This window comes from Schistocerca cancellata, chromosome 1 (genome assembly GCF_023864275.1).
Source record: "Schistocerca cancellata isolate TAMUIC-IGC-003103 chromosome 1, iqSchCanc2.1, whole genome shotgun sequence".
Lineage (NCBI taxonomy): Eukaryota > Metazoa > Arthropoda > Insecta > Orthoptera > Acrididae > Schistocerca > Schistocerca cancellata.
Window position 1 is genome coordinate 696,281,494 of NC_064626.1, and position 144,179 is coordinate 696,425,672.

General features: G+C 42.6%; 1 protein-coding gene across 1 annotated transcript; it reads right to left on the reverse strand.

Moving 5' to 3' along the window:
• Positions 1 to 15,479: 15,479 nt before the first annotated feature.
• On the reverse strand, positions 15,480 to 84,539 carry LOC126162117 (uncharacterized). Its single transcript, XM_049918407.1, has 3 exons — positions 84,525 to 84,539; positions 38,795 to 38,947; positions 15,480 to 16,019 (listed from the first exon to the last, which is right to left on the reverse strand). Exons 1-3 carry the CDS (start codon positions 84,534 to 84,536, stop codon positions 15,699 to 15,701), a joined length of 486 nt encoding a protein of 161 aa, XP_049774364.1. The 5' UTR covers positions 84,537 to 84,539; the 3' UTR covers positions 15,480 to 15,698.
• Between the last annotated feature and the right edge of the window lie 59,640 nt (positions 84,540 to 144,179).

The following is a 144,179-nucleotide window of genomic DNA, read 5'->3' on the forward strand; positions in this document are numbered from 1 at the left end:
GTGCTCAGAGCCATTTGACGTCAACGGTGCCGTTTCTAGAATCTTCTGTAATGATCTCTAACATCCCATACCACATCGCTTTGCTGTTCTTAATTATTTCTGCTCTACAACTTACAAGCGTAATAACATCATTCTATGCACTGCCATAAGCTTTTTAAAAAAATGTTAAAAACGTATCATTTCACTCTGATGAGTGTAAGCATATATTCTGTCGAAGTGGCTATTCTTCTCGCGGATGAAGACATCTGTGAATAGACAAAGAAGAGATTGCACTTCGCCTATAAAAGCTTGACCTTTAGTTATTGTGCATACACATGTATGTATAATTTTATCCTTGTTTTATCATTACGTAAATAGTTACTTGAGAAATTTGATTGATTTTAGCATGATTCTTGTTCTTTTTTTATTTATAGACAATCTGATGATGATCACTGATGTTCGAAACCGGTAACTGCACTTTGAAAAACTTTCGTGACCGTCGTCGCAAAAAAGTACTAGAAGATAATCGCATATTTGAACTGATACTTCGCAAGATCAAATATTTTTCTCAAGGTGAGGCCATGGACTGTGTCGAAGCCTTTTCAGAAGTCCACTATTTAGTGAACGTAAAGAGGCCCATGTAACTACGAAAAAGGAAATTACAGACATACAAAAATCTTACATAATACTTACATAATGTCAGAATGTCTCTAAACAACACACTAGTAGTATAACAAAAGATGTTACATGATAGTTCAGACAGCGGAACACACTTCCGACTGGCATTCTGCATCGTCTTGATAGCACACTGTCTAGAAACGCGTTTTGTTAATAAGATATCGACCAGATTTGCACCGTCACTCATTTTCAACAAAAGCAATGGTTCTAAAATAGACATGGCTCAAAAATTTACACATAACGATCGCGATGATGAGTATAGTTACCGAAGCACGTGAATTATCAGATGAATAAGCAACAAATTAGCAGCATATAATAAATTGTCTACTAGACTATCAAACTGATAATTCCAAAATTAAAAGTTTTCAAACAATGAGTGCAGTCGGTCCAACTGTCACATTCACTACTGCAAAAAATTGCTTTTTATGGGTTAATTCATCAAGCAAATCTAAAGTTTTGCGAGTTCAAAGGCGTCTAGTACAAAATATTGTTATTTTGTGGTGTGAACTCTTAAACGTCCTACAGAAGCCTGTTCACCTGTTCAAGGAACTGGGAATGCTAACTACTGCTTCCCAATGCTTTTATTACTCAGTGAAATTGGTTGTAAGTAACATATCCGCTTTTCAAACCGAAAGTTTTGTTTTTGGGATCAGTAACATAAATAAGAAGGATCTTCATAAAGATTTAAAGCACATGTTTTGGTCCAAAAAGGTGTTCAGAAATACACATTTTCAATAACTTGCAGCAGTAATAAGCACAACTATTAATAAAATTCATTTTAAGAGGAGCCTAATGGATTTATTGGTGGCCAACTACTTTCGCTCTATTGACGAATTTCTTAGTAGAATCGACTGATGTACGAGTAGTTAAGGAAATCAAATAACGTGAGTTTCGCGTAAAATCAGGCTTCTGCCCATCCTCTGTGTAGCAATATGATCAATGTAAATAAATGTAGTAAACTGATTTTCTGTTGGATTATACGTGGCTACAATAGCCTACGAATTATCAAATTTACCTCTTTACATGCGCTATAATACGTTTGTTATTATCTCTTAAGTTAGAACATATTTAAATAGAACATATTTAAGATATTTTGAAGTATTCTACGGCTATGAGGACAATTTCACTTATAGTCTGTGGAAGGAACATTTTCATACCTAATTCTTTTTTGCAAATTCTTGTGTTGTGAAATGCTCCACATCTTTGAAGAACTCCTCACTACAGATCTATGGCACAAAAGATGTAATTTATTCTATCGGAAAATAATCCATAAAACATGAATAAATCAATACTTCGATTACGAAATGAGGATCTCAAAAGGAAATCGAATTAGATGGCTGCACAGAAAAACGAATCTTAGAGTAGTGACTATGAAACTATAGAACGACCTGAGAAGACAATTGACGACCTGGACGAACGATCTCAAAACCAGCTGTTCAAATTCTATTTCAGCTGATTAGGACAGGAAAACGTGCAAGCGTTTGGAGGGGCATACGTCCAGTGGTGGACGTACTTATCCTGTTGTTGACAATCTGCAATATTCGCTGGGAATTCCTGTTTGGGTGACATTAACAGTCGATGTTTATTTTCTTACTCCGTGATAAATTGTAGTCAAGAGAATATTTAAAGAACTACTGTTCTATTGGGCGTATGGGGGTCTCCTAATGCACTTATCTTTGTTGTATCCACATACCTGTTAGCATATGTAATTCCTTGTTGGTTCCACAGCTGTGTAATAACCACGTACTGACATGTGCTGCAATACATGTGCTCGTGTTGCTAATTCCTCAGGTTAAAAATAGACTACTGTATTAGTAACAACCATAGAGCCAGGGTGTCTTCAAGTCACCGCATGCAGGATAATGAAGGGAATTTCATATATGTTAACTGAATCTGTACCGCCCTCTTTACAATTATCTCGTAAATTAGAGCTAATCGAATTTTATTGTCGCTTTCGTGGGCACCGCAATCGCTTTAACGGAGAAAAAATGCATCCTTTCAAGACACGTTTTCACTATTGATTAATGTTGTCAGATGTTGGTGGATTCCCAAAATAAGACACGTAGTCAGTTTGAATTTAGATTTCGCGTTCGTCTCCCATAATTTTCTATTGAATACACCATTAATAAAATACCGACGTAACAAAATATTGTTAGTGAACTTCCTATGATATATGAAAAGTATTTAATTGAGCTGTTTGTAGTATTCTTTCGGAAAAAGTGAAAGATCATGCTATTAGGGGTGTAACATGCTTCATAAATAGATGCACGACAGCCTTCTCTTCATTTGTAATAATCATTGTTTAATGATTCCCTAGCACTTCATTGAGATCCTCCACAGAGGGTGTTATCTTGACAACACGTATTTCTGTTAAGAGACATCTAGAGTGCCAGGTTATATGTCATCCAATATACCCAGCAGAAAACTTCCAGTCTGAAATCCATTTTGCTTCTGTGATTTCTTGTCAGACAATCGAAATATTAATGTTACTGAATTTGTTTAATCGGGATACGTTATTTTGGAGAGAAACCAAAGCATTACTCCATTTAAAATATCAAAAATGACAGTCGTATCTCCTCTGTCTGTCCATCCACGCATAGACTCTTAACTCCCCATACATTTTGTGCCCCGCCACGTCCAGCCGCTTGACTTGAGCATTTTTTTGTGTGTGTATCAGTAAAAGAGTTTGTCTTAGGCTCGTTGCATCTCACCTACGTACCTGTGGAAGAAACGTATAAACAAGCTACGATTTTAGAAGCAATCCCGCAGGAAGAATAACATAGAGCTTAATTTTCGTGCGTCTAGGAATTGAACATATACAGTAGCATCAAATACTTCTTTTAACATACATGATGCCACAATTACAGATAAAACGCAGAAGAATGCTACTGTATAATGACCGTCAACTATTTTGGTCTCAGCCGCTATGCAATAAGTTGCAAGCGTGTAGAGATTACACGCTATAAGGAGAACGTGTGGGATAAGTCGCTATAGGACATACGAAGAAGGTACTTATCACACGACCAACAGGAGGATGCATAAAACAGATTTACGTGTCTGACGGAGAACAAAGAATGTGCAAACGAACAGGGTAGCTACAACTCCTCCTCGTTGCTTCAAATGGTAAAGTTGAAAACGACAGACACTGATGCGCTGTTGTTTTTCCACTCAAACTGTGAAGGAATGCTTGACAAGGAATGAGAAACGAGTAGCGATTTTTATTCCATACTCCTGGTTTATTTTCGTGTAAAACTGAACTTGAAAGCGCGGGGAGACGTATGAAAGCAGTTCTGTTCATCTCGATGAATATCATAGAATACTCTGTCATCTCGTATGCTTAGAAATTAATGAAGTTACTATCAGAAATTTTCTTTGAATTGTAATATTCGACAGACCTGTATAGTTTTTTGATAATGAAAGACCCATTCCCCATTCTTTAAACTGTCCATAAAATGTCTCTTACATCAGCACTCGTACGACAGTACTAATTCCGGTATAAAGTATTAGTTAATTGGGGCCACTTCCGTGGTACAGGTACACCTTCTGAGGCAATCACTCCGTAAAATGAAAGAGAGAACTGATAATCTAAAATGTTTCCACTTGTAGTAGTTGATAACCGCTTCTGTGAATTCTGATGACAAACAGCATAAATCCTGTTGTATTTCGGCATCCCGGAGTAGCAGTTTAGTAAGTATTTTGATCTTGCTGATGAAAGACTTTTGTCTGACACGTAAAGTCCTACCTTACCAGAAATGGCTTTACCAGAACCGAGTCTAATTCGTGAGCTTGGCTGACGACAGTTGATATGAATGCAACGTAGGAGTAACATAACGACGGCTGGTGAGATGTTTCTGTGGCAAAGCAGCCACGTCAAAGTAATGTCTGAACTCTGTCGCTGTACTCTGCGTCATGTGTTGCACCCTATGGTTACTACATATTAGACGGTTCTTTACTGCTGCGAAGGCATTTTCACAGAAACAATGGTGACTGCAGTAACAAACTGAATAAATCATAATTACATTATTAATCTATAACAAGCTGCTGGAGACCATGGACCTTGCAGCTAAGTATTCACGACGTATCCATAAACAACCTGTGAGAGTTTGTCAATTGAATTCTGCTTCACCCTGTATATATGGACAACATTATCCCAATATATCTAGCTAGCATATTAATACTTTCTATATGCATACTGAGCACAGGAAGTATGTAATTATTATTTTTCTCACAGCCTTTCAAATAAACATATTAAACCCAACATTCATCCGCATCACACTGATTTGATACCGTACCTCTGCTCATATGAATATGAAAAGCACTAAATAATGTTTTATACAATATTTAATATTGTAAATAAGAAATCATATTTTAATGAACGAATTCGACTCCTTCGCAATGTATATATCTCACATTTATCATACACATTCATGTGTCTCAGTCTTCATAAAGAAGTTAAGAATATTATTCGAGATCCAGCAACTAACAATCATTCTCAGTACATTATTTTTATTAGTTGTTGAATCAAACTATGTGTTCCAGGTAGTGGTGGTCACCATGTCAACTGCTGATCATTGTCCCAGTTGTGCTCAACGCAATGGTAGTCACCATATGTCAACTGATCTTTACATACCCCAATTGTTGTTGGCGTAATCCAGCAACTAACAATCATTCTCAGTACATTATTTTTATTAGTTGTTGAATCAAACTGTGTGTTCCAGGTAGTGGTGGTCACCATGTCAACTGCTGATCATTGTCCCAGTTGTGCTCAACGTAATGGTAGTCACCATATGTCAACTGATCTTTACATACCCCAATTGTTGTTGGCGTAATGGTGGTCACCACATGTCAACTGACCATCACTGTCCCAATAATATCTGGGGCAATGTTAATCACCCTGTAAAATAACCACCGTTGTCCTACCTACAGTACCTGGTATAAAGATAATCAGTCTGGATACTGACCATCATTGCCCATCTCACTAGGATCTGGGGCTAATAGCAGCCACTCTGTAAACTGATCGTCATTGTAGTATCTGGGTTAATGTTGGTCAATCTATAAACTGACCATCATTACTCCAGAGGTAATAGTTGTCATCCGGTAAACTGACCTTCATTACCCTAAGCTGACCACCACCGTCGCAAGAATAATATCTGGGATACTGTTAGTCACCCTGTAAATTGACTATCATTACCCAATCCTGTAAAATGACCATCATTGCCCCCTGTCCCCTGTAAAGTGACCATCATTGCCCCACTGTAACATGATAAGGTATAAGGTAATTTCCGTACATATGGTGCAGTTTGCTACAGTTTTACTAACATTGTGATGCACTTGGCGATTTGCTACAGTTCTGCTTAACATGATGATGTATGAGACAATCTATTACCATTTATCTGTAACAATGGTGGTGTGTGCGGATATTTGATACAATTATACTGGAGGGGTGAAGTTTCATGTACTTACCACTGTGTGATAGCAGGAGGTGACAGACATTTTGTACTGCTAGACACTCTAGCAGTAATGTATACTGCTTGGCTGACTTTGAAAGTGAGTAGCTGAAAGCATAGCAACCCTCATTTCTTACGTATACAAATGTGTATTAGTACAGTTCACTGTGCTATTTCATTGAAGTATCATGTGGCTTTCACTGAGTGATGGAGTAAGTTAGTATTGTCAGCAGAAGATGAGAAACGTTTTGAGTTGTAAGATGAAATTAGTACCCTAGCATATGGTTTACTTTAATGTTTGGCTGAGTTTGTTATCAGTTTTTGTCAAAATAAGGCGAGTTTTTGAACAAATAATACAAACTACCAGACGCAGGAAAAATATTGTTTACTTTTGTTCAACTATCAAATTATTCTTGTGAGTAAGCTGTAAGTTAGATCAGCGTTGGTTTGTAATGTCATAGAGCAACTTTATATGTGAAACTTCCTGGCAGATTAAAACTATGTGCCCGACCGAGACTTGAACTCGGGACCTTTGCCTTTCGCGGGCAAGTGCTCTACCATCTGAGCTACCGAAGCACGACTCACGCCCGCTACTCACAGCTTTACTTCTGCCAGTACCTCGTCTCCTACCTTCCAAACTTTACAGAAGCTCTCCTGCGTACCTTGCAGAACTAGCACTCCTGAAAGAAAGGATATTGCGGAGACATGGCTTAGCCACAGCCTGTGGGATGTTTCCAGAATGAGATTTTCACTCTGCAGCGGAGTGTGCGCTGATATGAAACTTCCTGGCAGGAAGCGCACACTCCGCTGCAGAGTGAAAATCTCATTCTGGAAACTTTATATGTATTTTGATAAATTTAATATGTGGTACAAAGATCGAACTAAGTTCGTCGGCTAACCTATAATTTATTTCATTGGAGTCAATAAGTGAGCCATGTACATTTTTATAAGTAACACCCAGAGGCAATTTACATGTGGAAATATTTAATTTGACGGTCTGTTGTGCTTTGCAAAGTGTGATACAGTAATAAAACTATGGTTATCGCCAGTGTACCTTAACCAGTAAGTTTTTTAGCTGCCAATAAGTGAGCCAAGTGTATTTTTTTTTAATTTTACAGAACAATTAAATTATGATGGGAGTGCCATATACGTTTTCTACTCGAAATCTTTCATATTTTTGAGAAATTATTTTAATTTGGTACAACATCGAATTTTCGTTCACAATCAGAGATCTGTGGTGTAATGAGATACTGAAGTTTCACCTCTATGTGGAGTCTTGTACCCCTACTGTGTTTGGCCATGTTTGCATTCGTATTCCATGCATTATGGAAGTCTCCTTGCATATTCCGAAAATATGCAGTTGACGTGTTATGATGTGATAAAGATCTCATAATAATTCCTTCTTCCCTCCCAAAAAGATGCTAGGTTATTACCATTTTCTTTGGATATGTTGGTTGTTTACATCTAATACACTCCTGGAAATTGAAATAAGAACACCGTGAATTCATTGTCCCAGGAAGGGGAAACTTTATTGACACATTCCTGGGGTCAGATACATCACATGATCACACTGACAGAACCACAGGCACATAGACACAGGCAACAGAGCATGCACAATGTCGGCACTAGTACAGTGTATATCCACATTTCGCAGCAATGCAGGCTGCTATTCTCCCATGGAGACGATCGTAGAGATGCTGGATGTAGTCCTGTGGAACGGCTTGCCATGCCATTTCCACCTGGCGCCTCAGCTGGACCAGCGTTCGTGCTGGACGTGCAGACCGCGTGAGACGACGCTACATCCAGTCCCATACATGCTCAATGGGGGACAGATCCGGAGATCTTGCTGGCCAGGGTAGTTGACTTACACCTTCTAGAGCACGTTGGGTGGCACGGGATACATGCGGACGTGCATTGTCCTGTTGGAACAACAAGTTCCCTTGCCGGTCTAGGAACGGTAGAACGATGGGTTCGATGACGGTTTGGATGTACCGTGCACTATTCAGTGTCCCCTCGACGATCACCAGTGGTGTACGGCCAGTGTAGGAGATCGCTCCCCACACCATGATGCCGGGTGTTGGCCCTGTGTGCCTAGGTCGTATGCAGTCCTGATTGTGGCGCTCACCTGCACGGCGCTAAACACGCATACGACCATCATTGGCACCAAGGCAGAAGCGACTCTCATCGCTGAAGACGACACGTCTCCATTCGTCCCTCCATTCACGCCTGTCGCGACACCACTGGAGGCGGGCTGCATGATGTTAGGGCGTGAGCGGAAGACGGCCTAACGGTGTGCGGGACCGTAGCCCAGCTTCATGGAGACGGTTGCGAATTGTCCTCGCCGATACCCCAGGAGCAACAGTGTCCCTAATTTGCTGGGAAGTGGCGGTGCGGTCCCCTACGGCACTGCGTAGGATCCTACGGTCTTGGCGTGCATCCGTGCGTCGCTGCGGTCCGGTCCCAGGTCGACGGGCGCGTGCACCTTCCGCCGACCACTGGCGACAACATCGATGTACTGTGGAGACCTCACGCCCCACGTGTTGAGCAATTCGGCGGTACGTCCACCCGGCCTCCCGCATGCCCACTATACACCCTCGCTCAAAGTCCGTCAACTGCACATACGGTTCACGTCCACGCTGTCGCGGCATGCTACCAGTGTTAAAGACTGTGATGGAGCTCCGTATGCCACGGCAAACTGGCTGACACTGACGGCGGCGGTACACAAATGCTGCGCAGCTAGCGCCATTCGACGGCCAACACCGCGGTTCCTGGTGTGTCCGCTGTGCCGTGCGTGTGATCATTGCTTGTACAGCCCTCTCGCAGTGTCCGGAGCAAGTATGGTGGGTCTGACACACCGGTGTCAATGTGTTCTTTTTTCCATTTCCAGGAGTGTATTTTGGAGCATCACAATTAGATTTTTGTATTACTTAGCAGCCTAATTGATTGTGCAAATGCAGTCTGTAGGCGTCTGAGAGAGCCTTGGCATCATAGTTCCGATTGGTCACGGCATTTCTCATAAGTTCCTTTTGAACATAACCTTCAGTAGGCCTAGATCAAACGCAAATATTTAGTAATGTTAGCCAGTCGGTATCATCAATTATATTTTTCTAGTGTAGCACACGGTGCATTATTTCTTCCCCGAGGAATTGGAGGTTGTTAAGGTGCTGCATTACTGAAAAACTTATATAAATCAGGTACTCATGGTTTCGTAGGATGCTGCCAGCTGTGGCCTCATACATGAGTGTAAGATAGTGCAGGGGTATAATCATTTGGTGTGTAAAGGTGCTAATAAGACATCATTCAGTTAACAGTCATTTATCCTCCGATAGTTTTATAATGACTCTGTCTTCTTCCCAGTGCTGCATAGCGGCGACCGTTCCACACTCCACTGCACGGAGGCGGAGGGTAGCGTGTCTGAGGCCAGTGAGGAACCCGATAGTGTGGTCTCTGATGTAGTCTGAGGTCAGTGCTGCGGATTTGTCGTAGAAGGATACAATAGTCGGCATGTCTCTGCAACCTGACTGGGCTGTGGACATCTGTCGGTGCCTCGGTGTTTTCACTGAGTGTAGCTACGCTCATCCCCGGAAATCTACACGCCGCCGTAGTCGGTTTCCGTGATGGCATCTAAGTAGAAGACCCAACACTTTCATAGAGAACAACTCGAGAGGGGGTCCCAGCCTACAGCCGGTAAGGCACTATTTTTGCTGTCCAGGAGTGATGGCACAGCCACCCCGCTCTCAAGCTGAATACCGCACAGATGGGAAGACTCGTTCTTCATTCACGAAAGGTCGGCCTGGCCTTCATCTTTGGGTAATCATAGGTGTGTCTGGCAGGAATGTAGTCCGCAGAGTTCCCTCCAAAACTGGACGGCTTCTGACTCGCAGCAGTAGACTTCAAACTGGCGGCGGCTGGTAACACTTCATCGTATTCGTCGGGTCATGCAACTAGTACAGATGCCCTCGATCGGCATCAGCGATGCTGATGGAGCGGCCACAATCTGGGAATGAGTGGAAGGAAGTCGAAGGTTTCACTGCAGTCGATAGCCTGATTGATGCCCCAGTAGTGGTGACCAAATATGCTCCCATTTTCCGAGCTTGTCAGTCCCATTGGCTAGCCTAATGTTTAATTTCAGAAAGTGGCTTTATACAAAGTTTTCAGCCGGAAGGCGTTCTTGATTCACCATTGGGTGTAAGTAGCCCCATTACAGAAGAGAATTGTGTCTACTCTGCACTGTTGTCTAAATGCTGAATCACATGTTCCTGACATTCTGTCTAGTACAGTCTGAGACACTGAATTCTTTGCTTGTTTGTACTTTGGCTCTTCTGGCTGTTGAAATCAGTTACGCTATCACTGTGGACGCGATGGGCACGCTCCATTTAGCATCGTGCTAGTCTGTTTCAAGATAATTTTATCCATCACTTGATTACTATTCGGCTGTGCAACAGTTTGCTCTTTGTACCACGAGTAACGTAGCCTCAAGTGAGCTTACGATAGAAATGCCGATATTAAACATCTCATCAAAAAGTATCATTTTTGGTGTGGTTTGCTGTGCTAAAGTGTCGAATAATGTGACATCAGTGTATAAAACAACAGTGCAACGTGAGTGCATTTACCTTATAGATCAATAGATCAAAACCTCATTAAAAATGGTGCTCGTTCAGGTTTATTTTTGTTCATACTCTGATCAGGCGTAGGACGAAATGTTAGCTTCCTCCTTAGCATGCCACTTGCATTTTGTACAGTTGTAAAACAATTCAGTGGTTCAATTAGCATTATCACAGTTAATTTGAGGGTTAACCTAACAGTCACGGTTTAAGCATCAAATGTAATTCGCACATTAACTGCATTATTCTAGTAGCTGACAGTAATTCAGACACACGCAATTTAGACATAAAATAACACAGAGGGCACTTAATTTAAGGGTCCTCAATCATCATGTTTTAGGGACCGATGTTGACGTGGTTTGTGTGTGTGTGTGTGTGTGTGTGTGTGTGTGTGTGTGTGTATGAGGAAATAAGATTGTGACGCTTGACATAAACATTGCATTTTTGTTTTTAGGGCGTATTTCTTCAGATATTTTAGATGTGGAAATAACACTGTGGCACATGGCAAGCATCGTGTATTCCATAAAACAATTCAGTTGGGAAAATATTTAATTTTAAGGGCCATCGTCCCTTCATTTTAGGCGAAACTTACACTCCTGGAAATGGAAAAAAGAACACATTGACACCGGTGTGTCAGACCCACCGTACTTGCTCCGGACACTGCGAGAGGGCTGTACAAGCAATGATCACACGCACGGCACAGCGGACACACCAGGAACCGCGGTGTTGGCCGTCGAATGGCGTTAGCTGCGCAGCATTTGTGCACCGCCGCCATCAGTGTCAGCCAGTTTGCCGTGGCATACGGAGCTCCATCGCAGTCTTTAACACTGGTAGCATGCCGCGACAGCGTGGACGTGAACCGTATGTGCAGTTGACGGACTTTGAGCGAGCGCGTATAGTGGGCATGCGGGAGGCCGGGTGGACGTACCGCCGAATTGCTCAACACGTGGGGCGTGAGGTCTCCACAGTACATCGATGTTGTCGCCAGTGGTCGGCGGAAGGTGCACGTGCCCGTCGACCTGGGACCGGACCGCAGCGACGCACGGATGCACGCCAAGACAGTAGGATCCTACGAAGTGCCGTAGGGGACCGCACCGCCACTTCCCAGCAAATTAGGGACACTGTTGCTCCTGGGGTATCGGCGAGGACCATTCGCAACCGTCTCCATGAAGCTGGGCTACGGTCCCGCACACCGTTAGGCTGTCTTCCGCTCACGCCCCAACATCGTGCAGCCCGCCTCCAGTGGTGTCGCGACAGGCGTGAATGGAGGGACGAATGGAGACGTGTCGTCTTCAGCGATGAGAGTCGCTTCTGCCTTGGTGCCAATGATGGTCGTATGCGTGTTTGGCGCCGTGCAGGTGAGCGCCACAATCAGGACTGCATACGACCGAGGCACACAGGCCAACACCCGGCATCATGGTGTGGGGAGCGATCTCCTACACTGGCCGTACACCACTGGTGATCGTCGAGGGGACACTGAATAGTGCACGGTACATCCAAACCGTCATCGAACCCATCGTTCTACCGTTCCTAGACCGGCAAGGGAACTTGTTGTTCCAACAGGACAATGCACGTCCGCATGTATCCCGTGCCACCCAACGTGCTCTAGAAGGTGTAAGTCAACTACCCTGGCCAGCAAGATCTCCGGATCTGTCCCCCATTGAGCATGTTTGGGACTGGATGAAGCGTCGTCTCACGCGGTCTGCACGTCCAGCACGAACGCTGGTCCAACTGAGGCGCCAGGTGGAAATGGCATGGCAAGCCGTTCCACAGGACTACATCCAGCATCTCTACGATCGTCTCCATGGGAGAATAGCAGCATGCATTGCTGCGAAAGGTGGATATACACTGTACTAGTGCCGACATTGTGCATGCTCTGTTGCCTGTGTCTATGTGCCTGTGGTTCTATCAGTGTGATCATGTGATGTATCTGACCCCAGGAATGTGTCAATAAAGTTTCCCCTTCCTGGGACAATGAATTCACGGTGTTCTTATTTCAATTTCCAGGAGTGTAATTAATTTTTTGTAATGTGTATGCGCTTATGAGATAATAGATCCAGCATCTGACATAAACATGTTTCTTAAACAATAGAGAGGTGAAAAAACTGCATTGTCATATATCTTTGAACCAGGTGCAAAACATTCAGTTACTTGTGAACATGTCAGCTACATTGTGATTGGGTGTTCATTTTAATAGGTCGTAAAATGCTGGGCTGTGACTGTTTCGTTTTAATAGTGAGTAAAATCCTAGGGTTTAACTGAAGGAGAGGAAGGGGGGGGGGGTAGGGTGGGCAGGTAGAAAGGGGAGGAGCTGGGGAGAAGTGCAATGACTTCATAGAAAGTGGATGAGGCTTGTCACATGATGACGATGATGGTAATGATGGTGATGATGTCGTAGATAAAAGGGGGTATGGCTTGTAATGGAAGCGTTTGCCTCCAGCACGTAGCACTCTTCAAGGTCAATGAAGTGTAAAGTGTGCCAGATAGTTGGTAGCTATACCACGTAAGTAGTACCACAAAAATTGTTAATTGTAATTTCCAAATAATGTTTTCAATTTAAAACTAATTTTTCTGATACCTGTATTCGTCTTCTTCTTGTTCTTTTTCCTGACATTATCCCATGTCTTTACAGGGTCCACGAGTTACTCTGGAATTGTCAATATTAGTGATAGAGGGTCACAAAATTCCATTCCTGTCGCCATGGAGTTTGTGTACCCTGAATGACTGCATCTAGTCTTATCCGATGTGAAAGTGTGAGAACGTTTTTGAAATGTTGGAATAACATGTAATTGAGGAAGGTTGTGTGTACCTGCCCAGTATTCACCTAGTAGAATGTGAGAAACCAGCACACTGGCCCTCGTCGTTAATCCGCCGAGCATATTCGATCCAGGACCAGAGTGCATCCTCATATCCTGGAAGCGACGCGCTAACAGACATGGCTATCTGGATGGTTCTTTCTGATATCAGTTTTAATGTAGGTTGAAAGTAAATAATAATAATAATAATATTTTCATTACGTTTAAATAAAGTTTTCGTTTCTTAACAAAGCCTGTGTATAAAGCAACAATGATTCATCTTTCATTAAAAATAATTATAATAGTTTCGTATCCCATCGTTGTCGCCTAGCATCGATACTACCCAGAAGACCTATTGGAAAATCGATATATCGATACTTAGGAAAATTTTGCCATCATCACTATTTGTCATGTTGCTGAAGAGCTAGCATGTGAGTCAAAGCGTTGTAAAAATAGTTGTTTGAAAGGCTGCTAACCTAAATTGCTTCTAAGCCAACCTACTGAAAGACATTTAAAACAACTAAACCATATTTTATGTGAAGGATTTAGTGTTGACTGGAAGGACGTCTCTTATTTACAACACTAAGTTAGTATACCATCTAAAGCCAAAGTTTTACCTGTACGTAAGGTGCAACATTTACACTAAACCTTGTTTAACAATTTGGTTCGAGTGAGGTGGCGTAGCAGTAAGAAAGACACTGGACCTACATCCAGGAGGAATAGCGTTCTGGCCATTCTGAATTATTTTTCGTGGCTTCCACAAATATTTTAAGCCGAAGGTCGGGATGGTTTCTTTGGAAAGGATGCAGCCTATGTTCTTCCCCTCACTGGCCCAGTCCAACCTCGTGTTCTGTCTCTAAAGATCTCTTCGTCGGCGGGACTTTAGAGTCCTAATCTTCCTTCCTTACTTCCCGGCACTGCATGTTTCTGCTGGAAACAAATCAGTAGGTTAACGCATTCGCCTGCCTTCATTCGCCAATGTGGCATGTTGTTGTTGTTGTGGTCTTCAGTCCTGAGACTGGCTTGATGCAGCTCTCCATGCTGCTCTATCCTGTGCAAGCTTCTTCATCTCCCAATACTTACTGCAACCTACATCTTTCTGAATCTGCTTAGTGTATTCATCTCTTGGTCTCCCTCTACGATTTTTACCCCCCACGCTGCCCTCCAATATTAAATTGGTGATCCCTTGATGCCTCAGAATATGTCCTACCAACCGATCCCTTCTTCTAGTCAAGTTGAGCCACAAATTCTTCTTCTCCCCAATTCTATTCAATACCTCCTCATTAGTTATGTGATCGACCCATCTAATCTTCAGCATTCTCATGTAGCACCACATTTCAGAAGCTTCTATTCTGTTCTTGTCCAAACTATTTATCGTCCTTGTTTCACTTCCATACATGGCTATACTCCATACAAATACTTTCAGAAACGACTTCCTGACACTTAAATCTATACTCGATGTTAACAAATTTCTCTTCTTCAGAAACGCTTTCTTTGCCATTGCCAGTCTACATTTTATATCCTCTCTACTTCGACCATCATCAGTTATCTAGCTCCCCAAATAGCAATGCTTAGCAAAACAGTTTTAGTCTGTGTGCACGTGTAACATGTGGTGTTCATCCACAGCCCTTTTTTGAGCACCTATTTAAACGGCTACGGGTTTTTCTTTTGAAATTTCGTGTAAATGGTCCATCAAAAATCAAATAAATAACGGCAATAATTACAAGAGTATTTTACTAAAAATTTGAATTGTCTCGAAAGATGATATTGGTTCGAAAAGGGCGAATTAATGTATCATAAAAATGTTATGTCGGCTGTCAGTACATACTGGATAAGAAGATATTGTGTTAGGAAGCAAATGGAATGTGTCTCGTTTCGACAATTCTTTACGATACATCATCTTTATTTGGGAATATCTACCGTATACAATATGTGAAAGATAGTATAAGCTTTCGCGCTTGCTAAACAGTGGTTTATAATGGCAAATTTATTTATTTATAAATGGGCAGTGCGTACTATCTACATAAATGAGTTATGTTACTAAATACTAAAGTGAATCATTTTAAACAATTACGATACGTAGAGCAAATGATGTATGGGACATGAAACAAATTACTCTGTGATGTGTGAGGTAAGGATGCTGATGAAAGTAAGATGCTGTTAAGCGCCACGCCTCCCGCCGAGCCGTGCCCGCGTCAGAACAGCCTGTAGATGGGCCTGAGGGCGCGGTAGAAGGAGCGCAGGTAGCGGTCGGCGTTGAAGTACCGGGACCCTCCGCCGCCTCCGCCCCCGCCGTGGTCACCCAGCAGGCCGCCGAGGAGGCCGCCGTGGAACAGGCCTCCGCCCCCTGTGTCGCAGTCGTCGTTGCTGGCGGCGGGATCGCCGTAGTCCCCCGGGCCCTCGTCCCCGTCGTCCCCGTCGTCGCCGCCGCCGCCTCCGTCACCGTGACCGCCGTCCCCGTAGCCGCCTCCGCCGCCGTTCACGTTGTTGTACACCACCACGAACGTGCGGCCCTCCTGCAAACAAGCACGCAACTTGTTCCAAAAGCACCGAAATTATTATCATTACACAACTACTGGATGAGGAACGCTGTTGTCCGATTTGACGTAAGAGGCGGCCGAAGTGGCCATGCGCTTCTAGGCGCTGCAGTCTGGAACCGCGAGACCGCTACGGTCGCAGGTTCGAATCCTGCCTCGGGCATGGATGTGTGTGATGTCCTTAGGTTAGTTAGGTTTAACTAGTTCTAAGTTCTAGGGGACTAATGACCTCAGAAGTTGAGTCCCATAGTGCTCAGAGTTATTTGAACCATTTGACGTAAGAGGGGCGCTCAACAAGTAATGCAAAACATATTTTTTCTGAAAGCGGGTTGGTTTTCACAGCATCCAAATATACCATATTAGTCCCTACTCTTTCGGCTATAAAATCCTGTTTTTAAACATAATCTCTGTTCACAGGCATGGCCTTATGCCACATTACTGGGGGGACCTTTGTGCCCGCATGGTACCACTCTAGTGGTTGACTGCTGCACCAATAACCTTCCCATCGTCCACGTTCTGCTTCCCGTGGAGTGCATCCTTCACTGGACCAAACAGATAGGAGTCGGAAGGTGCGATATCTGGTCTCTAGCGAGGATGAAGAAGAATAGCCCACTAATGTTTTGTGAACTCCTCTCGGGTACGCAGAGTTGTATCAGTCGACAAAGAAGTCCAGTTTTACAGCGAACTGTTTGATTGTGATCCGTCGATCACCTCGAATGAGAGTGTCCGCACGTCCCAGCGTTGCAGAAGTCACAGCTGTGTGCGGCTGTCAGCACTTGGGAGATAAGACATGTTTGCGTGACCTTGTTGCGATGATGACAGACGCCTCTTCCAACGATACACTGTGCTTTTGTTCACTGCCAGGTCTCCGCAGACTTTCTGAATACGCTATGAACTTCTGCTATGCTCTGGTTTTCTCCCAAAAGAAACTCAGCGCAGCTCTCAGCTTGGAACGCACCTCCGTTACAGACGGCATTTTGAAGGCTTCGTATAGTGCCGCCTCCTATCGGAACTTCACAAAACTATAGGAGCTGAAGCAAGTATATTACACGACGTTCCACAACAAATTTCGCATTTTTTCAAGAGAATTTGTCAGAAAAAAAGTGTTGCGTTACTTATTGAACGCCCCTCGTACATGGCATTTGAAAGATGGAGGGCTGGAAAGCTCCTGCTACCAGTGCATCACTTCTCAGATTGGTACTGTCAGCTCCTACCAAGTGTGTTGCCATTTGGCTATATACAAAGCCTTACACGTACCACGTCAAGTATGAAACTTTTCCGAACGCGAAAATTTCGCCTTTTTTTAAGAAAAAAGTAATTTCCAAAAGGCAAAGTTTCCGAGTTCGAGTCTTGGCCGGGCACACAATTTTAATTTGCCAGGAAGTTTCATATCAGCGCAAACTCCGCTGCAGAGTGAAAATTTCATTCATGTTTTTAACATACTTGTAACATTATAGAGATCTACACCATATCCGAATTTTAACGGTATTTCTTGTAGGACACTTTAAATTTCGTTGACAAAATTTCAAAGAACGCTGGTTTCCGAAGTTTATGCATAGCAAACGTAATGTAATGCACTACTTTACAAAATCCATGGCCGAGCAAGACAATTCAATAGTCAACGAAATGCAAAATCACTCAGATCCATAGCTTTTGACACATGGCGTGATAGTTTGAAGCTGTTTTCAGGACCGTAAGATACCTTCCGTTAAAAAAAATTAATGTACTCCTTGCCCTAATTAAAATGCGGAGCAAACTTCCACCGTTCTTAGAGATGTTGTAGAGATCTAAGCTATACATTAATTTTAGACTTTTACGAGATTTTTGTAGGAGACAGAAAGTTGAATTATAACGGCGGAGAATAGAGCGCTCTAGTGGCTGGCTGCAGTCAGTACTTGTCGCGACAACGTCTTTCACGTTAAAGTAACAATTTCGTCGGCATTCTTTTGCCATTGGGACTTTACACTGATGAGTCAAAACATTATGACCACAACCCGTCGCGAGGATGAATACCTCCTGGAAGTGTTGCCGGCACGTGATACAATAAGGAAAGAATGTAAGCAAAGAGGGAGGAATGGGTAGACAATATAGAAAAGATGCGGCTCGAAAATGCGGCAATCCACTGATATAAGCGGTTCTGACCGAGGCGCTGCTGCGGAAATGAGAATCTCTGAAACGGCGAAACTGGTCGCGTACTACTGTCGTGAGCACCTGTGGCAAATGGTTGAAGGATGATGAAATAATGAGTAGGCTCTATGGTATTTGAAGACCACGTCTCATCACAAAGCATAGAGATCGGATGATTCCCACTGTGTAATCCAGGATAGACAGCGATCTGTGGCAGATCTGACGGCAGATACAAAGCTGGTGCAGGCACAGATGTTCCGGAGCACACCGTTCAAATGCCATTGTTGAACATAGAGCTACACATCACACGACCCCTGCGTGTTCCTGTGCTGAACCGACAATATCGTCAGGTATGACTGCAGCGGGCACAGCTTCACTGAGTTTTCACAGTGGATCAATAGAACTGTGTTGCCTGTCGAATGGATCGCATTTCTTATTCGTCAGGTCGATGGTTGGGTCCTTACACGTCGTCATCCAGGCGAATGGCTGCACGAAACATGGACCGCGCCACAGATGCGGACCGGTGAGGACATAATTATGCTGAGGGGTGCACTGAGTTGGGCTTCCATGGGATCTGTGGTGGTAGTCGAAGGCATCACGGCAGCAGTGAACTACGTGAGTATTATTGCGGATCGTTTGTATTGCTTGATACTTGAAGCCTCCATATACTGCGATGTTATCTTCCAGCAGGATAACTGCCCGTGTTACAAGGTCAGAGACGTGGTACAGCGGTTCGAGGAGCACTGTAACGGGCTCATATTGATGTCTTGGCCAGCAAATGTACCTGATCTGTACCCGTTTTAACACGTATGGACCGCCAGATGCGTGCCCGTAAACCATCATTACGTAATTTGTGGGAACTGCTTAACCTGCGCGTATCTGGTGCCACATACTTCTGGAATGCTATCAAGGACTTGTAGAATACATGCTAACCAGCAACTGTGTTGTATTGTGTTTGAAAAGTGGAACAACACGCTGTTAAACATGTGGTCATAATGTTTTTGTTCATCGGTGTATGGTAATGTTCTTCGGCTTAGTTCACAATCGGGTATTCGCGCGAAATAACTTATGAGACTTTCCAGAGTTATACGTACTTGGTGATGAAATGATATTTCACGAGGCAAAGGGCAAACGTGAACAGGTGATGGTATGGACAACTATGATGGCTATTTGGAAAGTAAGGTCCGATCAGTTGCGAAATGGAAACCACTGCGAAAATCGAAAATGTTTTATTTGCAACAGTTAGCTACACTTTCCAGCTACATAAACGTCGCTCCAGCATAGGCATTTGTCATAGAGTTGTACCAACTTTCCAATAACCTCGCCATAGGAGACACCACTTGTGCTTTCCAGCAATTCTCTACGCTGGTCTACAGCTCGTTGTCTGTGCATAAATGATGTCTTTATGACCAGCGGTTCATATGCGCAAAGATGAAACTCAGTGAGACCCAATTACATAAAATGTTCAAATGTGTGTGAAATCTTATGGGACTTAACTGCTAAGGTCATCAGGCCCTAAGCTTACACACTACTTAACCTAAATTGTCCTAAGGACAAACACAAACACCGATGCCCGAGGCAGGACTCGAACCTCCGCCGGGAGAGACCCAATTACGAACTGTATTATGGGTGATCAAACAATTCCCATCGAAATCGCTGCAGGAGCTTATTCATTGCCCCTGCAGAGAGAAGCCGAGACTTCTGATGAAGAAGGAAACTCAGGAGAGTAATGTTACGTGGGCTGCATGACATCTATACATGCTCAATGTGCGCTCAGAACTCTAAAGGGCGACGTGACGCGATCGACAGGCACACTAGACATTGTCCAACACTTCTGTGCAAAGCTGCATCGGACTTTCACTGTGGTTCCCATTTCCCGCCAGATCGGACGTTATTTTTCGAATACCTCTCGTATTATCAGCATACGGTTCACCGTCAACGGCTGCTGAGTTACAGCTACACTACTGGCTATTAAAATTGCTACACCACGAAGATGACGTGATACAGACGCGAAATTTAACCGACAGGAAGAAGATGCTGTCATATGCAAATGATTAGCTTTTCAGAGCATTCACACAAGGTTGACGCCGGTGGCGACACCTAAAACATGCTGGCAAGAGGAAAGTTTCCAACCGATTCCTGATACACAAACAGCAGATTATCGGCGTTGCCTGGTGAAACGTTGTTGTGATGCCTCATGTAAGGAGGAGAAATGCGTACCATCACGTTTCCGACCTTGATAAAGGTCGGATTGTAGCCTATCGCGATTGCAGTTTATCGTATCGCTACATTGCTGCTCACGTTCGTCGAGATCCAATGACTGTTAGCAGAATCTGGAATCGATGGGTACAGGAGGGTAATATGGAACGCCGTGCTGGACCCCAACGGCCTCGTATCACTAGCAGTCGAGATGACAGGCACCTTATCCGCAATGGCTGTAACGGATCGTACAGCCACGTCTGGATCCCTGAGTGAACAGATGGGGATGTTTGCAAGACAACAACAATCTGCACAAACAGTTCAACGACGTTTGCATCAGCATGGACTATCAGCTCGGACACCATGGCTGCTGTTACCCTTGACGCTGCATCACATTCAGGAGCGCCTGCGATGGTGTACTCAACGACGAACCTGGGTGTACGAATGGCAAAACGTCATATTTTCGGATGAATCCAGGTTCTGTTTACAGCATCATGAGGGTCGCATCCGTGTTTGGCGACATCGCGGTGAACACACATTGGAAACGTGTATTCGTCATCGCCATACTGGCTTATCACCCGGCGTGATGGTATGGGGTGCCATTGGTTACACGTCTCGGTCACCTCTTTTTCGCATTGACGGCACTTTGAACACTGGACGTTATATTTCAGATGTGTTACGACCCGTGGCTCTATCCTTCATTCGATCCCTGCGAAACCCTACATTTCTGCAGGATAATACACTACCGCATGGCCGGAGTGGGCGTGCGGCTCTAGGCGCTACAGTCTGGGGCCGAGCGACCGCTACTGTCGCAGGTTCGAATCCTGCCTCGGGCATGGATGTGTGTGATGTCCTTAGGTTAGTTAGGTTTAATTAGAACTAAGTTGTAGGCGACTGATGACCTCAGAAGTTAAGTCGCATAGTGCTCAGAGCCATTTGAACCACGACCTCATGTTGCAGGTCCTGTACGGGCCTTTCTGGATACATAAAATGTCCGACTGCTGCCCTGGCCAGCACATTCTCCAGATCTCTCACCAACTGAAAACGTCTGGTCAATGGTGGCCGAGCAACTGGCTCGTCACAATACGCCAGTCACTACTCTTGATAAACTGTGGTATCGTGTTGAATCTGCATGGGCAGTTGTACCTGCACAAGCCATCCAAGCTCTGTTTGACTCAATGCCCAGGCGTATCAAGGCCGTTATTACGGCCAGACGTGGTTGTTCTAGGTACTGATTTCTCAGGCTCTATTTGTCCAATGAATGCTCGTTTATCATCTGCATTTCTTCTTGGTGTAGCAATTTTAAGGGCCAGTAGTGTATTTCAATTTTCTGGAATGGGAATGATGTGAACCATACTAAGTCATAATGGCGGGTCACGTCGGAAGGCGGTCTAGTTATGATCTATGCTGTTCGTCTGCTTCAGTATTCTATAAGGCAGGTATCGACACAGGGGCAAAGACATAGCCATTTTCGAGTCGGCGCCATCATCACTTCTACGCGAGGCTCTAGCGATGAGTACGCTAGACGCGCCCCGTAGCGCACCGGCTCTAGCAATTTATGGAAAGAGGCTTTAACGTCCCGGACTTTCTGTCTGTTCATGGACTTCTTCATCATGCGCCATAACAGTTCCAGTATAAAGGCATCGGGCTTATTATCTTGAACAACACTGTCAGAATTCTCTCTAGACTCTAAGGAGTAGGATCATTATGACTGTCGCGTTTCTGTTTTCGGTTGTTCTGCCGATATACTTCGGCACCTTATTTACTGCCTGGACTGCCTCCACTTCTAGCAACTCGTTCTTCAGATTGTGACTTCCAAAGCTTCGTAGCTCTGCGTAAGTCACCAGGCACAAATTTTTGTGTGGTGATCGACATAAAAACCACCTCCAGCGACCGCTGGCGTCCAGTTATATTGTCTCCCCCTCGTCGCCTTGCCGTGACACCGTGATGGCGTGACTACTTTGCTGCATAGCGCCCACCGCATCGATCATAATTCAGTGGTGACAAATTTCATTCCTGCTTCTGCCCACTTCTGTAATTTGTCCTGTAACTAGACCCACATACCGACGTGATGCCCAATCACACGCAGGCACGGTTAGGTACTAGGGAGGATAACTGTTTACTGCTCCTGCAGTCCGCCTCCCCCCTATAATACATTATTATTATCATTCTCTTAAAATACACTATTGGCCATTAAAATTGCTACACCAAGAAGAAATGCAGATGATAAACGAGCATTCATTGGACAAATAGAGCCTGAGAAATCAGTACCTGGAACAACCACGTCTGGCCGTAGTAACGGCCTTGATACGCCTGGGCATTGAGTCAAACAGAGCTTGGATGGCGTGTACAGGTACAACTGCCCATGCAGATTCAACACGATACCACAGTTCATCAAGAGTAGTGACTGGCGTATTGTGACGAGCCAGTTGCTCGGCCACCATTGACCAGACGTTTTCAGTTGGTGAGAGATCTGGAGAATGTGCTGGCCAGGGCAGCAGCTGAACATTTTCTGTATCCAGAAAGGCCCGTACAGGACCTGCAACATGCGGTCGTGCATTATCCTGCTGGAATGTAGGGTTTTGCAGGGATCGAATGAAGGGTAGAGCCACGGGTCGTAACACATATGAAATGTAACGTCAACTGTTCAAAGTGCCGTCAATGTGAATAAGAGGTGACCGAGACGTGTAACCAATGGCACCCCATACCATCACGCCGGGTGATACGCCAGTATGGCGATGACGAATACACGCTTCCAATGTGCGTTCACCGCGATGTCGCCAAACACGGATGCGACCATCATGATGCTGTAAACAGAACCTGGATTCATCCGAAAAAATGACGTTTTGCCATTCGTGCACCCAGGTTCTTCGTTGAGTACACCATCGCAGACGCTCCTGAATGTGGTGCAGCGTCAAGGGTAACCGCAGCCATGGTCTCATAGCTGATAGTCCATGCTGCTGCAAACGTCGTCGAACTGTTCGTGCAGATGGTTGTTGTATTGCAAGCGTCCCCATCTGTTGACTGAGGGATCGAGACGTGGCTGCACGATCCGTTACAGCCATGCAGATAAGATACCTGTCATCTCGACTGCTAGTGATACGAGGCCGTTGGGATCCAGCACGGCGTTCCGTATTACCCTCCTGAACCCATCGATTCCAGATTCTGCTAACAGTCATTGGATCTCGACGAACGCGAGCAGCAATGTAGCGATACGATAAACCGCAATCGCGATAGACTACAATCCGACCTTTATCAAGATCGGGAACGTGATGGTACGCATTTCTCCTCCTTATACGAGGCATCACAACAACGTTTCACCAGGCAACGCCGGTCAACTACTGTTTGCGTATGAGAAATTGGTTGGAAACTTTCCTAATGTCAGCACGTTGTAAGTGTCGCCACCGGCTCCATCCTTGTGTGAATGCTCTGAAAAGCTAATCATTTGCATATGACAGCATCTTCTTCGTGTCGGTTAAATTTCGCGTCTGTAGCACGTCATCTTCGTGGTGTAGCAATTTTAATTGACAGTAGTGTATTTGACTCTTTCTTTGCTACTAAAATGTAAACTTTCACGGCCGGAAATATCATGTCCATTATAATTATCCGGGCTGTTATGCCGTGGTCGGTTGATGAATGCTGTGGTGATTCCCAACGTTTCGTCTCCGACTGCGGGAGACATCTTCAAGGGGGTCCGTAGCTTGATGGAAGGTCCAACACACACACTGGCTCGCTACTGACTGCCGCTAAATTCCGTGTCCGCGCGCCCCCGCGCTGCGGCGTGACGTCACGTGTTTTGAAAACGTCAGTGCAATTGGCCGCTGTCCGTCGCCGTCGATCGCCGTTGCCATCACCCAGTAGTGGACGAGTGGTACACATCTTCTTTAACACCGGCATCCATATACCGTTTAATCTGACGCCCTCCTCCTTTTGGTTGAAATTATTTGGGTGTTTAGCGATTTCGATCGCCTCCCTGTAGAGCCTTTCGTAATATCCGCTCGTGGCCGCTAGTACTTGCGTCTCCTCGAAACGAATATTGTGGTTCCCTGGCTGGAAAGCATGCTCTGCAACAGCTGATCGTTCCGTTTCTCCTCTTCTACAATTTCCCTTGTGCTCTTCCAAACGTTTAGAAACAGTTCTTTTAGTGGTACCCACATAAACATCACCACAACTGCATGGGATCCTATACACTCCAGATTTTTCCAATGGTTTGCGAGCGTCCTTGGCAGGCCTAAGGTATTCCTGTATCTTCCTGGTGGGCTTGTAAATTACGGTAATATTCCGCTTCGTCAAGATCCTCCCTATTCTTTCCGTTACATTTTTAACAAACGGCAGGAAAACCTTAGATTTTGCAGTAGTCTGTACGTCAGTATGATTTCTGCGTGGCTACCTCAACGCACGTTTTATTTCGGCGGACGAATATCCGTTCTTCGTTAGTGCATTGTGGAGATGTTCCATCTCAGCGTCGAGCAACTCAGGTTCACAAATATTTCTAGCTCTGTCCGCTAACGTCTTGATAACACCCCGCTTCTGTTGTGGGTGGTGGTTCGAATCCCGGTGCAAATAACGGTCCGTGTGCGTGGGTTTGCGATACACTGAGTGACCCAAACTACCATTTTCGTTTCTAAACACAAGCACATCGAGGAAATGTAGTTTGCCGTCTGCCTCCTCCTCCATTGTAAACTGAATTCTTGAGTTTATACTGTTCAGATGTTCGTGGAACCGGCTTAGTTCCTCCCTACCATGTCTCCACAACACAAACGTGTCATCCACGTATCGGAACCATGCATTTGGTTTCTTGCTGGCAGTACCTAAGGCCTGTTCTTCGAATTTCTCCATAAAGAAGTTTGCAATTACGGGACTTAGGGGGCTTCCCATAGCCACGCCATCCGTTTGCTCATAAAACTGTTCATTCCACTTTTTAGTATCAGACGCCTCTACGGGGAGGAGTTGTCAAGAGAAGTGCGACGCCTGGAAGGACTCCAGAAGAAGAGAGTGCAGCTTTTGTGTTCCCTCACATTCCTGTCTCGTTGCAGAGCTGTCGGCGTTATACCGAAGTTTCTGAAGATAAAGCGACTGTTCTATTCGGGAAAGGCACAACGCATTTTCAAACGGACTGAGGAGGCCTTACTACGAGAGCGCATTCAGCAGACCCGACGGGACTTGGCAAGCACAAACTGTAAGTTAATGTCTCTCCATATTACGATCAGTAATAAACTGTGCAGCGGTGACTGGGATAAAATTGATAGACTACTGCATGATACCATGGGGAAGCGTATGTTGACGACGTCTAATAGACAGAAGAAGAAGTTTGATAATTTGCTACCTAATCAGACTGTTCGGCATTTAGACGTTTCCCGGACCGTTATCAATTTGTCCAAACGTTCGTTATCTGACGATGAGACATCTGTGCTTGCCAAGGGAGGAAATTTTGCTGTTAGTCCGCGTTTTGTGCCCACGGAAGAAATTATAGCCAATGTAGAAGCAGGAATTCGCAGTGTAGATTCTGTAACAGCTGAAGAAATCCGTATAGAAACAGTGAGAATATTAGCCAATGCAAAACCGCCGAAAAGTAATATAACTGTGGGTGAGAGAAGAGCTTTAAAACTCCTGAATGACGACGGTAGTATTTTGGTTCTCCCAGCTGACAAAGGAAGCGCAACGGTGGTTATGGATGTGGCCGACTATCAGAGAAAAATTACGGATCTACTGGATCCGCAAGCATATAGGAAGCTGAATAAGGACCCCACTAACAACGTTCTCAGAACTGTGTCGCGGTTAATAAAAAAGTCCTCCATTGAAGAGAGTGTACAGAAAGGTCTCTGCAATTCGGTTGCGCTACCACCGAGGCTTTATGGATTGCCCAAAATTCATAAAGAAAATGTTCCGTTAAGACCGATACTAAGTGCCATTGGTTCGCCCACCTACTCGTTAGCCAAGTTTTTGACTACGCTGTTAAAACCACATGTGGGCCGTTCGGACTCTTATATAAAGAATTCGACACATTTCATTAGCAGATTTAATGGCATAGTGGTGCAGCCGGATGACATATTGGTCAGCTTCGATGTGGTATCGCTGTTTACCATGGTTCCACTTAATGATGTATTGGAACAGCTGGATCGAATTTTTCCTGCCGATATTTTAGAGCTGTTTAAGTGTTGTTTGACGACCACATACTTCAAGTGGAATGAACAGTTTTATGAGCAAACGGATGGCGTGGCTATGGGAAGCCCCCTAAGTCCCGTAATTGCAAACTTCTTTATGGAGAAATTCGAAGAACAGGCCTTAGGTACTGCCAGCAAGAAACCAAATGCATGGTTCCGATACGTGGATGACACGTTTGTGTTGTGGAGACATGGTAGGGAGGAACTAAGCCGGTTCCACGAACATCTGAACAGTATAAACTCAAGAATTCAGTTTACAATGGAGGAGGAGGCAGACGGCAAACTACATTTCCTCGATGTGCTTGTGTTTAGAAACGAAAATGGTAGTTTGGGTCACTCAGTGTATCGCAAACCCACGCACACGGACCGTTATTTGCACCGGGATTCGAACCACCACCCACAACAGAAGCGGGGTGTTATCAAGACGTTAGCGGACAGAGCTAGAAATATTTGTGAACCTGAGTTGCTCGACGCTGAGATGGAACATCTCCACAATGCACTAACGAAGAACGGATATTCGTCCGCCGAAATAAAACGTGCGTTGAGGTAGCCACGCAGAAATCATACTGACGTACAGACTACTGCAAAATCTAAGGTTTTCCTGCCGTTTGTTAAAAATGTAACGGAAAGAATAGGGAGGATCTTGACGAAGCGGAATATTACCGTAATTTACAAGCCCACCAGGAAGATACAGGAATACCTTAGGCCTGCCAAGGACGCTCGCAAACCATTGGAAAAATCTGGAGTGTATAGGATCCCATGCAGTTGTGGTGATGTTTATGTGGGTACCACTAAAAGAACTGTTTCTAAACGTTTGGAAGAGCACAAGGGAAATTGTAGAAGAGGAGAAACGGAACGATCAGCTGTTGCAGAGCATGCTTTCCAGCCAGGGAACCACAATATTCGTTTCGAGGAGACGCAAGTACTAGCGGCCACGAGCGGATATTACGAAAGGCTCTACAGGGAGGCGATCGAAATCGCTAAACACCCAAATAATTTCAACCAAAAGGAGGAGGGCGTCAGATTAAACGGTATATGGATGCCGGTGTTAAAGAAGATGTGTACCACTCGTCCACTACTGGGTGATGGCAACGGCGATCGACGGCGACGGACAGCGGCCAATTGCACTGACGTTTTCAAAACACGTGACGTCACGCCGCAGCGCGGGGGCGCGCGGACACGGAATTTAGCGGCAGTCAGTAGCGAGCCAGTGTGTGTGTTGGACCTTCCATCAAGCTACGGACCCCCTTGAAGATGTCTCCCGCAGTCGGAGACGAAACGTTGGGAATCACCACAGCATTCATCAACCGACCACGGCATAACAGCTCTTTCTTTGCTACATAACTTCAATTGCAATTCATATACATGCTACAGGCATCGTTCGAAAAGAATTTGTTCAGGATTTTGAGATATACGGGGTGTTCAAAAAGTGTCTCCGCAGTGCCGTTTGATTGTTAGTTGCGCGTGCCGTATAATTGTTCGCCTACATGGGTTTCTTCCCTTCAAGTGGACTCTCCCAACATTCTACTGTTCCGTTTATCTCAGCCAGCGTCAGTAGTACGGTTGGTGTGGGTCGGTACGTGTTTACGTGACCATTCAAGTTTAGTTCCTTTATTCGTTTTATTTCGCTTTTGTCGCTGTTAAAATGCTAACCATTGAAGAACGTGTGTTTTTAATCGAACAAGTATTCAAAGGTGGCGGTAAATACAGAGTTTCAGTTCGTCAAACATTTAATTCAGTTTTCCCGGAGACAACACTCCCTCATCGCTATAGTGTGCAAGATTTGATTAACAAATTTCGAAGTACGGGTTCAGTGACAGATGCACCGAGAAGTGGTCGTTCTAGCGTTTTGTCTGAGGATAAACTACTCGGTATTTCCTATAAAATGTCCATGAGCCCGAACAAGTCAGTAAGAAAACCCGCCCTGGAAATCCATGCTAGTGTCGGAACGGACCACACAGCTGTAAGGAAAAAATTAGAACTTTACCCATAGAAAGTGACAGTCGTGCAAGAACTGAAAAATACTGATCATGCCAAGAGACTGCATTATTGTCTATGGTTCAAAAATTTCGTTCAGCAAAATGGAAGGGATATTCTTAATGAAACGCTTTTCACTGATGAGGCGTGGTTTCACTTATCCTGGTACATGAACTCGCAAAATTCTCGTATGTGGAGTACTGCAAATCCATTGTGTATTCGTGAGGAACCACTTCATTCTGTGAAAATAGGAGTTTGGATTGCAATTTCTAGACGTCGGATTGTGGGTCCAGTTTTTTCCACGAAACAATAGACGCTCAACGATACTGCAGTGATATTCTGTACTCATTCATAGGAGAACTTGTGTTAAGTGAAATACTGAACGGTTATTTTCAACAAGATGGTGCAACCGTGCATACAGCTCGCGTTTCGATGTCACTGCTTGTTGATGTTTTTGGTGATCGCAGGGATTTTGGCCTCCACGATCGCCTGACCTAACTCCACCCGACTTTTTCTTCTGGGGAGCAGCGAAAGCGACTGTCTATAAAAACCGTCCAAAATCCACCGATGAATTGAAAACTGCAATATTTGAGCCGTGGTAAAATTTGCTGTTTTGAAGAGCGCGCCGCAGCGTGTAGTGTAAAGCAGTCGCCTTCCATTTTTGGCGGTGGCGCCACTGTGGCAATCGCAGCTTTGGTGTCTCCCTCTGGTGGGAAAGGGGAAAAGTCGCCTGTTCACGTGCATTTAAGGGGCGCTATGAGCTTGGTAGATGGCTAGTCTGTCAGTCTCGGTGAGTCTGGTCAGTTGGTCAGTCGGAGTGAGTCTGGGTCAGTCTGTGAGTCTCGGCGAGTGTGGTCAGTTGGTCAGCCGGGTCAGTGTGGGGCAGTCAATGTCTGTCTGAGGTCCGTAGTGATAGTATGTGTTAGGTCGCCAGTCTGCTCTGGTGTTGTTTAGGCAACGGGCATTGGCGATTGGATCGATAGGGTTGGTCGGTCGCGCACTGGGACACAAGATGACTTGTCCATCTTGAGCGTCGGCGCATGTGAAGTCACCACGTCAGTCCAGTAGCTCGTGCCGTATAGTGAGGGATAGTGGCCAGATCAGTCGATCATCCAGAGTGTTGCCCCTGCAACTACTGAAAAGGCTGCTGCCCCTCTTCAGGAACCATGCGTTTGTCTGGCCCCTCAACAGATACCCCTCCGTTGTGGTTGCAGCTACGGTACGGCTATCTGTATCGCTGAGGCATGTAAGCCTCCCCACCAACGGCAAGGTTCATGGTTCAAGGGGGGAAAAGCTGACTATTAAAAAAAAAGAAATATATATATATATATATATATATATATATATATATATATATATATATATACGTCAATCAGAGGACATGGCCAAAATACTTAAGTTCAGATAACTGGTTTTTCTTGAAATTGGTGCGTTAATTAATATTAATTAATTAAAACATCGATGAAAGTGCATTAGTTTCACAATACTTTCCCTTGACGAAATCCTTCAGATTTGTACTCTACTAATTAGATGTAATGATTTGACATATGTAGCAACGAAATTCTGTTCAGATTTTGTTTTGGTTTTTTATGGAGATTTTTTTGACGTTGTGTCAGCCTAATTAAATCAGTGTGTCATAAACATGATTTGTAAGCGAACAAAACTGCCAATCTGTGATGATTCCCAAATTCTATTCTGCTATACTGAATCTTGCTTAGTCTTGGCCTTTAGAATAATTTGAAATAGTATAAAAGATCAGTCGAACCTAAAACCCTTTCTAACCTTGATGAATGGCTTGATTGGCAGCATAACAGTGACACGAGAAGCCACCATTATAAAATAATCAGCAGCTATTGGACGTGGGAAGCAATGGGCCAATTTGGCAGTTAGTAGCCGGCCGGTGTGGCCGAGCGGTTGTAGGCGCTTCAGTCTGGAACCGCGTGACCGCTACGGTCGCAGGTTCGAATCTTGCCTCGGGCTTGGATGTGTGTGATGTCCTTAGGTTAGTTAGGTTTAAGTAGTTCTAAGTTCTAGGGGACTGATGACCTTAGATGTTAAGTCCCGTAGTGCTCAGAGCCATTTGAACCATTTGGCAGTTAGTAGCAGAGTGACGCGAGCCAGGAGGTGAGGGGGGGGGGGGGTTGGTTTGACAGTTTCAGGTGCCATTAGTGATCGACCAACGATATTGTAGCAACACTAATGATGGACACATTCGAATGCATTCGATATATATTTCTGTTTGTTCTGAGTGCTGATAATAAGCAAACATTATCTAACTTTTGTTTGTTTTTCAAAACTCAATATCACTTCATACCTTAATTGAAGCCGTGGACCGGCAACGCTTGACGAAACGACGTTGCATGAAGTAAGTATATCGAACAGACTTATACATATGGGTCTCTACTGCTGGTACCTCGATTGTATGCCAGAAAATAAGTACAGGTAGATTTCATTGATCACCACAGTGTCCGTCAATATTCGATGATTATGCAGAAAGTGTTCCCAGGAACATAGACAGGATGAAACAATAATTGGGGGAAAGAGTTATCCATTCAATTAGAGAAATTAGCGTGTTCGTGACCATGTCCATTAGAAGAATAAAGCACTTATCAAAGGACCAACATTTGTATTGTGTCAGAGAAGTCATTCACCTGGGACGGGAATTAAGAGTGACATCCATAGGAACCTAATTGTCACTTGAGTAGCTTGAATGAATAGGAATTTATTCTGGCATAAAAAATACAAGCGATGGTAAAACACTTTCCGAAGTAGCTTCCGTAGAATATGTATGTTGAACTACATGTCGACAAGTGTGTTGCGGGTCAGCACAATACTTACGCTGTGCATTAGTCATATGAATGACCTTTCGCAAAGCCTACAGATTCTATAATAACGTAGAGTGTTTACTGCTGCATCTCTGAGTAAGAAGTCAAAGACCCTTCTCTGCCGTGTAACCAACATCGATCTGCAACAACGTGCTCTGCCCGAAGCAGTGATTGCATGAATATCCAATATGACGACACGATCGACTTCTTTTTTTCTGGAGTAGGATGAGGAGTTCACGACTTCTGCTTATTTGCCAGCGCTAAGTGAACAGTCCAGTTTTTATCGTCTGTGATGACCGAATTCGAGAGCTGATCACCATCACCAAAGTGTTACTGCAGAAATGTCAGTGATGTTCCACGTTCTTACTTTTCTGTCCAGTTATCAGAGACTTCGCCATCCACATGACATACAATTTATGCCGGCCGCGGTGGTCTCGCGGTTCTGGCGCTGCAGTCCGGAACCGCGGGACTGCTACGGTCGCAGGTTCGAATCCTGCCTCGGGCATGGGTGTGTGTGATGTCCTTAGGTTAGTTAGGTTTAAGTAGTTCTAAGTTCTAGGGGACTTATGACCTAAGATGTTGAGTCCCATAGTGCTCAGAGCCGTTTGAACCATTTTGACATACAATTCCCGAGACAACTAGCGAGTCAAGGTAAGTTACAGCAACAAAAAGCATGATATACCTTGACGGTAAAATGTTTATAACACCAAAAAAGAGTTCTGCGACATGAACGAAAGTTGGTGGATGTGTTTCTACATCTGAAAGACGATGTCTATTAAAATTTCGCGCGAATTAGATAAGACTGGCGCTAATACCGGCACTACGAGGATTTAAATCAAGTTTGCTTCAAACACATGCTGTACGGTCGTGGGAGTTAGATATCTTTGAGATTAGATGTGGTGAGCTGATGTTGCGAAGAATCCCTTTAAGACACCATTATCAACATCTCACTGACTTTGAACGAGGTCGTGTAATAGGGCTACAAGAAGCTGGATGAGCCTTCTGTAATACTGCAGAAAGACTTGGCAGGAACGTAGCCACTGTACATGATTTCTGGCAGCGTTGCTGACGAGAATGTACGGTCGCAAGAAGACCGGGCTCTTGACGGCCACGTGACACTGCCGAGAGGGAAGACCATCGTATTCGGCGTATAGCTGTGGGGCATAGCAGTGCATCTGCAGCACCAATTTGAGCAGCAATTGGCAGCACAGTGACACAACGAACTGTTACAAACGGTTACTTCAAGCACAGCTCCGAGCCAGACGCCCTGTAGCGGGCGTTCCACTGACCCCAAACCACCGCCATTCGCGACTTCACTGGTGTCAGGCGAGAGCACACTGGAGGACAGGGTTGAGGCCTGTTGCGTTTTCAGATGAAAGCTGGTTCTACCTCGGTGCCAATGAAAAAGTGTGTCGCTTATAAAGAGACCATTTTAGGACCTGCAACCAGTTTGTCTGCCTGGTTGACACTCTGAACCTACACCTGGAGTTATGGTCTGGGGTGCAATTTGTATGACAGCAGGAGCACTCTCGTGGTTATCCTACGCACCCGACTGCAAATTTGTACGTCAGTCTGGTGATTCGACTTGTTGTGTGGCCATTCATGAACAGCATTCCAGGAGGTGTTTTCCAACAGGATAACGCTCGCCCACATATCACTATTGTAACCCAACGTGCTCTACAGAGTGTCGACATGTCGCCTTGGTCTGCTTAGTTACCATATCTGTCTCCAACCAGGCACATATGGTACATTGTCGGATAACTAAAGCGTCATCCACGAACAGCATTATCCGTCTCTGTATTGCCCGACCAAGTGCAAAAGGCATGGGTCTCCATCTCACAAACTGACATTCGGCATCTGTCGAACACAATGCATGCACGTTTGCAGGCTTGTATTCGATATTCTGACTGTTACACCGGTTATTAATGTACCAGCATTTCACATTTGCAATGGATTATCTCGCGCTTTCTTTAACATATGATTTTGCAACGTCAATCACTTAAATATGTTACCTAGAAAAATGTATTCCCGAAATTTGATGAATCTACTTTTTTTTTATTGCTATCTTTACCGATACTGAATATGCAGAAGTGGCTTTTGCAATCCGTAACCATAATACACTGACGTTCATTTCGCCATGGTCGTTATTGATGATAGGTTGTCGGCCAGTGTAGATCTTAGTGACGAAAAATTGAGCACCATGATGTCATTAGGAACATGTCGTCTTCTTTCCCATTGTCGTCGAACTTGTGCGTTAGATAGAGCTGATGAGGGCTTCGATCCGTGTGTTTGCATATGTCATTTCTGGCCGAACCTTACAGTTAGCCGGCGAAGGACTCAGTATCGTTGTTTGAAATCAAAACAACGATGGTCGAAAAGTCTCGAATACTAGAGCCGAAGCCTGGGTCTCTGACGTAAGTGCATTCGTTTTCCTTGGTGTTAGACTTTTCTCTATTATGGGCATTCCACTTTGTGGATACGATTTTTAACTTTTCACCTTCCCCCTCAGACACACCACTCGTCTATCCTTCGAGACTGGTCTCTTGCTAAGATGGTTTTTCTCCTACCGTATCACCTTTTCTACATACTTATTCTTTTGTAACTTGGCAGATTCTAAATTACTTCCTTTTACCGTTTCTACAGTCTTTATGTCAGCTACAACAAAACTATGTGCTGCAGATATATACTTCTGAGAACATGTATCTCATTAAAAGGTTAATGGTTGGCATCAAAATATTTCTTTTTGCAGGAGCTCTTTTATTGTCTGTGGCAGTATGTGTCTTATGAATTCCGGGTGGCAGCACGACTATGTAAACCGAGTTTTATCGCTTCTCGACTAAACGTTCCGACGCAGACCTTAGTATCTCACCTACAACGAAAGTCCTCTGGAATAGTTAACAAGGATGTTCGACTATTGCGTCTTACCCGTTGACTGGTACCTATAACATAATTTCTGAGGCCTACAATAATTTCAGTGTTTCTCTACCGCTTCTATTTCAGAATAAAATATCTAGCACTGTAGCTGATAGGATATAACTCTTATGGTACCTTACCGTGGGTGCCTACCACCACGTTCCGTTCAGGATCTCTCCGGTAACGTATTCTGGCAGAAAACATGTCAACCATGTCGACAAGTTGTGGATGCACCCTTTAGCGCAGATCTTGCTGTCGCAAAGAGGGCATACACTGGAGAGGAGGTGGAGGATGAAATAGGACCACATAACTTAGTCGCTACATAGCCTAAAGGATTAGTTGTGCAGTGTTGCCTAAAATAATTGTTAACAGGAAATTCAATATACACTATCTCACAAAAAAAGTGAAGCACACAGAAGGGGAGAAAGAAACCAAATGAAACTTCACTGATTGATGTGTATATGGCGTTATTTCAGTGATTACAAAATCGAGTCAAATTTATAAAGAACTTAGCGGAATGAGTCCACTTATCAGTATAACGTTGCAATCCCCCTGGCAGCAAAGTATTCACCGATATGGCTGAGGATTGCTTCATCAAGGCGTTGTATCCTCTCCTGAGTGAAGCTGACCCACAACTGTTGTATCTGATCCTTGATATTCTAGATACTGGCGCGGGAAAGAGTTGCCGTCCAAACAGGTATAACCTGTGCTCTATTTGGGACACACCTGGGTATTTATTTGGTGGCGACGGGAGTACCTCAACATCACACACGCAGTTCATGGTGCGGACGAGCAGTGTCCTGTTGAAAACTGTCGCTTGAGAAGTAATAAATGAGGACGCAGGAGGCCCATGACGCCTCGTTGAGCCATCAGAATTACCTCAGTCACTACCAGTTGTGGCCCGAACTCACACCTCATGGCTCCCAACAGCATGACACCACAACGGTACGAGTTACACCACCGTGCTTCTCCAAAACACTGGAAGAACGGGACCTCTCCCAAGCTCCACTGCCATACAAGCCGACGATGATCATCTGGGGTAGTGTAAAACTGTGATTCATCGCTAAAGACAAGGTGAAGCTATTCATCAGCTGTCCGTGCTTCCCAGTCACGACACCACTCCAAGGGCAGAGGTTTGTGTTGTTGTGTAAACTGCAAGCTACGCTTCGAACGGTAATTCCGTACTGTGGCTGTTGCTAGTCTCCCATCAATGGTGCACGGAGTCTATTATTCGTTTTCGAACGGCAGGTGCTGATGTAAAGGCTTACAACGTGCTTGGTGCTCAGTACAATGATGCTCCGTTGTGGAGATCAAACGTGGTCGACCAGATCCTTGGCCACGTGTATGTCTGTCCTCTGTTCCCAAGCAGTCCAACATCAGGCCTTGTCACATCCGAATGCCCCACAAATCTGGTTACTGCACGATTTGGTCAGCTGGCAAAACGAAGACTCACAATGAGGCCTCTTTCAAAATCTGTGAGGTGCTGATTACACAGCATCTCTGTGTTATTCACAGTGATCCCTCGACATCTGATGGTGTTCATGCTCCCTATACAGGATAAGGTGACCTAAATACGACACAAAATTGAAAAATTAATCTGTTTTTTGAAAGAAAACGATGAATAATTAGGAAAAAATAGTAATTATTAGAGAGTTTAAGCTGATTTAAGTTGACACTGTATTTAATACTTTAAAATGTGATACAGCTCGCTCAAAATATGATACACATGTGATATTGTTACGTACACTGAAGATAGAAAATGAGTTAGAGAACACTAAAAACGATATATATATATATATATGGTTTTTCTGCGGGGATATTTCTAGGATATTTACGGCATGAAATGTACGTCAGAGAGAACTGCAGAAATTCCTTTACTCCGTTTTTCCTATTTTTAATATTATAAAGTCAATCAGCAAGCGTAGGAACTGTTTACAGTTATTCTTAATATGTTGAAACTAATACAACAATATGGGATACACTAAAGATAATCACTACCTTATATTTTTCATGAAGATCACAAGGACATTTAAACACACAGCAGATTTCTCGTTTGATATTTCCCACTCCAGTGGCAGCATGACGAATTGCTGGTTTCCCTATCACATCTCTCTTATTAATAACAGAAATATCTTTTCATTTGTCTGGAAAACTGTTTTGTCCTTGTGCTCAGAAGTAAGAGACATAACTCCTAGTGTTTTTTGTAACGTGCAGACATATCTGTAGCTCTATGAATTCCTCTTTCCTCCTCAAAATTTAGCCGAGATATAATCTCCTCCACCCACATGCGCTAAATAAGTCATTACAATAGGATCTAACGTGGATTATCCAAAGGGATCGACATCATCCTTGCTGTTGTAACTCTTCAAAGAGGTGCTGGAAACAGATTTGTCTGCTCAGTTTCCTTTCCTTTTTGAACACTTGCGACAGTTTCGCTCATAGGCATAGCTTTCTGCCTCTCCTGCTTTCGGTCTGCTCCTTTTTTGTTTTTTTGTTTGGAGGCTTTTCTGTTTCTGCAATGAGTTTAGTGCTGGAAGTGTGGTTTCCGGCAGTTGTGTTGTTGGCATATGGAAAGAGTGGTAACCCGCGGTAGGCCGCTGTGTGGTTGGTGGTTGGGTTGTAGGCGATAGTGTATCACTCTTGGGAATCTATAGTATAATACCGGGTGATCAAAAAGTCAGTATAAATTTGAAAACTGAATAAATCACGGAATAATGTAGAGAGAGAGGTACAAATTGACACACATGCTTGGAATGACATGGGGTTTTATTAGAACCAAAAAATACAAAAGTTCAAAAATGTCCGACAGATGGCGCTTCATCTGATCAGAATAGCAATAATTAGCATAACAAAGTAAGACAAAGCAAAGATGATGTTCTTTACAGGAAATGCTCAACATGTCCACCATCATTCCTCAACAATAGCTGTAGTCGAGCACTAATGTTGTGAACAGCACTGTAAAGCATGTCCGGAGTTATGGTGAAGCATTGGCGTCGGATGTTGTCTTTCAGCATCCCTAGAGATGTCGGTCGATCACGATACACTTGTGACTTTAGGTAACCCCAAAGCCAATAATAGCACGGACTGAGGACCTGGGAGGCCAAGCATGACGAAAGTGGTGGCTGAGCACACGATCATCGCCAAACGACGCGCGCAAGAGATCTTTCACGCGTCTAAGAATATGGGGTGGAGCGCCATCCTGCATAAACATCGTACGTCCCAGCAGGTGTTTATCAGCCAGGCTGGGGATGATGCGATTCTTTAACATATCGGCGTACCTCTCACCCGTCACGGTAGCAGTTTTGCTGTCCAGCGACATCTGTCGGACATTTTGTGAACTTTGTTTTTTTTATGTTCTAATAAAACCACATGTCATTCCAAGCATGTGTGTCAATTTTTACTTCTCTATCCACATGATTCCGTGGTTTATTAAGTTTTCAAATTTATACTGACTTTTTGATGACCCGGTATTTTGGAATGGAGCGTTTCATATTTAAGGATTATATTGACTGCCTAAAATTATTTCCATGTAATAAGTGTAGCAATATGAATAACTCGGTAGACACAGAACAATTTTCTGTGTATGTAACACAAATTTGGTGGGTACTTAGTCAATATATGCTTAAGTGTGGGAAATATTCTAGAGCTGTGTGCACGTTTATTTTCAGTCTGAAAGTGCTGTTCGTTAAAATGTAACTCAAAACTGAAGTTTCTAACGGAAAAACAAATTATGACTAAGTATTCCTAATTAGCTGTAGCAATATTTGTGATAGGTATGATTTTCTTATGAACAGACTGGGTGTATCATTTTTTGGACAGTTTCGGCTGTATCAATTTTAGGACAGCTTACCCTACCCTAACAGACCTGGTAACATTACTGAATATGAAGAACATTAATGCACTCTGGTAGCCGTTTTAGCTGTCACGGAGAATTGCAACAGTAATCGTTTACGCACCTGCCAATGGTTTTTACATGTACGATGTTACATTGATATCCAACGATGCTTGACATTTTTGTCAGGCAGCGTGTAAGAACGTTTGTTGTTCAGACATGAGGATCTAAACCTATACTGAGTTCCTTGTAACATTAGGAAACTGGAAATTTGTTGTAAGTACCTATGAGACCAAACTGCTGAGGTCATCGGTCCCTAGGCGTACACACTACTTAATCTAACTTAAAATAACTTAGGCTAAGGACAACACACACACCCATACCCGAGGGAGGACTCGAACCTCCGACGGGGGAGCCGTGCCAACCGTTGCAAGGCGCCTTAGACCAGGCGGCTACACCGCGCGGCTGTAACCTTAGGGTACACAAGCTAAGGTAGAACTATTCAGATGTACAGCCCCTAGCTACAGACGCACTTTAAATGTGTATTACATCTACATCTTTCTAAGAATCGCTCTCGTCAGGATCCTTGGAAAAATGTTCGAAACATCGACATACGTACAACTGCATGGAACTAAAAACAAAAGCTTTTATGCTAATGGCAGAATTTTGCCAGAGCAAGAGTGAGTCGCTGGCTAGCGATACACAACCGTGGCTCACCTGTAAGTAGCGTCCACGGCATCCAGGTTTTTTCTTCTTCTTCTTGTGCAGCAGGCCAAATGTGCGGCCCTCGCCTGGATCCCCACTGTACTGTGGTGCGCTCAGTACGAGCTCTGCCACCAGCAGTGCCACCAGTACACCAGCCCACAACACCTGCAACAATCACACATGTGCATCAAGTTAGCGCTGGCATCTGCAGTAACGCCCTACAGGGTTGTAGATATGGGCGATGCGCCCCTGAACTGCTTCAACAAGCCAGATCCTCCCAAGGAGTGACCGATGAGTGATTTGGAAAAATCGCCTGATCCTAAGTGTCTGGTGACAGTAGTGAGCATGACGAAGATTCTGCGAGAGGGTGCTGCAACAGAGACCCATGTTCCACACCGAAGGAAACATTTCTGCAGCCGCAAAAAAACGAGCTATTGACGATATGCCTATATGGTCTTGCAAATCTTGCTGATGTGTGCAGCTATTCTCGACCATGCAAAGAATAGAAAAGGAAGAAAGATCTGTTCTTCAGGGCACTACATTAATGCAGAAAATACTTTCCCACTTGATTTGGAGCGCCAATGGTACTGTTTGCAACAATGATGTGGAGGAAGTCATAAGACACTTATGGTCTATCAAGTCAGGAAACTATCTCAAACTAGCCTACAAAAACTACTTAAGCTACAATGTATGTGCCTCACGTGAGGTTTTCAATATTCTCTCGCTCTTTTTGCGCAAACTATTAGTAATTAATAATATAAACAAAATAGATGACTAATCCCTCTGCTTAATTGTTCAAACAATGAAACCCAAAAAAGGTATGAGAAATAATTTTTAGTTCCACATTTTTTTTACAATGGTAGGAGGAAATGCTATGAATACTAGATGTCCTGAGTGGGGGGAGGGTGATGAGTGTGAGGTTTGTACGCTTTTCTTGAATCACTCGAAAAACGCGACCTCCAGCGAAAACATATCCCAGTATGAAATTAAACTACATTACATTTCCTACAAAAAAGATAGTATTCGTTTTTTTCTCTAGAACTAATAGTTTGCAGAAAATGAGTGAACGAATACTGCAAATCTCATGTGAGACCGATGAGCTCTATCTTAGGTAGTTTTTGTAGGCCAATTTGAGGCGGTTTCTCGACTTGATAGAACATAAATGTGCTGTGTTAAGTTTTTTGTCTCGGCTTCCCCTCCACTACTGAGGAACATTGTGAACGGTTAAAAACGATTCGAAGAGAAAATCTTAAATAAATGTTTGAGAGAGTTGTTACTTCTCATTCTTTGAAAGAGCATCACAGTTGGAATGTGATATCACCTATGATGTGAGTCTCATGAGCAGTGATCTTCAGCCACTGCTTGAATATAGTGGATCATGAAGCCATTCAGGAGTCATTTCCCTCTCAGCAGCTTACTGGCTGGTCCACCTCATCGGGTGATCTAAGTCGCTGGCTGTCCTAGCTCACTGTCTGATCCAGCTCACTTTCTTGACTCAATGTATCACCACCCGACTTGGATCTACTGCATGTCTTTCTCTTTATAATAATAATGGTATATATTTATATAATTACTTTTTCCAAATATGATAGTGCATGTATATATTACTTTTATTTATTTAACCTGATCAGATTACTGCCTTCAGGATCCCTCTTACATTGGAGCAAGGTTTTATGTGTAGTTTCAGTACTTATTAAATCACAATTACTTAAAAAATTATAATAGTTTTAATATGACCTGTCTCCTTCTTCTTTCTGTATGTATTAGGCATTGGTTTATTACACGCTCTTGGTCGAAGTTGTTGATCTTTATGCCTTTCCTTCGATCTTCCTAAAGATCTTCTGTACACTGGCTAATAATTCGTCATTAGTTCTGGTATTCTGTCGTCATCGATTCTTGTGACATAGTCCTTGCAGTTGTTCGTATGTTCCTTGATCTGCTCGTTTAAGCTTTTTACTCTCAGTTATTTTTTATGCAAGCATACATCCTCAAGTCAGATAGTGTGTGCCCAGCTACTCTTCTAAAGAGTCATATCTCCAATGCCTGTAGTTTTTTTTTCGTTTCTTTTTGTTACTCTCCACGATTCACTTATTCGCTTCCAATTGTCGTATTTGTCACTGACATCGTTCTGTAGAATTTAGGTAGAGAATCCTTTCTTACTTTAGTTCTTAGGGTTCCATAGATTGTTCTGTTAAGGGGCTCCGGAAAGGCTCAAAATCATGAAAAGTTCAATTTTTACTTTTTTGCGTTTTCTGAATCTGCAGACTATTACCTTTTAATAGATATATAATTTATTCAATTCCGAAGACTACAACTATTTTTAAATTTTTTTTGAAATGTGTTCTACATGGGCGTGACCCACTGTGGCGCTGTTAAACTGCTGTCAAATGGTGTTATTATTAACGTCCGTGTTCATCAGGTACATTTTAGTGATGTGAGATAAATTATGTGTTGTGGCTAAACCTATTTTCAGAGACTTAGCAGCACCTGAACTGTTGAAAAAGTGTATTCACGGAAAAACTCAAAACCTCAATGAAAGTGTAAATAGTGTTATATGGTCGAGAATCCCCAAGACTGTATTTGTTGGAATAGAAACACTTCACTTTGGTGTGTATGATGCTGTTGCGACTTTCAATGATGGCAACATTGTAAGGTGCAAGGTATTTAGAAATATGGGAATGAAGATAGGTTCTAACATGGTACGAGCGATGCTTGCTTTAGACAAGGAACGCCTTCGGGCTGCAGACAGGGCTGTAAAGAATCTAGAAATACAAGCAAGAGTAAACAGGGGGAGGAACAAGAGGAAGCTGGAGGAGGAGTTTGCAGAGGATGAAGATAATCCATCTTATGGACCTGGAATGCACTAAAAAGTTAATCCAATCTTTGTCGCCCGATTCCCAAAACTTTTATTTTCTCATACTAATTACATGTTTTCTAAGGATCTTCCAAACATATTTGTTTCAAACTTTCAGTAAATGTTACACAGTACCTTCTGCATAATTTAACACAGCCTTTTTCCAAAAAACTGTATATTTTTGAATATATAAATAAAAAATTGCAAAAAAATGTTGTGAATTTTCATTACAATTGAAAAAAATCATCTTTAATAACTGAACTAAAATTTTGTAAAATCCCTGTGTTAAGTTGTAGCCCATATTCCAATAAATAATCTGTAAAAAGTTCAACTTCCTACCTCAAATACTTTGTGAGAAAAGATGTAATTTATAAGCGTTATTTTAACATTGCAAGTATAGGGCGTTCCGGAGCCCCTTAATGTAATTAAAGCTTTCTGCTCTCTTTTGTATGGCTGTTTCTGTCATGAGTGAAATAGTATTCCCTAATTCGAATGAGTTTACTCTTTCTATTTTCTGATCATTTATTACTATTTTTCTGAGAATTTGTCCCTGGCTCCTGAAAGAGATACCTTCTGGTTTCTATGGAGTTACCAACAAACTATACCTCAGCTGTTGTAGATAAAATATGAACAGTCGTTGGAGTGTGTTCTCAGCTCCAAGGAAGTCATGAATCGAGTCATGTGGCAATTGTCGAACTAGACAAATATATACGGTTCAAATGGCTCTGAGCACTATGAGACTTACTTCTGAGGTCATCAGTCCCCTAGAACTTAGAACATCAAACACGCCCATGCCCGAGGCAGGATTCGAACCTGCGACCGTAGCGGTCGCGCGGTTCCAGACTGTAGCGCCTAGAACCGCTCGACCACTCCGGCCGGCCTGATACGGATCCCACACCGCACAGCAATACTCCAGAATAGGGCGGACAAGTGTAGTGTAAGCAGCCTCTTTATTAGATCTACTGCACCTTTTAAGTGTTCTGACAATGAATCGCAGTCTTTGGTTTGTTCTACCTACAACATTATCTATGTGATCGTTCCAACTTAGGTTATTTGTAACTGCAATCCCTAAGTATTTACTTGAATTTACAGCCTTCAGATTTGTGTGACTTATAGCGTAATCGAAATTTAGCGGATTTCTTTTAGTACTCATGCAAATAACTTCACACTTTTCTTTATTCAGGGTCAATTGCCACTTTTCGCACTACACAGATATCTTATCTAAATTATTTTGCAATTCATTTTGGTCATATGATGACTTTACAAGACTGTAAATGACAGCGTTATCTGCAACTAATCTAAGAGGGATACTCAGATTGTCTTCTGTGTTGTTAATATAGATCAGGAACAATAGGGGGCCTATAACAATTCATTGGGGAACGCCGGATATTACGTCTGTTTTACTCGATGACTTTCCGTATATTACTACGAACTGTGACCTTTCTGACAGGAAAGCACCAATCTATTCGCACAACTGAGGCGATATTCCATAGGCACACAGTTTGGTTAGAAGACTCTTGTGAGGAGCGGTGTCGAAAGCCTTCTGAAAACCTAAAAATATGGAGTCAATTTGACATCCCCTGTCGATAGCACTCATTACTTCATGAGTATAAAGAACTAGTTGTGCTCCGCAAGAACTATATTTTCTGAATCCGTGCTGACTATGTGTCAATAAATCGTTTTCTTCGAGTTACTTCATAATGTTCGAATATAGTGTATGTTCCAAAACTCTACAGCAGGGCTTAACAACTGGCCGGTTTTGAGCGCGAGTACTCGCGTCTGCTTAGGCACGTGCTCGCGAGCAGGTGCAAGGTCGCGGAGTAGGGAGCGGGGGGAGGGAGGGGAAATGCGCGCGCACGTTTGAATGTGATCTCGCGTTCTTAGCAGATTTAACTAGCCATCTGAGTGCTTTGAACATTTCACTACAAGGTAAAGATCCGCTAATTACTCATTTCATAGATCGAATACGAGCTTTTAAAATGAAATTGACACTTTGGGTGAGTCAGCTGGAAACAGGAAACCTAGCTCATTTTCCTAAATTATCATCCATGCAAGATGTTCACAAAGACTGTGAACGTTATTCACATAGTTTAGTTGATCAGCGCTTTCAAGATCTGACAGCACTAGACAGTGATTTTGATCTGTTCTCTCCATATTCAGCGAATATTTAAGAGATTCGTCCTGAGCTGCAGCAAGAAATTATTGACCTGCAGTGTGACAGAGAATACAGAGACAAATTTCAGAACAAGAAAAACATTTTGGAATTCTACAGACACTTCCCTCAGGATAGATTTCCTCGTTTGCACAAACTGGCGGCTACAATAATATCAATGTTCGGTTCCACGTATGTTTGTGAACAACTGTTCTCTGCAATGAAATGTAACAAGACGCGCCTGAGGAACGCGTTGTCTGATTGAAATTTAAACTGCACGCTGCGCCTACGATGCACAAGAACAATTACTCCGAACATAGACGCAATTGTAAAGGGCAAAAAGTACAAGATAACCGAGAATCCCACACTTCAGTGACACCTTTTATTGTGTAACAGTTCACAAATTAATGCGAATGTAGATGCATACACTAAGCTAATAAAATTATGTGGCATGTGTACATTCTCCTTTATTTGTTTCATTTGTCGCAGTGGTGGTGGCCGCGGATTTACATTGACTGGCGGCAGCTGTTGTGTGCCCCACGTGACTTTCCCCGCTCTCCGCTCTGGTCCGGTAGTGGGGGTAGCGTGCTCGCGCTGCTCCGTGCTCGCGCCTTGCTGCTCACAGCTTGCTCCGCGAGCACGTATGTTGTGCAGCCCTGCCCTACAGTAAATCGACATTAGTGATATGGGCCTGTAATTCAGCGGATTAATCCTATTTCCCTTTTTGGGTATTGGTGTGACCTGGGCAACTTTCCAGTCTTCAGGTACGGAACTTTCTGTGAGCGAGGGGAGGACTTGTATAAGATTAGAGTTGTAATTCTCTGAGACAGGCTGAACGGCCATCAGAGTACACCAGTGTCGTTGCCAGGTCTGGTAGGGCACATAAGTGGCATGAACAGCGTCACGTGTTGAGTGATCGCCATGAGGGATACGAAGGTGCCTCGTACTCGTGTGAGACAGAGTGTGAAATGTGGCCTCGTTGTGGGCGATCCTGCCTCAGGATGGCAGACAACTGGCTTTGTAACACCCTTCCCAACCAAATAAGTACATGCATCCAGACTAGAAGGGATGCAACATCATACTGATAAGTCGGCTCATGTAATGTTATGTTATGTTAACCGGGGACATAGAAACGACGGAGAGGCTCCGCCCCCGTCGCAGCTGCAGTGGTCCACAACCCCACGACGGCTACTGCAGTCCACTTCACCCCTCCGCCGCCCCACACCGAACCCAGGGTTACTGTGCTGTTCGGCCCCTGTTGACCCCCCAAGGAGCGTCTAACACCAGACGAGTGTAACCCCTATGTTTGCGTGGTAGAGTAATGGTGGTGTACGCGTACGTGGAGAACTAGTTTGCGCAGCAATCGCCGACATAATGTACCTGAGGTGGAATAAGGGGAACCAGCCCGCATTTACCGAGGCATATGGAAAACCGCCTAAAAACCATCCACAGACTGACCAGCTCACCGGACCTCGACACAAATACGCCGGGCAGTGGTCTCATACTGCCATGCTTTTGTAATTTCGACTCGGTTTCGTAATCAGTGACGTAACAGCATATACCATATAAACCTGCTAAGTTTCATTCCTTTTCCTCCTCCCGTTCTGAGTGCTTCACTTTCTTTTGTCATGTAGCGCAGTAAAGAAATATCACAACTTGTACTTAATACGTCTTACGAAAATCAGAAAGCAGTCTCGAATAACCGACAACCATCGTCCAAAACATATGATTTTCAGATACAGTTCACGATTAAACTAGCTGCTTCGTTTCTGATTTTCGACAACTTTTTGGTTTCATGTCTTGCTGAGGGCCATTCCTTCAAAAGAAACGATTAGTCAGTTCACTGCCGACGAACTGCTGCGTGACACATACTTCTCTGTCACAGATAAATGGCGCGATTCCTCTCTCGTTCAGTTTGTGCTTGCATAATACGGTTTTTAAATTTGTTGAATATTCATTTCTGAGTAAAGGGTGTTCTATGACAGTCGACTCAGCGATTCGATAATCGGTAATACGTGTCGTTACCAGCAAGTTTTTTTACCGGACACACTCAACTCAGTCCTCTTCGTTAGTTTCATACGAATTTTTTGCTGTTAGATGTGTTAACTTCGCCTCTTGTATTAGTTCTCGCAATGCGCATTCCTTGCCACCAGACGCAAAAGTCTTAACGCGTTTGCCGCGCGGGGTAGCCGTGCGGTCTTAGGGTGCCTTGCCACTGTTCGCGCGGCTCCCCCCGTCGGAGGTTCGAGTCCTCCCTCGGGCATGGGTGTGTGTATTGTCCTTAGCGTAAGTTAGTTTAAGTTAGATTGAGTAGTGGGTAAGCCTATGGACCGATAACCTTAGCAGTTTGGCCCCACAGGAACTTACCACAAATCTTAACGCTTTTCTTGTTAAGAGCATTTTTTTTTCGAGGCTTTTATATTATATATATGCACCATAACAGCAGTTCTGTTCGTACAGTAATCGGAATGTAGATTTATTTCGTTATTGGTTTTAATTCGTATTTGTTTTCGAGTTTTATACGAGCGGCGTTCAATAAATAATGCAACACTTTTTTTCTCGGTCAGTTTCGGCTGAAAAAAATGCGGATTTTGCTATGGCACAACTAGTGTATTGCTGCTTCAGCCCCTGTAGTTCCATGAAGTTCCGATAGCTGGCGGCGCTATACGTAACCCCCGAAGTGGCATCTGCAACGGAAGCAGGCTATGAGTTACTTGGCGGAAAATCAGAGCATCGCACACATTAATAGACGCTTTCAGAATGTCTACGAAAACCTGGCAGTGAGCAGAAGCACGGTGAGTCGTTGGGCAAAACGTCTGTCATCGTCGCAACGAGGTCGCGCCAACCTGCCACATCTCCCGCGTGCCGTTCGTCCCCACACAGTTCTGACGCCTGAAATGCTGGGACGTGTCGACACTCTCATTCGAGGTAATCAACGGATCACAATCAAACTACTCGCTGCACAACTAGACGTCTGTGTTGGTACTGCTGAAACGTCCACCAATTGGGGTACTCAAAGGTGTGAGCACGCTGGGTTCCTCGCAGCCTAACTGAAGACAGTTAAGAGTAACGAAAGACCTTCTGTGAGAAATTGCTTGTGCGAATGATGGCGAGGTTATTGATGCAGGAAGAAGTTGGCTGCGAAGTCAACCAGCAGAGCAGCACCATGCGGGAATACAGGCCCACCCATTACGCTGGCGTAAGGCCGTCGCATCGAACAGAAATTACGTTGAAAAATAGTTTTTTGTAGCCAAAAGAATGGGGAATAATTTGGTGTATTGGAAACTTGAATAAAACGAACCTGTTTTCAGAAGAAAATGTGTCGCTTTACTTGTGCGCCCATCATATGTTCCATACATAAACATTGGCTGATGTCTTGTTTCAAATAACACTGTAGCTCTTTTGGCAAATATTTGAAGATATCAGCAGTAGGCATTAACAGCGAGAAACGTCGAAGGCGTCAGCCATGCACATGGAGCCGCATAATTATATCTACATCTACATCTACATTTATACTCCGCAAGCCACCCAACGGTGTGTGGCGGAGGGCACTTTACGTGCCACTGTCATTATCTCCCTTTCCTGTTCCAGTCGCGTATGGTTCGCGGGAAGAACGACTGTCTGAAAGCCTCTGTGAGCGCTCTAATCTCTCTAATTTTACATTCGTGATCTCCTCGGGAGGTATAAGTAGGGGGAAGCAATATATTCGATACCTCATCCAGAAACGCACCCTCTCGAAACCTGGCGAGCAAGCTACATCGCGATGCAGAGCGCCTCTCTTGCAGAGTCTGCCACTTGAGTTTGTTAAACATCTCCGTAACGCTATCACGGTTACCAAATAACCCTGTGACGAAACGCGCCGCTCTTCTTTGGATCTTCTCTATCTCCTCCGTCAACCCGATCTGGTACGGATCCCACACTGATGAGCAATACTCAAGTATAGGTCGAACGAGTGTTTTGTAAGCCACCTCCTTTGTTGATGGACTACATTTTCTAAGGACTCTCCCAATGAATCTCAACCTGGTACCCGCCTTACCAACAATTAATTTTATATGATCATTCCACTTCAAATCGTTCCGCACGCATACTCCCAGATATTTTACAGAAGTAACTGCTACCAGTGTTTGTTCCGCTATCATATAATCATACAATAAAGGATAGTTCTTACTATGTATTCGCAATACATTACATTTGTCTATGTTAAGGGTCAGTCGCCACTCCCTGCACCAAGTGCCTATCCGCTGAAGATCTTCCTGCATTTCGCTACAATTTTCTAATGCTGCAACTTCTCTGTATACTACAGCATCATCCGCGAAAAGCCGCATGGAACTTCCGACACTATCTACTAGGTCATTTATATATATTGTGAAAAGCAATGGTCCCATAACACTCCCCTGTGGCACGCCAGAGGTTAAGCAGGGTTTGATGCAGCAGACCATAAATACAATTTCATACTGGATTACTATTTACTGCAGAATTTAGCAGCATAGATAGTGCTCAATCGGGATGGTTAATGGTAGCAATACCTTAATTCTAATGAGTTACAGCAGTCACAGGAGGTATGCAAACAACTCACCTATCGTCTACAACATTTTAAAATGGAGTATATTTGCGGACACCTCTGCTCTTCCTGCTCTCCACTATCCGATCGTACGATTCCTTTAGTCAACAAAAATCTGCACGTTCACTGCTTCGCGAAAGCAACAAGTCAGGGCTGCCGTGAGTAATGATTGTCAGTAAGGAAAATAAGTAGTACTTATTAATTTTGTAACGGGTGCATTGTTAGTGACTATCGAATACAACGGTTCAGATTCTAGGCGTGACGTTTACAGTCCTGTTGCATAATTGAGGGCTCTACCGGTTGTGCTTGTATCTCACGGACGAAAATGTTCCAGTCTCTCCGACAAGCAAGTCAATGAATCACTCTCTAGCACCCTCCAGTGATTACGTATTCAGAATTATGGGATACCCGCTAAACGCGGCCACTTCCTGTTGATAAGTGTGTCAGCGCAAAGCCAACGGGAAACTCTTATTACGTAAAGGGGCTGGTGTGGACAGCCGTTAATATATCACTAAAACACTGTCAACATATCTTTCGAAGATATCATTCAAGGGTAGCTATGTTATGTCATTTCTGGTACCTTCTTCTGCAGATTCTATATTGGTTAACCCCACACCATGTTAGTGCTGTGTTACGAGAGTAATCGCAGCAACCACACTTCGCTTGCAGATTTATCTAATTAATTGACTGAAGCAGTAGAAGAGGTCATCATTATTCGAGACTTCCCTATAAGCTATTCGGTTTGTACATGCCCACGTTGGACAAAATGTTAGTAATCCCCAGGAGATATCACGCTAATACCGTATAATACGTACTCTAACCTTGATGATGGTCTTTATTCAGCGAGAGAGAGAGTCGACAAATATTTCCGGGTACGCCACATCCAGCTGAAGTCACTAACTGAGTATTACACCTCCTAGAGTTACCAGAATGCGGCGTCATTGATAGCCACGTTTTGCCCATTTTTCCAAATAGTCCCAGACTATGTGATTACGGTCGGGTGATGCAGCGGGCCAGGCGAGCTGCAATAAGGAGTCTGGGTGTTGGTTAGTCCAGTCCTGTTAACCCGGCTTTTATGGAAAAGTTCACAGCTTACTCATCATGAAGATAGAGCAACACTTGTTCAGCGATAATGTTAAAGCAAACATCCTGGCACATGTTCACGGTAACGTGAGGAATTGGGCCGGAGTCACGGTGCGGTAAACATCCCCAAAACATCACAGAACGAGCCGGCCGTTGTGTCCGACCGGTTCTAGGCACTTCAGTCCGGAACCGCGCTGCTGCTACGGTCGCAGGTTCGAATCCTGCCTCGAGCATGGATGTGTGTGATGTCTTTTCGTTAGTTAGGTTTAAGTAGTTCTAAGTATAGGGGACTGATGACCTCAGATGTTAAGTCCCATAGTGCTTAGAGCCATTTGAACCATTTGAATTTGAATCACAGAACGACATCAGGCCTGAACTATATCTGATGCATCTGCACAAGTAAGCAGCCCCGGTATAGGGAACAAACCAAAGTTTATTTAACATAATTCCCACAAAATTATTCTTCGCGATGAAACAAAGGAAAGGACAGTTCTTCAGCAAGTGAAACAAAATGGATGCTAGTCCTTCAATAAGTGAAAGAAAATAAATGATGGTACGTAAATAACAGAGCCATTTAAAATTCAGGAATCACAATGTAATTTATTCAGTGGTACTGAAAGAGTCTTGAAGTACTAATAACTTCAGGTTAAAACCAAAAAATAAGTTTCTCACTCGAGCTTAAAACCAAGTCCAAACCATAGCTTCAGCTAAGAAAAATAAACACTTAGCAACTCTTACGGTCTTCTACGCCCTAAAGAAGTATTGAGAGCTAATAGTAACGAAATATGTAAGTCCAAAAGGGATAGAAACTTCCCGTCTGACACTATCCTCACGGTTGGAAGAAGAACAGAAGATTTATACAAAATCTCAATGAGCCCGTCGCTAATCACATTGATTCCCAGCTGAGGAGGCGGAGTGCTTTCCAAAAGCAGACGGCCCAGTCCTTGGCGCGGGACGGTGGAGATCGTCAGGTTGCTGGCAGCGACAGAACTGCTCTCCAGCGCTCGTGAACCAGCCTAAATAGCTGCCTGGCGGATGGGCACTTGCGGGCATATTTTACGCACGGTACAAGGCGCGTGCGTGAAGAGATGCCGTGTAACCTGCCTCCTGGTGACTTGGCCAGACCACCCTATGCTGGCGTGGCTACTGAGTTATGGAGTTGCGAAGTCCAGTGGCATCTAAACTGTAGGGGCTGAGCTTGCTGCAACCAACACGATGAATCAGGTGTGCGCGGTGCCGTTGGCTTCTGATGTCTAGGGCACCGTGAGAATAGCCTCCACAGACTACAGGTTAAATGCGTAATCGGGCCAGTGGTGCACTCGAGGCCACACATCGCAGAAAAAGAACCAACATCGCGACTCGTCCGACCACAATTCATACCTCAGTTCAACTACCGTCTAATTTCTGTGAATCTGTGCCCACTGGAGACGTTTAGCTTCATGTGTCGCTGTGAGCAAGGTCCTTTTGCAATGTACACGATTCCAAATATCCAATCGATATCATGCACCTTCTTTCACATTGTCTGGTAGGACATTAGTTGAGATGGACGCGCATTCGCTGACATCATCAGTTCCTGTTGGGTGGGCATGGGCACGTCCAAACACGATGGTTCCTTTCTCCCATTCTGTCACTTCCCCAGGCTGATGCATTTACTGACACGCACATTTACTGTCATGACTTACGACAGTGTTGGAGAGTCACATGACTGCATCGTCCCAGTTCTACAGCATGCACAGCGCTACAAAGTAACTAGTGTGCTCTTTTATTGTAGTGACTAATATTGTGTCTGGTGTGATAAGTATTGCTAACAGTGGATTACCTAATATGTTAGCAGCCACTCACGTAAGTGCACAGTGTTTATATCAGGTATTTTGTAATACACTTTATAGGAAGGCGATTAATGTCTGTGCTTTGTCAACAAAACTGGTTCAAATGGCTCTAAGCACTGTGAAACTTAACATCTGAGGTCATCAGTCCCCAGTCCCCTAGACTTAGAACTACTTAAACCTAACTAACCTAAGGACATCACACACGTCCATGCCCGAGGCAGGATTCGAACCGTAGCAGCAGCGCGGTTCCGGACTGAAGAGCCTAGAACCGCTCGGTCACAGCGGCCGGCTCTCTGTCAACATCTATATCTGTATTTATATTCTGCAAACCACTATGCAGTGGATGGCAGAGGGTACGTCCCATCGTACCTGCCATTAGAGACAATACCAGTTCCATTCGCATATGGAGCGCATGTTGAACGACTGCTTAAATATTAAAACAAACATCCTGGTACATGTTCACGGTAACATGAGTGAGCTCTAGTCACGGTGATGTGGGAGCGACACGTAGGGGGGCCTGTAGTACATTCCTAGGTTCATCTCTTAAAGTTGGTTCTAGAAACTTTTCAAGTATGTTTTCGCATGATAGTTTGCGTCTATCTTCGAGCGTCTGCCAGTTCAGTTTCTTAGCATCTTCATGAGACTCTCCCACGGGTCAAACAAACCTTTGAACATTCGTGTTTCCCTTCTTTGTGTCCGTTCAATATCGCCTGTTAGCCCTATTTGGTACGTTTCCCACTCACTTGAACAGTATTCTAGGATGAGTCGGGAGAGAGTTTTGTATGCAATCTCCTTTGAAGGCGAATTGTACATCCCTAGTATCCAACCAATAAACCACAGTCTGCCACGTGCTTCACCAATGACTGTAACGATGTAATCATTCCATTTCATATCCCTATAAACTGTTACAACCAGATGTTTGTATGAGATGATCGAATTCAACTGTGAATCACTGATACTATAGTCGTAGGATACTACGTTTCTTTCGTTTCACTATGTGCATAATTTTACATTTAGAGCAAGTAGCCAGTCCTTGCCCGACTTTGAAATCTTATCAAGATCTGACTGAATATTTGTACAGCTTTTTTCAGACTGTAGTTCATTATAAATAACTGCATCATCCGCAAGAAGCATGACGTTACTATTAATATTGTCTGCAAGATCATCAACATACCACATGAGCAGCAAGGTCCCAAAACAGTTCCCTGGGGCAGACCCGAAGTTACGTTTGTAGATGACTCTCCAGCCAACTTACTGCGTCCTCCCTACCAAAATTTCGCTTAATACCTTATACGACCGCACCATTGATAATAAGCAGAGATACTGTATTGCGTCAAATGCTTTTCGGATATCAAGAAATACTACACCCACCTGAGTGCCTTCATCCAAAAATGCAGGTTGGGTTACACATGATCGGCGTTTCCGGGTTCCATGCCGGTTGGCATGGAGGAGGTCATTTTGTCCGAGATACATCTTTACGTTTGCGATAGGAATATGTTCTAACATTTTACAACAAATGGTGGTCATGAGTAGTGGACGTAGTCTTTCAAATCACCTCTTCTACCATTCTCGTAGAAGGATGGACCAGTGCTTTCTTTCAATTAATGGGCACGGCATGTTGTTCGAGGGGTTATAGTTAAAAAAGAGTCTATCTCAGTTGCAGATTCAGTACATAATCTGGTACGGATACCATAAGGCCCTAGAACTTCGTTCAGTTTTAACTATTTTAGCTGTTGCTCTACTCAACTGACAATAATATCTATTTATTCATCTTTTCAATGGTTCTGGGGCAATATGCATGAGTTTTTTTTTGGGAAAGGAACTTTTAAAAAGTGAGTTAAGCACTTCCGCTTTTACTGTACTACTCCCAATTTCAACCGCTTCGATATAGCCGAAAAGAAAAACTATACTTCAAAGTCAACTGAATTAGAGATAGCTTGCGTGTTGGAGAGAGAGTACTTCTATCACTATAATGAATGGAACGGTTCGATATTTTAGATGACTTGGATGTCGTCAGATTTCTGCTGGCCGTCGGAGTGACAGGCGAATAGGGGATGGGCAAGAGGCGAGACGTTAGCGTGTCTGACCTCAGCCACTCAGTGGGTAACCGTCGTATGTGAAGTACATTTCCGAGGTCAAGAAGGCACTGGTCTCTTCACGCCCTTTGCTGGGCAACAACAACCGCACGCAGCCTTACCATCCAGAATAACATAATAGTTGCGTGGAACAGAAGCCGCTGTCCAACATGGGCACCTTTTATAGAAATTTGGGTCATCTGTTATCCAAACAGCTATCCTCTAACACATAAACATGTTTTGGTACATTTGTGCCAACAGCAATAACAACTTTTATTCCGATGAGTAAAATGAAAACGTGTTTTAAGTACATTACTGGCCATTAAAATTGCTACACCACGAAGATGACGTGCTACAGACGCGAAATTTAACCGACAGAAAGAACATGCTGTGATATGCAAATGATTAGCTTTTCAGAGCATTCACACAAGGTTGGCACCGGTGGCGACACCTGCAACGTGCTGACACGAGGAAAGTTTCCAAGCGATTTCTCATACACAAACAGCAGTTGACCGGCGTTGCCTGGTGAAACTTTGGTGTGATGCCTCGTGTAAGGAGGAGAAATGCGTACCACCACGTTTCCAACTTGGATAAAGGACGGATTGTAGGCTATCGCGATTACGGTTTATCGTATCGCGACATTACTGCTCGCGATCGTCGAGATCCAATGACCGTTAGCTGAATATGGAATCGGTAGGTTCAGGGGGGTAAGACAGAACGCCGTGCTGGATCCCAACGGCCTCGTATCACTAGCAGTCGAGATGACCGGCATCTCATCCGCATGGCTGTAACGTATCGTGCAGCCATGTCTCGATCCCTGAGTCAACAGATGGCGACGTTTGCAAGACAACAACCGTCTGCACGAACAGTTCGACGACGTTTGCAGCAGCATGGCCTATCAGCTCGGAGACCATGGCTGCGGTTACCCTTGACGCTGCACCACAGACAGGAGCGCCTGCGATGGTGTACTCAGTGATGAATCTGGGTGCACGAATGGCAAAACGTCATTTTTTCGGATGAATCCAGGTTCTGTTTACAGCATCATGGTGGTCGCATACGTGTTTGGCGACATCGCGGTGAACGCACATTGGAAGCGTGTATTCGTCATCGCCATACTGGTGTATCACCCGGCGTGATGGTATGGGGTGCCATTGGTTACACGTCTCGGTCACCTCTTATTCGCATTGACGGCACTTTGAACAGTGGACGTTACATTTCAGATGTGTTGCGACCCGTGGCTCTACCCTTCATTCGATCCCTGCAAAACCCTACATTCCAGCAGGATAATGCACGACCGCATGTTGCAGGTCCTGTACGGGCCTTTCTGGATACAGAAAATGTTCGGCTGCTGTCCTGGCCAGCACATTCTCCAGATCTCTCACCAATTGAAAACGTTTGGTCAATGGTGGCCGAGCAACTGGCTCGTCACAATACGTCAGTCACTACTCTTGATGAACTGTGATATCGTGTTGAAGTTGCATGGGCAGCTGTACCTGTACACGCTATCCAAGCTCTGTTTGATTCAATGCCCAGGCGCATCAAGGCCGTTATTACGGCCAGAGGGGGTTGTTCTGGATACTGATTTCTCAGGATCTATGCACCCAAATTGCGTGAAAATGAAATCACACGTGAGTTCTAGTATAATATATTTGTCCAATGAATACCCGTTTATCATCTGCATTTCTTCTTGGTGTTGCAATTTTAATGGCCACTACTGTAATAATTATCGCGACGAGAATTAGACCTAAAAACATACTATGTCTATTGTGATTATTAAGTTATTCTCTAGACTTTTTCACTCTGTAGAACCTTCTTTACAATGCAACTAGCGACCTGCCGCAGCTTTACACGGGTGGCACTACTGACGGACGACGTGTCCGGCGTGGCAGTAACGAATTACATACAGAAACCTGCGTCGCAAAATCTGTGTATCTATTAGCGCAAATCGTATCAAAATCTTTACAGTAGCTCCTCAGATTAGCCTTCACATACAGACATAAAAACGGGTTAAGGGATTTTGTTGAATGAAAATATTTCGTCTAATTGTCTAAAATAACGTTAAAGGCACTTTCTGGAACATGGAAAGTACACAGACACTCCGTCGACCGTCTGTCAGAAGCTCAGCGAGCGCTAAGTTCAGGAAGTATGGCAGGGTGTGCACACTAGTCAGGTGCCGATGTTGACGACACACGAGAATATCACAGCAAGCTCACAAACCTGACATATGATTCTGTTAATTTTTTATAGTGTAAAATGGAAACCTTTCGTTGCTTCAAGTGATGAAAGAAAATATTGAAATCAGTCAACCAGGACTTATACAACACGAAAAGACTTTCATATTACCATACACAAACGAATAGAAATGAGTTTTTGCTAGAGGTGTCATGTTAGCCGTCACATATATAAATTGGTTGCATAACAAACAATCTACGTCTAACAAGGAGACCACACGGCTATCGGATTTCTGTAATTTTATATATTACGGCACGGAAAGTTGAGAACTGAAATATTAATCGACCTCAAATTCTTAAGAATTTTTGAGAGAACTGTAAATTAATTGCGATAGCAATTAATTTGCATCTCTCTCAAAAAACCTCAAAAAATCGATTTTGAACTCTTCTGAGCATCTTTAACGTGGTATCTTGTATCGATACCACCCCAAGGGCGTCAAAGTTGGCAGGGAGAGAGAGAGAGAGAGAGAGAGGGAGTAAGTAGGAAAGTAGATTCAGATAATAGGAAGTTCCCTACCCAACCTAACAAATAAAGAGTGCCACAACAGCAAAACGTAAGTTTAAGCTAAGCTTCCAAAGGACATTAAGCCCTCCATGAGCCCGCTTGCACCCATCTCGTGAAAAATGAAAGTTGCAAAAAAAAAAAGTATAGGACGCCGGCGGCAGCCAAACAGCCCACTCGCACTTGGTGCCTCTTCGCTACATGACGCTACGCAAACGCCCCCGCCCCCTCCCCCGCCACAGTCACGGCTCCACCACCATCGTTCGTGCTCCAGTTGAGAGAACTCATCGTTGTTACTATTGCATGAGCTAGACCCTGTTTCTTGGTGCATTATTTGTCATGAGTCTTCATATACTTCGAGAATTAATCCTGTGTTTACTGGTTCAAATGGCTCTGAGCACTATGGGACTTAACTTCTGAGGTCATCAGTCCCCTAGAACTTAGAACTACTTAAACCTAACTAACCTAAGGACATCACACACATCCATGCCCGAGGCAGGATTCGAACCTGCGACCGTAGCGGTCGCACGGTTTCAGACTGTAGCGCCTAGAACCGCTCGGCCACTCCGGCCGGCCCCTGTGTTTACTGTGTTAACTTGTTCGTTAATAATTTCTGCTGCTGTCCAACTTTCCTATGAAGAAGGATGAAAAAATAGATTTATAATGTTTTTAATTTATACAATCTTTATTACAATCTTTTATAAAAGACCGATAATTAAGAATTTATATTTGCAATGAAAACTGCATTTTTGTATGCACTATATAACTAGAAATAAGACGACGTCGATATTTCCATTTTTCCTAAAAACGGCAGTCAAATATTCGTTAATTAGCGTATATTCGATTAATTATATATTTAAATGATGCAGGTATTCAAGCTGAACGGAGGAGGATACGAAAAAGATAATGACCGAAGTAATAGTCGAACCAGTGATTCAGCGATTATCAACCTTGAGCTTTACCGACTTTTTTCCATTTTTATGTATTTTATGCTTCACGGAAATGCTCATAGAACATACAGTTTTGTTTAAAAATTTGCGTCGGCCGATAATCGAAACCGGGAATTGTATGTAGCTAGCGAAAATTCTGCTACGGAGCCACGCTACTTGTCGAAAAGTACACTTAGCCTTAAAATATTACAGAAGCTCGGAAAACTACAAATTCTGTTTGCTCGAGAAGTCTTGAGAGTTGCACATTAACTGCTTTTGCAGACTGATATTTGTTGATATTTGAGTTCCGAACTTTACGTATACTAGTAACAAAAAAATGCGATTGTCGTGTGGTGAAGAGATTTTACAATTGAGACTGGGTAGTTATTTTTTATTTTTTCCAATGCCGTACACTTAGCTCCCAGTGTATATGAAGCGTGACCAGCCATTACGACGAAAGTTGCTGCAATAGAGGGTACCACTCGGTTCTTAGTTCCTTGGAAGCAACACACTTCCGGCTTTTGTATGTATCGTATTTATCTATAGTGACGTCAACGATGGCCGCTCTTGGTGTACTCGAGACTAATTCAAGGGAACGTATCAACTGAACAAAATACCAACATTCACGTGCTCGACTCTGCACCGTTACGTGTCTCTCAAAAAGTGATGCTCTTCCTATCAGTTATTGGAAAGAGGGCTGAATCTATGTTAGTTTTTTGTAAGCGTTTCAAAAAAGTACCGTGACTTTCATATTGACATAATGGCCTCCCTGGAACAGAACTGGGTGTTGTAGTTCAAATGCTATCTTTCTTGTTACTCACTGCTGCCTTCGGTCTGCAGCAGCCCATAAAAGCCAGTTTGATCAGTGCACTGTTTCATTTTGAGACAATTGCGATGTAAATGAAGGAGTGTCCATTACGTTTGTGGATCTTTATGAAGTAGGAGTCCTAGGCTGTTCATTTCATTTATAAATCTAAGATGTTGAATACGTTTTTTGTTCGCACATTTGTGATCATTCTGTCTTCTTCTTAAACCATTCTACCCTCTTCACCGCCGGGATGGGCGAGCGGTTCTAGGCGCTACAGTCTGGAACCGCGCGACCGCTACGGTCGCAGGTTCGAATCCTGCCTCGGGCATGGATGTGTGTGATGTTCTTAGGTTAGTTAGGTTTAAGTAGTTCTAAGTTCTAGGGGACTGATGACCTCAGAAGTTAAGTCCCATAATGCTCAGAACCATTTGAGCGCCTTCACCTTTAAGTAAACCTGGATTTAGTCATTGACAAATATCTAAATCCACGGTCAGAATCACTTAGAAAATTCTAGCTTGAAGGTTCTTCTTTTTAAGAGAAACTGACTCTCAAACGTTTAAGCTTATATGACAGAAATTTCGTCTTTTCGATGCCAGGCTTTTTTTTTCATCAACTCATGTCTAATTAGATGATAATTCCCGTCTAGCTTATATAGCTTCAGAGCTGTAGAGATTTATTGAAGGCACAGTGCACCTCTTAAAGGCAATGAAAGGTATAACACTTTTACCTTTATTTTCGGAAACCTTATTACTGAGAATGACAGACTACAAAGAAAGTATTGGTTGAATACAGTGAAGTGAGGAAAGCCATGGGATACGTCCTATTATCGTGGCGGACTTTCTTTCGCTCGGCGTAGTACAGTAACTTGACGTGGCATGGATCCAACAAGTCGTTTGAGTCCCCTACAGAAATATTGAGCCAGCTGCCTCTATAGCCGTACATAATTGCGAAAGTGTTGCCGGTGCAGAGTTTGTGCGCGAACTGACCTCTCAATTACGCCCATAAATGTTAGGTGGACGACGTGGGCGACGTGGGTGGCTAAACCATTCGCTAGAATTGTCCAGAATGTTCTTCAAACCCATCGCTAAGAACTGTGGACCGCTGACATGGTACACTGTCATCCATAAAAATTCCATAGTTGTTTGGGAACACGCACCCGAACATAGCCATTTCCAGTCAATGATCGGTACTGCTGGAGCAGAGGACCCAGCCCATTCCATGTAAACACAGAACGCACCATTCTGCAACCATGAGCAGCTTGCAAAGTGCCTTGTCGACAACTTGGGTCCATGGCTTCGTAGTATCTGCGACCCTATCATTAGCTCTCACCAAGCAAAATCGGGACTCTTTAACCAGGCCAAGGTTTTTCAGTCGTCTAGGGTCCAATGGATATGGTCACGAGCACAGAAGAGGAGCTGCAGGCGATGTCATGCTGTTAGCAAAGGCACTCGCGTCGATCTTCTGTTGCCATTAATGCCAAATTTCGCCACATTGTCCTAAAGGATGCGTCTGTCGTGCATCCCACATTGACTTCTCCTGTGTTTTCACGCAGTGTTGCTTGTCTGTTAGCACTGACAACTCTACGCAAACGCCGCTGCTGTCGATCATTAAAAGACGGCTGTCGGCCTCTGCGTTGTCCGTGGTGGGAGGTAATGCCTGAAATCTGGTATACTCGGCACACTCTTGGCACTGCCGATCTCGGAATATTGAATCCCCTAACAATCTTCGAAACGGAATGTCCCATGCGTCTAGATCCAAATACCATTCTGCGATGAGTCTGTTGCCCTGTGTATGCGATACTACCGTCGTCTGTATACGTGCATATCACTATCACTTGACTTTAGTGACATCGTGTACAGAAGTACTGTGATGCACCTACGGCCTATACGAATGTTTTATGAAGAGAGTGCTAGACATGGGACGAGGGACGTGTTGCAGCAGTCTTGGTCCACACGATTACGCAAGGAAAATTCCTAGCGCGCTGTCATGACCAAACGAATAGGCTTCCGTGGCCACACGCACGGCCCGTGCAGAGAGTGACTGTCGGGAAAGCAAATACACGCGGAAACTGCGACTGGCTTCGTATTAGCCGAACCACCTTCCTGTAGAGAAAGTAGACCTAGATCATGTGTCACGCGCCCGTCGCTACGACGCGAACGGGCAGAAACTCGGCGAAAAAAGCGGTTCGTTCAGATGCATTGATAGAGCTCACTCCTCCACCTACGGCGTCTCTGGCGGGTGTTTCCGGGCCATTCTGCGAGCGAGTGCAGGGCAACCAAGGAGAAAGTCGTTTAACTAGATCCTGGTTCTCCTTCCTGTCTGAAACCGGATCTGCAGATGCACTGTACTAGTAAGTACCTTCCCTCCTTCTTCTATGAAAATTCGAGCGCTTCCTACAGTACGAGGTGGAATCAGTTTCTGTTATGAAGGGTCAACGTTACAACCATCCGCAACCGACCAGCTGTCCGTAATATTTGCGCGGATGTTGTCTTCCTACACCTTTGCGGCCTTTATCTCTATATTACTATAATAATATACCGGGTGATCAAAAAGTCAGTATAAATGTGAAAACTGAATAAATCACAGAATAATGTATATAGAGAGGTGCAAATTGACACACATGCCTGGAATGACAAGGGATTTTATTAGAACCAAAAAATACAAAAGTTCAAAAAATGTCCGACAGATGGCGCTTCATCTGATCAGATAACAATAATTAGCATACCAAAGTAAGACAAAGCAAAGATGATGTTCTTTACAGGAAATGCTCAATATGTCCACCATCATTTCTCAACAATAGCTGTAGTCGGGGAATAATGTTGTGAACAGCACTGTAAAGCATGTCCGGAGTTATGGTGAGGCATTGGCGTCGGATGTTGTCTTTCAGCATACCTAGAGATGTCGGTCGATCACGATAGACTTGCGACTTCAGGTAAACCCAAAGCCAATAATCGCACGGACTGAGGTCTGGGGACCTGGGAGGCCAAGCATGACGTAAGTGGCGGCTGAGCACACGATCATCACCAAACGACGCGCGCAAGAGATCTTTCACGCGTCTAGCGATATGGGGTGGAGCGCCATCCTGCAGTTTGGTTCTAATAAAACCCCATGTCATTCGAAGCATTGTGCCAATTTTTACCTTTCTATCTACATTTTCCGTGGTTTATTAAGTTTTCAAATTTGTACTGACTTTTTGATCACCCTGTATACTGAAGTGTATAGTTTCAGTACCTGCAGTAACGATATCTTCCAAGATGTGAGATTGCACGGGAAGTGTACGCCTCATTTTAATAGGATTCCGCGATCAGTATGTATGTGGTCGACGGAATGTTATGATGGATCTAGTTACGTAAAGACAATGGAGCTGAGTTTCTCAATGCAGAGAACATTTCATAACATATGTGTTGCGTTCTCAAAACTTTTGAAAATTCTGTTGTCAAGTAAACATCCGTCAAACAGTATGTTTGGAATCTGTTACGAGATTCAACAGCAAAAAAATTTACTTTTATGGCGGAATTTAACTCGTTAAATCTGTCGCATCTCCTGTTGACATGTATAATTTGTTCTAATAATTCTTTCTAGTAATGTAATCGTTTCATTACACACAATGCTGTTTTGTCAGACTATGGTGTCCTTTCTATTCCTTCCACATACAGTTTCAGGCATTCTATTGAATCAGTTTTTTAGATCGATCTTGTCACAAATCAAAACAGGAAGAAAGAGAGAAATGTAGAATTTTTTGCGTGGAGTTCGAATAATGATTTTTACACGAGCTTGAGTGTTCGCCTGTCTTCATGTGAAATGCGCCACGGTTATTACACTAGAGTACTTCCCTTATGCTTTCTGTGAGTTGATAGATAATGAAGAAAGTGATATTTTGTAATTTTTACTCTTGAATATGAGTTAGGTGTTTCGCGAGAACCAAATCTAAAATTCGTAGCAGTACTAGGGGTATCCTATATTTTTACCCTCCCGTTCGTTCGATAAACCTGACAACATTCGGAAAAATAACAAACAAACGTGAAAACTCCGAAAAAGTACACAATACCTTAATTTCTATTATTTGTTGATCAAATTTCGTATATAGCTAGTTATCATGGTCGAAAATGTTGAACATTTAACTTTGTAATCATTCTCCCGAACAAACATAGTCACAAAACGATCAGCTTTGGTGTCGGGTAAATAACAAGACTGGAATGGAACCTGTGTGCCAGATTAACAACGGGTGGCCTGGTACGCTGGCCAATCTGACTTTGGTGACTGCGCTCCACCCCATACATTTAAGCGCAGGATGGACGGGTTCTTCACCATCATAAAACACACAGAAAGCGATTGCACACGTCGACACAAATCCCCTTCGATCAATGTGACGTTGTAGCTGCAGGAAAAGCACAGAACGACAAAAATAACTACCACCTGGGCTTAACACTGGGGTAGGAATAATTTCCTTTTCCCTAAACGCCGTGTAAGTGTTTTCGATTCCATAAATGATTCAGACGCACCATAAGGTTCAGCTCTTCCTAACAACGAAAGAGAGTAATGACTATCATTTTAAAGCACTCTTACTAAGGATCTAGTTTGTTCTATATCAACAAATACATGCCGCAATTCATATATTATACATGCTGAGAACGTCTCTGTGATATACTGTATTCACATGGCTCTTCCCGTGCATTAATTTGGTTTTGTGAGATTTTTGGTGGCTTAATGTTGTTGGTGCTATACATTATACACAAGAAGACATTTCTGTCATGCATTGGTGACTCAAACCTTTAATCCTGTAAACGGTCTAGCAATACACTATACGAAAACCACTATGTCGATTTTGAAGTATAACGTTAATTCAATTCACCTTCTTTATCAAGACTTTCCGTCTTTCCTTATGATATTGCTACTCTCATCAATTATACTAGTAAACATTTTTAATGATTAACTCTCAAGTGGAGTAGAAATTTTATGATCGCCTAATAGCAAATATCAGACGCTGCGAAAAAATTAAAAACCACAAAATGAAAAAAAAACACTTATTTCCCTTTATACTGCATCTTTAACTTTTTAAATTCCAATTACAGAACAGGTTTCGGCGTACAGCCGTCGTCAGATACCGCAAATGAAATTAAACACCTCAGAATTCTTCCATATGTTCACACTACATTATATGAACTGAAAGTACAGTCTAGATGGAAACTGGACGAACATAATCTCGAACTCCTATTAAAAATTTAGTTTTTTACTGATAAAGAAATTGTAGTGCTGATCCATGATGACTTTAAAAGAGAATGCAACGTTATGCGCAAATAAATAACTTTTGTTTGGAAAGTTGAAGTGAGCTAACGGTTGTTGTATGTATAGCTTGAAAGGCTAAAATTCGAGCGGTAGGATGAAAAGTGAGCAATCAGTACGAGTCATCGACAAGAGTTGCTCAAATTTTGGAATCGTGCTTATGTCCTGGAAAGAAGTATCCCATGCTTCGAATAGCCACGTGATTCAAAGATATAGGACAACGATGTATTAGGCCCGTAATGCCTCAGCTATGTCTAGACATATTTCGTGACAAGGTTTTAACTGTTGCCACAGAACTCCAGTAATAATTTTTTTGTCTAGGGAGGATTCTCGGACGCCCTGAGGAAGAGCAGACACAGACAGCAAACCTCACCGGCTTTTAATGACCGACAAAGTGACAACTCCGAGGCCTCACGCTGGATCTGAGGTACTGAAGGCAATTACAAGTTCGACAGAAGGTGAACACAGCAAGCGAGGGGTTTTCAGAAGTTTGCCATCTCGTCTGTCCTATACAAGTCTCATTATCCCTTCCCAGCTACCGCAGCCTACATTCATTAGATTCCCTTTAGTACGAGGGTCATTCAATAATTAAAGAGACAAATTAGTCTGGGGAAAAAACTGCCAGTAGGGCAAGTTTGGTACTTTTATGGCTTAAGTTGGCATCACTGGGATGTGCCCTGATCAGCTGATGTATCGACAGTGTTTTGTTTATAATCTCAAAAATACATTTCAAGATGACCAGTCCGCTTGAAACGTCCACATTAGTTGAACAACGTTCTGTTATTCGTTTTTTACTTGCTGAAGGCGAGAAACCAGTGAAAATATACTGTAGAATGTCTAAAGTTTATGGTGAAGGTTGTATGAATCGTGCAAATTTTACAAGTGGGTAGAGCAGTTCAAAAATGGTCGCGACTCAGTGAGTGACTAACACCGTTCTGTCCGACCAGATGCAGTTTCAACTCCCTCACTTAAAAGTCGAATTGATGACATAATTAGTGCCGACCGCCGTGTGACTGTGCAAATGATAGTTGACAAGGTTCAAGTTAGTACTGGTATAGTTCATAACATTATCTGTAAAAAGCCGAAGTACCACAAAACATGTGCAAGATAGGTTCCAAAGGGGTTGACGCGGCTACACAAGGAAACAAGGTTGAGAGTGTGCACAGGGCTAAAGGGACGTTATGAAAGAAAATTGTTGCAAAATTCAGGGAACATGCAGAGAATGGGCGCCTAGTGCAATGACTGGCAGTTGACCCCGAACACAGATACTTTACCAGGCAGAATTAGTAGAGAATATACAGAAGAAGCAAAGAAGAGCAGGATGTACCATTGCGGGTTCGTTTGTTAAGCCCGTGAGCACCATGGAAATACTCATCAAGCTCCAGAAACAGACAGAACAGTACAGTACAGTACAGTGAGATGGCAGAAAGTCATAAGATACCACCTAATATTGTGTTAGACCTCTTTTTGCCCGGTGTAGTGCAGCAACTCGACCTGTCATGGACTGTACAAGTCGTTGGAAGTCACCTGCGGCGATATTGAGCCATCCTGCCTCTATAACTGTCCATAATTGCGAAAGTGTTGCCGGTGCAGGAGCCGGCCTGGTTGGCCGAGCGGCTATAGGCGCTACAGTCTGGAACTGCGCGACCGCTACGGTCGCAGGTTCGAATCCTGCCTCGGGCATGGATGTGTGTAATGTCCTTAGGTTAGTTAGGTTTAAGTAGTTCTAAGTTCTAGGGGATTGATGACCTCAGAAGTTAAGTCCCTTAGTGCTCAGAGCCATTTGAACCATTTGAACCGGTGCAGGAACTTATGCAGAACTGACCTCTCGATTGTGTCCCGTAAATGTTCGATGGAATTCATGTCGGACGATCTGGGTGGCCACACCGTTCGTTCGAATTCTCCAAAAAGTTCTTCAAACCAATTACGAACAATTGCGGCTCAGCGACATGCCGCGAGGCCATCCGTAAAAATCCTATCTTTGTTTTCGAGTATGAAGTCCATGAATGGTTGCCAATGGTCTCCTCGTAGCTGAACATCCAGAAGACCCATTTCACTGCACGTAAACACAGCTTACACCATTATGGAGACCCCACCAGCTTGCACAGTGCCTTGTTGACAACTTGGGTCCATGGCTTCGTGGAGTCTGCGCCTTACTTGAACCCTACCATCAGCTCTTACAAAGTGAAATCGGGACTCATCTGACCAGGCCATGGTTTTCCAATCTTCTATTGTCCAACCGATATTTTACGAGCCTAGGAGAGACGCTGCATGCGATGTGCTATCAGCAAAGGCACTCACGTCGGTCGTCTGCTGCTATACCCCAGTAACGCCACATTTCGTCACATTGTCCTAACGGATACGTTCGTCATTTCTACAGTTATATCACGAAGTGTTGCCTGTATGTCAGCAGTAACAACACTGCGCAAACGCTGCTGCTCTCGGCCGTTAAGTGAAGGCCGTTGGCCTCTGCGTAGTCCATGGTGATAGGTAATGCCTGAAATCTGGTATTCTCGGTACACTCTTGACACTGCAGATTCTTAGGGCTACGTCTTTGATTGTTATTGCATCACAGTAGTAAAGATTCGGCACAACTAATGATTGAACTAGCTTTTGCTTTATGTCTTATACCGAACTAAGTGCGTCATCTTTTTAAGGGGCTCCGGCAAGGCTCAAAATCATGAAAAGTTCAATTTTTACTTTTTTGCGTTTTCTGAATCTGCAGACTATTACCTTTTAATAGATATATAATTTATTCAATTCCGAAGACTACAACTATTTTTAAATTTTTTTTAAATGTGTTCTACATGGGCGTGACCCACTGTGGCGCTGTTAAACTGCTGTCAAATGGTGTTATTATTAACGTCCGTGTTCATCAGGTACATTTTAGTGATGTGAGATAAAGTATGTGTTGTGGCTAACCTGTGATGGTTCAATATCGCTGGTGTGATTGTCGATTGTTTCATGTTTATTTACTCTGTCGTTATCTCGAAAATATTCGTAATTAATTCTGTTTCTTGAGTCTCTCTTTTGTTGAAGTATAATAATGAGTAAAAGTAAAGTTATTAGAAATCCTCTGAAGGCTTTTAAGAAAAGGAGAAATGTTGGAAAGCCAAAGGTATGTGTTATTACTGTAAATAATAACTTTCAACATGGTACGAGCGATGCTTGCTTTAGACAAGGAACGCCTTCGGGCTGCAGACAGGGCTGTAAAGAGTCTAGAAATACAAGCAAGAGCAAACAGGAGGAGGAACAAGAGGAAGCTGGAGGAGGAGTTTGCAGAGGATGAAGATAATCCATCCTATGGACCTGGAATGCACTAAAAAGTTAATCCAATCTTTGTCGCTCGATTCCCAAAACTTTTATTTTCTCATACTAATTACATGTTTTCTAAGGATCTTCCAAACATATTTGTTTCAAACTTTCAGTAAATGTTACACAGTACCTTCTGCATAATTTAACACAGCCTTTTTCCAAAAAACTGTATATTTTTGAATATATAAATAAAAAATTGCAAAAAAATGTTGTGAATTTTCATTACAATTGAAAAAAAAATCATCATTAATAACTGAACTAAAATTTTGTAAAATCCCTGTGTTAAGTTGTAGCCCATATTCCAATAAATAATCTGTAAAAAGTTCAACTTCCTACCTCAAATACTTTGTGAGGAAAGATGTAATTTATAAGCGTTATTTTAACATTGCAAGTATAGGGCGTTCCGGAGCCCCTTAACATTTCTGGCACTTTAACATCCTCTTTTGATAAAACTCGAACAACAATTATTTTTACCACTGACTCATGTCCCTCGTAATGACTCTTTGCGATAAGTGGTACAGTGACTGAACAGACAGTCATTAGATTCGGTTAATGAACTTACCTCACAGCATTCTATCCACTGCCTAAACTATGAACACTTTTGTCCAGCTACGTACTGGAACACAAAAGGTCATAAGATCACATCCCTATACCAACGAGCTGATAACAAACCGTTCCAGATAAAGAGAAAGACCATTGTTCCGTCATAGACGTTTCTTGCGCACAATATTAGCCAGTGGATTCCGTATCCATATCCGTGACTTCGCCTGAAGGTGGTGGATACGTAATCCACTGAAACGTTGCGACAAGACGACGACTCCACTCGGCTGATAATTCGAGAAGATTTCATAGCTGAAATACGCCGGGAAAGCCTGCAATCATATATACGCATGAACCACATTCCCTGAGCATAATAAGCCATGAGCGTATTTAGACTCCAGTTATGTGGGGACTTAATCCAAAAGCTTAAATTTCGAACAGAATTGTACTGTCTAGGACAATACTTCATTCTGAAGTTAGTGACGGTTCGTAGCCACGCACTAACATTCATTTCGTAAACGGCTTGTTTGCGGACCTATGTTTTCAGGTTGGTTATACTTTCACCTGTATCAGTTTTCGCTATTAACTGGAATACACCACGTACAAAGAAAATAAGAGTAAATGTGTCATTACTGTGTTCGACTTCACCTGTAACCACAATGGATAAAGACGGCTGGCAAAAAACGTGAAGCACCCAGAAGTGCAGGAGGAAACAAAATGAAACTTCACTGGTCGAGACGGTTGTGATGTTTGTGATTACAAATTCTAGCCAGTTTTACAAAGAACTTGACAATAAGAGCCCACTTATCAGTATGATGCACCGCCTCTGGCCTGGATGCTGCGCTGCTTCGGCTGGAAACCGTGTCATTAAGCCGTTGTGTCCTTTTCTGAGGGAAGCTGGCCCACGATTGTTATAACTGGTGCTTTATATCCTGAATACCGGCAATGGGGCCTTGTTGACGCCCGAGGTGGTCCCATTCTTGTTCTATCGAACACAGTAAGGGGCAGTCTGACAATCGGCCCAACCGCGAAGAGAGTACAGAAGGTAGCTGTTCAAACAAGGAACTCATGAGTAACATTTCAGTGGGTCAGTCATAGTATTGTATTCTTGTGAGACTGACGAAACGTTATTAATACTGAGATGGGGATTAGGAGGCGCATTGAGTGTATTTCTGATTTCAGAATATATGTCACAAGTAGTGTTCGAATACAAGACTTCTACTTCGCAGAAGTACAGTATTTGAGTGACAATGTGTAGATGTGATGATTAATTTACTAATTTACGCTATAATCCGGTTTTCCTATGTTTCATAGCAGAGATAATTTGTTACTCTTTGAAAGTGATATTGCTCTTTGACATTTGAACTACACTCATGGTAGGAATTACATGTATGCTCACAGTCAGGTGCGCATTCAGAGCCACAAGAAGACGTTTCAGTAATATTCTGTTGCGAATTATCGGGGAATTTTATGTTAGGCCTCTGTTTCATTAACGGCCCACCGGCACCATAACGATATTATTTGCGAAGCGCTCGGGAATGGAAGGTTGAAACAGTTATTAGTTAAAGCTAATCAATTAAAAACCCATTAAATACGAGAAGTGCGACACAGTTGTCCTCTCAGAGCTCCAGCCGTCATACCTGACGGCTTCCCACACCGTGACGTCAGTTAAAACACCGTTGTGCCTTTCCAAAACATTAGATCAGTGGCACCTCTCCCCAGGTCGCCACAATAGCCGCCGACAATGGTCACCCTGGATAGCACAGAAACATGATTCATCACTGAACACATTGCGAGTCCATTCTTCAGCAGTATGTGCCTCAGCATAACGGCTACTCTCCAGCACAGCTGTTTGTGTTGTGGTACTATTTGTAGCCTACGCATGGGACGGTAATTCCTTAATCTGGTCGCTGCATATCTTCGACTAACGGTGGGGGATAGCACAGAATGTTGAAAGGAATCCATTACTTGGTCTCGAATGGTAGGCATAGACATCAAGGGTTGTGATGTGCTCTGTGCACAATACGGCTATCCTCTCTTATGCTGGTCAGAAGAAGTCGACCGGAATCTTGATGACGAGTATGCTTGATCCCACCTTCACATGCACTCCAATATCGAGCTACTGTCACGTTCGAATGTCCCACAAATATGAATATTACGTGATTCGACTGGCTGGCCAAATGACGACCTACAACGAAATGACTTTCAAATTCTGTCTGGTGCCGAAACTTTGTCTCACAAGACTATTCGTCTCCACGTTCTTCACAGTGATTACTCAACATTTGACGCTTCATGTGCCTTACACACAATGTTTCACGACCTCACCGACAAACTCTGAGGGATGATAGATCACAGAATTAGTCACTTTTTATTAAGAAAAATACAGTGTGAATAACGTAAAACTTGCACCTCAAATATTGTAGAAGTGGAAGTGCTATTGATGTGCGGGTACTGGTAGTCAGGGGTTCGTACTGTTTGCCATTAACCGATTTTAATAATACTTAAAAAATTTATTTTTTGTGAAAACATACATTTTAATGGAACAATGCCTATTGACGTTAACAAACTAAAAGTAGAGTAAATTAGAATGTCAGTGGTGTTTGTTGCAGGATTCCAGTGTGACTAGATACAGTATTTTGAAGAGTTCCCACATCGACACTTGTACAATACCTGTGGTACCACACACTAAAAAACAACACAACTGCATACACTAGTTATGTGGAGTGTGACGAGTAACGACACAGTAGCCGGCCGCGGTGGTCTAGCGGTTCTGGCGCTGCAGTCCGGAACCGCGGGACTGCTACGGTCGCAGGTTCGAATCCTGCCTCGGGCATGGGTGTGTGTGATGTCCTTAGGTTAGTTAGGTTTAAGTAGTTCTAAGTTCTAGGGGACTTATGACCTAAGATGTTGAGTCCCATAGTGCTCAGAGCCATTTGAACCATTTTTAACGACACAGTGATCACTGCCGGCGACAATACACGCTTCCAGTCTGGTGTGGAACGACTTCTGTACGTGTGCTAGCGTTCCAGTGGAGGTCTCCGAGCACGCTGCAGTAATACGTAGTTGCATATCATCGGGTGTAGTTTGTACGTCCTTGTAGACAGCATCTTTCACCTTTCCCCACAGAAAATATTCTACAGGTGTCAAATCTGGGGAACGAGCCAGCCAAGGTACAGTTCCTCTGCACCCACTCCAGCGATCTGGAACAATTGGTGAAAACATGCTGTAGTATATCGTGCACTATGGGCTGGACAACCATCGTATTAGAACCACAGGTTTCTCCTAGTCTGTAGAGGAATGTGTTCTAGCATCCGTGGAAGATGGTCTGTTAGGAGGCTGCTACATTTGTGCACATTCAGTGTTTCATCTATGAAAGAAGAGTCTATGAAGTGATGGTTCACTATCCCACACCACACTTTTACACTCCATGGACGCTGCGTTCCATCTGACGAAGCCAGCGGGGTTTGACAACAGACCAATAGTGTACACTTCGGCGGTTTACCTGGCAATGATTGGTAAATGTCGCTTCACCTCTAACAAGATACATGTACTTCAGGAGTATCCTGTCTTAATGCCTATGTACAGAAGTTAACACGATTTTCATAATCGTTTCCATGCAGCTCTTCTTGGAGGAGGATGTGATACGGATCGAACCTATGTCGATGGATAATGTGTATCACACTTGCCTGATTCATGCTAACATGCGGATCAACTGTAACAGCAGCAAGAGCATTAATTTCCTCTTTCCTGTCATCACTTCTCTGCTTCTGTTACGTTGTCTAGTCGTTACTCTACCACTTTCACGTATTTGGTTGAAGAGATTAATAAATAATTTCCGAGATCGTCTACTTCGATTTCTTGCCGCATACACCATATAGGAAAGAACTGCATTCTTCCTAACTGCCGGCCAGTGTGGCCGAGCGGATCTAGGCGCTTCAGTCTGGAACTGCGCGACCGCTACGGTCGCAGGTTCGAATCCTGCCTCGGGCATGGATGTGTGTGATGTCCTTAGGTTAGTTAGGTTTAAGTAGTTCTAAGTTATAGGGGACTGATGACCTCCGATGTTAAGTCCCATAGTGCTCAGAGCCATTTGAACCATCTTCCTAACTCTCCGTACGTCATGAGCATGTCGGCTTTTTGTGCATTGGTAAACCTCATCTCCGACTCACGACGTCACACACTAAGTGACCAACAAGTCGCAATACATTCAAGGTACACAAGCGCACTGTAAGAAAACGTAACAACATCGTACCTAGCAACTAAGCAGGTTGAATGGCACAACAAGTGTGGCTATAGAAACTTTTCAAAATACGATATCACGTAAACGACTGGTAGTAGAATCCTGCAACAAACACCTCTGACATTCTAATTTACCGTACATTTAGTCTGTTAATGTCAACAGGCATTGATCCATTTAAAAAAGTGTATGTTTTGCACAAATGTACACCATCTAGGTATTATTACAATCTGTTTATTGGCTAACAACATGTGCCCCTGATTATCAACCCATTCTGTAGAAGCCGCACACCAATTGCACTTTCCATTTCCGCAATACTTACGGTCCAAGGTTTAGGTGATTCACCCTGTGTACGGTTTGCTCCGTCGTTTATGAATAACATGTATGGTCATGTTGCGCACCGCCACCTAGCGACTAACTGCGCCGGTCCGAGTGAGCTTTCTAATCTGTGCCAATTTTGTCACTCAGACTGTGTTGTAATACTGTATCTTCAGTGGCGTGTGTCTCAACAGTGCTCTGTTCAGCTCGTGTTGTTGTAAAAGTGTATCTTCATTGTCATGCAGCTTACTAGTCATGAATTCAGGTTTCTTGCTATTAGTTCTCAGCGAAATATGAATTACGGATTTGATGAGCTCACTAACGTGATTATGTGTTACTGTGAGGGGGGAGGGGGGAGGGGGGAGGGGGGGAGGGGGGGAGGGGGAGGGGGGGGGAATGAAAGAGCAGTCTCCGTACCTACGAAAATCGGTTCCCTAACGAAGACACCTACATCACAGTACCTTTGCTGCAATTCTTGGACGCTTACGAGAAACAAGGAGTCTGCACCCTCAGTACATTGGTGATAGCAGACGTGACGTGAGAACACTACATTTCCAGGGTGAAGCGATCCATAGATTTAGCATTGAATTTTCAGGTAGTTTCGTGCTGTAGCCCAAGCTACAAGTAAAGGTAACGTGTCTGTTTGGGTAGTATCGCAGGAGTACAACCTACACGCGTAGGGTGTATGTTTTAGGACCAGTTAATTATCCACAACGTACGCAGTTTGTACAGTGGTTTGTCCACTAAAGAGTGAATGATGCAGTCCACACACATGTTTTATTTACATATAAGGCCTTTTGTAGACGTGACGGGGTCTTTGACAGCAGCAACGGGCACAACTGGGGCTATGACAACCCGCATGCGGTTACTGATAATAGTGCAGCAATGAAAGTTCTCCGTAAACGTGTGTGCGGGAATGGTGGATAATCATCTTCTAGGACAATGATTCCCTACCTACTGGTAATTACCCTCTGACTGGCAAATGAAATTTTCTGATGGGTAAAAACAAAAGGATTTGTTTGTGATTCAGTAATGAAAATAAATTATTTTTAAAAGATCTTTACTACTACCACAATTTTCTAAGATTAATATTGACTATGTAAGTTTTCAGTGCATCCAGCAAATAACTGAGGACGTAGATTGCAAGTGCTTCTCTGGGACGAAGAGGTTGGCGAGGAGAGGAATTCGTGGCGGGCCGCATCAAACCAGTTAGAAGACTGATGCCCCCACAAAAAAGGTATCAATAATAATTTTTTCTCAGTTACTAGCATTGTGGAGATTACAGGTTTCTCACATAGTCCAGCTACTACGCGCATACTTTGTGCTTTGTACCAATCATTGATCGTGGTAAAAGTGAGACATATATATAACAAATGCAATATCGCATGAAAATGTCTTCTCCTCGTTGTGAATAGTTTCTGCAGTAGACCGTAAATTGCTTCATTGCTCTCTTAGAGAGAGATAAATAAGCTAATTGACAGCACGATAACAGTATGTAGGGTGTCCCAGGAGGAATGGTCAATATTTAGGGATATGACAGGAACAATCGTTTGAAACAAAAAAGTGTAGTAAACAGAGGCTCTAAAATCCATACCTTAAGAGCTATCAGCACTTCTTCATCTTCGATGCTGTGAAACACATCTCTTCAATTGCAAGTTCTTTGCTTTCCATATTTTGAGACGTGGTAGTATGGAGCAAAACAAGAAAAAAAAGTCCAGTAAACACTGGCTGTAAAATGTATACCTTACGAGCTATGACACCGGCTAATCTTTGCTAGTGTGAACACATCTCTCCTGGTGAACAAGTGCCCGTAGTGTTTAAGTTATGCATTCTAGAGCTCACGTGTGCTAAACAATTTTTCCTTATTTTGGTCCATACTGTCCCAAAACATGGATGGATATCTGTTCCACAGTAATGAAGATGAAGAGGTGGTTATAGTTCTTAAGGCAGACCTCATGTTTACTAGACTTTTCTACTTCTAATGATCATTCCTATCATATCCCTGAATATTGGCCATTCCTCTACAACATCTTATATAAGGGTATTATAGCGCAGTGCACAGTATTAATATTATTAACAATAATTATTAGAGTAGACAGACACAAAGCGTTAACAGTCCGAAGTCTTCCAATTTCTGCTAATTCAGAATTAAGGACTCCAGCGCCGGCCGGAGTGGCCGAGCGGTTAAAGACGCTACAGTCTGGAACCGCATGACCGCTACGGTCGCAGGTTCGAATCCTGCCTCGGGCATGGATGTGTGTGATGTCCTTAGGTTAGTTAGGTTTAAGTAGTTCTAAGTTCTAGGGGACTTATGACCACAGCAGTTGAGTCCCATAGTGCTCAGAGCCAAGGACTCCAGCAATCCAATTATTTACGAAAAGTAGGTATAGTGCACACATTTTAACTTCGTTGATTTTAAATGGAGCTTCTGGTGAAGCAAGTGCCACTAGGGAAAGTAGTAGTGCAGGGAAAGAACGTTTTGTAACAAGTGCCTACCTTCAATGTTACTAGTTAGCTTTCTTATCTGAGAAGGAGAAGTAGTTAGTATTCGAAATGCACTCGGAATTGCTTCATCATTCTCTCTCTCTCTCTCTCTCTCTCGCTACCCGAAAACAACACATGAAACGTGGAAAAGAAACGTGGGATTCAAGATTTATAGATGTGAAAACAGATTTTTGTCTATGATAGCAATCAAAATAAAAACAAGTAATTGCAAAGTCCAGGACTGAATTATGATATTGTTGATATACCTGAATGGATCTGAAGCATGATTTAAGATGTCCTCTTACTGAAAACAACTCAAACGTAAAAATGATTGTTAGAGAGAAACTGTACCAATTGCCTCATTGACTCATTAGTTTGTAATTTAATAAAACACACACAAAACAAAATATCATTCATCTTTCGTTCTTTTTAAAATAAAAGTGTTCGAAGAAAGTTCTTTTTCATTCTGATGTTTAGTTAGGTGCTAAAGTTGGTAATGGGGGGGGGGGGGAGTGGTAGTAGGTGGAAGGTGGGGGGTATTGTCTCAGACCTGGTTGCACTCAGGGATAATGGTCTAAGAAAGGTTGGGGAAACACTGGTCTAAGATCTTATTGCACTCAGAGTAATGGTCTAACAAAGATTGTGGTACACTGTTCTACGACCTTTGATAGTGGCACCTATTGGAGCGGCTTACTAACAGTTCCTGCAGACCATGGAACTGCTGGACAATTTTCCGTTTGCTGTGCGTAGAGGGCTCCGGTTCCAGCACGGTGGAGCGCCAGCTCAGTTCGGCGTTGATGTGCGAGCACAGCTAACTGTCGGTTTTGGGGAACACTGGATAGGACGGTGAGAACCAGTTGCGTGGCCCGTGCTTTCGCCTGACTTCACGCACCTTGGTTACCTTTTTTAGGGACGTGTCGAAAGCATTGCGCCAAATCTGAACGAATCCTGGTGTATTCTTCAGAACTGTGCGGGTATTGATAAGAAAGCATGCAGCATGTATTGAGGCATAGTGCAAACCTTTTGAAACACTGATGTAAATTAGTCACAATATGTTTAATAATAATAAACGGTAATCTCTATCAGTTGTAATTTTTCGTTATTACAACCTTAAGAACGCATTTAAGACTATATGTTCCTTGATAGAAAGTGATCTTTCTGCGACCTATCATTCGTCAAAGTTTTTCGGTGAGGTCCTGAAACACCCCGTATACGCTACCAGGCCTTGTGAAAACGCTAAACGCGAAGAACACTAATGCACTCTGGTGGCTATTCCACGTGTCACAGAGAATTATAAGTACAGTCTTGTACATACCCGCCGATGACTGGTACGCGTACGAAGCTCCACTGACTTTTGAGATACTAATGTCAACGTTCAGAGAAGGCCGATGTGTCATTTTCTCCTGACAGTGATACCTCAACTATAGTAAAGACGGAGAGGATGGAATTCAGTACGGCGAATCTAGCAGAAGAGTCAACCCACCAGGTAGAACAAAAATTCACGTCGCGTCTGGAGCAACAAACGGCTACGCGGTCAGCGTCTATCTAAATGTTGGCGGCGGCTTAAAAAATCAGTAGCGTTTCTCACAAAAGTGGTCGTCTATGAAACGTATCTGTCCCCATATTTGGCGGCCTGTTAAGACCAGTCTGGTGATTCGATCACAGATGTTACCCCCTTTCCTAATTTACTTTCAAGCAAGGCATGATGGTAAACACTAAATCGAAAAATACTCCTGGAGGTAAACAATCCTTCATCACTGGAAACAGTGATGCAACTGGGCCATCGGACTCTGGAGAGCCTAATATATGATGTGAGGAAGATTGAGATCTTCCTGCAACTTCTTGCATTCGGCCTAAGGAAAAAAATCTGCTGCGCACATTGAATATCAACATTTCATAAAATAGACTGAGAAACTTGAACAATTGCGAGTGCATTAAACAGACGTAACATAATCATGCTAGAACTTCACGAAACCAGATACGGAGATGAAAACACATTTAAATCATTGGGCTATAGGATTTTTAAAGAAAGACTGGCCATAAATAATAAACAGAAAGTCACTATGGTTGGTACAGCTTTCTTGGTCCAACGAAACCTATTAGAATCAATGACAAATTTTGCTTCCCAGTCGGAAGGGATATCACTTCTCTCGCTTATCTCAACAAACAAGGGCTCTTCCATCATAAATGCACATAGACCCACCAACAACGGTAAGAGGAAAAATCCGGAAGAAGTCGAACCATTTTGGGAACACTACGAAATTAGACATAAAAAATACCAAAGTACCACATAAAACTAGTTGTAAGAAACTTCAACTCACTGATCGGCAGAGGAAAGAGATACAAGGCAATAGTAGGAAATTTTCCTGCACACAAGCGCGCTATTAAGAATAAAGAAAGATTCACGAACTTCTGCAGACAATTCGACTTAAAACTTATGTCAACCTTTTTCAGATAATTAACAAGGAGAAAGAGGGCTTGGTCTTCTCCTAATACACATTTAGGTTCATCTCAACTGGATCATGTGACAATAGCCAACCAAACCGCAGATAAATCATGAACGTACTACTCATTAGAGAACCAGGCATAGATTCAGACCACTTTTAAACAGAAATCAAAGCCAAATTTCAAAATAAAAACCAAATTCCAAAATTAAAATACGGGATAGAATTTCAACAAAATTTCTGTCAGGCAACAGGAACGAATTCGTTAAATACCTTCACCCCAAAAAGATGAAAAATTGGAATGAGATCAGAGAATCAATTATACACACGGTGAAGGAACGAGAACAACCACGAAGAAGAAGGAAACATAGATGGTGGAATACGATATGTGATAAAGCTATAGAGCGTAGACTAAGAGCTTGGACAAAATAGAACTCCTTTAAAAAGGAAAGAAACTGGAACACGTTCACCAAGAGCAGAAAATAGACATAAAAAACTATTCGAACGCCGAAACGGAACTGTGACAAAAAATGATTAGTGGAAATAGATACAAATTTCAGACAGAAGAACATAAGGGACTTCTGAAAGTTTTCAAAGGAGAAATAAAAGGGTACAAGCCGGTGAGACTTCACTTTAAAGATGCAACAAGGAAACTGATTACCAACGATAAAGACAACTGTTAGTTACAAGCAAAATATTTCAGAACTCTTCTAAACTGCGGGGAACCAACACAACGACTAATTTTCAGCCTCAAAATGAAAAATGAAAACCTACCTTCAGAACCACCTCCACTATATCAAACTGAACAATACATTGGCCATGTGAAAACAATAGAGCCCCATGTGAAGGTAGGATATTAGCTGAGACAGGGAGACTGGGAGGGAAGTGAGCAGCTCAAACCATTTAAGAGATTATTAAAAATTACTGGGAGAAACAAAGAATGCTGGGCAATTGGAAACCCGCCATAATTCATACACTACATAAGAAGGGAGAAGGACAGTCTCCAACAATTACCGAGGCATATCTCTACTTCCAGTCACGTAAAAAATTATGTTCAAAGCTCTACTGAATGAGACAGAAGACGAGCAGGACACACTATTGTTGAGTGCCAGGCGCGGTTCAGAAAAAATAGATCTTGCCCAGGACAAATTTTTAAGTTGAAAACAATCATCAGGATCAGAACAATGCAGAACCTTAACACGCGCGTTACAGTCACTGATCAAAAAAGCCTTCGATTCTGTAGACAGGCAGACAGTACTCCTGACACTGGAGAAGGCAGGTATCGATAAAACCACCAGACAGTTAGTCGAACAGACACTCACAGACTCAACTTCAAAAGTTAAATTCCTAGGAGAAGCTTCTGAACCATTCAGAATTAACATAGGTGTTCGGAAGGGCCATGAGATCTCACAGATTCTCTGCAATCTGGACTTAGACATGATTATGAAAGAGTGAAATAAAGAAATAAAAGAGCAAAACATCGAAGGAATCTATCCAGGACAGGGAATATGAAGGTTGACGTGATAATTCTCGCTTTTACTGACGATATTATAATAATTTCTAAGGACGAAACAGATGCTAAGATAAACTGCAGCTAAAACCAGATTACAAATATCATATGGGAAAACGGAATACATCAACATAAACACAACAGAGGAAAATATATACAAACACAACATGTGAAAATAAAAATAAGTGATAAGTTTAAGTATTTGAGGGAATGGATACAATCAAATGGATTAGATAACAAAAAGTAAAGAAAAATCGAAGAAAATGGGATTATCAAAAAAATTAAACATTACGCATCAGTAATTAAACCAGAAGCATTATACGGATCTGAATGCTTAACATTGAATGAAAGAGGTGAAGAAGAGCCGGAAAAGAAAGAAAGGAAAATACTAAGAAAAATTTTACAACCATAAATGAAATGATCGTGGGGCATTGATGGCTGGGAGGTCCCGTCTGAGGAAGTTCGGCCGCCGGGTGCGGGTCTTATTTCAGATGACGCCACACCTGGCGACTTGTGCGTCGGTGATGATGAGATGATGATGAGGACAACACAACACTCGGTCCACGGGTGGAGAAAATCTCTAACCCGGCCGGAAATCGAACCCAGGCCAGAAGCGTGGTAGGCAAGCACGTTACCACTTAGCTAAGCAGGTGGACTTAGGCATATAAAAGAAGGGACAACAAAGATAACAACTGATCGAGGAGGAGAAAAGGAGATGTATATAGAAACACAGAAACAATCATAACCACAACAAGGAAGAGGAGATTCAACTTTAATAGTCATATTGACAGAAGAAGTGGCAAAAGGCTAATGAAGAAAATTTTTAATTTCATTTCCAAATTAAAAAACTCCACAGGACGACTAGAATAGACAAGAACGGACTGGAGAAAATTTAAAGTCACGGGAAACGCCATAAAGGACAAGGAAAATTTCAGGCTTCTATCAACGTCAAAATTTCGTATCCAACAACAAAATCTAGAATCTAGAAAGGTTACATCAAATGAATAGAGGCAGGCCGTCAGCCAACACACGAAGAAGGTGTGGAAAGATAAAAAGAAAACGATTACCGCAGTCTTAGGTTCAAAGCAATCTATAACTGGACAAATTCTGTAATAAAAGAGTTATATATAAAGGTCCCTAGCGATGGGATTTGTGGAACCTGCAACGCTTTCAAATACCATGCACGAGATTTCGGTAATTCTCGTTCGCCATACATAAACTGTTAATCCTATAGAAAAGATGAACAGGACCTTTTTGTAGGAAATTTCATGTAGTTAAATATTATACTGGCGTACATTTTCGCTGGAGGCCAGATTTGCGGGTTGTTCAAGAAAAACTAACAAACGCAGCCTTCAAATCTACCCCCACCCCCACACTCACTCCCCACTGGTCAGGATTATTCCCACTTCGCCCGTTTTGGTCTTCTTTGACTGGTCTTACTACACCACCGGCTTATCGAGCACTTAAAAATGGTAAAACTGGCGTTTGTGGGAATTCAACCTAACAGTTTTTTGTGAACTTTAGCAGCATAAAATAAACAATTATATCGTTGTATTCGTCAGGTATTCTCATTACGCAACTACTTTACTTATAAGGATTAAGTTTGTATCGTATCGTCAACGCAGTTAGTTTTAACTTAACGTTTACAAAAGTCGTTTTTCTTTCATTACCCTAAGGGGCACATTTAAATCGATAATGTTAACGAAATAGCCGAGTATGCTGGTGGTGTAACAGCACAATAAATAAAGACCGAAAAACCTCGAATATTGGGAATACTTCGTGTAGTCGGAAATTTTTATACAGTGGTAAGAGCTAGTGCCACAACATGGGAGAGACGAGTGTGGAGGTGGATGTGCGTTTGAAGGTCATTTTTGTACGTTTTACTTGAATAATTCGAAAACTGTATCCCAGTATAAAATTTATCTACAATAAGTTTCCTACAAACGGTCCCATTCATTTTTTGTATGATTAACAGCGAGTGAGAGAATACGAAAATTTCGCGAAGGTTTTTAAGGTGTGGATTGCATACAACACATTGGTAGGGGCAGCTGAATTACCCTGTGACGCAGCTAAGACAGGCAACCCTAAATATATCCATAATGAATAGATATAGCGAGATGCGGTTTTCGCCAAGTTATAGCGGACAGTATGGCAAAGTTCCTGATGTTGGCAAGTAGTTTTTATCGTTTGTAGACGCCGAATTACGCGACAGGCTTCATATTTTTCTAATGGAACTGCATATTTTTTCTGTGGGATTTAAGAGAAGCTTCTAGGAGAAATTGAACGACATGACATATACGGAACTTGATTAAATAGTATCAAGATAACTGCGTCGTAAACATTGTCCAGCGATCAGGAGAAGAGATTCCACAAATGTCTGTCCTTTAACAACTCAGGTATTGTTGTTGTGTTACCTTTGTGTCTGAAGCCTGTCAGTCTGTGTTTTGCTGTTGTAGCAATTACTACTGAGACATTCACAATGTGTATGATAGTCGAAAAAGTGAATATCGTTTATGGCGAACGTCACCAAAGTATTAGAACCGTGGTACGGTTGAATGCTGTAAAGAATCCACGATCTGTCTTTGCAAACATTATAAAAAGAGTTCTATAATATGGAAGTGTGGAGAGTGAAATACGCCAAGGAAAAAGAGGAGTAGCTTCTGAAAGAAATGAAACTAACATTTTAGCAGCAGTAACACACACTGAAAATGTCACTAACAGGCATCTCGGAAGTATGAGGGGGATCAACCAAACGAGTGTTCGGCGAAAGCTGCATTACATCGCATTTCGTCCTCTTCACATTCCACTGCATCTACAGCTTTATGGCAATGACTTCCAAAATTGATTGCAGTTCTCCGATTGTTAATTATGAGAAGTGCTAAGTGATGTGGCATATCTATGCAAAATTTTGCTTAAGGACGAAGCATTGTTTACAAACCATGGAGAAGTCAATCTTTGCAATATTTATTAATCATCAGTTGAAAACCAGCGCCGTTTCAAAGAAGTGAATAAAAACAACGCCTCTGGTATACCAATGATTGGTGCGTGTTTTTTAAGACGCACACCATTTGCCCCGATTTTATTGATGGAAATCTAAATACACTCAAGTACCTCGAGTTTCTAAGAAATGCTGCTGTCGCAGTTATTGCAAGGCGCCCCACTGGGCACAGGGCAGTCAGAGTAGTAGCAACATGGCAGATGTTCCTCTCCTTCGGTACGTGTAAAGGCAGACCCTCTTAAGAGAACATTTGGAGAGGATTGGAACGATCGTTCAGGAAACGCAAAATGATCTGCACACTCACCAAAAGTAGCAGTTAGTACTTTTATCTGGAGCAAAAATTAAAACAAGCGGTCTATTACGAAACACCGACGACTCCAGAAGGCATGAAATACCACATAACACGGGCCTGTGTTACCATTAACTCCAGATGAAATTGAAAAGGGAGTATTGTTTCTCCAGAATCACTTTACAGCGTGTAGCAATGCTTAAGGTCAACATTTTGAGCACCTGGTATAGCAGCCGTGATAACAAACACACGAACAGAACCTGTGTTACATGGTTGCTTATATTTGATATAATAATACAGACCTTTGTGCAACCTGTTCTTCTGTTTTGTGGCGCTATTATCTTGATATTGTTTGATCAAGTCCCATCCGTACAAGTTATACAGTTGAAGTTCTCTTAGAAGTTTCTTTCAAATACCACAGAAAAAGTATGTAGTCTCATTAGAAGAAAACAAAGTCGGTGTCGTAATTCGGCGACTATAAACGATAAAAATTACTTACGAACGTGAGGAAATTCTCCATATGTCTTTGCTATAACTTCTAGAAAACAGCACCTCGGTATACTTACTCTTTATGGATATACTTGCGATGGCCTGTCTAAACTGCCTCACATGCATATGCACTCCAAGCAAAGTAAAAAAGTAAAATAAAACGATGCATCACGAAGGAATTAACCGAATGAGACGGAAATCGGTAGATGTGATTTACATGTGCAGACAGACAAATGATTATAATTTCAGAAAAATTGGATGCTTTATTCAGGAGATAGAGCTTCACAAATTGAGCAAGCCTACAACGCGTTGGTCCACCTATGACCCTTACACAAGCAGTTATTCGGCCTAACATTGATTGACAGAGTTATTGGATGTCCTCGTGAGGGATATCGTGCCAAAATCTGTCCAATTGCCGCTTGAGATGGTCAAAATCCCGAGCAGATTGCAGGGCCTCCATAATGTTGCAACCGTTCTTAATTGGGCGAAATCCAGCGACTCCTTGCTGACCAAGGTAGGGTTTTGCAAGCATGAAGACAAGCAGTAGAAACTCTGGCGGTGTGCTGGCGGGCACATCTTGCCTAAATGTAAGGGCAGGATGGCTTGCCATGAAAGGCAACAAAACGGGGCGTAGAATACGGCGACGTACCGCTGTGCTGTAAGGGTTTCTGTATATGTACATCACCTCTACCTATTTCAGCCCCATTCGAATAATTCCTTCGTGGTGCGTCTTCTTTTTCTCTCTCTGAGAGTGTTTATCCTCAGCATCAGATACTGCACATTGCGTGAAGGGGGAACAGGGGGAGTCTTCATATCTACCTATCACCCGACTTACTTTCCTATTTCATTCCCTTGTGCCTTGTGAACGGGGAGGAATGACTATCAATACATGTTCTATTGTCTATTATCTTACCATGACGATCTCTGCACGTGATTCACGAAGGAGACAGTAGACTCGAATACCGGTGTTTTAAATTTACCCAACAGCGTCTCGCGGGAATAATAGCTTCCTTCTACCAAAATTTTCCGTTTCAGTGCCCCGAGAATCTCTCTTACACTTTAGTGTGGGTTGTTCTGAGCTGATCCTCGCACTGCTTCTCTGAAGTCATTCGATGTCTGCTCTCATGTCTACTTTACCAGTACTTCGTATTCTAGAACAGTGCTTTGAAAATGGTCTATTAGCGACTTGCTTTGGAATCGCACCTCATAGTCCCGAAACGTTTCCAACACTTTGGTTTCGTAACGAAAAACATAACTGAAAAAAGGTCGAAAATACTGGACCACGTGAAGCACAACACGATAACACATGAGCATGTGCAACTGAAAGCACCTATCCAGGAACTTTCCCAACAGGTGATTGGAATCATTCGTATGTTTGCATTTTCGGCCTTTAACTTCTTCTAACCTCTCACCGAATAATATTCCGGGAATTGAAGATTAATCTCAAATTTGTAGTGACGACTAAAATCATAAAATTTCTTCAATAATGGGATGAAAAGTCTATTTCAGTAGAGAGAAAGGGTGATACATACAGGAGAAGAATATGCTACTGATTAATTTCTGTGTATTATTCACATAAAAAACCGTCGCCAAGGAACACGAATTCGTGCAACAAACAAACAGTTCTACATAACCTAAAGTCAGAACTCCCTGCCGCCACCGGGAAAGAGTTGCTGTTGGATGCGGATTTTGTCGGTATAAGCTATAAAGATATACAGAAGAACAGAGAAGAAAATTGAGGATTTGTTAGATGATGCTCATTTTGTCTTTCAGACAGAGAGACAATTCTGACATTTGATTGATAATGGAAGCAATCTTTAAGAAAAATAAAAACAAGTTGATAGTGTCTGTCGACCTGGAAAAAGCGTTCGACAAACGTTACAAGAAGCTCGAAATTCTGAAAAAAATGGTAGTAAGCTATAGGGAAAGACGGCTCGTGTACAGTATGTACAAGAACCAAGAGGAAACAAGTGGAATGGAAGAGCAAGGACGAAGTACTCGGATTAGAAAGTACGTGATACAAGGGTTTCTCGCTCCTGTTGTTCAAGCTCATAGAAGAAGCAAAGACGGAAATGAAAGAAAGGTTCAAGAGTGGGATTAAAATTCTGGGTGAAAGGATATCACTGGTAAGGTTCGCTGATGACATTTCTATCATCAGCGTAAGTGGAGAAGAATTATAGGACTTATTGAATGGACTGAACAGTCTAACGAGTACAGAATATGGATTGAAAGCAAATCTGCTACCCACGCAGCAAAGTAACGCATGGGGCGACGAAGCAAAGAGGAGATAATGAGCAGACTAGTATATGTAAAGAAGGATTCCTAACCAAGAAAACTGTTCTAGTACCAAACATCGACCTTAATCTGAGGAAGAAATGTCTGTGAATTTACGTTAGGAGCACAGTAGGTAAAGCGAGGAAGAAGAGATTCGAAATGTTTGAGATGTGGTGCTATAGATGGATATTCAAAAAGTAGAATGATTGGTAAGGTAAGCCTTGAGGAGGTACTCCTCGCAATTGGCGAAGAAAGCAATATATTAAAAACACTGAGAAGATGAAGGGACAAGATGATAGGACATGTTATAAGGCATCAGGGAATAACGTCTGTCATATTAGAGAAGCTATAGAGGGGAAAAACTAAAGCGCATTCGAATACATCAAACAAATTACTGAAGATGTTGGGCGCTATTACTATTCTGAGACGAGGTTCGTTAATTTTCTCCAGGTGGTTGAAATGTTAGAAGTTTTCAGCGCTTGCACAGTCGACGACGTTACCAAGCGGCCCCGTGGCGGTCCAGTCGCGCGTACTCACCCGAACGTCCATGGCGGCGGCCGTCTGTGGACTGATAGCGGCTGAGGCGGAAGAGGCGCGCAGGTCCCGCGGTTTGGTGACCCACCGCGCCCACCGCCTGCGTGGGAGATGCAGTTCTTGCACAAGAGCTCGCGATGGACCGCCCGCCGCCCGTGCTGTAATGCCGCCCACGATCGCTGACGGCGCCACTTTCTTTCCCCCTGGCTGTGGCCCCCTTTCGGGAATTACCAGACCAGGGCACACACACGCATCGTTTTCTCACCCACGCATGTGACATCGTTGCCTCAGTATACCACTATTCTACATCTACATCTACATTTATACTCCGCAAGCTACCCAACGGTGTGTGGCGGAGGACACTTTACGTGCCACTGTCATTACCTCCCTTTCCTGTTCCAGTCTCATATGGTTCGCGGGAAGAACGACTGCCGGAAAGCCTACGTGTGCGCTCGAATCTCTCTAATTTTACATTCGTGATCTCCACTGGAGGTATAAGTAGGGGGCAGCAATATATTGGATACCTCACCCGGAAACGCATCCTCTTGAAACCTGGACAGCAAGCTACACCGCGATGCAGAGCGCCTCTCTTGCAGAGTCTGCCACTTGAGTTTGCTAAACATCTCCGTAACGCTATCACGCTTACCAAATAACCCTGTGACGAAACGCGCCGCTCTTCTTTGGATCTTCTTTATCTCCTCCGTCAACCCGACCTGGTACGGATCCCACACTGATGAGCAATACTCAAGTATAGGTCGAACGAGTGTTTTGTAAGCCACCTCCTTTGTTGATGGACTACATTTCCTAAGGACTCTCCCAATGAATCTCAACCTGGTGCCCGCCTTACCAACAATTAATTTTATATGATCATTCCACATCAAATCGTTCCGCACGCACACTCCCAAATATTTTACAGAAGTAACTGCTACCAGTGTTTGTTCCGCTATCATATAATCATACATTAAAGGATCCTTCGTTCTATGTATTCGCAATACATTACATTTGTCTCTGTTAAGGGTCAGTTGCCACTCCATGCACCAAGTGCCTATCCGCTGCAGACCTTCCTGCATTTCGCTGCAATTTTCTAATGCTGCAATTTCTCTGTATACTACAGCATCATCCGCGAAAAGCCGCATGGAACTTCCTCCCAATTGCCAGTCCAGCGCTTTACCACTGCGTCCCTCGTTCGGTGTATGTACTGAACACTGTTCCAGAGCCCAATATTTTAAAACTGTAGATAAACTATGTTTCATTGCAGCTTATACTGTCGCTGAAGTGGCGATGCATGTATTGTACAATGCTCCAGACCATGATATTTTAAAACAATAGATTAAATTGTACCATTCAACCATATAGCCACTGAAGTAGAATTAGCAAGAGAGAAAACTATTTTTATTAGTTTGGTGCATAAGTTCGTAGCGTTTTTTTTTTGTTTTTTTTTTTGTTTTTTTTTTTTTTTTTTTTTTTTTTTTGTTTTTTTTGTTTTTGCATGTTGATATTCCGGTTGCTAGGGGTTTATCTATTGATTGTCGTATTTCATTTGCAGTTGACTGTTGCTATCTGACTTTACATATTGTCATTTTGGTATAGTGAGTGGAGCTGTGGACGCTAGAAAAACGAGTGTCAAATCGAGAAACTGGAATGTATCTGACACATTATTCTGTTTGAGGCCAATAGAGGGGTGACAGCAGCGGAGACAGCCAGAAACATTTGCGCCTCGTATGAGGATAATGCCATTGGTTCAAAATGGTTCAAATGGCTCTGAGCACTATGGGACTTAATACCTGAGGTCATCAGTACCCTAGAACTTAGAACTACTTAAACTAACCTAAGGACATCACACACATCCATGCCCGAGGCAGGATTCGAACCTGCGACCGTAGCAGATAATGCCATTGGATAGAGCATGACAGGAAAGTGGTTTTCTCGTTTGATGGAGGACTGTTTTGGCATTAGTTACTCTAGGAAGACATTCCAAGTTCGATGAAGATCGATTAAACGCATTAATCCACAATGACCCACGTCAGTGTATTGGAGAACTGGCAAATGTGATGAACTGTGACCATTTCGCCATCGTGCGGCATTTGCGTACAATGGGGAAGGTTGAAAAATAGGGTGTATGATATCGCGTGCTCTAAGCCAGAAGCAAAAAATCGGCGGGTGGCCATATACGCATCTCTGCTGGCTTGTGATCAATTGGCTCGTGAACAACACCGACTTTTCCTATCCTGCATCGTTACTGGTGACGAGAAATGATGTCTTCATGCTAACATAAGGAAGAGAAAGGAGTAGCTGAGTACAAACAAAGCAGCAACTCCACGTACAAGGACCTGCGCGCATCCAAAAAAAAATAATGTTACGCATCTGGTGGACTTCCCCGAGGTGTAACCATTGCTGCTCACATTTAGTACCAACAACTGAGACGTCTTACTGACGTAATCCAGGAACAACGACCAGGAAGACTGCATGAACTGATGCTGTTCCACGATAACGACCGCTGTAATTCTGCTACACTGACAGAAAACACTATACAGGAGCTGGGTTCTGAAGTCATTCCGCGCCCACCTTACTTACCTGACCTTGCGCCCTCAGATTTTCAACTTTTCCGACCTTTGTCGAACAGCCTACAAGAAACTTCCTTTCCGGATGAAAACGTGTTGCCGAACAGTGTCGGAGCTAGGCGAAAACTGACGACGAATCAGCGTTGCGAGGCCCCTTTCACTTTCCAGTCAGAAAGAAAATGTTAAATTGAATGAGCTGAATTATACATTAATAATAATTATACAAAAATTTTACTATTATAAGATACAAGGATTATTGCAATGACAAAAATTACATTACACAAACACACATTAAAATAAACGAAACTTCCAGCTTAGGTAAGTATGCAGGCTTTCGTGGCCGTTGTCACTAAAGTTAGAATCTTCTCGGTTGTTAGGCCGCGTCGTATTTCCTTCTAAAATAATCGACATTTCGGCACTAGCAATAGCGTTCTAGCAAAAGTGGACACTGAAACACCATGAAGAAGATCCCAGCAGAGGGACTGAAATGTTGATTACTTTAGAAGGAAATATGACGCGGCGTAACAAGCCAGAAGATTTTAACTTTAGAAATTTTCGGCTTTTTGCATCACTGAATTTTTTTAAGATTACGTCGTAGTTAATACCAGCCGCTAACTCCGCTTCGGTTAATAGTACTGACGACGCAGATAGTCTGTCTTGGCACATCCTGCTTCTTAAGTATGTCTAAATCAATTTTAACTTTGAGATACTTCTCTTGGCAGAAGCTGTACTGATCGGAACTGTGAGAATTATTCTGAGTCTTTTGTAAAGATTTGGATATATTTCTTCCAAATTTTCTAACATGCACTGAATATGTTGTTTTGCGTCTTTGATTGAGTCCTGTAAGTTCGATTTTAAAACTAGAGTTCCTCATAAAGTTCGAAAGGCTGTGTGTCGCCGGCCGGAGTGTCCGAGCGGCTCTAGGCTCTTCAGTCTGGAGCCGCGCGACCGTTACGGTCGCAGGTTCGAATCCTGCCTCGGGCATGGATGTGTGTGATGTCCTTAGTTTAGTTAGGTTTAAGTAGTTCTAATTTCTAGGGGACTGATGATCTCAGCTGTCCCATTTTTTTTTTAATTTTTTAACTGTGTATCGCTATTTTCGCCTTCTCGCAGTATTGTACCAAAATCATTACGATGTTTGCGAAGGTCGTCCTTGGATAACGAGTTCAAATAATTCACGTCATAAATAAAATAAAATCGTTCAAAATATTCGTTGAGCGCCTTGAATCGAATTTAAGTGTAGACCACTGCAGCGTCTACCTCTTGTTAAAAAAGCTACTCTGTTCTGCATTCCAGCAGATTCCATAGGTTCATCAATTTGTTCATAACCGAACATTCGTTTTTTCTGTGCTACTCTTTTTTTAAACTGAGACTCAATTTCGTAACTACTTTGTTCTACAAGCAATTGAGCTTCTGCAACGCTTGTTTCAAATTCTGTGTTACGGAATTCTTGAATCCACTCACGAAATGAACGTAAAGTATCAATAGCAAATTTCAAGTTCACTTGAATCGATTGCCATAGTTTACTTACACTCCTGGAAATGGAAAAAAGAACACATTGACACCGGTGTGTCAGACCCACCATACTTGCTCCGGACACTGCGAGAGGGCTGTACAAGCAATGATCACACGCACGGCACAGCGGACACACCAGGAACCGCGGTGTTGGCCGTCGAATGGCGCTAGCTGCGCAGCATTTCTGCACCGCCGCCGTCAGTGTCAGCCAGTTTGCCGTGGCATACGGAGCTCCATCGCAGTCTTTAACACTGGTAGCATGCCGCGACAGCGTGGACGTGAACCGTATGTGCAGTTGACGGACTTTGAGCGAGGGCGTATAGTGGGCATGCGGGAGGCCGTGTGGACGTACCGCCGAATTGCTCAACACGTGGGGCGTGAGGTCTCCACAGTACATCGATGTTGTCGCCAGTGGTCGGCGGAAGGTGCACGTGCCCGTCGACCTGGGACCGGACCGCAGCGACGCACGGATGCACGCCAAGACCGTAGGATCCTACGCAGTGCCGTAGGGGACCGCACCGCCACTTCCCAGCAAATTAGGGACACTGTTGCTCCTGGGGTATCGCCGAGGACCATTCGCAACCGTCTCCATGAAGCTGGGCTACGGTCCCGCACACCGTTAGGCCGTCTTCCGCTCACGCCCCAACATCGTGCAGCCCGCCTCCAGCGGTGTCGCGACAGGCGTGAATGGAGGGACGAATGGAGACGTGTCGTCTTCAGCGATGAGAGTCGCTTCTGCCTTGGTGCCAATGATGGTCGTATGCGTGTTTGGCGCCATGCAGGTGAGCGCCACAATCAGGACAGCATACGACCGAGGCACACAGGGCCAACACCCGGCATCATGGTGTGGGGAGCGATCTCCTACACTGGCCGTACACCACTGGTGATCGTCGAGGGGACACTGAATAGTGCACGGTACATCCAAACCGTCATCGAACCCATCGTTCTACCATTCCTAGACCGGCAAGGGAACTTGCTGTTCCAACAGGACAATGCACGTCCGCATGTATCCCGTGCCACCCAACGTGCTCTAGAAGGTGTAAGTCAACTACCCTGGCCAGCAACATCTCCGGATCTGTCCCCCATTGAGCATGTTTGGGACTGGATGAAGCGTCGTCTCACGCGATCTGCACGTCCAGCACGAACGCTGGTCCAACTGAGGCGCCAGGTGGAAATGGCATGGCAAGCCGTTCCACAGGACTACATCCAGCATCTCTACGATCGTCTCCATGGGAGCATAGCAGCCTGCATTGCTGCGAAAGGTGGATATACACTGTACTAGTGCTGACATTGTGCATGCTCTGTTGCCTGTGTCTATGTGGCTGTGGTTCTGTCAGTGTGATCATGTGATGTATCTGACCCTAGGAATGTGTCAATAAAGTTTCCCCTTCCTGGGACAATGAATTCACGGTGTTCTTATTTCAATTTCCAGGAGTGTATATTGTTGACACGTAGTAGAATCTCGTATCACACGTGTACTGCAACAATAAACACAAATATTAACATTTCCTTCAAAAGTACTCCACAGTCTCTAAGAGTTTCGGAATCGCCAGTTCTATTTTTCAGGTCACTCAAACTTTCGATGACATCATCAGATTGCAAAACTATCGCTTTTACAGCTCCGTTTCTACTTCCCCATAGTGTCAGAAGAGGTTTCAAAGTCAATTTCAGTTTAGTTTTTATAAGATCCCAACACTTGCTTGACTTTCTAATTCCAACAATGGCATCCGCACGGTGTGACAAAGCTCGTGGATCAATACAGAGTACTCTTGTTCTAACACCTTTATTAATGCACCCATATTGGCACCATTATCATATCCCTGTCCACGACAGTTTTGGGTGTGTTGTTCATTATTTTCTAGTTAAAAACTCTTCAAAATCTTAATATTATAGATATTTGTTCCACACGGCCCGAATCCCTGGTACAATCGAGCATGAAAGCGTAATATTTTGCTTTCTTTATAATTTCTTTATAATTTCGTTGATAACAAATTTGGACATTAATGCAATCAATTCATTTCGAATGCTGACAAAGTTGCTTTTCGTTAATACGTTGCAAGTGCTCTTTTAGTGTTAGATAATATTGAATAACAATTTAGGTAGGTCTATAAAATTTCCATTGTTTCTGCTATTCAGGCTAAGGGATTCTCGACGCCCTCTAAACACCAGATTGTGTCAAGCTAAGTATTTTGTAATATCAATCAATCTTTCAAACAAGTTATATCAATACTTTTGTGATTCCCTAATCAGTCTCTCGGTTTTTCCGTATTTGATTCCTTTACATAACTCCATGCACTCCATGTGTCCTTGACTTTGTTCATGATTTTGCAATATCCTACTCAGATTTTTCCAGTCACAACATCCTTCTTCTACCGCCTGTGTCTGAAAATGAGAAAAAAATTCGACATGGAAAACATTAAATTTGGCATGAGATATGGAGTAAGCTAACCATCTGCGATGTTGCTTTTCGCAGTAACTTAGTTTTCTGGTAACATGTATTAGTAAAATGTCTTTTATTTGCATCTTTGAGGTAACTTTCATTAGGTTTCTCTAGGTTTTGTTGGGGACCATTTTGAATAAAATCATGACGCTGCGAATCTGTTACTAAAAACACCCACTTTCCCGGATCTAATTCTATAAATGACTCTCTTATATAAACGGTTTGCTCTTGATTATCACTTTTGAAGTCTTTATTCAGCTCACAATCTCGGATCAGAGCAGTTTCACCTAAGTCTGATGATGTATGAGGAAGGGTAACAGGTTGCTTCGACCCTGAACCTGGTTCTGTTTCAGATACTAAAGACACTTGGATAAGAGCTTTATCGGAGGACTCTGGAGCAGTTACACCTGATGTTTTCTTAAAAAATTTCATCATACTAAAACTCATAGCTTGGTTGCATATAATCGTCTCGGCCTTTCTTTTTCTTTTTGTTTCACCGGATTCCCATTTTCTCCCTAGGTCTCTGTCTCTTGAGGGTCCTCAAGACATGATGAACTAAAAAACATTTTGTGCTAAGTACTTTGATAAGTACAGTAGGGTAGTTGAAGTGCTCATTGTCATAGTATAGAGCGAATAGGCTGCGCGATTATCATACATGACAGAATACTTTTTTTGTTTTTAGTCTGTCATATATGATAGCAGCCAAATAAATACGTCAAGAAATGTATTTGCACACTGACTTAACATAGGATGGGGTTCCTTCAGTATGCATGGCTAAAATTGGCACAACCACACCTTCAGAGATGAAAGACTTGTTCACTTGCACCAGTTCAATAACTTATTAAAGGAGTTAAGTGTCACTTGGTAGGATTGGTTTAAGAGAGCTGTCATTACTTGCGAAGACAATGCTCGTACTGTCTCTTCCACAGAGCGTTGCTGCATTTGTTTGTTGTTGGATCGAAGTGTCAGTTCGGAAAAACTGTGCCTACCAAGCGGGCTGTAAATGTGGTATAAAGAGAAGTAAGTATATTTTATGTTTAACGTGCATCTCTCTTTAATCAGCTTCCTCTTTAAGTATATATTTTATAATTTATTTTACATATTTTTTTTTTATTCTGTGTGAACGACTTTACAAACAGTCTCCTTCGAGTTCCATCTGTTGCTGCAGTCTAGTGATGCGCTGATTCACGACAGGTATATCCCGCGCGAATCGTATAATGTAATAGGCCTACCAGAACCAGTTTGCAGCCCCAAACTTGTATGCTTGGCGCGCTGCCGCATAGGTGTACACCTTAGATGTATCTTGTAATGGGGCTTAAGTGTCGCCAGACAACCCTAGATAAATACTGCTACATTCGTACGGAAATAGAGACGGACAACAGACCAGCTAAAATTCTAATAGCTTCAACAACTATTTTGCGAGGCCCCCACAGGCGCGAGGCCGTCAGCGGTCGCCGACGACGCCGACACCTAACTCCGCCACTGCTCCCGAACATGACTTGATGAGTTCATCGCCTCAAAATCACGTGGTTTCTGCAATCGTGGAATCGAAAAGTTACCCCTGCATTGGCAGACTATTATAAACAGTGAAGAAGAATACATTATTGATGACTTAAATCTCTGTTATCTGATCTGTTTTGTTTGTTAGACTTACGGAAAACGCTACGTAGTTTTGCACCGACCCAGTACCCAATTTTTCGAAGAAGGGCGGAGTTGATCGGTCTGACTATTTATTTCTAGTTAGTTATTATATGTATATTTTTTGTGAACCAATGAATTAGTATCAGGACTAACAAATGAAACAACACATCTCCACACATTCTGATGAGCTGCGAAACCTATCTTTCTGAAAAATGCTCAATGAGTACAGATGACAGATATGGAAAGCTTTTATCAAACTGCTCATGCGTGACGAAATGCGCTGGAAATTTCAAATAATAAATGAATCGTCGCAGTATCTGGTCGTGTGGACACTACTTCGTAGCATGTAAATACACTTGTGTGTGAGAAGTAACTGACCATTCTCTTTATGGTCAAAGGCTTGTTAAAAATTACTTAACACCTCATAGTTCCTTCGTCTGAATACCAAGCGCCAGCGTTATAATTTACAATTCTTTCAGAGCTACGTCGGCAGTAGTAGGGTGGAAAGACCCGTAACATTGCTCAGAATACAGCTTCGAATGTCAGTACAGGGGCGGGGAAAATATCCAGTAACAGGGTGCGCTGTTCCCCAAAGTTCGCCACATTCTTGACAGAGCTAATGTCAGGTAAGGTTAGAAACGATGAGAGTAACCACCAAGTTCTTCCAGTGGCTCCTGCCTAGGTCCTTGTACCGGTACCACCCAGGTCCGGACACCGTCTCGAGTATACTTACGGTGACCTCAACGAATATAGCGAAAAGAATGTAAGAAAATCTTAACGCCTAACTTAACTGATATTTACGCCAGCCAGAGCGAGAATAGAGCACTGTTTGGCGGAGCGGACACAAGAAAGAATAATGATAATGTGGGGGACCGGAATCTATACTTCCGTAAAATAGTTCTCTGAGCTCTGATTATTTAACAGCACGCGACTCAGCCCTTTGTTAATATAGGACTGCGTGAGGCGCTTTTAGAATCTGTTGCAAAATTGATGTCTACGTGAAGCGTCCATAGCGACAAATATGTAGACGTAATCTCAGGGATTATATTTCATATTATCACATTAAAATATTGCTGCAGGATATCTTTACCGTAGCAAAATAAATTAAACGAAACCTTTGAATTAAAGAAAGTATTTCCTTTTTAAACGAAATATTCTTTGTTTCGCCCAGAAGCGGCCAATATCTATACTTAACTGAAAGTTTTTAGTTTTTACTTTAAAATGAAATAAATTGAATAATGCACTTCCACTTCTTCAACAATTATGATTGCGAGTCTTTTAAAGCGTCCGTTGATGACGGAACGCAATGGAATTATAATGAAATTATTCCTACGCGAGATGTCCGCCAAGAGTGGTCGATTTTTCGGCCGTTCTTGTTGTTTATCCAGCATACTAAAAACCTTGAAAAATAACCCTTATTTTTACTTCTGCATGAAAGTCACTATATACCTGAAAGAAAAATGCGCAATTAGCATAAATTACGATATATTCTTTAAAATTCACAACTTACAACGCGAAATGGCCGCCGTAGCATGAGTTTTCTTCAAGGCTAGAACAGAGAGCGTTTATAATAACGCTTGTCTTTGCGGTTTCTTGCACCAACGAGTAAAAGATCATATACATTGCTGCATAGGTTCTATACAGTTATGTTATAGGGTCTTTCGCTTTTTTTGTATTATTTCGTTTCATTACAAATTCTCATTCTGACAGTTAATTACACGCGCAATTTCAGAGTCCCCTCGTGATATTTTCAATAACTTACAGTTTTACAAATTTCGTTTACTTCGTTTTGTGTCTGACTTGTTGGCCCACGATTTAATATTTTGTACAGCGTTTCGGTAAATCCTATACATTGTCCTCTTCAAATATTATCTGTCGAGAGAATGTGCAATATTATCATCGACTTGACCAATCTGTCAACAATATTTGCAATAGCTATTGTGCTTTTGCGTGTTATTTATTTTTTCACAAATTTCGTGACAATGATGACTCCAAAAGGAAAACATGTTTTTCATTAATGATATTTTTTCTCAGAGAGGAAGTGTACAATACATTTGTACTATACTTTGTTTAACAGTTACTGCTGTTAAATTCTCCTCCAGTGCTGGCGAATAGTCGTGTCCACAGCACGTGTTACTCTATATATGTTTCTCTTAAGATTCACTTTCTGGAGATGTAATCCAGGTCTATTAAAAACTCCTGTACCAGGCTGACAAAGGAGCGCCAAAGTTCAAGGTTTCTGATTTGGTGGTTAAATTTTGTTTCTTGCGGTAATGTGTAGCCAGCTGACCACAATGATTGTCTGGGCAACGTTTACTGTGCTGTACTTGGAACTGTGTTATGAGCCCCATGTAGGACCACATCGTACGGTAGCCAAAAAATGGTTCAAACGGCTCTGAGCACTATGGGACTTAACATCTCAGGTCATCAGTCCCCTAGAACGCTGAACCACTTAAACCTAACTAACCTAAGGACATCACACACATCCATGCCCGAGGCAGGATTCGAACCTGCGACCGTACCGGTCGCGCGGTTCCAGACTGAAGCGCCTAGAACCGCTCGGCCACCAACGGCCGGCTACGGTAGTCAGTTTCCCAGATGTACATACCTTGCTGACTCTTGTGTTCAACATGGTCAAGCATTACAAGCTTCCCGAGCGGTTCTAGGCGCTACAGTCTGGAGCTGCGCGACCGCTACGGTCGCAGGTTCGAACCCTGCCACGGGCATGGATGTGTGTGATGTCCTTAGGTTAGTTAGGTTTAAGTAGTTCTAAGTTATAGGGGACTGATGACCTCAGAAGTTTAGTCCCATAGTGCTCAGAGCCATCTGAACCATTACAAGCTTCACTTAAGATTCTACCTTACGCTCAATAGTTAAAGAGATTTCCTTGATGCCTTTGGTTAATTGCTTAACTTTGGCATCGAGAGATTCCTGCACCTCTTTGACCTCTGATACCTCTCCGTCCAAAGTATTTACTTTATCGGGTAAATCCTGTAAATTTCTCTTCACTTCCGATACCTCAGATCCAACCTTTCCTATCTCGCTGTTAATATGTTTAATATGCGTTGATCCCTATCGTCGAGAGCACGATTCAGTTTTTGTATCAACGCTTGTTCGCGTTTGATTAACCGCTCGTCCACCTTGGCGATTAGGTTAGTCTCAACTTTTTCGAAAAACTCATTCTGGCGTTGGATATCCTACTCGCGCTCTCTTTTCCTCTGTTGTTCCATTAATTCCTGTTCTTTCTTTCTTTGCTGTTCCATTAATTCTAATTTCCGGAATAGCTGTACAAGCATATCGCTAGGATTTGCAAAGTCTACCTGCACGCGAACACTTTCGTCTGCTTTCTCGCAGTTGATTTCTCTCGGGGACTCGACATTCTCTTGTCCGCCCAGCGATTGTATACTCGGTTGAGAAATATCAATCTGCTATACTACACTATCAGGTGGGATCGTAGCTTGTCCATTTTCATTAGCTCCCGACCCTTCTGCCAATGCTGAGTTTTAGTATGCACCACTACCACTAACAAACTTCTACTACTGGTGATCACAAAATGTAACTTTCACTGTGACTGATTGCACCACAATGCTCTCGTCTGCTTAAACTTACGTGTAGGATATGCACTAGCACAAATAAAACAATGACGTCCTTCTAGTACGAAACTAAATTGGCAAACACCAGTAGAGTACTATTCCAGTTCAATATGAGCACACACAACCTTGTTTAATAATCCTACAGGCGTATTATACTTCCATGAAATATTATGCATTTTGATTCCATTAGTTTCTGATGACGCAATGATATTATTATTACGTCTTGTATACATTCCGTTGCGAACCAGCAATTGTATTATTCGCAGCCTGAGAATTCACAATTTTATTCCAGTGTACCAAATCTATTGTGAACCTATTCTTTCGTAATGTTGCTTCTCTGTAAGTGTTTGTACTATCTTTTGCTCTCCAAAGATTCCTTCTTCTCAATACAGTTATTATTATTTACTTCTCAAATAAAGTATAGCTAAATCTTTGGTTTACTACGGTTTTTACGTAATATTATATTCTTGGCGTTGTCAAGTCCAATAAATGGGATTAACTTAATTTTAATTAACTTTCCCTAAAGCAACTCTGAAAAAATCACCTTTTCTCTCGCTTTCTTTATCTTACTCTCTTTATCTCGTTCTTTCTCTTTACTAAAAGAGTAAAATCTTTCTTCAGTACTTCCTCTGTACTAGTAACGACGTACGCAGAAAACAGTTTTAAAATTTCACATAATTAAACAACTTTATTTTTATCTTGAAAATCTCTATGGTCACATTTTATAGTGTTTGGTCCAAGTGCTGTTTATAAACTAGTCCCCTTCGAATCGGAAAGCAAACACAAAAAACACAAACAAAAAACATGTCACCACCACTTTGTATTCTAATTTAAGATTTTAGTAAAATTCAGACCTCTTCAGGCGTTGACATTCGCATACCCATATTATACCTCTTAAAAGAAATATAATGTAATGTTAGCTATTTATTTTGAGGAAACACTCTCCTAGTAAATTTGTTTGAAAATACAAAAGAGATATAATAAGCAAAATAATGAATTTCGTAGGTTGCCAATTACGTATTATATCTGGTTTTATCGAGCGCCAGGCTCCCCACAAATTACTGTAAATGCAATAGCGTAGTATTACTCAGCTCTGAAATTATTACTATCACAGAAAATAGACAAGTTTTAATAAAATTATTTCACGGGATTACTTCAATTAATCTCACTAAACATTTTTACATAATTTCTTCCGCTCCGGCTATCAGACATTGTGCTGTGAAAAAATATTTTTAAATGTACCGCGTAATGGCGGCTAATTGTTAACAGTCAGAGATTACTGTTACTCGCTCCGCAGCAGCTGGAAACATGCTAAATAATTTTCATTAAATATTCTTTTCATAAGATAAATGTGGCGTAGGTTCTTGAAATAACACACGGAGATCACTTTATACTAATATATTCGTACTAGGACACAGTTTACACCATTAAATATTTGCAATTACGTTACGACAGAAACAAAATGCTAGCGCAGCACAATAGCTTGCGTACCTTATTCCAGCTATCACCAGAACGAACAGAACAAAACAGACTAGACTGAAGAATGAGCATTGCATTGTATTTTATACTCTTACAAAGATAATCACATTATAAAATCATACAATAAAAAGTAATGTCCTTTCTGCATTTATCGATATATATATATTGTATATTTTTACAGTTAAATCAACGATAAATTAATGTTTGCAATTCATTTCGAGTCACATACAGTCAGTTTTATTTATGTTTCACCTTGATAAGGGTGAATATTGCAAAAGGGACACTACACCCACTAAACTTTGAAGTTACTAAATCAATTACAGCACTTGAATCGTAAAAGATAATTATCTTTCATCCCTCCTTTAAATGGTTCTTCATAGGATCGTTTTCTGCCTTGACTCTACCACAATATAGGAAGATAGTCTGTTTCCAAAGACAATCGCGATATATGTTAACGTACAATGACATAAAGTTGCGCCGTCCAGGCCTCAAAACTACAAGTCTCACCTCAGTAGGTGGTCTTGGGGTTCTCAAGCGTTGTTCAAATACCTTGGAAGACGCAATAATAATAACCCTAATTGTCTGATACTCACTCCGTATTACTTTACAACCACTATTATATCAGCTGTGTCACCTTCTATGGTGCACGCGACCAATACTCCAAACTATCCAAAATATTTTATAGTTAACGGATGAGTTCTCCAACGTTCACATAAATCCCTAACTAAAGACAAGAAACCTCTACAATATCTAATAGGCGGTACGACCAACTATTCTTCAAAATTCATCACCAGATCTACCATGTAATCGCGTACGGTATTTCCGTACTTATAATCCACAGTGCGTAGTGTTAACGGACGCTCACCTATCTATCGCCGGCCGTGGTGGCCGAGCGGTTCTAGGCGCTTCAGTCCGGAACCGCGTGACTGCTACGGTCGCAGGTTCTAATCCTGCCTCGGGCATGGATGTGTGTGTGTTGTCCTTAGGTTAGTTAGGTTTAAGTAGTTCTAAGTTCTAGGGGACTGATGGCCTCAGATGTTAAGTTCCATAGTGCTCAGAGCCATTTTAACCTAACTATCTATCTTCCAAATCCAAATTATCATGAGCTCCAGCATTCACGTTGGGCTGCCACGCAGACACCAACACTTCTCAGTACTAATCCAATCGATTAAACTCCCGACCTCAAGACTGGCTGCCGAATCTTCAACAAATTAATTTCAATTAACTTGTCGGAGTATATGATTACTGATGACGAACGAGAATTCAGAATCAAACTATGACACGTTGTATCGCTAAAGCCCCGGTCCGGAAACCGTCTCAAGTATACTTATGTTGTACACAACGAATGTGACGAAAAGAGTGTAAGAAGATCTTACCGCCTAACTTCACTGATATTTCCGCCCGGCAAGAGCGTGAATAGAGCACTTATTTGGCCGAGAGGACACAAGAAAGACTCATGATAATATGAGGGACCGGAATCTATACTTTCGTAAAATAGTTCTCTGAACTCTGATTATTTAAAAGCACGCGACTCACCGCCTTATTAATATAGGATTGCGTGAGGCGCTTTTAGAATTTGTTACAACTGATGCCAACGTGGAGCGTTCATAACGACAAAAATACCTAACCGTAATCTCAGGGATTATATTCCGTGTTATCACATTAAAATACTGCTGCAGGATATCTTTACTGTAGAGAAATTTAATTAAAAGAAATCTTTTAATGAGAGAAAGTATTTCTCCCTTTTTTTTAAAAAAAAGTAATAATCTTCGTCTTGCCGTGAATCGGCCAATGTCCGAACTGAACTGAATGTTCTTTGTTTTTACCTTAATACAACATAAATTAATATATCCATTTTCTTTTCCTTAATAATTAATTTCGAGTCTTTTAAAGCGTCCGTTGATGACGGAACGCAATGAAATTAAAATGCAATTTTTCCTACGCAAGATGTCTGCCTAAATTGGTCGATTGTTTGACCGTTCTTGTTATTTATTTCGCGTGCTCAAAACTTTATAAACAACATGTTTACTTCTTCATGAAGGTCACTAGGCATATGAAAGAAAAATGCACGATCAGCATCAATTACCATATATTATTATTATGTGCGATTGGACCCATACGGATCACGCAAAGCTTTTCCGATTCAATTTTTTAATTCTCCAAACTTCTCTCATTCTTTCCCCATGAATTCTCTTTCTTTCCTCTGTCCATTTTGTCCCCTGTCTCTTGCAAACTTCATTCTCGGGTTGTACTTTCCAACTATTGATTTTTTGCCTGTATACATTTCTGTTTACAACTTCTGAAGAATTTATTTGTGCATTTGCTAGATCTGTTTTGGTTTCTTTTATCCAGGGTATGGTTTTCAATTTTTCAATGTATATTAAAATTTTGTGGGAGAGTCTGGGTGTTGGGAGTCTGTGGATATGACCGTAAAATTTTAGTCTTCTTTTCCGGATGTCTGCGGCGAGGTTAGATAATTTTTCTGTAGTTTTCCGAGACTGTAACCTGTATCCATCTTCAGTTCTTTTTGGGCCAAGAATCTTTCTGATAATTTTGCGTTCCTCTTTCAGGATGCCTTCCAGGTCGCCTTTTCTATGGAGTGTGAGTGTTTCGCTGGCATATAGTGTTTCGGGCTTGATTACTGTATTGTAGTGTCGTATTTTTGAGTGAATGGAGAGACATTTTTTATTGTAGATGATGTGGTTTTTCCAGTATGCTCTTTTCAGTTTTTGCAGTCGAATTTTTTGTGCAGTTTTCTCTCCCCCTGTGGGTTCTAGGACCTCGCCTAAGTATTTAAAGAATGGAACTCTCTCAATTTGTCCATATTTTGTAGTCAGTTTTTGAGTTTCAAATTTTGAGCAGATGAATTTGGTTTTTTTTGGAAGGAAATTTGTAGCCCAACTTTTTCGGCGCATTCTTTGAGAATGTCTATCTGTTTAATTGCTGTGGTCTCGTTTTCTGATAGAATGGCCACGTCATCTGCAAATGCCAAGCATGAAATTTTAATACCATCTTTCGATCTTCCTAGTTGTATAGGCTTCCAGTAATTTTGATTCTTCAGTTCTTTTTCCCATTCTCGGATGACTTTGTCTAAGACAAGGTTGAAGAGGAGTGGAGACAAGCCGTCACCTTGTCTGACGCCGGTTTTGATCAGGAAGGGCTCTGATATTTCACCCAGGAATTTTATCTTAGAAGTTGTGTTTGTGAGCGTTTCTTTGATAAGGTTTAGGGTTTTCGGATCGAGTCCTAGCTCCTCAAGGATAATAAAGAGAGATTGCCTATCGATTGAATCATAAGCCTTTGCGAAATCAACAAAGGAACAAATGATCGGACTGTTTCTGACTGCTTTGTATTTTAGTGTTGTCTTCAAATTGAAAATTTGTTCTGCACAGGATCGGTGAGGGCGAAAGCCAGCTTGGTATTCACCAATACTGTGTTCGAGTTGTTCTTGTGTTCGTTGAAGAAGACAAGCTGAGAGGATTTTATAAGTGACTTGGAGAAGGGAGATTCCTCGATAGTTGTTTATATCTGCCATGTCTCCCTTTTTATGCAGTGGATGAATTAGGGCGCATTTCCAATCTTCTGGTAGTTTTTCTGTCTGCCAAATGTCTGTGATGATTTGAGTGAGTTCTTTGAGGGAATTTGGTCCAAGATTTTTAAGTAGTTCTGCAGTGATATTATCTTCTCCGGATGCCTTGTTGTTTTTCAGTCTATGAATATGTCTTTGGATCTCCTCTAGTGTAGGTGGTGGGGATTCTGGATTTGTGTAGACAGCAGTTTCTTGAGGGAATCTTGAAGAAGGTTCAGGGCAATTGAGGAGTCCGGAAAAGTATCTCGCCAGCTCCTCACAATTTTCCCGATTTGTGAGCGCTAGTTTTCCATCTGGTTTTCTGAAACATAGATTTCGTGAGCCGTATCCATTGATTCTCCCAGCAAAGGTCTTATAGGAGTCTCGTACATTATAGTTACGGAAATGTTCTTCAATAGACTCACACTGTTCCTTGAGGTACTTCCTCTTGACTTGTCTGATTGTTTTTGCCACTTGTCTTCTGCTGTTGTGGAAGTGATCTAGATTTTCTGGGGATTTTTTACTGTTATACTTCAGAAAGGCTTTCTTTCTTTCTTCCAGCGCTTTTTCACATCCAGAGTCCCACCAGGGGTGTTTTGTGTTCTTTTTCAATGGGATCAGTTCTTTTGCCTTCTTTGTAATTTTTGTTCGAAATTTTTCCCAATTACCATATATTATTTAAGATTTACAACTTACAATACGAAATGGCCGCCGTAGCGTGCTTTAGCTTCGAGACTAGAACAGAGAGTGAGTAATAACGCTGGTCTTTTTAGTTTCTTTCGCCAGCGAGTAAAAAAACAATTAATTACCACAAAGATCCTTTACAGTTATCTTATCACTTCTGTTTGTACTTCATTATAAATTACCGTTATGACAGCTAATTGCATTCGCATTTTCAGTTTTTTTTTTTTTTTTTTTTTTTTTTTTACTTGTTCATTTTACTTGGTTTTGTATCTGACTTGTCATCGCACGATTTAATATTTTGTACCGTGTATCGATACAATGTCAGTGTCCTGTTATACACCAACTACGACAAACCGTCACCCGTCTGCGTCATAAAAGCGACTACTCACGCTTCCTTCTTCGAGGATCGAACTAAGAACCATTTTTCGAACGATCTAAGAACGGTGATTATCCCTTGCACATGGTAAGTCCATTCTTCGTGGCCTTCGGTGACGTTTCTGGTGGCCAGCTGCAGTAGTTCTAGCGTCTTTTACTCGCGCTGCTACCCATTCCCTTTGGTGATGGAGCATCTCTGACTGCGACCTGGATTCCATCAGCTTTTTCTCTTGGTCTAAATACTATAACATGTCAAAGGAATACACATTTTTTACAAAGTTTAAACATCCATTTTCTTGTCGAGACTGGAGTCGGCTCTATTACGTAATGCGAAACGAAAAAATTGTGTTTGTTTACGGTACCTCGATTTATTTACTTGTATGTGTGTTTACAATAGCTAGGATCTCCTGTCATATCTTAATATTGCACATATACTGGGACACGGTGAACGGCGGTTCACGTACGGTATTTCTGGACTGACTGTCAATATGGGCATAGTCGCCTGGCTTAAGCTGTTCACCTTAACAACAGACATGTGACCTTGATTGTTGCTCATGACGCTCCTGCATCAGGCCGAGTCGTCACAACTGGTGAAACTTGTGACTGTCCGATGTGTATAAAGGACTTGTCGAGATGATGATAGGCTATTGTCCATCAGGGTCGCGTATAATTCCTGATGTTTTACTGAGAGCTATGCCGGGCATTTTAAGAGATCTGTGATCCTTCGGTGGTTATTATTTTAACAATGCCCAACAGTAACTGTCGTTGGAACACTAGTCAGACGCAGTCTTAGGCAAAGCGTCTGGCGAGGGATGTAGATGTCTTGATGGTATTGCTGACGTCCTTCTCGAGAGTCTTATAACACATATTGGGCCTATCTTATAGCAAGGGATAGTCCTGGACTCCTTGAAAGGCCGGCTAGTCCCCATGCAAACCTTAGTGACATCAGGGAAGAAACATACGTTATGTTTGTGGGGCTCTCATTCGAAATAAAGAGAAGGCTCTTCTGACAGATTTTGGACGCTTAGGTTTCAACCAACTGCAAGCAGTGCTTCACATTGCCACCACTGATGTTATCACCTGCTTCCAGGCTTCAATCTTTATTCCTTTCGACATTTAAAAATAGTGACAACAGCTATCCTTGCTTGCAAGATAGAGACATACCTTGCGATTTGTAGCATTAACCCCAAACCTCACTGAAATCTTCTGTACCGCTAACAATTGAAATTGCAGCACCAGGAAGAATACGAAATAACGAACTTTAATTTATCGTACATATAAATTTTAGTAAGAAGAATAGGTTCAAATGGTTTAAATGGCTCTGAGCACTATGGGACTTAACATCTGTGGTCATCAGTCCCCTAGAACGTAGAACTACTTAAACCTAACTAACCTAAGGACATCACACACATCCATGCCCGAGGCAGGATTCGAACCTGCGACCGTAGCAGTCGCGCAGTTCCGGACTGAGCGCCTAGAACCGCTAGACCACCGCGGCCGGCTAAGAAGAATAGGCTAGATTAGTAAATTTGAAGGTAACTTTGGAGTGTACAAGCTGGGAAGAGTAGTACACAGAGTTGCCACCCGTGATAGCAACAACAGGTCTATCCTGGCTAGGCGTAAAGTTGAACTAAGCTCGGATGACACAGGGGCACGTTATTCCTTGCTGTTTGAGCTCTGTACCAGAGTTGGTTAATCGTAGTTCCAGTTTCTCCGTAACTCATGACCAGACGTTTTCAGTGGGTGAGAGGCCAAAAATCTAACACCCTCCTTCTCACGGCAGGTCGGGACAGCACGAGGATCATGCAGTCTTGCACTATCTTGTTGAGAGATACTGTCAGGGAGACAGCCAACAGAGGGCACGTCGCTGGCTTTACGTCAGAAATGTAGCGGTTTCAATCCAAATTACCGGCTGTGTGAAAAAGAGGTGGCCTTGTTGTATAATCAATGGTACCCCATACCATCACGCCAGATGCTCGGCCAGTATGATGGTGATCGCAACCCGGAAACCTTGATTCTCTTTGGAGCCTCCACACACATATATCCAATGTAATGCTGTACGTTGAACCAGGATTCGTCTGTAAAGACGACGCGGTGATTCTGCTGCGTCCAGTGTTGTCGTTAGGCTCACCACTGCCTTGTCAAGAGAAGTTGCAAAAGTTCTCCAGGCTGACAATCCATGGTGTCCCTCACGCCGTCGCAAGATCCGTGTCGATACTTTTCATGTTTCAAACAGTCCCACTTCCTGACCCTAGGTACGTGACGTGGCTGTACAATTCTCAATTATCCATGGCCGATCAACAATAGGTTTGTCATCTCGGGTGTTAGTCACGTGGGTCAGAATTACAAACTGCCGCATAATCGTTCACGTTACAGGAAACAGTTACTTGGTAGCACACTAGAAGTGACTTGGTCATGATGTCGTTTTTAACACGTTAGAGAAATTGTTCATTTCAGAGGGCGCTTGGGGGTAGTAGATCAAGAGGTGACCACTTCTGTTTTCTTTTAATAGAGTAGTAACGACTTCTGCGCAGTTCATAAAGGGAAACATAAAGCTAATATTAGTTAGCTGCAGAGGCTTTCAGGATAACATCCCGGAATTACTCTGACTTTGCTGACATAAGTATCGCCTATATCATATTTGGAATAGAATTCTAAAAACTAAAATATGGGTGTAATCTTAAATTTCAGATAGAGAATTTATCACGATGAGAGACTGTATACTACTGATGCTTTTATCGCCTTAGAGAAGTTAGTAATTTCTAATAAGATAAATAAGAAGTCAGCTGCAAATCATCGCAAAAGATGGGTCCAAAATTAATAACTTGATGTTGCTGTCTGCAGGTTACATCGAGTGTTGCAGTGATGGAATGTTTCAGGGAAAACTTGGAATACAAGGTACTAAATTTTATGATCACGCTATGACAAGAGAGGGAAATCTCACTCTATTAGTTATAGACTTTTTTTAGAATCGATCCAGGGTCAATATTTATACAGAAACAGAATGCACTACGCATAAATTTAATAGCAACAATACTACGAAGCTAGCACAAACAATGAAAAAATGTTATTCTCATGAAAACAATATTTAATTTCAAGAGTGCTGTTACAAAGCACATGCACAATTCGCACAACGATATTTAGTCGAGAGGTTCAAACAAAATAACAGAAACGTGAAGAACCCCGTTAAAATTGCTGCAAAAAAAAGAACAAAAATAAGACACGCTCAATCAAATAGCCACATAGTGAACAAATATTGTTATAATGTTCACAAGAAAAACTGTCTGGAGAAGCAGAAATCGCTGTCTATGTCTACATCTACATCTAGTACTAGAAATCACTTTCACAACAAATTATAAAAATAATCGCAGAGCAAAGCTCGTACATCCAACTGATAATTTCATCTACGTAAGGGATGCGTCACAATAGAAATCTATTTTAGTAGATATTAATCAGTATTTGTATGAAACATGCACAAAACAGAATTTTCTGAGAAACGAACAAAACTTTAAGAATAACATAAACCATGTCTTAAAGTTTAGAATGAAAGTATAAGAAGAAGAAATAGTAATGTACTTCAACTTTAAAATTATAAAATTCAACACAGTCACAGCTTTAACATTGACACTATATTTGTAATACGTGAATGTAGACTTTCCCGGTGTATACTGCTGATGAAATCTTCTAGGGCTTCCATCCGGGTAGCTGAGTCGAAAATCCGCGACGTTTCGATGAGTGTCATTCTCATCATCCAGGTGGCATGTTGAGGACTCCACTCTAGACGTTCCCTTCCGTGAAGGCGCGTCAGAGGCACACATATAGTAAGTCTCCGACAATAAAAGCAACTCTGTCGGAGCCTTCTCTACACCGTTTGTCTCGATACAGGACGCCCAGTTGAGGCTGCAAGGTCCGATGCCAGTTGCTATGCGGTACTAAGCGGTATTGTCGTGATCTTAGAGCCAAATAACGATCCTCTCTTTCTGATGTCACTCGTGGTCGGCCGTGCCTTGGTCTTTAGGATACAATTTCGGTGTCTATAAACTGTCGCCACATCCGAGAAACAACAGAACAGTTCACGTTAACCCACCGTGCCATATAAGTTTGCAAATGTCCTGCTTCCATTCTTCTTTTGGTCCTCCATTGCAGAGGCGTCTTCTCTGTGCAATACTGCACCGTCTGTGACTGTTTACACAGCGATTGTGGATGTGGGACTAACCGACAATCACTACTCCGTTTGATATGTGCCCTGACATCATGGTTGGCATGGTTTTCCGTTGACCGAAATGCCATCTTCCGTGCAGAACACGCCGTACGGACATCTGTTGACAGATTGTATGATCAGATCGTGATTTAAAAACAGGACGGGGAAACAACGGTTTGTTGCCGTACTTCAGGACACCAGTGTATTTATCAAGTAGAACCGAATATATGGGCATCACTGTAATAAAACAGTGAGTACAATAGCAAGAGAATGCTCAAGATACATAACTTTTATATGTTATTTACTTGTTGCTTTCTGAAATCCTGCTCTATGGTTTTTCTACAGCAAATGGTACAACACATTCAATATATTGAATATTACCTACAGTCTACACAACTGCGCTTCTAATTCTTAGCTGTTTAATACATGTAAAAAGACCAATAAAGGCTTCCGGTAAAAATCTTTCGTAATTTGCATTACATTTATGAAAAAATAGTAATAATTAAACAGGAAATACACTCCTGGAAATGGAAAAAAGAACACATTGACACCGGTGTGTCAGACCCACCATACTTGCTCCGGACACTGCGAGAGGGCTGTACAAGCAATGATCACACGCACGGCACAGCGGACACACCAGGAACCGCGGTGTTGGCCGTCGAATGGCGCTAGCTGCGCAGCATTTGTGCACCGCCGCCGTCAGTGTCAGCCAGTTTGCCGTGGCATACGGAGCTCCATCGCAGTCTTTAACACTGGTAGCATGCCGCGACAGCGTGGACGTGAACCGTATGTGCAGTTGACGGACTTTGAGCGAGGGCGTATAGTGGGCATGCGGGAGGTCGGGTGGACGTACCGCCGGATTGCTCAACACGTGGGGCGTGAGGTCTCCACAGTACATCGATGTTGTCGCCAGTGGTCGGCGGAAGGTGCACATGCCCGTCGACCTGGGACCGGACCGCAGCGACGCACGGATGCACGCCAAGACCGTAGGATCCTACGCAGTGCCGTAGGGGACCGCACCGCCACTTCCCAGCAAATTAGGGACACTGTTGCTCCTGGGGTATCGGCGAGGACCATTCGCAACCGTCTCCATGAAGCTGGGCTACGGTCCCGCACACCGTTAGGCCGTCTTCCGCTCACGCCCCAACATCGTGCAGCCCGCCTCCAGTGGTGTCGCGACAGGCGTGAATGGAGGGACGAATGGAGACGTGTCGTCTTCAGCGATGAGAGTCGCTTCTGCCTTGGTGCCAATGATGGTCGTATGCGTGTTTGGCGCCGTGCAGGTGAGCGCCACAATCAGGACTACATACGACCGAGGCACACAGGGCCAACACCCGGCATCACGGTGTGGGGAGCGATCTCCTACACTGGCCGTACACCACTGGTGATCGTCGAGGGGACACTGAATAGTGCACGGTACATCCAAACCGTCATCGAACCCATCGTTCTACCATTCCTAGACCGGTAAGAGAACTTGCTGTTCCAACAGGACAATGCACGTCCGCATGTATCCCGTGCCACCCAACGTGCTCTAGAAGGTGTAAGTCAACTACCCTGGCCAGCAACATCTCCGGATCTGTCCCCCATTGAGCATGTTTGGGACTGGATGAAGCGTCGTCTCACGCGGTCTGCACGTCCAGCACGAACGCTGGTCCAACTGAGGCGCCAGGTGGAAATGGCATGGCAAGCCGTTCCACAGGACTACATCCAGCATCTCTACGATTGCTGCGAAAGGTGGATATACACTGTACTAGTGCCGACATTGTGCATGCTCTGTTGCCTGTGTCTATGTGCCTGTGGTTCTGTCAGTGTGATCATGTGATGTATCTGACCCCAGGAATGTGTCAATAAAGTTTCCCCTTCCTGGGACAATGAATTCACGGTGTTCTTATTTCAATTTCCAGGAGTGTACTTACTTAGGCTACATTTTTAGAGGTGGATGTATAACACACACAACATTTCAATGATGTCACAGTGTGTCTGCATAACTTGTTAACCTATGTTCATTCACGTTTTCGCAAATGGCATGTCACATCACCTGTGATACTACCGACATCTAGTTATATCTCTACATAAGTCAAATCTAAATTTTCACTCACCTCTCCTCCTCTTCTAACATCTTTCAAACTTATATTTTTTTCAACATTGTTGATATCCATTCTGAACTTGTTTAGTTTATTCCTAGATATTATGTTTGTTACAAGGTTGAGTAAAGTGGAAATCTCGATACTCGTTAATTACTGTGTTTCGCCCTAAGCAGGGACTGCTTCCTAGCTTACACCTGGGGAGTGCACCTGAAAACAACATGCTCAAGGGAATCTCAACTACTTCAATCATACAATGTTGACTATCTCTAACCCACTCAGTATAGTTTTGATGGTAGAGGCTATATTCTCTTATAAAATTAATTATACTCCTGCTGAGGTTGAAGTGACTCATTTGTAGCCTCTCTTATGTTCTGAAGGAGACTGAGTACACTGTATACCGTTCGCTACGTTGGAGACATTCGTCATCCTTAGGTGGCTTCACTGAAGTGTACGTCTTACGATTATTCTGTGTCGTCCCATTCACATGCCGTAAACCCAACCACGGCAGTCAGGATTGTACTGTAGAATAGTTTCATAGGCATCAAGCGCGAGTTGTGGATGGCAGTGCAATCAACTGCAATATTGTAAGCGATTTTAGCCTCTGGCAAATGCTCCTAAATACTTGAAAACAGTGCTATGCGTAAAGATACTGTTTTCTAGATTGAGGTTTGGTTACTGTTACTGTTTCAGTTAAGCAACATTTGTGGTTTCATTTGAAGATTTTTTTTAAATTTTTGTTTATGAATCGCCAGAGACCAGTGCCAAGTACTAACACCTGTTCTGAGGTCCGTGTGGCGTGTTGCTCGGCAGAGGACACGAGCGTGTCGAAATGGAAGAAACAGCGCCAGTCATGGAAGCCGCAGGAGCGTCAGCTGCCGATATAACGCGGCCCATCTTCAACGATCAGCCAGTTCGTCGAAAACAATCTTCGTGGTTAGTCTGTACGTATCGCCGATCACTTGCGGTCACCTCTACTGGCTGCATTCGTCCCAGCAGCACGCCAGACTCAAAGCCTGGATACCAAGACTACCGCCGGCGCCCTACCACTTAACACAGCTCTCGAGCCGTCAGCCTATCAGCCAGTCTTCCCGTGTTACGTCAGCCAGTGGGCAGATAGACAAATTAAGTTAATTTTTGTTAGTTATAGCCAATAACATGCAACACTTCTGATCATTAAGGTGCCTTCCGGAAACAGAACCGCTACAAGGTTTTCATATGTTTTCTGCCTTTGTAAATAACTCACCTTTACTGTACTGGGACAAACATGAATGAGCGCGCTGCATGAGTAGTGAATAAGATTCTTCAAATGGCTCTGAGCACTCTGGGACGAGGTCATCAGTCCTCTAGATTTAGAACTACTTAAACCTAATTAACCTAAGGACATCACACACATCCATGCCCGAGGCAGGATTGGAACCTGCGACCGTAGCAACAGCGCGGTTCCGGACTGACGTGCCTAGAGCCGCTCGGCCACAACGGCCGGCAAATAAGTTCTTGACTTGTATTGAATGTATCCCGTGGTGCGCTTGAGCATCTGTCAGTTGTGCACCTTTGGGATATTCTTATTATTTTCAAGCATACTAGCGAGCAGTTGAGTTTTTAGAGAAGCAGATTTGATATTTGTGACTCAGAGATATTATCTGAAATAATTTATGATGGAAATGAAAGCTATGTTATTGATTATATTTACGGATAAGATTTTTTGGGACAATTTCTTAAGGTAACCAACGCATGCGCAAGACTGAAATGATTGTCAGAACTATTAATTGAAGGAAATGTTTGTCCATCAGCTAATTAATAACATTCATGATTAGCGTTAATTACATCTCTTTGTTTTCATTATGTCACAACTCACAAATAACGCAACTGGTTGGAATGTGTTTTTTGATGGTTCAAAGTGTTCAAATGGCTCTGAGCACTATGGGACTCAACAGCTTAGGTCATAAGTCCCCTAGAGCTTAGAACTACTTAAACCTAACTAACCTAAGGACATCATCTCACACACCCATGCCCGAGGCAGGATTCGAACCTGCGACCGTAGTAGCCTCGCAGTTCCGGACTGCAGTGCCAGAACCGCACGGCCACCGCGGCCGGCCAATATGTTTTTTGACAATAATCACAGTTTTAATTTTCAGAAATGGCTTTCTTTAAAGCAAAATACTCCTCCGTCATTCTTAGTAAAGTTCTGAATGTTTTGGCCTGCGTGCGTTGCACCTTACGGCACACGAAGCCACAGATTGTTTCCTTTCGCTGCTGCATCTGTTGATTTATATTTACTTTCGACGTCTGTACACCATGCACATAACAACAGGCTGAGCATGAGATAAGTTACTTTAATTTCAGGGCAGATCTCACTTTGAATTGTGATAAGAAAACTGTTCGCAGTCAGAATTGTCAGGTGTTGTGCTAAATAAACAGATTAATTTACAGTGAACAATATTGGTAACTGCAAACAGATATTTTTCTTCTGATGAGAGCAGTATCTTACTTTTGTGAACATTGCAGGTCGGAAATTGTGCTTCATGCCACGCAGCTTTCATAATGTACTTCAGTGTTGAGTTTCAGTTAAATAGTTTTCACTGAGCACACATTTAGTTACTTTTGGCATTTAATTAGCTTAGTTTTCATTATTTCAAATTCATTATTTCACTAAGTTTAAAATTTTGTTACATGACACTGTTCACATGCGCAACACAGGTCAACCAATAGTCCGTATTACTCAGCAGTTGAATACGATATCTAGAGCACAAGTTACACGAGGAGAAAGTTTTTCAAAAAAAGGAACATTCAGTATTTTCATTTGGAGATAAATTTTTACAGAAAGCTTACGCTGCTAGTGCTCCCTCCGTCAGGCAGCTATTGTCACTAGTCTGTGTGCTATGATCCACGAGGGAAATCTCTGGTGGAAACAGGTGCCGTGTATGGATCTTGTGTGTGGCGTTCTCGTACGCTGACCGTTCAGCTACAGGTGCATAATTTGAAAATGTTACTTAATATGCACGCCCATCAACTATGGACCCTGCAGAGTTGTTAGGGTGGCTTGCGGAATTCAGTGAGATAGAGGCAACGTAGGTGCAACCTAATCGGAGGTGTATCCGTAGAGAGGTCATACTAACATTTGATCTGTCAAGAGGGACAGCAGCCCTTCCAGAAGTTACAGGGGCAGCAAATAGTCTGTATGACTGACGTACCTGGGCTTTTAAACTAGCCATCAGAGCCTTGCTATGCTAGTACTGCGAACGACTGAAAGAAAGGGGAAACTACAACCGAGGGTATGCAGCATTACCACGTGGAGAGCTGCATCAAACTAATCTTTGGACTGGAGACCGCAACAGTAATATTTAATTCGTTATTTTCCTCCACTCTTTGTATTTTTTGGGATGTTAATTTTTAACTTCTGAACGGAATTACAGCTGAACGGTATTGCAGTTTAGTTGGATGACAGCATCCAAATTGTGCGGTAGAGAGGTACGTGGCCAGGTCGCAACACTTTTATGGACTCGGTGAAAGCGAGTATCGCGAGGGAATTCAGTAACAGCTCTGCGTGGGTGGGCTGCGAAGTAACGATCCACATTCCGTGGAAAGTTGCACAACGTGTTCTTCTGAGAGTTGGCCAGCGGTTTTGCTAGCCTCTTAATAGCGACTGTCCACCTGCCTCATTTTGCTGTCGACAAAAAAGTGACTGTAATTGGTGAAACTGAACAGCATTACCGAGCCACTATTGACGAACTTTCACAATGGAAGCTTACCGAATATTCATGAACATTTCGTCCTTCGTGAATAAACTGTAATGGATAAATGAGAATGCGCTGTGATCACAATTTGTCTCAGACCGGTTAGCGGACGTCACAATTTTTCGCTTTTACATATACATCTACATCTACATTTGTACTCCACAAGCCACCCAACGGTGTGTGGCGGAGGGCACTTTACGTGCCTCTGTCATTACCCCCCTTTCCTGTTCCAGTCGCGTATGGTTCGTGGGAAGAACGACTGCCGGAGAGCCTCCGTGCGCGCTCGAATCTCTCTAATTTTACATTCGTGATCTCCTCGGGAGGTATAAGTAGGGGAAAGCAATATATTCGATACCTCATCCAGAAACGCACCCTCTCGAAACCTGGACACCAAGCTACGCGGCGATGCAGAGCGCCTCTCTTGCAGAGTCTGCCACTTGAGTTTGCTAAACATCTCCGTAACGCTATCACGCTTACCAAATAACCCTGTGACGAAACGCGCCGCTCTTCATTGGATCTTCTCTATCTCCTCTGTCAACCCGACCTGGTACGGATCCCACACTGATGAGCAATACTCAAGTACAGGTCGAACGAGTGTTTTGTAAGCCACTTCCTTTTCTAAGGACTCTCCCAATGAATCTCAACCTGGTTCCCGCCTTACCAACAATTAATTTTATATGATCATTCCATTTCAAATCGTTCCGTACGCATACTCCGAGATATTTTACAGAAGTAACTACTACCAGTGTTTGTTCCGCTATCATATAATCATACAATAAAGGATAGTTCTTACTATGTATTCGCAATACATTACATTTGTCTATGTTAAGGGTCAGTCGCCACTCCCTGCACCAAGTGCCTATCCGCTGAAGATCTTCCTGCATTTCGCTGCAGTTTTCTAATGCTGCAACTTCTCTGTATACTACAGCATCATCCGCGAAAAGCCGCATGGAACTTCCGACACTATCTACTAGGTCATTTATATATATTGTGAAAAGCAATGGTCCCATAACACTCCCCTGTGACACGCCACAGTAATTAAATTGAGTCAAGCGAAGTAATTTTATCTATCACTGTCCCGATACTAGATTATTTCTTGTACCATTGTTCCCTACAAGAAATCATCATGCTTAATAACAGGATTTGAAAAGCCTCAGGGTATCATTGATACTGAGTTTATCTGGAGATTATGTTTGGATTCAAGGGAGAAAGCGGACGGGAGGGGCGTTGCATACAGCACTGCGAATGAAATTTTTTCAGGCAAAAGATCGTACTGAAAAATGCACATGTAGTATACTATACTGATTAACCAAAACGTTATGAGCAGTGTCGTCCGGGAGATCGAATGCCCCCTGGTGGCTTTCCGGGCACGTTATGTGGTAAGTATAATATAATAAAATAATGGAATAGATGATAATAAAATGCGTGGCTTTTTAAAATGTATTGAATTAATGAGATTAATTTTTCGGCATGAATGACAAGCACAATAAGCTGAGCTATGCCTGGAAATAAGTTCGTATTAGTTCATATTATTTTGCAGGGCGAAGTAGTTTCTTTCTCCGCTGTAGATTTGTGCTTACCATTCTTTATAATGCTACGTTTGGTCGCCGTGTTCACCTTTGAAGTCTTGACTGTGTTCCCATTAAGCTTATCGGATCTTCGTAATTTTCCAAAGTACACAGATGGGCTTCAGTTCTTGTAATTATTGTACTATTTGAAATAACAACTCACACGACCTTTCTGTTAATAAAACTATAGTGTATTTTTCTAAACGATGCACATATGAAATACATACTCCTCACTTATTCGTAGCGACCCCAAAATGGTGGTCTAGAATTACTCTCTAAAAATGGCGTTCTTCTCACTCGTTCACTAGCTGAGCGCGAATCCTTCCTGCCTCCTACTAGTACCAGAAAAAATCCTCTGTTTTTTAACAACTGAAAGTCATTATGACGGTAGGCATAGGCTCTATGATGGGCTACCGCTTCATCTTCTCTCTTTGCCTTTAAAGAAGACGAAAACATAAAGGAAATGCAAAAGGTTTATCACATAAGGAAAGCGTGAACGCGGAACAGGAACGAATGGGGAATCATTCCAGCGAGCATAGAGGCCGCAAATGTCGAAATCCACTGACATAAACGACTTTAGCAGAGAGCCTGGGAACTAGCGCCTCGGAAACGGCGAAGACGTGTGCTGGTGTCGTGAGCGTCTGTGGAAAGTGGTTGAAGGACGGTGACGTCACGATTAGGCGACAAGGCGTTGGACGCCCACGTCACATCATAGAACATGGAGGTGGGAGGGCTTCCCGCTCTGTCAAGCACGACAGGTGGCGATCTGTACTACATATCACGACAGAGTACTGTGCTGGTACATGCACAAGTGTTTCGGAGCACACCTTTCAGCGCACATTGACGAACATGGGATCGCCTGCAGATAGTTCACATGTTGACCCAACGACATTGACATCACGACTGCACTGGGCACTGAAACATTGAGAATGGACCGTCGATCATTGTAAACGTGTCGCCTGATCGCATGAATCATGTTTGTTGTCCTTATTTTACGGACTAGAAGTTCCATTTTTTTCTTCGAGAACTTGCCTCCAAGATTCAGGGGCACCTTATACTCGAAATTAATATAAAAATGTCCAGTGTTTGATTTAAGATTCCCGACAGTCTTAAAATAGCCACATATTCGATTCCGCGATAAGTCTATCTCCATCTGGCAAAAATGGGTTCAACTGGCAGCAGGAGTACACCGATGCGACGAACATGAGTTAAGGGAATTCACAAGCTTGCTAACACTGTCTTTCCCCCACCCAGTCATCAAAAACCCAGAATACTGTCTAGCCTATGATGCGTCACTGCAGTCTACGGTACCAGTAAACTTGAATTGAAACCTAAATTATCCTAAGGACAAACACACACACCCATGCCCGAGGGAGGACCAGCCGCACAGTCCATGACTGCAGCGCCCTAGACCGCTCGGCTAATCCCGCGCGGCTTTTGATAGTAGCTAGTTACGTAACGGAAAGAGATAAAATGTATTCATAAGATAAGGGCTATAAATTGAAAGTAATAGCAACGCAGAAGAATATGGAAACAAAGCAGCTGAGCGGCATTTCGGCCCTTCATCAACAGAAAAAAACCATTCGCGTTTGGCAGGATAGTAAACAAGAACTGAATAAATGAGGTAGACTAAATGTGCGATAGAGGACTGAATGAAAAACGACCAAAACGAGAAGATGACGATTGAAATGGATTCAAGGACATCGTCAAAACGGTATTGGAATTAATACAAAAAATGATTCAAATACTAGCTGGTAAGCTAGCGCTACAGTGGAACTAGACAGACTTTAAGGGTGGAGTTAGTTGATGCTACAGGTTTATGAAGCGTGGTGGACTTATCACGCCAACCAAAACCAAAATAGTATGAAGAGGAAATATTATCTTTCTCTCTCTTTATTCTTCGACATCGAAAGAAATTCAGTGTGGAAGTAAGCCAAATAGCGAATATGGCCGAAACTCGTCTGACATTTAATGTACCGAGTAACAAAACTGTTGCCATGAAAGGTGCTAAAATTGTAACTACGAAAACAAGTAGACAAGAAAAAATGCACTTTACTGTTGTCCTTTCATATTATGCTGACGGTATTAAATTTAGTCCAGTTATCATTTTCAAGCAAAACAATGCCAAAACCTTCTGAAATTCAGCCAGGTGTTGTTGTTAGCGTACATGACAAGGGTTGGATGGATGAGGCTGGTATGAAATTATGGATAAACGGAGTATGGGAGGGAAGGAAAGGTGCTTTATCGAAGAAGAGTTCCCTTCTTGTGCTAGATCAGTTTAGCAGTCATTTGAAAAATTCTGTGAAAGAGAAACTGAGACAGGGAAATACAGAGCTTGCTGTTATTTCGGGAGGACTTACTTCACAACTGCAATCTCTTGATGTCTCGATAAATAAACCATTTAAAGTGTATATGAGAGAGGAATGGAACAAATGATTGATGGATGAAACCCAACATGAATTCACGCCGAAGGTAGCCTTAAAATGACCTACCATCAAACAAGTGTGTCAGTGGATAAAACAGTCGTGGTCTAGAGTGAGAGAAGACATTATCGTTGAATCCCTCAAGAAGTGCAGCATAAGTAACGCCCTCGGTGGCAATGAAGAGCAACTTACATGTGAAGAGGACAACGATGATGACAAAGAGAAAGAAGTAGAAAAAGAAGAAAGTTCAGATGAAAAAAATTTTCAGGGATTTTAAAAGTCAGCAAGATTTTATAAACTAGGAGTTCTTTTAGTCTAGTTTTGCAGTCTAATAATAAAAACGGTAAAAATATTATTTTTTTTTAAATTGCTTAAAATCGAGGTGCATGTTATAGTGCGTGGCGTATTATAGTCCTTAAAATACGTTACAGCAGACCGATACTCGTGTCCCGGATACGCCATCATCCAGGCGACCCGCTGCTAGAAACATAAACTTTGCAGGTGGGGGGGGGGGGGGAGAGGGGGGGCAGTATTATGCTGTGGGTGAACTTCATCTGGGCTTCCATCGGACCTATGGTAGTAATCAAAGGCGCTATGACAGCTGCGGACAACGTGAATGTTATTGCGGACCATGTAATCCATTCATGCTTGATGTCTTCTCCGACAGAGAAGGCTTGTTTCAGCAGGATAATTGTCCGTGTCACAAGGTCAGAACCACACTACAGTTGTTTGAGGAGTATGAGAGTAAACTCACATTGTGTCTTGGCCACCAAGCGTGAACTGTGCGTAGCCACGTACCTCCAGAAACCTGCCAAGGTCTTGTCGATTCCATGCCACGCAGAATCGCTGCTATATTGCGTTCTAAAGGTGGACCAACACGCTGATACGCATGCGGTCGTAATGTTTTGGTTCACCAGAACATTTTGGCGCCCTAGTACTGGGGCTTGGTCAGTCTCAGTAGTGGACTGATGGGTTAGTTGTTTTTACTATTCTGAGTTGAGCGACGTGTAGTGTTGATGTGAGTTAATTAAATAACATCTTAGCTGCTACCCCCATCCAACTGAAGAGCCAATATGTTGAGGGGCTACCAGTTACAAGCGAAGAAGAGAGTGCAGCTTAGAAACGATAGCAAAAATCGAGTACGGCTACATCCGATGTTATGTTCAGAAGTTAGGCTACTAATTTAGGCACCACAAGGGAAGGAAAGAATTTTTCTCTAAATGAAATTTTCTAGTATCGTATATTTTCTGAACTCTGTCATAAATCGGCACTTCCACAATTATTTAAAATACGTTTAGCAGCTTAGAACACTCTTTATGCAGGGAATTAACTGAAAAGAAGTTTCAGAAAATTACATTTCTCCAAATGTTCATTATGAAAGTGAACCGTCGGTACTGAGAGTTCTGGAGGTTTTCTAGATATACGAAACTGCAAAAGAAGGTTGAAAATTAAGTTAGGAATTAAAGCACGGAATGAAGAGATTTGAGGCAGAAAGTGAGGAGAAAATTGTTTTGGGAAATTCGTATTACGTTTTATCTAGGGACAAATGAAGTAACGAAGGAACTGAAGTAGAATGAAGTACAAATACTACGAAGGCGCGTTGAAAAGTAACTACTTTGGCAGTGTGAGAATGGTGTAGTACTCATGAGTATTTTTTATGTAAATCTATGTAATTTTAATCCAGTAAATTAATCGTTGACGACGAAAATCTACTACTGTAAATACATCGCTGGCGCAAGTCCGTCGCCAAATGTTTGCCTTAAACGATGCGAGACTTTTTCGCGCTTACGTCGATATTCATCTTTCTGGTCTGAGAAATCGCATGCGCAGGAAGCAAAATTCGACTGCTTCCATAGTGGCATTTTCAAGTTACAAATAGATGTATCTTGTGCTGATATATCGACTTAGGAGCGAGTCATCTGTGTATTACGATATTTTGAGAAGATCAAATAAGTTAAAATGTAATTGCGTATTGGGGCTGAGAAGTAGCCTCTAGTTAATTAGTAATAAACTGCAGTGCTGTTTTTCCTGTGATCTAAGCATTGTGTTTATATACTTTTGAGATGTTTCTCGTCCAGAACTCTAACTTTTATTCACTTGTTGCCTCAAACAACAGAAGAAAAAATGAATATTTCACAAAACTGAGTGACTTCTTGAATACTGGTCATTTCCTAAGGCTCTGCCTATAATCTCGCAGACCATCGTCACGGCAATCAATGGCGAAACAGAAATTAGCGTCGAAAACTTGTTTCCCAGCTGACAACGAGGTCACTCGAAGGAGGGTACTTTCGATCACGTCTGACGCGATCTCGGAAGTAGTGATCTAATTAAAGAAGTATATAATTCAGTGAATCGAAAGCAAGCCTTTCCATTCTTGATCGGTCTTCCGAAAAAAACTATACACTGCGTTGAGGTAGAGACTGTGCCGAGACAATGGACTCCAATGTCTTTAGGTTCCTTATTGCTGTTGGCGATTCTTCTTCGGATACCGCAGGTGGGCCTGCTGCGACGAAAAAACTGCCAGAATAATACGTTGGTTGTCTGATGCGATATTTGAGGCAGAGCAGTGTTACAGGCATCGAACATACATCGACAGTCATCCAGAAACCTAGAAAAGAAGTGTAGAACTTTAAAGTTACATGAAAGGAAGTTGGTAGGAAGTGAAGCCGGCTCAGAAACCTGGATACAGTCATGTGTAGGTAACGGTAAGTAGGTAAGGCATCTTTCCGTCTCGGGAGTAGACGATATGTGAAGGCCTCAGCTGTATTCTCATGTGTCTATTCTTGTCGAAAACACGTTCCAAGGCGCAAATAATGCAACATGAAGAGTTTCATGTTTCACCTTGCGATGCTGTATGTGCTTCCAGAAAGTAAACTCAGATTTATTCAAAATGGTTCAAATGGCTCTAAGCACTATGGGACTTAAATAACATCTTAGAACTATTTAAACCTAACTAACCTAAGGACATCAGACACATCCATGCCCGAGGCAGGATTCGAACCTGCGACCGTAGCAGCAGCGAGGTTCCGGACTGAAGCGCCTAGAACCGCTCGGCTACAGCGGCCGGCTTCAGATTTATTCAGCCCTGTTGTGTGAAACATGGATTATTTTTCGCAATAGCACTTGGTTAGACGTTAGGTGTTCTCTGGGAAAGGGAAAGGTTTTTCAAAATCTGTTGAGATTGCTAGTTAGTAGAGGATTACACTCGGTTGTAATGAATTGTGTGTCAGTCCTCTTAAGAGACGACATTTTCGTCCACGAGATCAACATTATTTCATGAAGCAGAACATGAAAGAACCAGTTTACAAAAATTACGATAAATTGTGCTCAAGAGTATTTCACAAATTTATTTTTAGATACATGTGTAAAGTGTGCCATTAAGGTTACCTGCGCGTCGATGTACAATAAAGGCCAATGATATGCTGCCTTGCAGCCCATAAAAAGCCAATGCATGTTTGCCTTTACATATTGCAAAATTACTCTTCATTGAAGATTGCCGAACATGGTGTTTGGATTTAAATATTTTTTGTATTTTTAGTTGAGATTCGTAATTGAAAGAATTTCTTAATAGTACTTATTAACTACGGCGAGGGTAAGAGAGAGAGAAAGAGAGAGAAAGAGGTAGACATGTAGACATTTCCCTCACGTAAAGGCGTATGAGATTTACGTGTAGGAAGCAGTACACATACACTAAAGATAAACTGAATGCTATATTAGTGACATTATGATACTGTGAACTCAGTGGATGGCGTAATTAATATGGGATGTGAGTATGACGTTGCCCGATTTTTGCTCTATCCATCTAGTCACATTTGTGCGATCAATTGCTAAAAACGGGATGCAGTGTTTTTGTCTCGTAGTCGTGCCTATATCATCAGGGTGCAAATCCATAGAAAAATCACCTGAACCCGTGTACATATCTGATTTGTAGGGGTCAATCAAAAAGTTTCCGTTACAAGGCCGTGCAGTCCTGAATCGGCATGCCGTTCAGGCAAAGTAGTGGTGATCATTGAGCAGGGGCGATTCTAGAAGTCGGTCAAGGAGGATGGGGGGGGGGGGGGCGCTAATGGCAGGGGGCAGGGGGGAGGGGGTAGGTGTATTGGGGGAATGGAATATCGCTTAACAAAAGGAGAGATGGCGTCCTCCACCTACAAATTGGTAAAATTTGGTGTTGCTTAAAGTAGTTTTTGGTAACTGTTCTGGAGTTCAGGGTAAAAACGTGTCTTCAGAATGTGTGTGCCCGGGAAAATAATATGATTTGACCCAGATGTCCGGCGATTTCCAAGTTTTTGTCTGGGGGTCAGCAATCTGAGTGTTTGTAGGCACACCCGGCATATTTAGCTTTCTTGAGTATTGTAAGTGGTAATCGTACATTAATGTACATCCAGTGTATATTAATGAATAATAAGACGCCCATTTTAAGTTAAATGATATTTATTGGTTTAGTTAGTAAGCTATTTGCCGCTCTTATTATTTTGTTAAAATGTTTGAAATACATTGCAACCTATATTGCTACGTAATTATTAAAAAAATGATTGAATCTGTTGAAGTAATATATTCGCTGATTTCAGAAGTCGTTTTATCTAGTTTAATATGATACTCCATTGGGGGGGGGGGGGGGGCTCTATAGCCTCCATAGTCCCCCCCCCCCTTGCCACCGCCCCTCTCATTGGGCAATCATCCCACCGACGCACCGTGTTGAAGATACCCGCTTGGTAAACCACGTGTCCTGCTGTGTAAAAAAGTCCTTAACTGCCTGCAGAACATCCTCATCCGACAGGCAAAGTCGAACCTTCAAAGTCTTTTTAAGGGATCGAAGGCGTGATAATCACAGGTGACAGATCAGGACTATATGGCGGATGCTCGAATGTCTCCCATTTGAGTTGGCGTAACTTCTGCGTTACGATATGTGCTATATGGGGTGGCAGCACCTCTAGTCGCACCATTCCACAATGGTGGTTTTCCACAGGCATGCTGCCTCTTACACATTCTTCATTGTCTGCTGGATGTCTACCGGTATCTGTATTTAGGAAGCCAAGAAAAGAATTAACAGCGCGGTGGTCCTGTTTAGACGCAATTGGTAATAACGTCGCCATAGTTCACGTTTCCGCATTTACTGTTCGTAGTTCGGAAAGACACGAATACCACAGTAATCCCTTGCCTACATGTCGTTGCTTATATACTTCTCATGTTATACTCTACGTTGCATGTACGCTGCAGCAACGGTCTCAAACGGAAACGTTTTTGAAACTTCCTGGCAGATTAAAACTGTGTGCCGGACCGAGACTCGAACTCGGGACCTTGCCCGCGAAAGGCAAAGGTTCTGAGTTCGAGTCTCGGTCCGGCACACAGTTTTAATCTGCCTGGAAGTTTCATATCAGCGCACACTCCGCCGTAGAGTGAAAATTTCATTCTAGAAACATCCCCCAGGCTGTGGCTAAGCCATGTCTCCGCAATATCCTTTCTTTCAGGAGTGCTAGTTCTGCAAGGTTCACAGGAGAGCTTCTGTAAAGTTTGGAAGGTAGGAGACGAGGTACTGGCAGAAGTAAGGCTGTGAGGACGGGGCGTGAGTCGTGATTGGGTAGTTCAGCCGGTAGAGCACTTGCCCGCGAAGGCAAAGGTCCCGAGTTCGAGTCTCGGTCCGGCACACAGTTTTAATTTGCCAGGAAGTTTCATATCAGCGCACACTCCATTGTAGGGTGAAAATTTCATTCTGGAAACCTTTTTGATTACTCCTTGTATACCAGTATTGTCAATACTGCACACAGACGGCACAATATTTCCCAGGTATCCAATAAAAGTATTTGATGTTCTCAGTATCATTGCGCAGCCTCTCAATCTCACCCTTAGAGGGTCAATATTATTGTGCATCCGGGAAATTTTGTAAATATTATTGACCGTATACGGCTGCTTTGCTCCCATCACATACAACCCCTGTTTTTTCTGCATGCGCCACTGTGCACTGTTGGCATCAGCGATATTATATACCAACTTGTAGAGGTTCTGTTGGTGGTTTAAGCCACAGTCTCCTTTGCCGGTTTTTACTACTCGAAGTCGAAGATGCGCCGAGCTTTATAACAGCAATCGCAAAAATGTCAAAATATTCTGCCACAGAAACAAATGATTTTTGTATCTCACCTTTCATTCCGTCTCCAAGAGCAGAGAGTGGGCGCTTGTAGAACTTTGTTGTTTCGAACATTGCGAAAGCTGGCACTGGACTATAAACACAAACAAGCCTTAGCCATTTGTTACAGAAACTAACGAAAAGCTGCCTTCACTCCCAGAATGCATCAACAATCTGCCACAGAACCAAACAATAGAAGTTGAAAACACAACCTTTCAGGTTCCAACAGACCGCAACAATATCGTCAATCAAACGTTATGCCGCTTTCCCTCCCAATTAATGGATCTCATTGGTAATCTGTCTGCGTGGTTTACATATTCTTGTCAAACGCACGTTATATATGTTTGTACATTTTAAGAAGTGATGGATAAATTGGTTTTAAGGAAGAAAGGGGAAAGCTCGTAGCCCCAATGAAACTGAAAATGGAAATACAAAACTTCCATTTGACTGATGAAATCATCCATTTTTAAAATATGTGACCATTCAAACTTGGCGTGCAGTAATCCCTTGAAAACGTGTTGATCGCTTAATACTTTATTTATGACGAGTTTCAAATAATCATCATCAGACAAATGTGGTCAAAATTAACACAAGGCAAAATTAGAAATACTTATATATAAATACTACAAGACCAATGAAACATCAGGAACGAATAAGTTATTACAACATGCGTAGAAAAGCTCATACAATTGACCAATAAAAGAAAAATGTACAAGCTCATGTGCAATTGCCGCTAAACGCGTTTTCACAAGACGCTACTTTGAGACGTCGCTTGCCAGACTGTGGGCAGCAAACTCGAGAACCATACTACTTCAGTTTGGCGTCAGATGGCGTTAATCTCAAAGATCGAAGAATACCAGGATACAGAGTTTACAATATACAATACATAGCAAATATCTCTTACCACATTACGTCCAGTTTTTTAATATAATAAGCATCATATCGTCAATGAAAGAATATAACAACATTGCTTATGAATAGCTTGTCGTGGGACATATACGAAGAACGTAAGCACACTAGGCATAATGTCCAAATATTCCATCGAGGGACAGCAATGTAAAGACCATCGTTATAAAAAGACAATATGCATTTTTTAATTATTAGTCAAAGGTTATTGAGATCATCGAGATCACAGATGGGCCATGTCCAGACAACCAAAACCTTATCGTAAATAACAAATTCTCTAATCGTGTCCTAACCTGGTCCAAATTAAGGTTCTCCTCTTGATAAGGTACCTCCAGAATGGTTTCGAGTTTCGTGGAAACATAGCACAAGATTCACTGCAGCAAAGAAGTATTATTAGGTACACGATTTACAAACCTTAGGTAACTTGCTTATAAATTTAAGTGAGAGAGTAGATAAGATAGTAGTATTTAGTACATTGTATCCTAAAAACCACAGAAATAACAGAGAAAATGGCAATAAGCAAATAACAGAAACACATGCACTAAATAGTTCTGCACATTTATAAATTTAAATGATCTGTTACCGGAGTGAGCATTGTTTAAGATGGTGTTGAACAGTAGATGAAATGGAATGAACTTCAAAGAGCTGGTATAGTTCATTTATGTTAGTAAGATGGGTGAACAAGTCCCTCTTATGGATTTAATTATAGAACACGCCACTAGTATTTTCCTACACAGAGTTCACAGGGAACGAGAGTTCAGTTGCACGAACAATATAAAAGCAGAAGTAATTAGTAAACTTCTGATGTTTAATAATGAAGGCCCATCTCGCAATGACTTCGATTTTGAAAAGGCGTTCAGTGTGTAGAGTATGCATGAAAACCAACGTATTCTAATGTGATATGATACAATGTAATGCAACATATGTAAATCAACACTGACTGTTTCCTTGAATGTAGATAAATATGGATTACGTGGACCTATGTATTTAAAATTTATTTTTAAAAAATAATAAAATTTCATTTGGCAGGTTACTGTTAGCTTCATTTCAGTACACAAATATTTCACTTTTAAAACTGTCTTTAGTAGTATAATTTATAAAATTTGCTGCTTGCAGAATTTTGGGCAGACGTCTCTTATTTTGTATAACTGTAAATTTTGATTTGTACATTTTTGCGACATTATTTTATTTAATCCTGGTACTCTTTCCTTACAACTGTACTGGAATTTAGCATGCCAAGTGCGCTGGCACAATAACGAAAGCTAACCAACTTCACTTAATTATACATAAGCAGAATTTCATATCGCATTGGATTCCTATTATAAAGCACTTATGGTTTAAAAGGGCAAATTAGTATTGTGACAAAAATTCAGCGTTATGTTTAAAATTCGTCTGTAATCGTTAGAAATTCTTATACAATGTATTTCTTTTGGCACGGGTATGAAAAATGTGTGTTCCAAGACACAATGATGAGTTGCTCGACTTGTCGAACAACGTCTATACGAGAGAATACAGAGACCCTTAAGTACAAGACTTACAAAACTCATTCTTTTCCATAGGAACTGCGCCATACAAACCTCGATAAGTATCTGCATGACTCGTTTGCAAAATTAAATTAGCCAGATTATAGCTGCAATGTCAAAGATCTACATATTCGTTAATTACACATGCCTGTTGGAATTTATGTTACGTATGTAAGAAAGATGCAATCGATTTGAAGCTAGTGTTTTTGGTGGGATGGATTGGGGAACTCGGAAGTTTGTTGACGTTTTACCTCTGGTTAATATCGTTGCTTCGTGTTCTCACTCCATTTCACGGTCTTCCTAAGATATTGCTGATCGAGGATGGACAAATTCGTGTTGGTCGCCAGTCGCTGCGTCTCAAACTAGTGCTAAGCAACGGCATGGTCCGCTGCAGAGAGACCCCCTTCTATTGTTGAGAACTGCGTCACGTCACGAAATGTTGTTTACTCTATGAAGGTATGCAGAAAATAATCACCTTGCAATTAAGGAAATAATCCAGCGGTAATATAACGGACGCAACTAGGCTGGAGCAGTCGGGATAATGGCCCCGACGATAAGATGTCCATGGAAAGAAATATTAGGAAAAAAGGACAACTTAAAATGGCACGGAAAAGTGGAAAAACGAGTAATAGCAGTCAAGAGAAGTCTTTAGCTATATTAAATTAATCAGTGATTGTTTTGGTAACCATTCCGATGTAATGATATGCAAGATATTTCCCTCTTTTACGTAGATCAAAGATCAATCTGCATTAGGTCTCGTATATCAATTAATTGAACAAAAGGGATAGCCGTGAGTAAGTGTTCCGGCAAACGCTATCATAGAGCGTCCACCAAGCGTGACATCTACAATGGTGTGCAAAAATGAAACAAGTCACCAAATAGATTTAGTCCTTAAAGACTCTGTAGAGGTTAAGTGACTAATCGAGAAGCAACCCCTTACTTAGACACAGCTGAGAAAATCTACAATTTTTTTGACCACCTGAGGTGGTATGTTCAAATGGCTCTGAGCACTATGGAACTTAACATCTGAGGTCATCAGTCCCCTAGACTTAGAACTACTTAAACCTAACTAACCTAAGGACATCACACACATCCATGCCCGAGGCAGGATTCGAACCTGCGACCGTAGCAGCAGCGCGGTTCCGGACTGAAGCGCCTAGAACCGCTCGGCACAACGGCCAGCGAGGTGGTAGGATTTAAAAATTTGTTCTGTGGGTACTTCAAAGCTAACGCCAGAGACACCACATCCAACGTCTTGGGCCAGTCGATAAGAAATCATCTCTACAGTTTAAGAGAGATTCAATGGCGTTCTGTAGGCTGTAATAAGCATAATTCATAAGCATAAGAAATGCAACAACTGAAGCAATAATTCTTTTTTAAGATTCAATGTACATCAATACAGATCATTAATACGACACCTAAGCCCTGAACTATGACCTCATATGAACGGCGCTATCAGAAGTAAAGGAAGGATGTTTTGGGTAGAACGTTCCGTTGACGGTTTGGTCATTAGAAACGGAGCGCAAGTCGGGTGCGTGAAGGATGGATCATAGAATTGGTCTTGTCCTTTCCAGAGGCGCCATCCGAGCAATTCCCTCACGCGGCTTGGCACGAAAACATTGAAAAGCTCAATCGGGATGGGCGGAGGAGAATTTCAATCTATATGCTCTGGAATGTGAGTCCAGTGTCATACCATTATGCCACCTCACTCGATTGCTGTCAAAAATAACCGGCAACAAAGGATCGTACGCCAAACTACACGACGAAACTTTCAACACCTGTGAAAGATGAACTACTGAGTGTAAACTGCCTAACAAAGGAATTAAAGCTATAGAGAAGCCCTTCGACAAGCGAGGTGGAGAGGGTGACAGAGTCCTTAACTAGCTTGAAAGTGATACTTTTTATCCAGTGATTGCCAACATTTATTTACAAGCAAATACCTGGTTTTAAGGAGTGAAGTATGTTATACAGGGTGACTCGGTGATGATGTTACAAACTTCCAGAAATAATGGAGAAGGATAAATAGATCAGCTTCAAGTAAGGGACCCTCGTCCGGTAACGAACGAGTAGAAAATTGTAAGCGAAAACCGTTCTGATATCTCTGACAGTGGAACGCATGTATCGATACTGTTGTTGCTGAGATTGTAGGGAAGGCAACACTCAGGGGTGGTGTAATGGAGCAAAACAAAACGAAAAATCTAATAAACATGGGCACTACAATGCATACCTTAAGAGCTACGAACAATTGTTTACGTTCGCTACCGTGAGACAATCTGTTCTACTGAGCAAGTGCTCATAACTCTTAAGGGATTCAATTTAGAGCCCATGTTTACTAGCCTTTTTTCCTTGTTTTGGTCCATACTATCACCTCTGGGACTTGCCTATCCTACAATCTTAGCACCAACGCTACCGGTACATGTATTCGACTGTCAGAGCTATCAGAACGATTTCGTTCATAACTTTCGACTCGGTGGTTTCCAGTACTGGGTCTTTTACCTCAAATTGATACGTTTATCCTTCTCCATGCCTCTGAAAATTTGTAACATCGTCTCGGAATTACCCTGTAGATGCAAACGTTGATATCCACCACCTGCGACGAAGATCTGAAAAATTAAGCCCTTAAATTTTCCAATGACTTTTTCTCAAGACATTTCTCTTGTTTCCAGCACAGCTATTATTGATAAGAACATTTTTGAAAGCCATCCTGTCGTATCTAAAATAACCTACGTTTCTATCAAAAACTGGTCGTTCTTTTCCCAATTTTTTAAAAGTACGATGAGGTAGGGTTGATTACGTGGTTTGTAAATACTAGCAATAGAAAAAAAGCTGGCGTGAATAGCCGAAGGCTTGTTTGGCTGGTGGGAGAGTCTAACAGAAATGTTGGAAAATCTTATCTGGCAGAACTCGAAGCAACAAGCCGTACATTTCTCAAGAACGAGAAGCATCTTTCGGAGAAGAAACCGCGAATGTTCTTCAGCTCCCTATGTATGTATTCTTTAGAGATCGTGCAGATAAAATTATAGAAATAACAGCTTGCAGAGAGCGCATAGACATCAATTCTTCACACGCTCCATTCGCGAATGGAACAGGAACAGACTTTAATGCCAAGTTCAATAAAAAGTACCATCTGCCACGCTGTTTATAGTGTCAGACAGCATAAAAGAAGATCTAGACGTATAAATCTATATAAAAACTGAAAGAGCACGAAAACTTGATTTCCCAAAATAATGGACCGTTTTGCACATAAAAGTGAAAGGGAAAACTCATTTAAGTAAAAAAAAGAAATTAGGTCGCTAAGCACATACATTTTATTAGCAGTTTACATTTTTAAATGGTTAGTCAAACTTAAATTCTTCTTTGAAATTAGTTACTCGTTCTTGTGTCGTGCCGGCCGCGGTGGTCTCGCGGTTCGAGGCGCGCAGTCCGGAAACGCGCGACTGCTACGGTCGCAGGTTCGAATCCTGCCTCGGGCATGGATGTGTGTGATGTCCTTAGGTTAGTTAGGTTTAAGTAGTTCTAAGTTCTAGGGGACTGATGACCACAGCTGTTAAGTCCCATAGTGCTCAGAGCCATTTGAACCATTTTTTCTTGTGTCGTCTTGCAATATATGATTAGCTTTGTTTCATTTTTTGCGAATTTATTCAATTTTTAATTTATTAATATTTATCTTTTTATTCTGAACGTTAGGAGTCTGTCTTACTAATTAAAGATTCTCATAAGCAATAGTTTTATCTTCTATGTAATTAAAATGTACCTGCGCTAGTGTGCAGTATTTGTCATGTGCAGTGATGTAACTGTCTCACATGTGGACAAATCATGGAAAAACTATTAAGATTGTACTTCGCTTCACCAAGTATTTAAAATAAAACAGACTGCTACTATCCTAAGTTTTTCTTCCTTCTTTCGCTTTTGGACGCAAACGGGAGTGGAGCAGCTGGGAAGCGGGTGTTGAAGGGGGCAGAAGGGGGCAAATGGTGTGATGTATTGTGTGTGGATGTGGAAGGAAAGGTGGTTGTCAATGGCTGGCTGTCAAAGGCTATGTGCGAGCGACGTCTTGGCCTGGTAATGGGGAAGAGTGAGGGTAGGCATGTAGGAGGGGAGCTCACATTATGTACCTGCCCTGGGGCCCCCGTGACTGTACTTACGCCAACGTTTCACATTAGCAAGGAAATATAAAAGACACGCAAGAAACATGGGTCACTAATGGGCTTAGAGTATATTGGTGCACAGAAATCGGAAATTTATCTGTTAACAAAAGGAAGTAACGCTCTTGCTGAAATGTACTACTATAAAAATTATTTTATATTATTAAGAAATATTGTTGAAAAGTCTAAAATTATGTACATAAAGTCTGAAGTTACTTGTCTGGATTACTTAATTAAAGTTATATACAACATAGTAAAACAAAAGACAGGACAACAGGCCACGGAACAAATCACCTCCGTTGATTTCAGTGGAAGGTTGTAAGTATTAATGAAAAGGTGGCAAGTGTTTTTCATATTCATTTCTTAAATGTACTAGAGAAAATAGGGTGAAATAGTTCAACATAAAAATGAAGGCAGTGTGTTGAAGAAGTAACTTGTGTAAAACATAGTGATCAACTACTCTCACCCACCTACACATCTGAAATTGATGAAATAACATACTCTCTCAAAAAGAAGAGCACACACAGAGATTATGGTGTTTCCAATAAAATTCTGAAGTTGTTGTCACGAAATATGTACCACCTTGTCTGAAATATGTATTACAGCATTAAACCAGGCAAATTTTCCAGCGAGACTAAACTACGTAATTGTTAAACCACTTTACAAGACAGATGATAGGTCTGATGTCAATAATTACTGAACCGTTTCACTGCTTCTATCATTTAAAAAAAATAGGAAATGGTGTGCCCTAGAGTAGTTCCCAATATGGTAATAATAAAATAATTATCAACTCACAATTTGTGTCTCAGAAGGGTCGCTCAGCTGATAATACTATCTCTACATTCACTCACCAGATTTTACAAGAAATAAATAGCAAATCAGTGCCAGTCGGTATTTTCTGTAACCTATCCAAGGCATGTGACTGTGTCAGCCACAATATTTTGTTACGAAATTGAAGTTTTGTGGAGTGAACGATACACCTCACAGATGGTTAACGCTGTACCTAACAAAACGAACGCTGTAAGTTGTGGTTAATAATTCATTTACTGCTGACAGATGATACATTTCTAATTGGGGGAAGGGAACAAGACGCGAAATTTAACCAACAGGAAGAAGATGCTGTGATATGCAAACGATTAGCTTTCCAGAGCATTCACACAAGGTTGGCGCCGGTGGCGACACCTACAACGTGCTGACATGAGGAAAGTTTCCAATCGATTTCTCATACACAAACAGCAGTTGACCGGCGTTGTCTGGAGAAACGTTGTTGTGATGCCTCGTGTAAGGAGGAGAAATGCATACCATCTCGTTTCCGACTTTGATAAAGGTCGGATTGTAGCCTACCGCAATTGCGGTTTATCGTATCGCAACATTGCTGCTCGCGTTGGTCTAGACCCAATGACTGTTAGCAGAATATGGTATCGGTGGGTTCAGGAGGGTAATACGGAACGCCGTGCTGGATCGCAAAGGCCTCGTATCACTAGCAGTCGAGATGACAGGCATGTTATCCGCATGGCTGTAACGGATCGTGCAGCCACGTCTCGATCCCTGAGTCAACAGATGGGGACGTTTGCAAGACAACAACCATCTGCACGAACAGTTCGACGACGTTCGCAACGGCATGGACTATCAGTTCGGAGACCATGGCTGCGGTTACCCTTGACGCTGCATCACAGACTTGAGCGCCTTCGATGGTGTATTCAACGACGAACCTGGGTGCACGAATGGCAAAACGTCATTTTTCGATGAATCCAGGTTCTGTTTACAGCATCATGATGGTCGCATCCGTGTTTGGCGACATCGCGGTGAACGCACATTAGAAGCGTGTATTCGTCATCGCCATACTGGCGTATCACCCGGCGTGATGGTATGGGGTGCCATTGGTTACACATCTAGGTCACCTCTTGTTCGCAATGACGGCACTTTGAACAATGGACGTTACATTTCAGATGTGTTACGACCCGTGGCTCTACCCTTCATTCGATCCCTGCGAAACCCTACATTTCAGCAGGATAATGCACGACCGCATGATGCAGATCCTGTACGGGCCTTTCTGGATACAAAAAATGTTCGACTGCTGCCCTGGCCAGCACATTCTCCAGATCTCTCACCAATTGAAAACGTCTGGTCAATGGTGGCCGAGTAACTGGCTCGTCACAATACGCCAGTCACTACTCTTGATGAACGGTGGTATCGTGTTGAAGCTGCATGGGCAGCTGTACCTGTACACGCCATCCAAGCTCTGTTTGACTCAATGCCCAGGCGTATCAAGGCCGTTATTACGGCCAGAGGTGGTTGTTCTGGGTACTGATTTCTCAGGACCTATGCACCCAAATTGCGTGAAAATGTAATCACATGTCAGTTCTAGTATAAAATATTTGTCCAATGAATACCCGTTTATCATCTGCATTTCTTCTTGGTGTAGCGATTTTAATGGCCTGTAGCGTAGGTCTTTTCCATTTGACACATGTATTAGGAGAAATCCCAAAAGACGAACAGCGACAAAAGAAATTATAATAATTTGTGGACACTGGCCTTCCTTCATGATCTGCCTCCAGTTACCTTTACAGGATCCATCATATGCCTGACGTTGAATCTCACACTCTGCAACAGCCTCCTTCTCTGATTATACCAGAGTTTGGCTCAGTCTCGCTCCGTCCAATAGGTCTCCATTGTTGTTATGTTTAACGCTTAGGTGCCTCATTATTCGACTGCCTCACAAAAAATGAATCATCCAGAAAGGAAGAAGGTAGGGAGTGTATGTGATGTTATTTCAGTGATTACAGCATCGAGTTAGATTTACAAAGAATTTTGCAGTATGAACTCACATCTCAGCATGACGTTGCACGTGCTAATGCTGACTGTGTGTTGAAAATGGCTCAAAGAACACATATTGATGATGTTGTGAGGGGTAGAATACTAGGGCGACTGAAGGCTGGTTAAACACAGCAGGTCGTAGCAGAGGCCCTTCGTGTGCCACAAAGTGTGATCTCACGATTATGGCAACGATTCTGGCAGACAGGAAACAAGTCCAGGCGCTACAGTACGGGTCGTCCACAGTGTACAACACCGCAAGAAGACCGCTATCTCATCATCAGTGCCCGGAGACGGCCACGGAGTACTGCACGCAGCCTTGCTCTGGACCTTACTGCAGCCACTGGAACAGTTGTCTCCAGACACACAGTCTACAGACGACTGAACAGACATTGTTTACTCGCCCGAAGACCTGCAAGGTGCATTCCACTTACCCCTGGTCACAGGAGAACCCGTGAAGCCTGGTGTCAAGAACACCGTACAAGGTCATTGGAACAGTGGTCCCAGGTTATGTTCATGGACGAGTCCAGGTATAGTCTGAACAGCGATTCTCGCCGGGTTGTCATCTGTCGTGAACCAGGAACCAGATACCAACCTCTTAATGTCCTTGAAGGGACCTGTATGGAGGTCGTGGTTTGATGGTGTGGGGTCGGATGATGATTGGTGCGCGTACACCCCTGCATGTCTTTGACAGAGGAACTGTAATAGGTCAGGTGTATCGGGACGTTATTTTTCACCAGTATGTCCGCCTTTTCACGGGTGCAGTGGGTCCCACATTCCTCCTGATGGATGATAACGCACGGCCCCACCAAGCTGCCATCGTGAAGGAGTACCTTGAAACATAAGATATCAGGCGAATGGAGTGGCCTGCCTGTTCTCCAGACCTAAACCCCATTGAGCATGTCTGGGATGCTCTCGGTCGACGTATCGCTGCACGTCTTCAAACCTCTAGGACACTTCAGGAGCTCCGACAGGCCCTGGTGCAAGAATGGGAGGCTTTACCCCAGCAGCTTCTCGACTACCTGATCCAGAGTATGCCAACCCGTTGTGCGGCCTGCGTACGTGTGCATGGTGATCATATCCCATATTGATGTCGGGGTACATGCGCAGGAAACAGTGGCGTTTTGTAGCACATGTGTTTCGGGACAGTTTTCTCAACTTATCACCAATACCGTGGACTTACAGATATGTGTCGTGTGTGTTTCCTATGCGCCTATGCTATTAGCGCCAGTTTTGTGTAGTGCCACGTTGTGTGGCACCATATTCTGCAATCATCCTTAATTTATGAGCATGAGTGTAACTGGTTCTCCTTGGTAGACTCGATACTGGCACTGGGACGGAGTTGACGTCGGAGCTGGTGCTACACGCACTCTATCAGGGGCAGATCTGGGAATATCTTGTATATATTGAAGTACACGTCTTAAAAAGATCTCCCTCTCTTTTATTGTGAGACTCTGTTCTCGTTTCTAGCAACGATGCTGTAGCAGCGAATGAATCTGAAATCTTTGGGGAATTCCTGCAGTATACACTCCTGGAAATGGAAAAAAGAACACATTGACACCGGTGTGTCAGACCCACCATACTTGCTCCGGACACTGCGAGAGGGCTGTACAAGCAATGATCACACGCACGGCACAGCGGACACACCAGGAACCGCGGTGTTGGCCGTCGAATGGCGCTAGCTGCGCAGCATTTGTGCACCGCCGCCGTCAGTGTCAGCCAGTTTGCCGTGGCATACGGAGCTCCATCGCAGTCTTTAACACTGGTAGCATGCCGCGACAGCGTGGACGTGAACCGTATGTGCAGTTGACGGACTTTGCGCGTGGGCGTATAGTGGGCATGCGGGAGGCCGGGTGGACGTACCGCCGAATTGCTCAACACGTGGGGCATGAGGTCTCCACAGTACATCGATGTTGTTGCCAGTGGTCGGCGGAAGGTGCACGTGCCCGTCGACCTGGGACCGGACCGCAGCGACGCACGGATGCACGCCAAGACCGTAGGATCCTACGCAGTGCCGTAGGGGACCGCACCGCCACTTCCCAGCAAATTAGGGACACTGTTGCTCCTGGGGTATCGGCGAGGACCATTCGCAACCGTCTCCATGAAGCTGGGCTACGGTCCCGCACTCCGTTAGGCCGTCTTCCGCTCACGCCCCAACATCGTGCAGCCCGCCTCCAGTGGTGTCGCAACAGGCGTGAATGGAGGGACGAATGGAGACGTGTCGTCTTCAGCGGTGAGAGTCGCTTCTGCCTTGGTGCCAATGATGGTCGTATGCGTGTTTGGCGCCGTGCAGGTGAGCGCCACAATCAGGACTGCATACGACCGAGGCACACAGGGCCAACACCCGGCATCATGGTGTGGGGAGCGATCTCCTACACTGGCCGTACACCACTGGTGATCGTCGAGGGGACACTGAATAGTGCACGGTACATCCAAACCGTCATCGAACCCATCGTTCTACCATTCCTAGACCGGCAAGGGAACTTGCTGTTCCAACAGGACAATGCACGTCCGCATGTATCCCGTGCCACCCAACGTGCTCTAGAAGGTGTAAGTCAACTACCCTGGCCAGCAAGATCTCCGGATCTGTCCCCCATTGAGCATGTTTGGGACTGGATGAAGCGTCGTCTCACGCGGTCTGCACGTCCAGCACGAACGCTGGTCCAACTGAGGCACCAGGTGGAAATGGCATGGCAAGCCGTTCCACAGGACTACATCCAGCATCTCTACGACCGTCTCCATGGGAGAATAGCAGCCTGCATTGCTGCGAAAGGTGGATATACACTGTACTAGTGCCGACATTGTGCATGCTCTGTTGCCTGTGTCTATGTGCCTGTGGTTCTGTCAGTGTGATCATGTGATGTATCTGACCCCAGGAATGTGTCAATAAAGTTTCCCCTTCCTGGGACAATGAATTCACGGTGTTCTTATTTCAATTTCCAGGAGTGTATGTACTGTTAAAGATATTGAAATGTGAACATCCTAGAACTCCAGAGAGAGATTTACCTATTACTGAACGAAAGTAGATGTGCCTGACTTAAGGAGATGAATTTTAGACGAACACACATGCTTCTCACTTGTTAACGAATGAGTCAGCAAAAAGATTATACTTTGATGGGTTATTACTCGACACAAGCACAAAAAATTGCAAGTGGAAACTGTCGGTTTGGCCTCTTTTCGGATATTGTGTTGTAACAACACGAAACTACCGATAAAATATATCGTTCCACAGGTAATTTCCTTTAAAGATTTGTATGATCGTACCGGACATCAAACCACTCCAAAAATTAGTTTAGTCATCACTAAGCTCTGCATTACGGCCGAAATGTTATTCTTTCCAGAACATATTGAAGCATAGTATTTAATTTGTTGTACAACTAAAGATAAGAAAACTACTTCGTCATCCGATCCGTATTGTAGAATGAAACGCAGCTTCGTCTAAAGTGATAAAAAAAACTTAAGATAAATGAAATTTTAAAATTCTTTTAGAACTTTGTTAGTAAACTAATGTACGAGTAACTGTCACCCAGTCTCTGTTGCAGGTTGCCTGTCTAATGGCTTTCAGGAGCAGCTAAAATTTGATTTTCAATATTGCATGTAATTATCGACCGAATTTAAAAATTATAAATTCTTTCAGTATCCACCCATTAAGTGGTATAATCGTACGTTACGGTTTAACACAATGAGAATATTAGTTACAAATCGTGTACATACCATGTCGCAGCGTAGCCCCCAGAGCATAAACTACCCGGACTATATCGCCCAGTATTTGAGAGCGAGAGCACGTAGCGGCGTCCAACAAACTTTACACATAATTTCACACCTTTTCGAAACTTCTTCTCGATGAAACCCCACGCAAAACAATGAAATGAAAAAAACATTTTCGCTGTTTACGCAGTAAAACTTCAGCATCAGGCATGACGTTTTAATTTATTAATTGTTTACTGCCAACTAAATTTGCAATATATTTTGCAAGCGGTATCCGTATACACCACTGGATGCACCTGAAAAATTATAACAATATGGCCCCAGCTCAGGAAATATGACGTCATAAACAGTGAGCTATGTGAAAATTACCTTTTCTTAAAAATTTTGGTTTGACATTGTCGTAGCGTACGGATGAGTCATTCACAACTAATGAAACTAACACAATTAGGGTTTTGCGTCTTCAGCCATAAAGGTTTTACTTGCTCAAGGTTAAACAAACGTTAGGCAAATATTACAGCTAAAATAGTAAAACTTCAGATTATTATGTAAACATAATATTCGATATTCTGTGCAATTTTTGTTTGAAAACGTGCATCAGCTTACATTTTATAAGGATTTGAATTTTTAGTTACCTTTGTTTCTATAAACTATCTTTTCTAGTAAACTAATCAAGCAATAAAACTGGAATTTCTGAGTTTACATCTGCATAAGAGGCTAAGAAAACCTGTGGAACAGATTATTGTTTAAGGTCATAGTTGCTTTGAAAGTAATTTTTCAGTTTTGTGTTGCCCGGGACTGTCCTATTTTTCTCAATTTCTAAAGGAGAACTTTTCTCAGAGAAATACTAACGGAAAAGTGCTGCGCATGATTATTCAGTGATTAATTCTTAAGAACTGTGCCAAATTTCAGGATGTTAGCTTTGATAGTTCCTGCGGAAAAGTACATTATAGCTCAAAAAAGCCAGTTTACAGCAATTCACATTTATAGTTTTTATTTCAATTTTTGACAGTATTGCTATACCTCTTAAGACTAATGCTATCCATATCCATAATCTTTAATCTCTTCCTCCTCGTCTTTCTGGAGAAATCTCTTCCCTGCCTCCTTTGCCTAATCAACTTTTGCATTTTCCTTGTGTTGCCTGGGCTTTGTTCAGTCGGCCTTCGTCGATACATCTGAGTGTCTTCACCTGGATGGAAGCTTAATCTCTGCAGGACTTAATCCTACCTCCAGTTTCACTACTGAGCACTAGACAGGCATCACATGCAACTATCTCCATAACAACTGACAGCATAAATACTGTTCTTGGACAATGCATGCATATAAGGTGATTGTAGCTTTCCTTTGTATTCTGTGTTTTCCCATGTACACATTTTTTCAGCAGTTCAGGATTGGATAGGTGCATGAAAGTTGTAAACTAAACCCACTGGAAAACTCATCTTTGGCACTGTACACAGCGTCATCAATTCCTTCACTAATTTTCTTCCTCGATAACCTCAATGCCTTTGTCAAAAATTGTTCTGGACACTTAGGAGCAGCATCTTAAACACTGTTTTTTAAATTTACTATAACTTCTACATGTTAAATCCGGTATTTCCTCACTTTTTTTAATATACGTTCACTGTTGGGCCCATTTCGAGCAAAACAGGTTGATATATGCAAAACTAAAAACTGAAATAAGTGTGTAGCATGTAGTAATAAAAAAAGCCTCGTTGTAAAACGGAACAAGCAAAGCTAATCTTTCTCACAGCCGTCTAGACTCATCTGCAGTTCGTTTCGACTGTGTGAACGAAAAATTAACGCACGAATAGTTTCTAGCGTAGAGAAGTTATGGATCACAGCATAGAAAGAGAGGGCATGGCAGGCGCAGGCGCCCAAACTATTCGATTTTTTTCCAATTTGATCCTGCATCTCGTTTGTAAAGTGATACGATGTTCGAAGCTGTTGTATACATGAGACTTCGACACATTATAGAATCGGGGCTGGCGGGAAAAAGAGGGGAGGTGAGTTACTGGTTTAATATCTACACGAGATGCAGCAAGTTAATATTACCCTTGTTCAAGGTATAGTAGGGGCGATACCGTTACATTTACAACTCTTATAAGGTCTTTGTAGTACTACGCAGATTGCACCGAACGATGAAAACAAGTGGTCGGAGTTAGGTAACTCGACATTTCGTTTGCGTGGGTTACAGATTTAAATATATCAACCACCGTACGAGCTCCACACAGAGAGGGTGTCTTTGATGGATTCACGAAATGTGCGTTTTGAGAGCCTTTACGAACGACGAATTATGTGGAAAGTGTTGAGATGCTTGTTGCAAATAAGAGCGCTTCACGATTTTCATCGAGACAATTGTTTGTTGTCTCTAAAGCACGCGTAAATGTACAAGTGTTGATTAAATGGATTATTGGGTTACAGAATGACGAATGATTATAAAATGTAGTTTACCACCAAGTTTTCCTCTAAAATATCTTTATTTATTACTTGTTTGGACATGGCAGTTGTAAACTGAGGCAGGAATACTGGTTGGAATGAGGGGAGAAAGAACTGTGACTAGCGAAGGACTTTGTCTGGAGCAACAGCTCATTGAGTCCGAAGGGAGAGTACATAAGTTGAAAGTTCTTTCGAACGATGCTCTGTTCAAACGTTGCTCTGTTCCAACGAAGCTCTGCTGATAGCCGTTGTACTGGAAAAAGTGCGCTGTCCGCTTACGTGAAGGCTGCCAACACGCAAGATAGGCGCGGCCGTTCTACTACTTCTTCCCATTAGCGGTTTTAATTCTACCAGGACAATGCATTAACGGCCGCTTTCGCGCTGTGTTTCGGCTGCCGTTCTGTCACAGATATCGATGTTGGTACGCTAGTTCACAGCTCTCACTACAATCTGCAGTGAAGGCACTCTCCTGCTGCTTGTAGCAGTTCTTTATTTATACGAGTGCAAGTCAATCGGCAAAAGCATTTTTTCTGCTCCGTAAGTTGACAGTGCTGACTCGACTATGAAGTACATTAATGTCACTGTTGTTCTTGTGTGTTATGCGTGTTAGTTCAGATAATAGATCTATTCGTAGTACTTTCAGAACATTTTATTATGTTTATTTGTCCATATACATCACGAAAGAAATTTTCTGTTCTCTTACGGGGATACAGCTGCGGAATGCAGAAGGCAGCAGCCGTAAGGAAATAGCTGTCTAGAAGGAAAAAAGAACGAGAGGATAAATCCCTTTAAAAGTGAACGTGTATCTGTCTACGACAAATGTGAAAACGGACAAGAACATCGAAACAGCTGAGCGCGTGATCCGTATGGAGCCTCATGATCGACGATATTGTCCATGAGTTGAACATTACCCACGGTTCAGCATTTGTAATCGTCAATGAATCTTTGAAGTATCACAAAGGATGTGCTCGTTGGGTACCACTTCAGCTGGCAGACAAACACAAACAGGAACGTTAGAAAATGTCGAAATCACATTTTTCGCGTTTTGAGACTGTCTCAGTCGCATGGTAATCGTTTATGAGACCCACATAGTAGTAACGGGGCAACCGACTGGCCAATTGATTGCTTTTTCGCTCAGTCGGTTTTTCCAGTAGAATGAAACAACCGAATGAAACTAGTCTCAGCGGTCATGTCAGCTATATGAATGTTTTCTCTTGCTCTCCGTATTTGCGTAGTTTCACAAGTCTCTGACAGTTACGGCACTTATTTGAATGTTTTCACTCAGTCCCCGGACTTTGGTGATTTCATTTGCACACTCTTTCAGGCTTTTCTGTTACATATGAACGACGACTAGAGCTGCCAAGTTCCTTGGAGACAAAATAACGTATCTTCTTTTAAGCAGAGGTGAATAAAAAGTGTATTTCATAAACTGAAGTATTTTCAAAAAATATGTATTTATTTACTTAAATACGAATTTTTGTACTTCTTGCGTTAAACATGGATGTTTGGTTGGTTTTAAAACCTAATAAGCGGGAGTACATTATAAAGTCATATTTAAATAAATTAACAATTACTTTTTATTTAAATTTATTGAAGCTCTGTCTCTCTCTTCTCGCTGGTTTGCACCCATCATCGATAATTCTGTTTCGGTGAATGCTGAGATGACGTGAACAGGAATTATCCTTAACTATAAGAGTTGATACAAGAAAAACTAAAATGCTAGAAAATATTTATTTATTATCTCAATAAAATACAATTGGAAGTTTAATTTTATTAAATTTTGAACATCAAATCTCGTTGTCAACACAGCTGCAGCCGTTTTCCGAAATTCTGTATCACTCTATGGAACATCTGTCGATGGAACACGGCCTATTTCAAGGCGCATAGCTTCCTTCAAGGATTCCAGGGTCCTTGGGTGGTGTTTATAAACTTCAACTTTGAGATAACCCCAAAGAAAGAAGTCGCACGGACTTAAATCACGCGAGCGTACAGGCCGTTGAATGTCGCCGTACCGAGGTCAGACGACTATAAAAGGTTTCCCTCAAAACATTCATAGAATGTCGAGCAATGCGGCCGTGGCACCATCCTGCTGAAAGCAAACGAGCCTCATATGCGTTTGTTGAAGTGCTAGTTCAAAAAAGTTTTGGATCACGTTCACGTACCGTCCACTATTGAGGGTAACGGCATATTTGTTCTCCTCAAAAAAAGTAAGGCCAAAAGTCTCCCTCAGCACGTATTACACACCAGACTGTACCTTTTCACTGTAGAGAGGTCTGTAATGAATTTTTCCAGGATTCACACAACTGTAGATTTAGCCATTTTTTCACTACACTTAGCAGGTGTATCATCAATTCTTGGTGCAGTAAACTTCATTACAACAGCAGTTAATATACGATCATAAAGTATAACTTTAGACAAAACGCGTATTCTGTTTATTAACACATCCAGAAATGGGAAGGTGTGTCTCATCACTGAAGAAAATGTGCGCGTCTTGAGGAACGTTTTCGATCATATCTTCATAGGCTTGTCGTCGATTTTGCTTTTCCTGTTGTGAAAGTTATTGAGCGATCACCATTTTGTACGAATGAAACTGAACGTCTTCGTGGAGAATCCGACGCACAGTAAGGCTAGACAGTGCAAGCGACGACGCATACTTGAGAGCGGAACGTTTGGGAAACTGAAACACTGACCTTCTTACACGCTCATTGTTTTCAAGAGCTCTAAGGTTCTCTATGCTCTCTTTTTCATAGCACTGTCACATCGACGAAATTTCTCTACCCATAACAGAATCGATTTACGGACGGGGACACCGTTTCGAGGGAGATTTGATATCGAGTGCGCATGGTACGCTGTACTACACCTATGGTACGGCTTTCGGAAAAATAGGTTTCGGTAGCAAAAAGCATGTTTTTCTTTCGACCACGCCATGTTTGCAAGTAACAGCGGTACGAAGTAAACGTTCACTGCCAGTGTGACCTTGGAGCTCATCCCCACTCTTACATTGCCCCCTCTTTCTTCGCAGTACCAACTTAAAATTAGGGATAGTTCCCTGCACTATCCCGTATAATATACAACTGTTTAATTGTTTGGGAATTTAATCACTAGCTTGAGCATATACTGTCACTTGTCGCAAGTATTTTTGTGAGAAACATTTGTCATAATTCTCTAATTTTCTCTGAATTTCTTTACGTGATATAGTTTCATAATATGAATCATCCTTGCAGGTACTGTACATCGCAATGGATTTATCTTGACTCACTTTTTATCCAGACATAAGATTTGTTTCTTTCCCACGTTACATAGCGTTTCGGTATTATGATTCTGATCCAGACAGAAAATTCGCTTTTAAGAAAACGCCGATTCATAAACATACATGGAAAGCTGAACTCAGGGGGAAAGAAAATCGCAGAGCGGCAATAACAGTGAAGACAGGCTACAACGGCGTGCTGTCGAAAACAGTGATTTCACAATGGCAAAACGATTGAATGCTTCCACTCAGAACTGAATGCGCCGAACTGCGCCGACTGTTTTGACTGACTTCACTTGAAAGGAATAATAATGCTACGGTTACGTGAAACGACAACTGGCTGAATCGAGTGTTTTCATTCAGTTGCTCCCAGAGACTGGTTTCACTCAAGAAAGTGAATGAATATTCCAACCGCTGACTAAAACTACAACCAAATGAGTCGATTGTTTTCCAACGACCGACTGAATTGATTGTTTTTATTCGGTTGTTCCCATCACTTCCAGCGAGTAAGCGGGATAGCAAAGTGTGGAAACATCCATCTTCGCGTTCAGCAAAAAAATTCACAAGCCAGACTTCTGCAGCACTGTTGATGATGACGCGTTTGGCATTTGAAAGATCCATTGCTGATTCATTACACTCCTAAACGTCAAACAGTGAATAGTAACAGCTACTGAGAAATACTGTGAGGCATGAAACATAATACTTAAACGAAAAGAATATATAAGCTTTCGAAAGCTGCTATTTTGCATCAGGATAATTTCCGCCCTCATAGTCTGGGAAAACTATCCAGTGCATAAATTCAAGAACTTACTTTTGAGCTGCAGCAACACCCGCTGTACAACCCTGACCTAACTCCAAGTGATTTTTCATCTTTTTGGTCAGATGAAGTAGCAGCTGCGTTAATCCAAGAGTTCGTCGAGTGACGAGGATGTGGAGGAGGTAGAAGGATGGTTGCGTTCCAGGCCACAAAGCTTCTTCCAGAATGGATTTAGAACCTCCTCAAAGGATGGACCAAGTGTACAGAGGTTGAAGGAGATTATGCGGGAAATGGTGTTTCTTGTAATGCAGTTTACTCGATAATACGTTCCTTTTAAAAATATTGCCTTTGGTTTTTGATTTACCTCGTATCTTCACCGTAGTGTGTCTTTAGATTTTAACAATTCATAGTAATTAAACTCTGTCTGTTTTCGCTACTGCAAATACGTGATGTTCAGACTAATTGCAATCATTTCACTTATGTCAACAGAGGTAATATTTGACTTATAAAGGACAACATTTTGTACAGTTGTGTTGAAGACTGTAATAGCGCGAAATCAATTAGATTTATGTTAACAAAGGTCATATGCTACTGTTTAATATGACGGATTCCATATAATTGAACTGTTTACGGTTCTACGTCTACATCTACATCTGTATCTGTACTCTGCAAACCTACCATGAAGTGCATGGCAGTGGGTACGTCCCATTGTAACCGTAATTAGGGTTTCTTCTCGTTACTTTCATGTACAGAGTGCGGGAAAATGATTATTTGAATATCTACGTGCGTGCTGTAATTATTGTAATTACATCCTCGATCCATATGTGAGCAATGCATTGAGGGTTGTAGTATATTTCTAGAGTCATCCTTTAAAGCCGGTACTTGAAACTTTGTTAGTAGATTCTCTCAGGATAGTTTGCGTCTATCTTCAAGAGTCTTTCAGCTCTGTTACATCAGTACCTCTGTCACACTTTCCCACAGATCAAACAAACCTGTGACCATTCATGCTGCCCTTCTCTTTATAAATTCAAAATCCCCTGTTAGTCCTAACAGGCACGAGTCCCGCGCACCTGAGCAGTATCCTAGAACAGGTCGCACGAGTGATTTGTAATCAATCTCCTTTGTAGACTGATTGCACTTCCCTAGTATTCTACCAATAAACCGAAGTCTCCCACCTGCCTTACCCAAGACTGAGTTTATGTGAACATTCCATCTCATATCGCTACAAAGTGTTACACCCGGCTATTTGTATGAGTTGGCCGAATCCGGCAGTGACTCAGTGATATTATGACCATAAGATATTATGTGTTTTCGTTCTGTGAAGGGCTGATGTGAAATTCGTAGTTCACAATGTAAATGGAATTCCTTTCCCTCCACGACCTAAGAAGCTTATCTTCAGCATTTTTGCTAACAAAAGCAACTAAACTAGCTCCTCGACAGACCTTGAAGGCATAAGAATGCGAATTTATAAAATCTGACGATAAGTGTGATGCATGTTACTAGGATAAAACCATCATTCCTGGTTCGTGGCAGAAATTTATGCAGAAGGCAAGGGAAAGGTAAGAGGGAAAGTCTCTAAAATTTGTATTTTTTTATACAACTGAGTTTGCGAGTTTAGAAACGTGTCATGTCCCAAGAACCCTACGTTACAGGAAGCATACGAAACTTACTGTAACCCAGAGGATTAATAACTGTCCACTCATTGCTTCTCGTATTAGACAAGTGTGATTGTCTTAGTACAATTAAAGTACGCCATTTGATATTATTAAAACGTTTTTCATCGTGGGACACTTTTGGACTGTATATCCTGAAAATATCCTATTATATGATTAAATCCAGCATTTATACATCGGAATCATCATGTTAATAAATAAAGCTAGAGCATACTGATATAGGACTACAATAATCTGAACTTGAAAAATGCTTGAAAACGTTAGAAAATCCCAAAGGACGTTATCAAACATATTCAGTGCCTTTGACTGATACAAAGTGTTTCAAAAAGAAAGAATATATTTCAGTTGTCTATTACAGACAAACTATAAGCGATAGAAACACATTGCACATATCAGTGAATAGAGGAAGGTTCGAAGTTTTGATACACCTGCCCTGTTTGTGTGTAGCAACTTGGCGAC

Bases quoted from the DNA above. Each gene is read 5' to 3' on its own strand.
- LOC126162117 (XM_049918407.1), bottom strand. The intron at 16,020-38,794 runs GTGAGCCACGGT...GCTTGTTTGCAG, and splicing joins GCCGTGGACGCTACTTACAG to GAGGGCCGCACGTTCGTGGT.